At 43.3% G+C, this 144179-nt stretch overlaps 1 protein-coding gene across 1 annotated transcript; it reads left to right on the plus strand.

The window, feature by feature from the left end:
• Window positions 1–22254: 22254 nt before the first annotated feature.
• NCAPG2 (non-SMC condensin II complex subunit G2) lies at window positions 22255–108123 on the plus strand. Its single transcript, XM_040352694.1, has 28 exons — window positions 22255–22362; window positions 26920–27005; window positions 33030–33218; window positions 33939–34053; window positions 39033–39190; window positions 41420–41554; window positions 43979–44073; window positions 44802–44871; window positions 47190–47276; window positions 52806–52898; window positions 53001–53126; window positions 53231–53410; window positions 57002–57154; window positions 62024–62246; window positions 64959–65080; window positions 66687–66860; window positions 67539–67609; window positions 69702–69855; window positions 72968–73141; window positions 75760–75876; window positions 80001–80138; window positions 82642–82741; window positions 85350–85540; window positions 91972–92115; window positions 93892–93995; window positions 95095–95195; window positions 103026–103128; window positions 107897–108123. Exons 2-28 carry the CDS (start codon window positions 26928–26930, stop codon window positions 107946–107948), a joined length of 3447 nt encoding a protein of 1148 aa, XP_040208628.1. The 5' UTR covers window positions 22255–22362; window positions 26920–26927; the 3' UTR covers window positions 107949–108123.
• The last annotated feature ends 36056 nt before the right edge of the window (window positions 108124–144179 follow it).

Raw genomic sequence — 144179 nt, forward strand, 5'->3', positions numbered from 1 at the left:
CGGCATGCATTCCTGAGGGAGAACTCCATGCCCATTTTCAAAGAAAAAAACGGCATGGGTTCCCCCCCCAGGAGCATACCAGGCCCTTAGGTCTGGCATGGGTTGTAAGGAGACCCCCCCACGCCGAAAAATTGATGTAGGGGGTCCCCCTACAATCCATACCAGACCCGTATCCAAAGCACGCTACCCGGCCGGCCAGGAAGGGAGTGGGGACGAGCGAGCGCCCCCCCCCCCTCCTGAGCCGTGCCAGGCCGCGTGCCCTCAACATGGGGGGGTTGGGTGCTCTGGGGCAGGGGGGCGCACTGCGGGCCCCCCCACCCCAGAGCACCCTGTCCCCATGTTGATGAGGACAGGACCTCTTCCCGACAACCCTTGCCATTGGTTGTCGGGGTCTGCGGGCGGAGGCTTATCGGAATCTGGGAGTCCCCTTTAATAAGGGGGCCCCCAGATACCGGCCCCCCACCCTAAGTGAATGGATATGGGGTACATCGTACCCCTATCCATTCACCTGGAGGCAAAAAGTAAAATTTAGTAAACACACAACACAAGGCTTTTTAAAATATTTTATTATTCTGCTCCGGACGCCCCCCCTGTCTTCGTTATTAGCTCAATTACCAGGGGGGGCTTCTTCTTCCGCTCTCCGGGGGTCTTCTCCGCTCTCCGGGGGGGGTTTCTTCTCCGCTCTCCGGGGGGGGCTTCTCCGGACTCCGGGGGGCTTCTTCCATCTTCTCCCCTCTTCCGCTCTTGACTCGGTGAACCCCGGTTCTTCTGCAGCTCTCCGGTGCCTTCTTCTTCAGCGCTGGCTGCCTGCTATGTTTGTGTGTTAGCTCGATTTCAAACAGGCAGCCGGCGCGGTCTTCTGTGGCGTCAGGGTCTTCTCTTCCTTTCTTCCGATGTTGCCTCGTCGCCTGTTGTCGCTGTAATGATGGAAGCGCGCCTTGCATCCCATTTATATAGGCATCACCGTCCCATCATGCTCCGGTAGGTACCCACGTGGTGGGTGCACGTGGGTAGGCACCCACCACGTGGGTACCTACCGGAGCATGATGGGACGGTGATGCCTATATAAATGGGATGCAAGGCGCGCTTCCATCATTACAGCGACAACAGGCGACGAGGCAACATCGGAAGAACAGAAGACCCTGGCGTCACAGAAGACCGCGCCGGCTGCCTGTTTGAAATCGAGCTAACACACAAACATAGCAGGCAGCCAGCGATGAAGAAGGCACCGGAGAGCTGCAGAAGAACCGGGGTTCGCCGAGTCAAGAGCGGAAGAGGGGAGAAGATGGAAGAAGCCCCCCGGAGTCCGGAGAAGCCCCCCCGGAGAGCGGAAGACCCCCGGAGAGCGGAAGACCCCCGGAGAGTGGAAGAAGAAGCCCCCCCTGGTAAAAGAGCTAATAACGAAGACAGGGGGGGCGTCCGGAGCAGAATAATAAAATATTTTAAAAAGCCTTGTGTTGTGTGTTTATTAACTTTTACTTTTTGCCTCCAGGTGAATGGATAGGGGTACGATGTACCCCATATCCATTCACTTAGGGTGGGGGGCCGGTATCTGGGGGCCCCCTTATTAAAGGGGACTCCCAGATTCCGATAAGCCCCCGCCCGCATACCCCGACAACCAATGGCAAGGGTTGTCGGGAAGAGGTCCTGTCCTCATCAACATGGGGACAGGGTGCTCTGGGGTGGGGGGGCCCGCAGTGCGCCCCCCTGCCCCAGAGCACCCAACCCCCCCATGTTGAGGGCACGCGGCCTGGCACGGCTCAGGAGGGGGGGGGGCGCTCGCTCGTCCCCACTCCCTTCCTGGCTGGCCGGGTAGCGTGCTTTGGATACGGGTCTGGTATGGATTGTAGGGGGACCCCCTACGTCAATTTTTCGGCGTAGGGGGGGTCCCCTTACAACCCATACCAGACCTAAGGGCCTGGTATGCTCCTGGGGGGGAACCCATGCCGGTTTTGTTTTTTACAAATTGACGTGGAGTTCTCCCTCGGGAAAGCATACCAAATGCCGTCGCTGGAATGGGCCTTTACAAGGTGTGACTAACTTTACACTTTGTAAAACGAGCCCTAATTTTACACTTGCAAAATAACACTTACGGCGCAAAAAGGAAGCTAGAAAGCTTTGTGGATCGCCTTAAGTGCTAATTTGCATACTAGCAACGGCATTTCGACTCGAAATGCCCCCAGCGGCGGATGCGGTACTGCATCCTAAAATTAGGCAGTGTAATTCAATTACACATGCCGGATCTTCTGTGTAACTTTGGAAAAAGCCTTTTGAGGATCGTTTCCAAAGTTACACACAGACTGAACAGCAGTTAAGTCGGAGTATCTCTTTTGAGGATAACCCCCCTATGTTCCTACATGGGAAGCACAGTGGTGTAGTAGTTGGCACTTTCACCTAGCAGCAAAGGGTCACTGGTCCGAATACCGACCATGGGATGGTCTGGAGTTTGCATGTTCTCCCTGTGCCTGCGTAGGTTTCCTTCAGGTGCTCCGGTTTCCTCCCACACTCTAAAGACATGCTGGTAGGTTAATCAGATCCTGTCAGGGATGTGTTAGGGACCTTAGGTTGTAAGCTCCTTGAGGGTAGGGACTGATGTGAATGTACAATGTATATGTAAAGAGCTGCGTTAATTGACAGCGCTATATAAGTACCTGAAATAAATACAAGGATATGGATATATATATATATATATATATATATATATATATACATATATATATACATATATATATAAAGCATATAGATTATTGGTAAAGGCACATGGATATATGTATACATGGCTAAAATGGGCTATAACTTGATTCATTTTTAAAAATATATGTGTATTCGCTAAAAATTTATGGCTTCCAAGATTAATGTACAGTATATGTTTAACAATTCTTTCAGCTCATGTAAAGACTTATGCACCTCCAAAAATCCTTTATTAATTGCCCTCCTCCTTTTCTTATATACTGTTTATTGAAACCCCTTTATAGAAAGATCTTTTACCATTCTAGAAAGCACTGTCTTATGTGTAGTCAAAGTTCTAGGGCTGTATGCATGCCCTAGATGGCACTGTTTCCCAACATCTGCAGATAGCTTCTACATCTTTGATAGAAGCATGTAATATAATATATTTGCATGGTAATAACCCCCATTTCCTTCTGATTAGGGTACTTATATAACTTCTTTATTGAGATAAACAAAGACATACAATCAAACACTGTAGGTTCCAGATAAAACATTTTCATATATAATCAAACATGTCTCCACAATCCACCTTTACCAACAAGGGGCCAGATCCACAAACGAATTACGCCGGCGTATCTATTGATACGCCGCGTAATTTCAAAGTTCCCGCGTCGTATCTTTTTTTTGTATCTTTGTTTTTTCGGATTGTATGTGCATATTTACACTGGCCGCTAGGTGACGTTTCCGTCAAATTCTGCGTCGAGTATGCAAATTAGCTAGATACGGCGATCCACAAACGTACGTCCGCCCGACGCATTTTTTAACGTTGTTTGCGTTCGGCTTTTTCCGGCTTATAGTTACCCCTGCTATATGAGGTGTATCCTATGTTAAGTATGGCCGTCGTTCCCGCGTCGAATTTTGAAAATGTTACGTCGTTTGCATAAGTCGTTCGCAAATAGGGCTTTGCGTAGAATGACGTCACCGTCGTAAACATTGGCTCGTTCCGGTTTAATTTCGAGCATGCGCGGACGGCGCATGCGCAGTTGAAAAAAAACTTCATTTACGTCGGGTCAAGACGTATTTACATAAAACACGCCCCCATCACATCCATTTGAATTGCGCGCCCTAACGCCGCCAAAGTTACACTACGCCGCCGTAACTTACGGCGCGCATTCTTTGAGGATATAAAAAAAATGTAAGTTACGGCGGCGTAGTGTAACAGAGATACGCTATGCCCGACGGAAACATGCGCCAGGGTACGTGGATCTGGCCCTGGGTTTCTTCAATTGGAAGGTCATCTAGAATTCCCAATATACAGGGCTTGGGGTCCATCGGGATATTGACCTATTAATGTTGGCAACAACTCCTGACCAGTAGAGCTGTAGCTTTGGGCAATGCCACAGGAGGTGGATAAGTTCTCCATGGTACCTAGAGCACCTAGTACACTCAGAGCTTTTCATTATTGCCATGATATACAATCTTGCAAGGGTTACGTTCACCCGCAAGACAATATACAATTGGGACTGACGTTACGCCACGTTGAGAGAGCACAACTGAGTCGCTTGCAGAGCCTCCTCCCACTGCTCCTCCTCAAATGTGCCCACATCACTCTCCCATTTAGGCACCGCTCTGGATGGGAAGCCTTTCAAGTACGTGGAGCGAGCCGCTGAGAGCCTGAGCCAGCCGCTCCCGCCCCTCCACAGCAAGGCGCTCTAGTGAGCGCAGGGGTGCAGAGAGGAGAGCTGCGAGAACCGAGCGATCGGCGGTGTTCGATCGCTTAGTTCTCAGTGTTGGATGCTCAAGGGGACAGATGCAGCATCGAACCGATGCTGCATCCACCTAGGTAACTATGATACAAAAAAATGCATCTCTTTTAAGGTTCTTTAAACAGGGAATAGCTAATATAGTGTAGTAAGTTTGCAACCAAACCTAAAAGCACCAGATAGCAGCTTCCAATTAACTACTCGCATTTATTTTTACTTCCTGATGAAGCCATGTGAGTGGGTGGCGTAACGTGTGAAGGGGGAACCTAGTGATGTGAGTGTGATGGTGGAGGCAGTCTGATTACATGCCTATTTGAATTGGAGATTATATACCTGTTTTTATTCAAATAAATGTAAATACTGTAGTTAATTGGAAGCCGCTATCTGGTGCTTTTATGTTTGGTTGCAAACTTACTAGACATTATTAGCTATTCCCTCTTTCTGGTGAGCTATATAGAGATGCCCCATTTAAAGAACCCTTAGGCTGGAATCTAGAGCTGGATTATAACCTGGGATTTGAGTAAGGGGGTCAGACCAATATAGATGTAACCCCTGGAGAGAAAAAAAAATCTTTGTATTGTTTTTTTTTTTATTATTATTAGCAGCATGTGGGTACATAAGCACACACACAAAAATAGAAGAGAAAAAGAGGGGATAAGCTCAAGGTCCCTTTTTAAGCTCTACTTTCTGCCATGATCCCCCTAATATGGAATTCACAAGAAGGGTCCAGACTATCAGTCACAGGAGCCAAGGCAAAGACCCCCACATGCACTCTTTGCTAAGCTGAGAGCGGTCATGTGGTTGCTTCCAAATATTTCACCAGTAGGCATGTGCATTTTGTTTTGTTCCGAATCAAAATTCGGACGAATTTTTCATTATTTGGACGAATACGAATTCCCGAATTGTAATATTAACGAATTAACCGAATCCGAATGAACAATTTCGAATCGAAAACCTGTGTACGAATTTCGATCGAATTCGAAAACAAATTCTATTCGAATCGAATTAGAAAACAATTCGATTCGAAAACAAATTCGAATGAAAATTGAAAGCAAATTTGAATCAAAATATAAAAAATATAAATCGATTTCTAAAAAAAGAATACAATAAAATAGAATATAAAATAATAAAACAATAGAATGAAAATCAAAGAATAGTAAAGAACAGAATGGAATTTTATAGAATGTAATCAAATACAATAGAATATGACCTGGCTTCTTCTATCTATCTATTTTCCATTTTCTGAAATTCAAAATTCATATAGAATGAACTCAAATTCGAATAGAAAAATATCAGAATAGTAGAATAATAAAAAAAATATATATATATATATATATATATATATATATATATATATATATATATATATATATATTATTCTACTCTTCTAATATTTTTCTATTCGAATTTGAGTTCATTCTATATGAATTTCGAATTTCAGAAAATGGAAAATAGATACAATAGAATATGACCTGGCTTCTTCTATCTATTTGATTACATTCTATTAAATTCCATTCTGTTATTTACTATTCTTTGATTTTCATTCTATTGTTTTATTATTTTATATTCTATTTTATTGTATTCTTTTTTAGAAATCGATTTAAATTTTTTAGATTTTGATTCAAATTTGCTTTCAATTTTCATTCGAATTTGTTTTTGAATCGAATTGTTTTCTAATTCGATTCGAATAGAATTTGTTTTCGAATCCGGTCGAAATATTTTCGAATCCGGTCGAAATATTTTCGAATCCGATCGGATTTTTAAAAATTCGGTCAAAAACGAACGAATTCCGAAAACGAATTTAACACATGTAACGAATCTATACTCCTTTTTTTTATTAGAAAAAAAGAATAATCAGAGTACAAATTACAGCCAGGGTACCTTAGTACCACACAATAGTACATAGTCAAAACATGTCAAATACATACTCTGAAAGTAAGCAACTTTTATATCTTATAACAAAGAAAAGTAAAGGGAAACATCACTATCTAGGAATCGGATATTACCCGCTACTAGCTAATGCTAAGAAAAAAGGAAAAAAAGAAAGAGAGAGAGAGAGAAGAGAGGAAAAAAAAAGGAAGAAAAAAGAGGGGGGGCCAAAGACAACGTAGTGAACGGACCATCTAACGCAGGGGTGGGCAATCTCGGCCCTCCAGCTGTGGTGAAACTGCAAATCCCATCATGCCTCTGCCTCCAGGAGTCATGCCTGTGATTGTCAGGGTCTTGCAATGTCTCATGGGACTTGTAGTTTCAAAACAGCTGGAGGGCCGAGTTTGCCCTCGCCTGATCTAACGTCTTCTACCTACCAAGAAGAGTGAAAAGGAAATGATCAAAGCCAAGACACAAATCTCATCCCGAATCGAGTTGTGAATATTGATCAGAATTCCTGAACTTCACCCAGAGTAACCATGTCTGATTGAATTTTTCAGACGATTCCCTGGCAATTGCTACAGTTTCCTCCATTTGGTGAATATTCTCTATGGAGCAAAACCATTCCGGGATGGAAGCAATATCCTTCGATTTCCAGTGTCTGGGAATCAAAACTTTTGCTGCGTTCAATAAATGTCTAGTCAATGATTTTTTGTAATGCTGCATGGAGCAGTCCGCGATATGGAGTAAGCAACATGCAGGCGTAAGAGAGATTGTAGTATCCGTAATGGCTTTGATCAATTCACACACCCTGTCCCAGAAAGGTCTCAGACAGGAACACTCCCACCAAATATGAACAATGGTACCCGGGTCTTGCTCACATCTCCAGCAAGAATCCGATGTCAACGGGTACCATTTTTTAATTTTGCCCGGAGTAGCATACCATTGTGTCAAAAGTTTATACGACATTTCCTGCAATCTCGTACCAATCGCACACTTATGGGCAAAAATGCAGGCACGCATGTAATGAATCTAACTTAACTAAATTAATTAAATAACGAATTAAAACGAAACAAATTTTTCCCTTTTGCACATGCCTATTCACCAGCTCAATTTATAGACAGAGCGTTTCTGAGAACAATGAACCTCACTCTTCTTTGAAGTACATTAAAGTGGATGTAAACCCGATTTTTGTCACAATGTACAGTATAAGATTTCATATATACTACGCCCAGTCTTGCCAAAAAGAGTTAATCCAGCTCTGAGCAATCCTCTTCTCTGTTTTCAGCGAGATAAAAGGAGAAACAGGATAAAACTTTTGTCTGTTCTTCCCCCATTGCTGTGAATGACAGGTTATTTACATATCTCAGGCATTATTTTTTAATTCCCACCCCCACTCCTTTTCTGACGTCATGTGGTTACTTTTCTGGATTTTGACTGGATGTTAGTGATCATAGCAGAAATTAGTGTAAGGAATACACAGGAGAAAATGCATGTTGACAATGGGAGTGTAGAGGTGGGCGGGGAGTCTACTGACATCACGACCCACCCACATAATCTGCAGTTTTTATAACAGACAGAGGGGATACTTTTGACAGGTAAGGATACATGCAGGAGGCATGTATATCCTTATAGATCAGCACTATGGCAGTAGTTTAGAAAGGATGAGAGTGGGTTTACATCCACTTTAAGTAGGATCGTGAGAAGTCTTCATAGAGGTTAAGTAGATCTTATGCCGCGTACACACGATCGTACACACGATCGGTACGTCTGATGAAAACGGTCAGATGGACCGTTTTCATCAGACGAACCGATCGCGTGTGGGCCCCATCAGTTTTTTTCCCATCGGTGAAAAAACATAGAACTTGTTTTAAAATTAATGATCGTCTGTGGGGAAATCCATCGGTTAAAAATCAACGCATGCTCAGAATCGAGTCGATGCATGCTCGGAAGCATTGAACTTAAGTTTTTTCAGCACGTCGTCGTGTTTTACGTCACTGCGTTCTGACTTGATCGTTTTTTTAACTGATGGTGTGTAGGCAAGACTGATGAAAGTCAGCTTCATAGGATATCTGATGAAAAAATCCATCAGACCGTTTTCATCGGATGAACCAATCGTGTGTACAGGGCATTACAGTCAAAAGTCAAAATTTCCATATTTCAAATGTTGCTCATGTGTGCTCTGTCTGGTTGAAGAAAAAAAAAAGAGTATGGATAAAATATATTAAACCGAGCACAAGTAATGGCTTTTGCCCCTAAGCTATAGGCAGACTCATAGGGCAGACACCTAGAGGTGTCTTCATGCATGTATCCTTAGTCCATGAAGCACCATAAGCTTAAAATATTGATAAGCAAATAATGACTTTAGTTCCATAAGTCACGTTTGGAAATTTTTCTTATTTGCTGCTCATCACAATTGCGCATTGTCACTGAGATGAAGAACTCTGTTTGCCAACAAGATGGCAGTGTGTACTACTTTGCCTAATCCTAGTTCTAACACAAGTTCCCAGAGCATTCTGGGAGATGTAGTCTTGAAGGGGGATCTGGAACACAGTGAAACTGGGGTCACAACAACTACAAGGCCCACAAGCACCAGAAAAGGGGAAGAACAATATAAAACCAAAAGCCTGCAAAGGTGTCCCGGGCAGTTAGAGAGAGAGACTTGCTGTCACCTGTGGATTGTCTCAGTGGGATTTTGTGAGGGGGTCTCTTGACCCAATTAACTGTTGTTTAAAACTTAGGCCTGAGGGAAGGCCATTGTCCTCCACTGACATTATTTCCCCATTAGAAGCTGAACCCACTTGCTGTCATTCTTAACTCAGAGCTAATAACATCAGAGACCGTCTCCAATGCTGCCCTTAAAAGTATAACCAAAGGCAAACTTTGTTTAGCTTTTGGGCAGAGGTGAGAGGGATTAAAACACCTGTCAGTTTTTATTGCTGCCCTTGCCCGTTTCCTGGGAATTCAATCTCTCTGTGTGTCCTGTTTACCATTATCATTAATTCCCTTCATTTGCAGGGATTTCCTCTCACTTCCTGTTTGGCTATGGGACAAGAAGTGAAGGGAAATATTCACAATGGCACACAGATAGCAAAAAAAAATCAGACAGGGGGTTTAACCCTCTTTTGCTCTCTCCAAAATGAAAAAAAAAAGTTTTGCCTAAAGTTTTACTTTAACTCCACGCTGCCCTTGTGCATAATTTCTTGCTGCATAGTATCCTAATGTTAACTTCTCCCAATCCTCTTTTTACAGTGCCACCCCCTTTCTTTTGAACGTGATTACTGTCACCTACCACCTTAAAGGGCCATACCCACTAACTAAGTTTAATTCCTCACTTAACTGTTCTTGAACTTCATCCCTAGAAACCTCTCGTTGCTTTTGTGTGCCAATGTTAAAGGGCCCCAACTGTGCCAGCAGAAGCTAATGTCAAAGAACTGTTCAGATCTGGTTGTATACCTGGGGGCAGAACTGGGTGGCTGGTAGTGTATCAAAATCACAGGTCTAAGCCTCCTTCTTGTGTGGGAGCCCTCAAGTGAACTAGCCTGTCCTATCTCTTGTTATTTCTCCACAGTCACTTGGGACGTAATCTCTGTCAGAAAGCTTTTGCTTATGCTCTTGGTACTGCAGTGAAATCTATCCTCAAAGGTACTGTACCTGGGTTAATTGCATTGTATTTGTATTGCACCTCAAACTGTATGTTTCCTCATAGGTTTACACTAAACTACCAATCTGCTGTGTTACCTTTTTACTCTGGTCTGCCAATACAATCTGCTTTTTTATTAACGGTCAGTGTGCCATCTTTGTGTGTCTGCTGCCAGTTCCCAGCCAAGGTATTTTGGTGGTGACAGCAGGAGTGAGGTTCTGCCTTGGGCCAGAGAAGGAGCAGAGGATCCAATATTACCAGTAGCTCCTGCGAGGTAGTTCTACACAATATTGAATGGTGAGGTACAGAAGGAGATGGATCCAAACACTGAGGGAAATTAAGCTGTGCTTGCTTTTCCTCTGAGTTCTCTATAATTTTTCATGTCTGCCTACAAAATATGAGAAAACTGTTTTTCTTTACTAGCCCAAACAAACGCAGAAATATGACCCCTGGCTGTTTACTAGTTGCTATATGAAATCGCTTAATGCTGGTTATTACAAATAATGCCGCGTACACACGATCGTTTAAACCAATGAGAATGGTCTGATGGACCGTTTTCATCGGTCAAAAGCGATCGTGTGTGGGCGCCATCGGTTATTAAACCATCGGTTAAAAAAAAGCCAACTTGTTTTAAATTTAACCGATGGATTCCTAACCGATAGAAAACCGATCGGTTAAAAATCCACACATGCTCAGAATCAAGTCGACGCATGCTTGGAAGCATTAAACTTCGTTTTTTTCAGCACGTCGTTGTGTTTTACGTCACCGTGTTCTGACACGATCAGTTTTTTAACCAATGTGTAGGTGCGACGGACCATCAGTCAGCTTCATCGGTTAACCGATGAAAACGGTCCATCGGTCCGTTCTCATCGGATGGACTGATCGTGTGTACGCGGCATAAGACCCTGTGTATCTTTGATTGTGCCATTACAGTACAGTATTTTTTTTTTCTTGCTTTGTAATCTCTCTTGTTGGTGCTGTCTGCCTCTGCATTTCTTCTACAACTTTGTGCCAGATATTTCTGCTCCATCTGTGCTATCATCTGTACGTTTTTCAATTAAAAAAGTCTGTAAAATATTAACTGCCAAAGTTGCCCAGATTTATACCATTCAGCCACAAAAACAATAAGCAGGGCAATCCCCGCAGAACAAGCAAACAATGTGAAGTCTTGGGTCCTACACTTGAAAGTTCAACAGTCAGGGGAAACATAAAGTAATTAGTGGTATAGTGTCTTTTTGTGTGAGCACATATTAAATGATGGCAGTGTTTGCTTTAAAGAGGAAGTAAACTTCCCTCTAATGTTTGTACCTATAGGTAAGCCTACAATAAGGCTTACCTATAGGTACTGTAAATATCTAAACTTGCACCATTTAAGAGATCTTTACTGTTGTAAAAGGGCAGCCTGGGGAGGGGTTAAGAAGGGGTTAATTGAAGGGGACGTACTTGCCCTCTTCAATTAACCCCTTCTTAACCCTGCCCCAGGCTGACCCTCTACACTGTATACTGCGCTGATGACGTCATTGGCGCATGCGCTCAGAAGGAACGGCCGACAGTGCCGTTTCTTCAGAAGCCTGTGCCGTGACTGCCGACTCCCGCGTGCATGCGCTGCAGTGACGTCACGTGGCTCCGGCCAGTCACACAGCCAGAGTCACGGAAGGAAGATGGGGACACGGAAGGAAGATGGATGTGGCCTCCAGCAGGGACGTTGCATACTAGCACATTATGCCTTTACTTTGCAGGTAAGAAAAAAATAATAGATTTGCATCTAGAAATTTAAAATTCTATTCACAGAACCAGATTGAATGTGATATTTAGGTGTTTTCCCGAATACGGTATTCAATCCTGAAAATGTTAATTCACTATTGCTAGATGTGGTATTTGCCACATAAAGCAAAAACGCTTGGTAAAAAAACACATAAAACAGGAGTGAAAGTCTATTCACAAAAGAAAAAAAAAATGCATGCAGTAAATAAGTGGTGGTCCCGGTAGCTGTCAGCATCCTTAACAACTAGTAAACAACGTGGTTGTTAAGGAGCGGATGGCCCCAGTGTCCTTAACAACTTATAAATCATCAGCTCTCAGCAGGATTCTCCGCTGACAGCTGAATGTAAAAAAAAATAGCAGGCAATGAAAAATTAAGAACAAAATCGGTGTGGTGTCGTTCCCCCCCCCCCCCCCCCCCAGTTCATACCAGATCCTTATTGAGTTGGCGGTGGCCATCATGATTGACAATGGATCTACACTGGAGAATTTTTTTTTTATATGTTTTTAAATTAAAACACTTGCCAAAATCTGCCTACTGCCTTTTTTACACAACTTTTTTGGTGAATGAGTATGGGTTTTTTAAATTTTGGTGTGGGGGGGTCCCTACAAAATCCACAAAAACAAAAGAAGTAGCGCTCGATGGGTAGAATAATAGCACTTTATAGTCTAAAATGAAAAAATAACAAATAACAGAGGTATTGGCACAAGTATAAAATTGATAGAAATACAGGGCCAAATTCTCAAAAACATGTGTAAATTTAGGATTATCTAACTTATGTCATTTAAGTTACGGCGCCCTAAGTTGGTGTCGTAAGTACCGTATTCTCAGTGCATTTGCGCACAAAACTGCGCCATCCTTAACTTAAGTTTCAATGCGTAAGGCGTGGTTATGGCAAGTGGGAATGAAGTGGGCGTGCTTCATTGTAATGAGCCGTGACCCCATGCAAATGAAGTGCCGGCCGTACTGCGCATGCGCGCACGAATCTGGACCTCACTGCGCATGTGCAGAACTTTGGTCAGCGCAATCAGTGAGATAGGTAAAAGGCCAAGCGTACTTAGTTTGAAGATCGCCCTGTGTCTAAATAGCCCCAGTCAAACAGACTTCAATTGCAAAAGTATTTCCCTGTGTTCCCTTCCTAAAGCAAGTTGCTTCTGCTTTGAACGTTTGTCAGTGTTTGTTGGTAAGATTTGTTTGTGAGAAAAGTGTTTGTGGAGTTGGAGGGTATAGTTGGTGTTTGTTTTTGCTAATTTGTTCTTTGTTTTGATTGTTTGCCTGTTTGTTTTTGATAAGTGTTTTTTTTTTGGTGTGTTTATATTTTTTGTTTTCCTTTTTTGCCTGTTTGTTTTTGAATTAATAGTAGCTGTCTGTATATTTTTTATTTTTGCTTGTTTGTATTTTCTTTGTTGTGTGTGTGTATTGTTGTTTGTTTTTTGGGTGAGTTTCCTGTTGCTGGGTGTTGTCTGTCATGGCTCCCAAGCGCAGGAAGCTTAATTTTACCCTGGCAGAGAAGCATATACTTGCTCAGGGCGTCATTAAATTTGGGCAATTTCTCCATGGCCCTGAGAGCCACAACACCACCCCGGCCAGGAGGAAGGAGATCCTTCAAAAGATCACCGATCGGATCAATGCGGCGGGGGGGGGGGGGAGACCAGGACCATCGCTGGAGTTCAAAAAAAAATAAATGACTTGAGGAGCGTGTCCCGGAACAAGCTGGCAACGCTGCATGCCCATACCAGGGGCACTGGAGGAGGGGGACCCTGCCCAGTCAGGATGAGTGAGGAGGAATGGGCAGTGGCCCAGTGTTTCCACCCACAGCAGGTGGTGGGCCTGCCTGGCTTTGACAATGATCCTCTTATGAGGACAGGTAATTTTTTACAATTTCTATCTGGTGATTAGCATGTGTGGGTGGGGGAAGGGAAGATGTGCCAAGTGTGTGGATCCAACAACCTGTGATTGTTTTGTGTCCTCCCCAGATGGCCAGGAGGTTGCAGCCCCATCAGCCCAGGAGGTTGCAGCCCCATCAGCCCAGGAGGTTGCAGCCCCATCAGCCCAGGAGGTGGCAGCCCCATCAGCCCAGGAGGTGGCAGCCCCATCAGCCCAGGAGGTGGCAGGCCCATCAGCCCAGGAGGTGGCAGGCCCATCAGGTCAGGAGGTTGCTGGCCCATCAGGGCAGGCTGCTGCACCACCCCCAAGACAGGCTCATGCAGAGTCCCAAGAAGGGCAGGATTCGCCATGGGAGGGGAGTGCCCACAACTCCCCTAATTTGGATGTTGAGTGGGAGGAGGATGAGGGGGAGGAAGATGACAATATTCTGATTGGGCAGGAAATAATGATGGGCCAAGATATGACCTTTGAATCATCCCCTGAGGGAACCCCACAGGCGCCCAGCAGTCAGGCCACCATCATGGGTCGCCCCTTCCAACCCTCCTCCAACATGCAGCAGCACCCATGGCTCACTCCAACTCCTCCTCCAAGGCCACAAGCCTCAGGGGCAAGTAGGATGCCGACCCCGGAAAACAGGGGGGGGTTGGTGCGTCTGCCGGTCAGTCTGTTGAGGGACAATGTCCGGCAGACCCGCAGTCTGTCTGCAATCCAAAAAACAATGACCAAGGTGGAGCGCAGCCTGGGTGCAATGAGGGAGTCACTGGGTGACGTGGCCACCAACTCCGTGGGGGTCATCACCTGTTTGTGGGACCTGAGGAACGCCACAACAGGTGTGGCCCAGGAGGTGACTGCCCTCACCCAGGCTGTGCAGGCCAATACCCGGGCTGTGCAGGCCAATACGGCTGACATTACTTCCTGTCTGACAAGGATAGCCGTTGCCTTGGAGGGAAGGCCAGCAGGAGGACAGACACCAGGGGAGGCTGCTTCCTCCCCTGTACAGTCCCCCCCCTCAAAATACTCCCTCCCCTGCACAGTCCCCCCCTGAAAATACTCCCTCCCCTGCACAGACCCCCCCCCTGAAAATACTCCCTCCCCTGCACAGACACCCCCCCCGTGAAGATCCCCCAGTCGGCCGTGGCCGTCCCCGTGGCCGTGCCCGTGCCCGTGACCGTGCCCGTGCCCGTGGCCGTGGGCAGCCCAGAAGGAGCACTCGGCAACATCCTTAATTTGCAGGGGTACTTTTTTTTTTTTTTTTTACTTTTTTTTTACACTGTACTTATGATTTGGTTTATGTGTGTGAATGATGTGTGAATGTGGGGGGGTGGCATTCCTGAAAACATAAGGGTGTCACCCTCAGTTTTGGTGGAGTAGGGATCCCCAGGACCAGGGAGAAGTCATCCTAGGTTCCTGAATGGTGTATGAATGCACAGTGACATAATTGGAGCCGTGGCGGGGCGTTACTGCTCCCAAGTACCAAAGGGGGGGGGTACTTGGATCTAATCCAATTCGATGTGCATGTGATGTGTCTGTGCTAGGGACCACAGTGACGTGCATTCATGCATTCTCATTGTGAGATAATTAATGTGCGTTTTGTAACAAAAAAAAAACATTCTCATTGGCATATAAGTAATGTGCATTTATTTAGCAAAGTAAAGATTTAAAGGTCACATAATCTCTGTGATTTGTTCTGGGCAAAGCAAAAACAAAAATATAATTAGGATCCATTTACTGGGCAAAGATGCCTTCAGACAGTTGTCTCCTGATTGCCTGGCCCTCAGCAGACCGGGTAGAGGGGTTTGGGGGGGGGGGATTGCCTGGGTGGGGGGTTAGGTCAGGACATATCTCCACATGCATGCCCCTTCTTAAAGCAAAATTGTGCAGTATGCAACATGCCCCAATAATTTGGCATACAAAGTCTGGGGAATACAATAGTGTACCCCCAGTCTTGTCAAGGCATCTGAATCTTGACTTTAGCAGGCCAAAAGTCCGCTCTACTATAGCCCGGGTCTGGATGTGCACCTCATTGAATTTTCGTTCTCCGGGTGTTTGGGGGTTCCTAAAGGGGGTCATCAGGTGGGGTCCCAAGGCATATCCTGAGTCACCTGTAAGGGAAAAGACAGGAGGATATTAGTCATGCATGTGCCCCTTGTGATGTCTGCATCATGGGGGGGGCATACCTGACACCAATGTCACTCACCAATCAGCCAGCTGTCTCCATAAACGTTCATCTCAAAGTCTCTGTAGATCTTGGTCTGCCTTAGGATGTAACTATCATGGCACGAGCCGGGAAACTTGGCACAAACGTGCCAGATGAGGCCATGTGCATCTACGATAACCTGTACATTTATCGAATGCCAGCCTTTCCTATTTCTCAACAGGTGTTCAGTATCATGGGGGGGCTGTAGTGCCACATGGGTGCAGTCTATCGCCCCGATGGTCTTAGGAAAGCCAGCAATATTATAAAAGTCTGTCATTGCTTGCACACGCTGGTCCTCCTGGGTGGGCATGACAAACTGGTTCCTCATGCGCCGCAGTATGGCAGGGACCACCTGATGTAGACATTTGCTCATGGTTGACTGCACCATCCCAGCCACACCTCCAGATGCTCGCTGGAATGAGCCACTCTATAAAAAATGGAGGGTTGCCATCACTTTTTCAAGAGGTGTCAGGGCATGGGAACGTAGGGTTGGGGCGATTAGATCCTCATGAAGGAGTTGGGTGATCTCCAGGATGGCCTCCCTATCAAAACGGTAGTTGCCAATCACCTCATAAGCTGGCATTTGCCAAATATCATGCCGTGGACGATAAACTCGCGCCTGTGCCCTCATCCTCCTCCTCTGTGCCCTCCTCCTCCTTTGTGCCTGTAAGGCAGCAAGTGCCGTCAAAATCATCGCTGGTCCTGGCATTTTTAAACAAAAACCTTCACAACTAGAGCTCTAACCTCTAGTCACTACCTTCAGCAAACCCTTCCACAGCATGTGTAAAATTAGGGCTGGTTTTATAATGTGGAAATTTAGTCAGAAAAACTAACAGGTGCGCACAGGGCGGAAAATACGGCAAACACACTTAATTCTGAGAATCGCCCTAACTCCCTCATTTGCATCTTTGCCTATCAAAAACAGCGGCGAGCCTAGCGTAATTTGCGCCCGGGAATGCGCAGGTGTAACTAATTTAAGTACGGCTGAAAATACGGAAATGTTTGCTTAAGTCGTTTTGACGATCGTGCGCAAATATACGCGCCGTGTAAATTTAGAAAAATTGAGTTAAGTCTGCGTATCTCTTTTGAGAATTTGGCCCTCAATGTCATATGAAATAAAATGTGATAAAACGACAAGTCCACAATGAGAGTGCTGTGATGGAATGATTAATACATATGTCACGCTGTGGATAAATTGCAAAGCTACACACCAGGACAGGTGGCAAATCACTGATGAAAAAGTTGCACACAGTACCTCAGATGGATGGAGATCTTGCAGTGACAGATGGCTTCAAACGGGACTCAGTTGATTTGAGCCACTGGAGACACACCTCAACGGGAAACCCCCCCAGTACCACTCTGATGTTGCTGATGGATGGATGCAACACTGCGGTTAAAAAACAGTTGGCCGGAGGGAACAGGTGAGGGCACACAATCGCGGGGAACACTCCACACTGCCGTGGTGTATAGGGAGGTAAAGCGTGGTGTGGTGACAGGCGATCCCAGGTGTCTAAGGGGAGCCAAAGGGAAGGGAATCCCCAGCACCGCCGCGGTATTGACAGACGGGCAAGCCCAAACACTAGGCTGCTGATGTTACGAAGCGGCCGCGTCAGCAGGTCAGGTGGTCGGCGAGTTACATACAGCGTCACGGGAGGAGGAAGAGACGGTAGACTATAAAGTGCTATTATTCTACCCATCAAGCGCTGCTTCTTTTGTTTTTGTGTCTCTTTGCCCATTTTCCAAGTGGTTGGCAGCAGCACTGGGTACTGTACACTATATTTCACAGATTGCACTGTGTTTTGCTTCACATTGTTGCAGCGCTATAAGGGGGTTGTGTTTTTTTCTACAAGATCCATACCAGACCCCGCTGGCCATAAATTACTGCAGGCTTTCATTACTAAAATACTGCATATTTTCACAAACTAACTAATGCAGTATTTTAGTAGCGTTTTTTTAATGAATGCCAAAAAACTTTTTAAAAAACGCTGTGTGGTATCTTACCGCACACTTGGATGTGGTAAGATACCACTTTGTGAATGGAGCCCACTGTGCCCTCATCTTTAAATGAATATAGAATCATATTTTCTTCAAAGCTCCGTAAGGGTCAACCATCTACGCCTACAATGAACTGTAACTACATTATATGTGCCAACCTAGGTATACAATAATGTTAAAGTTCAAACCCCTGAAACCGTGTGTTTGTCATCAATTGTTTTATGAAATGCATGGTTGGAGAGAGATCAATGTCCTAATACATTAGTCCTTACAAATCAGCCCATAAGCATGTCTCTAATTAATTCGGGAGGAGCTACACCTGGTATGTCTAAGCAGTCATCCCATCGTTTTATGAATTTTCCAGGAGATCCTCTATGTTGGTACATTAAAGCGGAGTTCCACCCTAAAAATGAACAGCTTGCCTTTAATGTAAAAAAAAAAAAAAAAAAAAAAAAAAAAACAACGTAATCTGCCTACTTCCTAGTCCTAGGTGGTTCAACTTCCTGTCCTAAGACCCCATTACCTCCTGGGAAATGATGACACTCATTTCCCAGGAGTCTCTGGGAATTACTGTGCCTAAAAATCGCCCAGCATGCACCTCTCCCTGAAAACCAGGAAGAAAAAGGAACTGGCTTTCACATGCCCACACATATGATGGATACGGCCACAACATGAGCTGGAGGATATAAGGCAAGTGTTTGCAATGATTTCTGGAATGATTGGGGAGCTATTAGTGGGGTAGATTCAGGTACCGCTGCGCACTCCTTACGGAGGCGCAGCGTCCCGTTTTTGCCCTGCGCCCCCGCAAATTATTTGCGCTACGCTTCATTCACGAAGCAGTAGCCACGTAATTTGCGTGGGCGCTCCTCAAAAAAGCCCGGCGTAAGGGCGCGTAATTTAAATGATCCCGTAGGGGGCGTGGATCATTTAAATTAGGCGCGTTCCCGCGCCGAACGTAGTGCGCATGCTCCGTCGGGAAGCTTTCCTGACGTGCATTGCGGCAAATGACGTCGCAAGGACGTCATTTGCTTCAAAGTGAACGTGAATGGCGTCCAGCGCCATTCACGATTCACTTACGCAAACGATGTAAAATTTAAACTTTGCGATGCGGGAACGACGGGTATACGTAGCATTGGCTGCCCCTGCTATTAGCAGGAGCAGCCTTACGCGAAACCCGACGTACGCAAACTACGTAAACTGCGTACGCAGGGCTCGCGTAGGGTTGTGAATCGGCGTTAGTATGCAATTTGCATACTATACGCTGACCACAATGGGAACGCCCCCTAGCGGCCAACGTAAGAATGCAGCCTACGATATGACTGGCATAAGGAGCCTTATGCCAGTGATTTCTTAGGCTGCAGTCGGCGTAACAAGGTTCCTGAATCAGGAGCATTCCTAACGCCGGCGCAGGTAAGCAATTGCGCTGCGTAACTATGGTTACGCAGACGCAATTGCTCTTTAAATCTACCCCAATATGTTTTAGGGACTATTTAATGTGATTAATTTTAGCTTGCAACAAAAAAAAATTATGCCCGGAACCCCGCTTTAAACGTTCCCGGCTCAGGACTTCATTACCGTAACTGTTTTTACCCATAAGGAATGTGGGGGGGGGGCAGGAGAGACCCACTTCTGAGTTATAAGCTTTTAAACAAAAAAAATATCAAGCAAAGGGTCTCTGTATATACAGGAGGAGTAAAGAGTTTTTTCATCAAGCCAACCTAGTTTGCAAATTTTAGGGTCCAGTCACAAAGTAGCCGTAAAATACATATTTATGGTACCTGGTTCGTTTTAGGCATCTCCACATCCTGTGTATCCGTGTGCCGTTATCAAATCACAGTGTAAGAGTCCATTCACACCTGAGCGACAGGCGCGTTCGGCGGTAGCGGCGTATTTTGCCGCGATTATGAAACTTTCGTTTTTTTTTTTTTTTCCTTTCAAAAGTCTTCCCATTGCTGTCAATGGGAAAACGCCACTGTCGCCTGAAAAAAAGGGTCCGGGACTTTTTTTCAGGCGACAGGCGTTCGGCGTCTATGAGATGTGAACCATCTCCATAGACAGCAATGGGAATTCTCCCCTCTAGCGGCAGAAGCGTCCGGCGTCGGGCGTTTTGTCGCTCAGGTGTGAATGCAGCCTAAACATAAGGGGGTATCTCTCCTCTGCCAGTCAAAACGTTTTTGAGAAGTATGTGGTACGTCCGCTGTATAATGAAAAGTTGAGTGAGTTTCTGAGTGGCAGAGAGACACCTGTAACACATTATTAAAGTGAAACTGCAGTCTGCTCACATAATTTGTAATGAAAACATCTTTGCCATTCTGAAGCTTCCCTCCAACAACTTTGCATATTATTTTATATATACTGTGATTCTGTACTTGCCAAATATGCTGCAGAAATTTCCCTCCACTGAGTCTGGCTGCAACCATTTTAACTGAGTGCAGCTGCTGTCTGTTCACTTCCTGGATTTACACAGAGGCACACCTCCATCTCTGCAGCTCTCATTTGCCCTCCTATGGCTCATCACCCCTCCCTTCCTGGCAAACTCTTACAAGAGTGAGGGAGAGAGCTGTGCATGATGTCATAAGCCTAGGCTAATGACCAGACAAGAAACAGGAAGTGGGCTGTATAAGGTACTTACTGTCAAAAAAAAAAATGTTTTACTATCCAAAATTAAAACAACAAGGGCAGAGGATTTAATAGATGGAAAGATGAAAAAAATGACTGAAGTTCCGCTTTAAGTATATGCACCAACTCATCGTTCATATGACCTATATCTGATGACATGTTTCCACAATAAAATTGGCATCATCTCTTCTTCTCTAACATAGTGACCAAGTACAAATGCTTGCATAATGAGTAGAGAGTGTCTACAACATTTATTGCTGCCGTGTTTCATATTTCTTTTTTTTTCATTCAAGTTTAATTTCCAATACAAGGAGAAAATACAATAAAATAAAATAAAAATTGCGGGAGATACATCAAAGACATTTGTAAAAATGTAAACATACATCTTATATCGAATATTCCCTTTTTATATTTCCTCTCGTCATCCAGCTCGTCTATAGACATAGCATCAATCAAAAGAGAAAGGAAATACAAATAAGTAAAAAGAATAAAAATATCTAAAATAATAATTTAGATCTAAAAAAAATTACTCCATATATCAAGGAATTCATAAATCACGCAATAATATCCTAAATATTAAATAATTCAATGCATATACCAGATCAAACATATGGATCTATAAAAAGGATAGATTTCTAGAAAATCTCCACCTCTCCGACACCCCAAATGGGATCTCGTGTTTGATATTTCATGCTCTAAAGCTGCTTTTATGCTGGGGCGGGGGGGTGTTGATGGTAAAACGTTGCTAGTTTTAGCGGCGGTATATAGGGTTAAAAGCATCCTGCTAGTGGCCGAAAAAAGGTTTAAATGCGCCTGTGTATCGCAGCTGCCGAATCGCTTTGCAGGCACTTCGGCATTGCTGCCCATTTATTTCAATGGGCAGGAGTGGTGGAGGATCGGTGTATACACCACTCCTCCACCGCCCCTAAGATGCTGCCTGCAGGACTTTTTTTAACGTCCTGCCAGCGTAGCGCCCCTCACACTGTGATTTCAGAGGAGGCGTTTTTCAGGCGCTGTTTTTAGCACAAAAGCGCCTGAAAAACTCCTCAGTGTGAAACTGTCCTTTTCCTTGATCTCCAGAATGATCGGAGGCTCCCGGCAGACATCGGGTTCGCTGGTCCCGACGATTGGCTCCTGCTGTGCACAATTAGAGAGCGCCCCAGACCCAGAAGTGTCAAATCGCGTACTAGGTACGTGATCTGGCACTGAGCGGCCACCCTGATGCAGTATATTTGCGTGGGGCAGTCGCTAAGCCGTTAAAGTGTATTTTTTTTTCCCTGAAGATTTGCATTGAGAAACTAATATCACTTGACAAAAGAAAATCGCAACATTGACTATATTATTCCCCAGGGCATCTGCTAAAATATATATATATATTTATATAAAATGTGCTATATATATATATATATATATATATATATATATATATATATATATATAAATGTATCTTACCTGTGCAATCTGCATCTTTTATTGTTTTTTATCTTGAAAATCACTATATATATATATATATATATATATATATATATTATCACTATATATATATATATATATATATATCACTATATATATATATATATATATATATATATATATATATATATATATATATATATAGTGATTTTCAAGATAAAAAACAATAAAAGATGCAGATTGCACAGGTAAGAGAGAAACGTCAGAGTCGGTCTCGGTTTGAAGTGGATGTGATCAATGCCTTTCACTTCACGGATTGTTTCGTGTGCTGACCCCCACTTAACATGGCCAGACACACGCACATGCGCAGTGATCATTAGGAAGTAGCCATGGGAACCAGGGAACGCAGGAGCTCAGTAGGCGGATTGTTTTTTCCGGGCACGTAGTGACGTATTTCCGGCGTGTCGCTGTCGGGCGGGTATTGTAAAATTTAAATTACCGTGCGGGCGGGAAGTGACTGCGGAAGGGATCGTTATATAGAACGGTAAGTGCCGGGGGATGGAGTGTTGTGGTGATCTGTAGAGGCGGGGGAGCGTCTCATGGCTGCAGGCTGAGCGGCTTGTGGTGTGATGGGGATTTCACCCTTCTAGTCACACTGCTGCTCTGCATTGGTCAGAGAGACACAAGGACTAGAAGTCCCAGGAAGTCATTCCAGGCTGACCTCCATCATGAATGATCATCTCTACCAACATGTGATCACTTCTAAGCAGTGTGTGTATGCCCCCAGGACATTATAGTGGATGTCCAGCTGGCAAATATCACCTGGGCACAGACTGACCCTGAGACCTGCCCGGGCTTCCACCCTACTGGAGGAAAGGGTGTCTATTTCTGAGTGTTGTGGGTGGAGAGTTGCCATCACTCCCTGACGGGTAAAGGGTTCTCGGAGAGGCGTCAGGTGAAATCTCAATAGTGATAGTCTCAGACGTGTTTGGATCTAAGCCGTCACTGCACACCTCCAATCATAGGCAGTGAGGCATTTCCCCACCTACAGCTGCACATACACACGCTGCCTGCGATTGGCTGTGTGCAGTGCTGGTGTTCTGTTGGATAATGCCTTAGACCAGTGGTCTCCAAACTGGCCCAAGGGCCGGATGTGGCCCTTTGCTTGCCTTTATCTGGCCCTTGGGGCACTATCCCTCCCACTGATACGAGACATTATTCTGACACCGACAATGGAGCACCATTTCTCCCACTGACACCACTAATAGAGCACTATTACTCCCTATGATACCAGCAATGAGGCACTATTCCCCCCCTCCCTAATACCAAATGTTCACTAACAACGATGCCAGGAACATTTCTACTCCCGCTGGCCAAAGTCCGGCCCTTCAAGAGTCTGAAGGACAATAAACCGGCCCTTTGTTTAGAATATTTGGAGACCCCTGCCTTAGACGATCTGCACATGTGCAGGACGTAACCTCACTCCATGTGATCGCTTGATCAGCTGGCGTGATGTCAACACTACGCATGCCTAGAAGGTCTAGGGCATTCTCTGCCGAGGTAAAGTTATAATGAAGCTGTGTCAGAGATGCAGGGGCTCCCATCTTGCTTCCGAGTTCGCAGGCTCCAGCTCTGTGACTGGCCATAGCTGTGATGATGTCAGTCCTGTGCATGCGCGCGGGAGCCACCGTTCACGGGGCACATGGCTCTGAAGGAACGGTACGGCTGGCTGTTCCTTCAGAGCACATGTGCCAGTGATGTCACTGGTTGCATTTAATGTAAATATCTCCTAAATGGTGCACATTCAGGAAACCTTTACACTACCTACCTTTATAGGCTTACCTATAGGTAGAAGTCAGTAAGGCCTCTCTCACACTGGGGCATTTTTCGAGTGTTATTCGAGCAAAGCCTCATCTGCAATCCCAATGTGCTGGTAAAGCACCGCTAAGACCCTAAAGTTTTTGCAGTGCCTCAGTGTGAAAGGGTAAGGCGTTTTTACAGCGCTTTCAATTCATCTCAATGGAGAGGGGCGTTTTTGGAGCGTTTTTTTCAGCGCCCAAAAGCTTTTTTCAAAGATTCTGCTTGCAGGACTCGGTGTGAAAGGGTCCATTGAGATGCCCGGAGAGCGTTTTATGAGCGTTTTAATAGCGCTATTTTTAATGCTAAAACGCTTTAGTGTGAAAGGGGTCTAAGGGAAATTTTACTTCCTCTTTAAGAGAAGCTGCAGCCCTCACCTAAGCCGATTCTTTAGTTGGCTTTGGGTCTAGGTGCTGGCATCTCAACTAAAGCCCAGTACACACAATGAGAATATCTGATGAAAAATAACGCTTTTAAAGTGTAAGTTCACCATTACAGTAAATCCGTAATGGTGAATAAAAGCATATAAATAGCAGCCTGTAATGATGAGAAAGTGCAAGAGTACATAGAATTGCTCTGAAAACGAGACGCTATGAGAAAAACCCACCTAAGAGTATAAAGGCTGTGAACCTTACACTTAGGACTCACTAATTGTCAGTGTTGGTGAGCTTCAGTCCTGGACACAGTATTCAGCTATAGCTCACTTACCTCTGTTGTTTCCAATGTTGGATGGTGCTCATATAAAATTGTGTGATTCTAACATGTAGGAAGGAAGAAAACGGATCATTGTGCAGTACTGAATCCAGAAAACAGCTTCTATGGTGCAGATGATTCCACTCACATTTAGGCAGAAGCACACAGTGCAAAAAGACACTCAGTCATGTATATCTCCTCACTCCGCATCTGGTGTGTACAAAACACTATTGATGTCGTCACTAGAATCCCCCCCTATGCGTTGCGTCACATGTCACGTGACTTATAGACCATTGCGGTGACCTACGCCACTTCTGCCGCCTACTCTGTCCTCCCCCCGCTGTCTTCTGGGAGACACACAGGTCCCAGAAGACAGGGAGCAGTAAGGACAGTGCAGTGCGACTCTCGCGTGCGCAGTACGGAACTATGAACTGAAGCCGCGAGGCTTCTCTTGCTGATTGCCTTACCGAGGATGTCGGTGGCAGCAGCCGAGAGCCAACGGACAGATCGGCTTCGGCTGCCAATATCGCGGGTGCCCTGGACAGGTAAGTGTAAGTGTACAAATATTAAAGGTCAGCAGCTGCAGTATTTGTAGCTGCTGGCTTTTAATTAAAAAAAAATCGGCGGACCTCCGCTTTAATCTCTTTGCACATTATTACTTTACTATATTGTCTAGAGGTCGACCGATAAAATTAAAAAACAGCAGCTACACATACTGCAGAGGCTGGCTTTTAATAATAGGCCACTTACCTGTCCTGGAGTGGAGCGATGTCGGCACCGCAGCTGATGTTTGCATGAGCTGTCGGGTGCTGCTGCAGCCATTGCGGGTAAGGGTACCCGGCAGTGTAGTCTTTTGACTTCATCCCGGGAACCCTACTGCGCATGCGCAAGGCCTGCTCCTCTCTCCTACTGGCCTGGAGGAGGGAGCCCCACGCTGACATCACAGGCCGCAGCCCGGACTGCCGGAAGTTGGAAAGGATTCCTGTCTAACCTTTCCTGCATTTCTGCCCCCCTCCTTACTAGAGTCACCTTTTTGTTGGCAGCTAGGGGAGGGTGTCTGCTCCAGCACTGCCACCCGTGAGCTTATATCCCCAGCATCATGCAACTTGGCATATTTGTTGGGGTGTACCAACTCAGAACATGCCTCCCTAGCGCTCTTCCCTCTACCCGTCCTAGCTGTCGCCCAGCTACCTACATCTGGCTCCTGTGCCTTCATGTCTCCAACCTCCTCTATGCTGACCCTCGCCACCACCTGCTGGGTAATGTCTAAACTCCTTTCCAGGTTGTTGATGCTGCGCAGTGTTACCACCTTGTTTTCTTGATCTGGGCTTCCAAGGAAACAACTAGCTGACATCTCTCACAGCAGTATTCGCCCTCGATTGGTTCATCAAAGAACACATACAAGGGGCAGGATGTGCACTGAGTGGCATCGCCAATCCTGTTGGACATTTTTACCCTCTATTCTATTGGGGAAAATAATTATAGTTAAAGAGGAGGTCTGTCCACCCCTGCAAAAATTAAAATCCTGCAGCTACACACTGCTGACTTTTAATAATGGGACACTTGCCTGTCCTGGAGTCCAGTGATGTTTCCATCAGCTGTCAGGGGCTGCTGCCGCCATTGCCGGTAATGGAACCTGGTAGTGAAGCATTATGGCTTCACGCGTGCTCCCTACTGCATGTGTACAAAGCAGGAAGCTTTGCACATGCTCGACTCGGGTGCCCCCATAGAAAGCTACTTGCTGTGGGGGCACTCGACAGGATGGAGGGACTAGGAGCTTTTGCAAGGGACCTAAGAGGAGGAGGATCTGGGTAGCTCTGTGCAAAACCATTACACAGAGCAGGCAAGTATAATATATTTATTATTTTTAACGGAAAACAAGAAACAAGACTTTAGTATCGCTTTCAGCATGTGCTGTTGAAGTTCTTTTGAACACATGCAAACAAATGGGCCACGCTGAGGACTGTAGGCGCTATAGTCAGCCAAAGAAACAATGCAGCAGATGAGACCCGTCATGCTTGCTTCCCTTTGACATCAGTGGGACCCATGCACACCCATCTAATGACATCAGTGGGACCAATGCACACCCATCTAATGACATCAGTGGGACCCATGCACACCCATCTCATGTCCAGAGAAGTCTGGCCAGAAGTGGTCTTGGAAGAATTGTGACCAAAAACCAAGACTGACGTGGAAACAAGGCTCAGTGACTCAACTATGTATGAAAACCTAGGAACTGGGGCGCGGGAAAATGTCAGCCGGTGCTCTGGACTGATGAGTCAAAATATGAAATATTTGTAAGCATTCTATATTTACAGCATTTTTCACACCTGCCAGAAACATGTACACCATAGTGTGTGTATTATAATTATTGTATAGGATTTATATAATGCCAACAGTTTGTGCCACTCTATACCAAAAAAAAATATATATAAATGTATTACTTATGTTTGCATATGTATGTTGTGTATTTTTTTTAATTATTCAGACCTGTATAAATGTATTTATTGGTTCGTTCTTTTTTTTCTTTTTCTTTTTTTTCCTTTTTAAGGAGTCGCGATGTCTAAACGCGAGGCATTTTTACTTGCCACAGGGAAGGATACGTTACAAGATTTTTTACATTTCATTCAACTTCATGTAAGTCCATTAATATTTGTGTACTCTGTGTTGGAGCTCTGCATGTATTCCTTTAGTTTTTAAGCTGCAGTGTAATGCTTGATTTGCTTTATAGCCTGAAGTGAGGATTGTCCTTCAGATTCATCTGCTTCTCAGTGTCTCCCTTTTTGTAACGGCTCCATTGCAGCTCTGTAGATCTTCACAGAAAGCAATGTGGCTTAATACTTAGCTAGTGTGAATCCCAGTGTTTGTTTTTCTGTGGTATGCTTCCATCTGTGGCTATCCAGATTTGACATTTTTCTTCATGAGATTAACCCATTAAAGAGGACCTGTCTTGAGAGACTTGTGTGGGTTGTTATTGGGAACCTGTGCAAAAATCGTTTCTTACCTGAATCCACTGGCATGAAAATATAATATATAATTTTTTTTTTCTTTTTATAGTAGGAAGTCCGTTTTTTAGAGATTCAAACAGTACAATAAAAAATGCAGCATACAAGGAGTGCCATTACAGTAAAGCATAGGTGTCACCTGGGATAAAAACCCTCTTAGCATTTTCAAGCATGTGCTTGCTTTCTAAAGCATAACTAAAGACGAATCTTCTTTTTTTTTTTTTTTTTTTTCAGTTTTGTTTAATGTTAGCCACTTCAGCCCTGGACCATTTTGCTGGTCAATGACCGGGCCCCTTTTTGCGATTCGCCACTGCGTCTCTTTAACTGACAATTGCGCGGTCGTGCGACGTGGCTCCCAAACAAAATTTGCGTCCTTTTTTCCCCCCCACAAATAGAGCTTTCTAGAGCGACAATTTTGAAAAAAAAAAAAAGAATATTTTTTTTTCTAAAAATAAAATCCCCAAAAATATCTAAAAAAAAAAAAAAAAAAAAAAAAAATTTCCTCAGTTTAGGCTAAGTATTCTACATATTTTTCGTAAAAAAAAATCGCAATAAGCGTTTATTGATTGGTTTGCACAAAAGTTATAGCGTTTACAAAATAGGGGATAGTTTTATGGCATTTTTATTAATATATTTTTTTTTTTACTAGTAATGGCGGCGATCAGCAATTTTTATCGGTACTGCGACCTTATGGCGGACACTTTTGAAACATTTTTGGGACCATTGGCATTTTTATAGTGATTAGTGCTATAAAAATGCATTGATTACTATAAAAATGCCAATGGCAGGGAAAGGGTTAACGCTAGGGGGCGAGGAAGGGGTTAATTATGTTCCCTGTGTGTGTTCTAACTGAAGGGGGTGGTGGGACTGACTTGGGGAAATGACTGATCGCTGTTCATACATTGTATGTAGAGACGATCCGTCATTTCTCCCCCTGACAGGACCGGGAGCTGTGTGTTTACACACACAGCTCCCAGTTCTCGCGGTGATTGCACCCGCCGGCCACGCGCGTCGGCACCAGGGGCGCCCCTATTGGCTGAAACGCGAGATGACGTATAGCTACGTGATCTCGCGCAGCCGAGCCGATCGTATTACTCCGGCGGCTGGTTGACAAGTAGTTAAAGTGGTAGTAAACTCTCTCCCAATTTTTTTTTTTTTTTTTATCGGCATAAAAAAACACTAATGATCGTTGCTTTTAGAGGTTTTCTTGTAATGCGTCCCATTCTGTGTAATGACATCACCAGCGCATGCCCATCTCTCCCCTGATTCATAGCACACCTGCTGTCCATTGACAGGATGCCGTGTCTGATTTCTGCTTCCTGCAGCACTGCTGTCAAAGCCCGCAAGACTGCAGATCCATTCATAACTTCCCGGTACACCGCATGTGACGTCACATGGGGAGTAAACCTGGGCATCGTACTGCGATCAGCGGACTGACGCAACAAGATTTTTTTTATTTTTTTTTTAAAGTTTACCAAAATAAGAAATATGCGACTGGGTAATGTTTGATAATAACTAATTTTATAATGAACTAGATGAAAAGCAGCATCAGGATAGCGGAGTTTACTACTGCTTTTTATTAATTTATTCATCCTCCATTTGTCCTGTTTACCATCATAATTGAATGTGAAAGAAAATCCCAAATTTTGGGTTGTCCCCAGAACAGTAATGGTGGGGGAAATGGTTTTGGCGACTGGGGGGACATAAGGGATTTCCTTAATTTGCAGGGATTTCCTCTCATTTCCTGTTTTGGCTATGGGACAGGAAGTGAAGGGAAATCTTTCCAATGGGACACAGATGGCAAAAAAAAAATCTAACAGTTTGCAAGCCTCCCTTACTCTAACCAAAATGGAACATTAAGTATTGCCTATAGTTCTACTTTAATGATCACTTTTACCATAGCTTTGCACTCTCAGGGCCAGTCCACACTATAGAAACGCAGTCTGGATGCGTTCCAGATACTTTTCTGCATGCACGTTTTTGATGCAGTCCAGTGAATTTCAGAAAAGCTTTAAAATCAAAAAGGAAGTACAAAGCCCAAATATCCCAGCAGGTGTACAAAGCCCAAAAATCCCAGCATACAATCTAGCACATATAGTGGGGTAGATTCACAGACAAGATACGCCGTCGCATCTCTGAGTCCGGCCGGTCGTATCTATGCGCCTGATTCATAGAATCAGTTACGCATAGATTTCTATTAGATCTGACCGGCGTAAGTCTCTTACGCCGTCGGATCGTAACTGCATTTTCCCGCTGACCGCTAGGGCCGTGTACGCTGATTTACGCGTCGAAATATGTAAATCAGCAAGATACGCGAATTCACGAACGTACGCCCGGCCTACGCAGTACATTTACGCCATTTACGTTAGGCTTTTCCCGTCGTATAGTTACCCCTGCTATATGGTGGCGTAAGTGCGGCGTACCAATGTTAAGTATGGCCGTCGTTCCCACGTCAAATTTTGAATTTTTTACGTTGTTTTTGCGTAATTCGTCTGTGAATGGGGCTGGACGTCATTTACGTTCAAGTCGCAACAATGACGTCCTTGCGGCGTACTTTGGAGCAATGCACACTGGGAAATTCCACGGACGGCGCATGCGCCTTTTCGGGAAAACCGCCAATGACGTCGGGTCAAGCCTAATTTACATAACACACGCCCACCTCTTCACTATTTGAATTAGGCGGGCTTACGCCTAAAGTAAAAGTTGCGTAACGTAAATAGGATACGTTATGCCCGCACAATGAAAGGCCAATCTACGTGAATCTACCCCAGTGTGTGTGTGTGTGTGTGTTTTTTTTTTTTTTTGCATGCATTTCATATTTAACTATATCACAGTGAATATGTTGTAAGATATTTATGTTAACATTGTATCTGGTAAAAAAGGAAGAGGGAACACAGTCAGCGGGTCTAATTTAAAGGAGAACTGCAGGTTCTTTTAGCTGTCTCTTCTTGCTGAAGCCACTCCCAGCCATTTATATTAGCAGCATGGTCTCAAACTTTAAAGAGCTAATACTTTGGGCGTTTTTAGAAAAAAATAAGTAATCTATTCTATAATAAAGCACAGTTAACCTGCACGAAAACCGCAGGTACACTGCGCCGCATCCATGCTGTGCCAAAGCCGCACATAGCGTGAAAGGGGCCCTAAGCACAATCTGCTTCGCATAAAGTGGTACTGTACTCGCCTTCTCCTCAGTGCTGTGGTGTCCCTAAGATCTCTGCTCTGCCTGGTGCTGCCCTCCTTGGCCAGTCTGCTTCTGGGTCCAGCCATTTTCATTGGCCAGACCAAGATGACGTCACTCAAGCATGCTTGGCAGTTCATTCCTCTCAGTAGTGCCAAAGTGTACATTGAGCTGCGTGTGCCTGTAGCTCGGCAGGAGTGCGCTGTCCTACACTCCCACTGTCTCCTAGAGTGGAGATGGGGATCTAGTGATGCCTTCCAGGTTCCATCTTCCCTACTAGTACAGAATAGCAACTGGAGGTAGCCTTGTGGGGACCAAGCTGGTGGGGTGGTCAGCTCAGGGTATGCTCCTTCAATTCTCTTCCTAGGTTCCCTTCTATGGCTGGAGCCGCACACTGCTCTCTTCTTGAAATCGTCAACTGTTTGCAGGTTCTGCCCCTGTGATTGCTCTTCTTGCCCCTGTGATACCCAGTTTGAAAAGTTTGTTCCCATTCTAATTGGTGTGTGCATTCATGTGTACAAAAATATCTAGGGATGCACCGAAATGGAAATTTCAGAAACGAAACCGAAATGAAAAAAAAAATTCAGTGCGAAACCGAAAATTACTTTTCTTTTTTCCCCCTATTTAAATTTTTTTTTTCAATAATTGTATGTATTGCATGAGACGTTTTAATTGGCTTCATTGATTTAAAATAACCAGAATTGAAAAGCTCCAATTCAATATAATAAAATCCAAACTTTTATTTAAAAATTAGACACAAATAGTATATAATTGGTTACAGTGGCTGCGTTTGATGGGCACAGTGGCAATGTGTGTTGGCACAGTGGCTGCGTTTGATGGGGCACAGTGGCTGCGTTTGATGGGCACAGTGAGGCTGCAATTAATGGTTTTTTTTGGTAGTCGGGGAAGGCAAGCATGGCTCAATAACACACAAAGTTTTAAAAAAAAAATGTCTGTGTGTTATTGAGCCATGCTTGCCTTCTCTGACTACCAAAAACAACATTAATTGCAGCCTCACTGTGCCACTGTGAAAAAATGGCAGATAATTTTTTTTTTTTTTTTTATCTGCATTTTTTCATTAAGAAAGTGCTGGTCAGTCTGTTAGTTACCCCCCCCCCCCCCCCGAATCCAGCCATTTAACACAAACAAAGTTAAATCTTCATTTCATACAAGTTCTGTGCTGCTAGTGCTTACTTTTTTATCAGATTTCGCTGCTAGGTTCCTCCTAGGCAGGCAGTATGATTAGTCTGACTCTGACTGTCACAGGCTCCGACACAGCTCCTGGCCTGCCCAGCGCTCCGAGTCCTCCCTCACCTCCGGCCATGAAGTCACACCGCTGGACTAGACCAAAAGAGTCCAAAAACCAGGAAATGGATCTAGGAGGAATCTGGTGGAGTGCGATCGACAGTCTGCACACAATTTGTACAGTGCCACTGCCCGCGCTATGTACATGTCTAGCGGCCAGCGTGTGTGTCTGGCGGTCTGTGTATGTATTAGAACTGTGCCCCCTTGTAAACTAAATGGTCCCGCCCACGGCGTTCATTATCGGCAATTTCAATGTGTTTCGGCAGGAACCCAAAAATGCTGTTTTCGGCCGATATGTATCGGCCACCGATATATCGGTGCATGCCTAAAAATGTCTTCTCCAAGGACTTAACTTTATAATAAACATGTTAACTGAAAGTATGCAAAGAACTGAAGTCCTAACAAATAGGAGCCAATGAGATTTCAGTGTTTATTTTGGGGGAAACATTTAGGCCCCTTTCACACTTATACGACTTGTCCCACGATTTGCAAAGTAGCATGACAAGTTGTTTCCTATTATTTCCAATGACAACCATTCATATTAGTACGACTTCAAAGTAGTCTCTGCACTACTTTGGTTAGATTTATTTTTAATGCCACTTACACAGGCATTCCCCGAAATCGTGGCCGTAAAATCGCGCGACTTTGAAGTCGCAGCAGTGTGAAAGGGGCCTAAATAAGAATGTGTTCAGTTGCTGTGGGATACAAGTGTGTGTTGTTTTTTTTTTTTTTTCTCTTCTTAGGTTTGTATAAATTGTCCACAGGTATGGCAATGGCAGTCCCCACTGAAGGACTGCACCACTAACGCGTTTCACACACTTGGGGCTTAATCACAATTGTGTGCTATTTTTCTTTTCTTCTGTTTTTAATGGATCAGCCGAGCCCTATAGCTTATAATAAGTCTGATATAAATTGTCTATAGACCAAACTAATTAGGGAAGGTTTAAAATGGGGGTTGGCAACCGCCTTGTTGGGGCATGGAAGGTTTTGGGAGATTTTACAAGACGTTGGTTGATAACCACTGGTCTAGAAGTAGGTCTTTAATCCATAATGAACATAACATTGCTGATGTTGTTGTTCCCTCCACCTTGTACACATTGCTGGTTTAAGGCTTGTCACATTTGCTGCTTTACATCTTTGTAGAACTGATTGTGGGTACTTATTACATTATAGAAAGATGCAACAGATCCTTTTGATCTAGAAGAGGTATTGCAAGAGCTGCCGAGGAAGCAAAAGGAGGAGTTATGGCAGAAGCTGAAGACTTTGCTGCTGGATACTTTGGTGGCGAATCCAGTAGAGTCATGGCACAAAATAGATGATGTCAGTGATGATGACATGGAAGTGGAAGGAGCCCCTGAAGTGGTATGTGGCATATTTTGTTCAATCATAGAGGTTATGACTTTTTTTTTTTTTTTTTCCCCAGATGGATATAAAATACTTTTTTTCTCTTCCGTTCATGGACGGACACAGCAGCAATCTTGACAATAGGGTATTGGCCTTCTATTAGGAGATTGACTAGGCAGAAACGGCATGTTAAGTGTTAAACACACATCAAAAACTGTACAATTCCCGCCCAGGGGGCGGTTTCTCTAGGTACAACCCCTCTCCCTGCATGCAGCAGCTCAGTTTTTTTTTTTTTTTTTTCTGCCTAGCATAGGAGAAGGATATGGCTCCCGGTGGGCCCATGGGCATGGGAATTTTTTTTTTTTCTGCTTTTTTCTAAAATACTTTAACATGCTGTTTCTGCCTAGTCAATCTCCTAATAGAAGGCTATTACCCTATTGTCAAGATTGCTGCTGTGTCCGTCAATTTTACTATTTTTTGCTATGCTTTCACAAAAGGCTACTATCATAATTCATCACCCTTTCTGTGCATAAGCTAACACATTTGGAGTTGCAGTGTAGTGTTTTTTTGTTTACCATTATTTCATGTTGGAGACCTATCATTAGAGAAATACGCGGGCTGCCATTTTATTGGGGGGGGGGGGGGGGGTCCAGAATATATGTGGGCACACCCTGGTTGCTGCATTAACATTCTGATGACAATTTACATTCCAAATAGCACTTTGTTCTTTTCTATTAGAAAAACACTATGGAGGTAATATATGGTGTGACCATTGTGGCAACACTCTCTGTGTCTGTGGTGGAAGAGGACATGACTTATCAAGCTCTCCTGGAATGTGCTGGCCTTCTCAATGGTGAAGTAATTTTTTATTTTATTTTTTATGTATAAAAAAAATAATGTTGAAATAGAGAGCATTCTAAATGTCCATGTCTAATCAGTTTTTTTTCCCCCAGTGGAAACTGCTGAAAGTGCATTCCAAATGAGTTTTGCTTTTTTTTAACTAATAAGGGGTGTTGTCCCCTTTGTATTACCACATCTCTATAAAGATATGATATTGCAATTGCAACCACAAATAAACAATAATGTATAAATGGTACATAAAAAAAAAATGATTTGCCAAGTTCATAAATGAGAAATATGTCATACAACATCAATAAACCTAATAGAAGTACAAAAGTTCTGAAAGTTATGGTAATCAGAAAAGTGTTAATGTAGTGTAGTAAAATGACTAGTGCAATAAATAACTAAAAATTCATATTAGAAAGGTTCATCCAAACATTTTTGATCAATGCGGATTCCCCCGCTGACTCCTGTAAGGACTTATTTTTAGTCGGGATATTTTTGCTCTCCCATTCAACCTGTGGTGCATACCACGAGTACTTGGGAATAAGCTTAGAACACACCATAGTATTGCAGATCAAATTTAAAGCTTTATTCATTGTGCTCACACTTATATGTGCAAGCACGTGGGCAGGTATAATCTGGCCTTTAACCAATAAAACATAATAATGTTTATCAAGGAGTATACATTTTAACATATTCATAAGTCATGTATAAATCTAAAACCATTGTTTTTAGTCTTCTGAATAGAAACAGGGCCTTATGCTAAAGTATCTACCTTTTTTTATTAAAAGTTGTTTTCATTCACACAGTACTATGCCAAGGTTATATTTATCAAGGACAGAAGCTTAAGCAGAGCACACAGAGGCTGAGAAACAGACAAAGAAACTTGGAGTAACTCCTATCGGGAACTAAAGAACATCCGAAGAAACTTAAAGGGTTATAATCTTTTTTTTTTTTTTTTTTTTTTTTTTAAGGGTAGAGGAGAGATTTTGGGTCTTTTAGAGCAGTGGTCATCAACCCTGTCCTGCAGGGCCCACTAACAGGCCAGGTTTTATGTATTACCTTGGGGAGATGCAGACTAGAATACTGCAATCACTGAGGAGCAAATTATTTCAGCTGTGATGTATTTCAGTTATCTTGCAAACCTGGCCTGTTATTGGGCCCTGCAGGACAAGGTTGATTACCACTGTTTTAGAGGACCTGTCATGCAGTCTTGTTATCACGAGGGATGTTTACATTCCTTGCAAAGGCAATAAAAGTGATCACACTTTATTTTTTTTCTAAAAGGGACAGTGTAAATTTTTTTTTTTTTTTTTATAAATAAAACATTTTTAAAGCGCCCTGGCCCTGCGTGCTCTCACGCAGTAGTGAACGCATATGTAGCTCACGCCCACATATGTAAACTGTGTTTTTCACCACACACGTGAGATCGCTGCAAACTTCTGAGCAAGTGCAATTTATTTTTTTGGGGGTAATTTTATTGTGCACAAATCAGAGCTGCACAATTAATTGTTAGAAAATTGTGATCTCGATTCAAACCCCCCCCCCCCCCTCACAATCTCCATTGCAGAGTTTCCCGAATCTTTGATGTAACAAGTGTAGACTTTTCTGCTCGCTCTGCTGTCACAAGAAAAAAAAAAAACTGTCAGTCTGCCAAGTTTTTAACAACATTGTCTGTGCTAGTAGATAACTAGAAACATTGTAACTCTTCCTTCTTGAAACAAAGGGATATAATTCTGTGTGTAAATGCAGGAAGTTTAACTGGTTAAAGTCTAAACCTTTTTCTGACATTTTGTTTCTTACAAAGTTAAAATCAGTTGTATATATATATATATATATATATATATATATATATATATATTTTTTTTTGCTAGAAAATTATGTGTGTGTCTGTATGTAAAAATGGCGGTTGTTGCAGTATTTTATGTCGCACAGTGGTCTTTCAAACAACATTTTTATTGGGGGGGGAAAAATACACTTCAATTAATTTAAAAAGAAAAAAAATGAAACGGTAAAGTTGGCCCAGTGTGGGATTATTTTTTTTGTTTGTTTTGTTTAACCCTTTCACGCCGACGGAACGCATATATGCGTCCTCGGCCATCAGCTGCTCGGTTGTTATGCCGGAGGAGCGGGAGGGGACATTCCCCCCCTCCCACCGCCGCTCTGACCGGGCCTCCCGTCCCACCGGGAGACCCGATCCGGCGCCTCCAGTGTCCAGGTGCGCTCTGAAACAAAGCCGTAAGCGGCTTTGATTCAGTGTCCGCATTGAAAACACGGAAGCGACGTCATGACGTCACTTCTGGGTTTCTCGGCCGCCAATGGCGCCGGATTTAAAAAAGTACACAGTATTCAGAATCGCCGTTTTCGGCGATCTGAGTACTTTGAAGTGCAAAGGAGGGCTCAGTTATACAAAAAAATCCCACTGGTAGCGCTACTCCATGCAACAGTGAAACACCGTGTTCTGTGTTAGGGAAAAAAGTACAAAAAACCTTCCGTGTAGCTGTCAACCACTAGGAGACATGGGCAATAGAACAGAAAAACAAGATACAGCGCGCAGTGGTTTAGTAGATATCACTTTATAGTCTTTAAAATATTTAGACCCCTGATCCCTCCATAAAGAGTACCTGTCACCACCTATTACTGTCACAAGGGATGTTTACATTCCTTGTGACAGCAATAAAAGTGATCAAAATGTAAAAAAAAAAAACACAATTTAATATTATATAAAAAAAAAAAAAAAATCAATAAGAAAAAAAAAAGTTTTTTAAAGCACCCCACTCCCCGCGAGCTTGCGCAACAAAGAAAACGCATACGGAAGTCGCGCCGGCATATGAAAACGGTGTTCAAATCACACATGTAAGGTATCGCCGCGATCGTCAGAGCGAGAGCAATAATTCTAGCACTAGACCTCCTCTGTAACTCTAACCTGGTAACCGTGAAAAAAACGTTAAAGCGTCGCCTATGGAGATTTTTAGGTACCGTAGTTTGTCGCAATTCCAGGAGTGCGTGCAATTATAAAGCGTGACATGCTTGGTATCTATTTACTTGGCAGAACATCAGCTTTCACATTATGCCAAAAAATTGTGCTAACTTTACTTTTAATTTTTTTTTAAAATTCCTGAAAGTAAATTTTTCCCAAAAAGTTGTGTTTAAAACACCGCCGCACAAATACTGTGTGACATAAAATATTGCAAAAATCGGCATTTTATGCTCTAGATTCTCTGCTAAAATATATATATATATATATAATGTTTGGGGGTTCTATGTAATTTTCTAGCCAAAAATATGGATTTTAACTTGTAAACACCAAATGTCATAAATAGGCTTCGGCATGAAAGGGTTAAAGTGGATGTAAACCCACTACCATCATTTACACGATATTGACATATTTAATATCTATAATGATATACATGCCTCCTGCGCGTGTGTGTTTTTTTTTTTTTTTTTATTATTACTCACCCCCCTCAGCTGTAAGGAGCCCCACAATATCGCCAAATTGGTGGGCGTTTCTGGTTCCTGGCGCTTGGTGGGCGGAGTTGTGATGTCAGGACTCCTCCGCCCACCGCTACACTCCTCTGGCCAGCCAGCGTTGCGAGGACGAGCCTTGTGCCAGGGGAGACTGAAGTGCATGTGCAGGAGTGACAGAGGGCATTCTGTGAAGAAGCAGAGCGCGCTCCAGTTACTCCTGCACAAGAAACAGGAGATGAGAGAGGCAGAGCTTACTCTGTCCACCCCCGTCCCCCCTTGTCCCTCTCTTTGTCTTTCACATCCCCCACTGTCTTCCAACCCAACCCCCCCCCCCCCCACTTTAATGTAAAAGATTACGCTGTGAGAGAATCGTGCTCCATCTAAGAAAAAAATTGATTCTCATTTTTAGCCAGAATCGTGCTGTGCTCTAGCACGAATAACAAATACAGTAGAGCAAACATTGCTCAATTATTACTGTACATGTATCTACAACATATCCATTTAGCATGCAAGGGTCAATGTAAAAGTAGCAATTGTACATCTGAAGCTCAAATAGACATGGGTCTATTTATCAAGACACTTGTATGTTGAGACACATTTAGTTAAAAGAAAATGGGGACGAATCTACCATGGATCCGCATCCTTAGCCAGTAAGTTGGGTAACAGGTGGTATAATACGATACAATTTGGCTGGGCTTCTCCTATGGGTCACAGGACTCGTTTTTCAGCAGAGTGGTCTGATGTCCTCTCTGCTGACATCACCAGGATCAGTCCAGGCACAGTGTCATCCCAACATCCAAAGTCTAGATCCGCCAGCTGCCTGGACTGATGGCAGTCTCAATCTCTCAGCGAACCACTGACAGCGGCTCTGCGCCCCCTCACAGCTCGGCACTCCAATGAGCGTGGAGGAGCAGAGCAGGAGAGCTGCTAAGAGACAGGCAGCCGCTCTTTTCACTCCTGGCGGTAAGAGAACCGAGCCATCGGCGGTGAATATGGGATATAAAAATAAATAAAAAAATCCCATACTTCTTTTAAGTTGCTAGACTACCCTTAGTGGGGAAAACCCCTCTGTGTGGGACAGAAGCAGAAACTTCAGTCTTCCAGGACAGCGACATAAACCAGGCTACGCTTCATAGCCTTTGTTTTCTTCATCCATCCTTTTTTGTGATTGCAAAATTCCTCTGTAGCTTAGACTGTATTGCCTTTTTGCTCCTGTGGTCTCAGGGTTAGTTTTCTTTCTAATATATCCTAGTCCTCTAAGTTTGCTGATTGCCATTTCTTTAATGTTAATGAAATAGTTTTTTTCTGGCAGCTGGAATACAGGTCTTCTGTTGTGATAGAAAAATGTGCATTGAAATGGTTTGCTTTGCCTGCCTGATTATCTGGTTTTGCTACTTGATAGAACAAGCATGCAGTTCAGTAACCAGGTAGTAAAGCCAGAAAATCATCATGCCAGCTAGGCAACTAGTAGTTGTCAACATAACTTTTTAATTTTAAACTAACGTTTACGATCAACTGCAGGTATTCTGGAAGCTTTACCAGGGTCGGAATCCCATGTCCGTATTGCCATCCGGCAACTGTGTGAGGCCTGGTGGGAGAAAGGCTTAGAAAAGAAAGAGGAGTTTGGGAAAACAGCTTTTTCAATGCTCTTGGCAAAGTCTCTTGAACCAAAATGTTTGGTATGTACAATAAAACCTTTGCCCTCTTCCACTGTTAAGTTTATAACCGCTATGTGCATGCCAATAACCCGGTGGTCTGATTTTTTTCTTTTTTTTTTTTTAAATGCTTTCCTAATCGTACGACTTCCAATCTATTCAGAATGTGAAGAAAACAAACCTTTTTCTTTTAGCAGCCTTTGGGTGATGTAGCTTGGGGTTTAGAGCTACTCTTAAGTTGGCTGTAGCCGGTGGTAGACCGTTTGAATCTTGTCTGGTTCAGCAGGGACCGGATGATATTCGAACCCTGTATGTGTGCAGGCTGATTGTACCCCTGTCAATCCATCGAACGACTTGGCTACAACCTGCATGTCGGGTTTTTAGGATGCAATTATTGCCGTCAGTCATGGCTGCTAGCAACAATCACTGTGTTCTCCTAGCAGGCATGGCTCCCTGTAATCCACATCACTTTCTTTGTGTATTGTACTAAAGTAATTTAGATTGACAAAAAATAAACCCTTTTCTTGTTTAACTACATCCTGCCGGGAAGATGTCCCATGGACGTCCTCTGGTTTCAGTGGTTATAATAGAATGATGCCTGCACCTACAGACATCCTGGTATGGAAAAAGAAGGGGGAATACCGCGCTAGACAAATTAAATGAAATTAAAACTAAATTTAGAAAATGGGCAGCAGCTTATTGTGGGATACCCTCATAAAAACTAGAAAAATGGAAGAAAACTGCGCCAAATAAATGACTAAAAATTAATAATAAACATCTATAGGAAGAAACAATCCTCCTATATGAATAGATAAACTGTGCAGATGTTGAAGCAAATTGAAAGTTCATATGAAGAACCAGTTCTCCTTTAAATGGCACCACCGTGATTCCACACAAAGAATAAAAGTGCCCAAAACTGTATTAAAAAAAAGAAAAAAACCTGCTTACCGAATGGCAAGCATGAAGGGTGTTTGGCTATACCCAGCCACAGCCTTTAGCTTGCAATCCTGAATCTGGGAGGTAGAAGGAAGCTCTTAAATCTCACGCTGTTCATGATCTTCTTTAACTTGGAGATCTGCTTTCTTTCCTATTGATATTACCATCCAACACAGCTGCGGACTCCAAGAGAAAGGGGTATTTGGCCATCCAGCCTGTTTCCTATCATTCTGGTATGTATGCTTTCAGACAGCAATTCCCTAACATGCAGAAGTCATCCAAGTGGCTAATTAGCCACTCGATCACTTCTGTGGGTGGCAGAAGGTGTCCCCCGTTCGCTGTGCCCGGGAGCTCTGTGGCGATGTCTGCCCTGAACAGAGAGAGGAACTGAAGTCATTCCTGTCTCTGTAACCCCAGAAACCGGAAGCAACGAGTTATGTCATCGCTTCTGGTTCCACCTCCTGTTTACCTGGCGACCAACGGCAAGGAAAGCAGCCGATCAGACAGATCTGTGTCCGGCTGCATTGGAGGCCAGAGGAGAAATTTGGGGTCTAATAAACCCCAGATCTCTCCCATGAAGAGGACATGTCATGGCCCATCCCTTGTGATAGCAATAAAGTTAATCGTAAAAAAATAAAATAAAAAATATAAAAAAAACTTAAAGCGCCCCCGTCCAACTGTGCTTGCATGCGAATGCAAACGTATACGTGTGCAATACCTGAGGTATTGTCACAAACATCAGTGCGAGAGCAATAATTCTAGCACCAGACCTCCTGTGCAACTCTAAGCTGGTAACCTGGAAAGACATTTAAACTGTCACCTATGGAGAATTTTAAGCACTGTAGTTTGCTGCCATTACACGGGCAGACGCGATTTTAAAGCGTGACATGTTGGGTATCTATTTACTTGGCGTAACATCTTCCACATTATATAAGAAATTGGCCCAATTTTTTTTTTATTGGGTTTGAAAAACCACTGCGCAAATACTATGTGGCATAAATTCCAACACCCGCAATTTTATTCTATTGGGCCTCTGATTTTTATTTTATATTTTTTTAAATAAATATATATATTTATATTCAATATCATTTCTCTATCTCCTAATAATGTTTGGGCGTTCTTAGTAATTTTCTTGCAAAGAAAGTTACATTTTTATTTATATTTTTTTGCATGTAGGAGCGAAGTGTCAGAATTGGCCCAAGTGGTTAAATTGAGGGGGGTGTATATGAACAGTGGTTAAGTTGTTTTATCATGGTCCTATGCATTTTGTAAATACGGAAACCGTTTTATAATATCCTAATGCTTCTCTTGTAATAGGTTGCGGACATCACTCGCTTGTGGCAACTTCATGCAGCTCTCCTAAATTTTGATTACAATTCAGAGGAAAGTATCGAAGTGAAGAACTTGTTACTCCAGTGCATTCTGAATATCAACCACATTAAAAAAGAAGAGGTAAATATTGCAAAAAAAAAAAAAAAAGTGCATCTGATTTAAGCATGGTAGACCATATGTCTTAAAAACCAGCTCCAGTCAGGAATGGAAATTAAACATTGTTAATCTGATGCCCCACATTTTGTAATGTCGGAATGTATTCCTAAACAAACGGCAGCAAGAATCCAAATATCTCCCACATGCAGGGGGCTTGATGTAAAAAAAATAAACAGCAGTGTTATGAAGCCTCTCTAGCCACCAATCGGACTGAAATGTGATTTGAAAGCTTGAATGTGATTTGCGAGGCTGAGTTTTATCAGCATTAATGGAGGACACGTGAGACGTCGGATCTAAAAAAAAAACCTGATGTCTCCTTAACCACTTTAATACTGGGCACCCCACCTTCCTGCCCAGGACAATTTTCAGATTTTGGCGCTGACGCACTTTTCTTCCCACAAATAAAGCATTCTTTTGGTGATATTTGATTACCACTGGGGTTTGTAATTTTTTTTTTTTTTTTTTGCTAAACAAACTAAAGACTTAAATAAAATAAAAAAGTGTTTGTTTTTAATTCTCCTTCACCGACGGGCACTGACAGGTTTTACTGATTGGCACTGTGGTGGGCACTGATTGGCATTGTTGGTGGCACATCTGATGGGGCTGTGCTGATTATCTTCTAACAGGGGGAGCTGCCGATCGTCTCTCCCTGTCGGAATATTGGGTGGTGGTTTAGGAGGAGGGAGCTAAAAAGCAGAATCTGAAGGGGGAGGAATGAAAAAGCGTAAAGCAATTTGCATCAGTCCCCGGCGATTGCTTTGCTGAATGGATTCGTACCTCAGGTTCAAAAGGTTACCAGAAAACTGATATTATTTATCCTGACGGGTGCTAGAATTACTATAGCAGCTGCCTGGAAGAAACCATTGGTTTCTATACTAAGTATGAAAAGAAAAGTCACATGGATAATGGAACAAGAAAAAAGAATTGGCTCCATGATGGATAAACTTACCCAGTTCAATGAAATATGGGAGCCTTGGTTGAAATTTATGGGAATCTCATATACCTTGCGGATTTAGTATTAGCTTTCTCTTTGGACTGATGTGCACTTTTGACAGGTAGGCTCTTTGTCCTTCTTTTATCTCTTCTCCAACTCCTTTCTCTTTCTCTATCTTTCTTTTATTATGCTGTCTTTTTTTTTTCTCTTATTATTTCTCTTTCTCTCATTATTTTGTTTGTTTCTTTTTTTTTATTATTATATGAATAAGGAACAAGTTTTGCATACATATATTGTTCTTTTCCTTTATTTTGACAAGAATAATATATATTCTTTATTATTCTTCCCATATGTTAAATTTTATTTTAAAATGGTTTGATTGAACCTAATTGTAATGGTTTCTTAAACCCTCTTAGGTATGTTTATATAGAGGATGGTTCTGACGTTGTCCTCTTGTTATCGGGTTATTCTTATTATCTATTAAAAGAGAGGGGGGATGATAGGGGTTATTCTGCCTCTTAGGGCACAGAGTGATCCCATTAGGGGTGTCGGGGGGTGGAGTTTACCCTAGGCATCTATCCTCCCTATAGATCTAAACAAACAATCTATTATATTTTTTTTAAATTTCATGGGTCTGGATTGGATTATATGGATTATAGTATCTCTGGAGGTTGGGGAGGACAATTGGGTTGGATTTTGTTTTCTTCAATATATTTATTCTTTTTTGTTATTCACAATTTCTTTTACGTTTTAATGGTACTTTGTTTCAATGTGGAATGGAAGGGCAGGAAATTAACTAAATGTACCTTGTTGTTTTCGACTGTATGCCACAATGTAATAATTTTAATTGATGTTCATTACATTGTACTGATTTATTTTTTCTGAAATTAAACTTGAATGAAAAAAAAAAAGAAAAAGCGTAAAGGGGGGGGGGGGAGAGGAGTGGGTCAGAGTCCAGGGTGATAGGAGTGGGAAACTGCAAGAGCACTGCATATCTCAGCTGAAGATAGCTAAACATCATCTTATAGGGCAAGTGGAATTCCATCTAGTTCTGCAAAGCTCTGGTCTGCTGCCGGCCGTTCCAGTATATTGTGCTCAAGTCCCACTATCCTTCGGATGGCCCACATGTGAGGGTCAGGGAGCATGTTTATATGGGGCAGAGTGGAGTTGGCCCCAAAGTATAAGTTTAAGTGAAACGATAAGGAGGGCTTAACAGCATGTAAGGTTTTAAATGTTATATGAGAATAACACTTTGACAGCTACCACATTTACCACACACTGATTTCTATGTTTTGCAAACGCAACAGGGCTAGTCTCCTGCCACTAGACAATTAAAAAGCTTGCATGTAGCTGAGCTTCAGCAAAACTTGGTATTTTAAATGATGAAAAACGTGTGAATATATCTTCTTCTAAGCTCATTTTTAATGAATTTCCTTTCCTCCCTCTGTGATTAGGGCCGGCGGTTTCTTAGCTTCATCTTCAGCTGGGATGTTGACTTCATTGTAATAATTCATGAAACCATTAAAAACCAGCTTCAAAGTTTAACAAAGTATGTAATATTATTGTTATCTTGGTTAACATTGTCAAAAGTATGCTAAACGTGTCTAAGTCATTTTTTATTTTTGTTTTTCCACTGATGGGTGCTGATGAGGCTGCGCTGATGGTCAGGGCGCTGATAACAAGCAATAATAATTGGTGTAAATGGTGTGCTGACAGGCTTGCCGGTTATTGGCTCTCCTTCCCTCACACAGACCCAAAACAAGGGGGGAAAACTGCCGATAACCAGCAAGTCTGTTTACATGTGATCATTTGTGATTGGATACAGCTGATCACGTGGTAAAGAGGCGCTGTGATAGGCCCTTTACCCGACTATAGCTCAGCTTTGTCCAAAGGACACAGAGGTCACACGGTGCATACTCGCTCATTATGCCTTTTCCCTTGCAGGTGTAAAGGGGGAAAAAAATAAGTCGGCGTGTTTACTACCGCTGTAAGCATATCTCTAGGCAAAAAAAAAAAGAAATCTTCTTTTTTTAATGGTTTGGTTTTTTGCTTTCCCACTGCATAAATTCACCTTACCTTTATGCCCTGGCAACCATTGTCACTGAAATAGAAAGTGATGGGAAATCCACCATTTTTACAGTTGTCACTGGAATAAGCGGGTCATTTTCGAGTAGGGGCGCTGATAATAAACGAGGTGTTTCTGTATGTATTTTTATTTTTCATGAGTGACTGTATTTTGATTTCTTTTTTTATTTTATTTTTTTTCTTTTATACTAGGTCATTGGTGCGTCTTGTTGCAGACGTTTATTTTAGAGCGTGGAAAAAAGCATCTGAAGATCTTTTAACGGTATTGTATTTTCTTACTGATGACTGGTACTGCACTGATTTTTTTTTTCCAAATATAAATGTTATTGTTTTCAAAAGGAAGGAACAAAAGATAAACAAAACATACAGACTGGGCATAGAACATTACATTACAAAGTACGATAACTGACGCTCACAGGCATATAAGTAACACATCACAACCAGCGGTGTCAGTATTAAATGTAGTCAGTAGGCAATCTGTGATCATAGGGGCTGCCCGCCAAAGGGGATCACGCCTATCGGATCCAGAGTATAAAGGAAGATGAAAGAGAAGTGTAGTATAGCAGGAAGAGAAAGAGAAAAATTGAATTTAGGAGGGGGGAGAACCTCAAGGGAACATGTCTCATGCATGGGGGCTGTAGCAGCCCTACTATTTGTCATGAGCGGTTACTCAGGTGGTCAGCATAGCCACACCTTCATCAGAGTATATAAACATGGACCAGAGCATCCACGCCCGGTAGTGTTGCTCTTGTTTGTTCTGGGATGTACGGACCAAGTCCTCCAGTCTCCTGATCTTCTCCACCCTACGCAGCCACATCCCTGCGGTCGGAGGATATGTTTTCTTCCAGAGAAGTGGGATGCAAGCCTTGGCTGCATTCAGGAGATGTCTCACAATCGACTTTTTGTAACTCCGAGCCGGAATCTCAGTAGCATGAAGCAAGATAAAGGCTGGTTCATCTTTCATTGCATGCTCTGTGAATTTCTGGGTGACCGTACGAACAGTCATCCAGTATTGCTGCAGTAGGGGGCAAGACCAGAAGAGGTGGAGGAGCGTCCCCCTCTCCGTCCGACATCTCCAGCATCTGTCCGTGGTGGCCGGGAAGAACCTGTGTAGATGGCTGGGTGTGTAGTACCACCTGGTCAGAATTTTATTAAGTTCCTGGATCTTTGTGCAAATCAAGGTTTTTAGGGAGAACCCGATAATCGTCTGCCTCTGGACATCAGTAAACGAGCATTGCAGATCTGTTTCCCATTTTTGTAAAAATTGCAAGTCGGGTTGTTCCGCCGGAAAGTTAAGTAAACTGTATGTTTTGGATAGGACATTGGGCAAGAATCCCCCCCCCCCCCCCACAGTAGTCCTCAAACGTCGTCAGGTCGCGGTTATGTTGTGCCGGGCTGGGTAGGGAGTGGAGAAAATTATTAAATCGCATTGCATTCCAAAAGGGAAGTCTAAAATGGCCACTGTCGTCGGTCAAAGAACACTGAGGGCCACCGATTGTCAGTCGAGAAGTGTCGGGCCCGGTCTCTGTCAGAGGTCAACAGTGTCCCATATTCCGTTTGGCCCAATCCAGGCGGAAAGCCGGGTTGCCCAATATCGGATACATGGGGGAATCCCTAGAGGAAAGAGAGGACACAAATATTGCAGAGGAGCCTATCCAGAGTGTAGTACCCATCACCGGGTGTTGCTTCATCACCAGGGGTAACTGGTCATAGCAACGGACTGCGCCTGCTCCAGCTGAGTCCACAATTTGTTCTCACTGTGTCGGTTCCAATCTATTATCCTTCCCAAGTGGACCGCTGAATAATAGTTCCTTAAGTCAGGGAGAGCTAGCCCCCCATAGTGTTTGGGTAGTGTTAGGTACCGCTTTTTCAGTCTGGGTTTTGACTTTGCCCAAACAAACTTGATAAAGAGGGAGTTTACTTGTCTGAAATAGAGGGAAGGGATCCTAATTGGTAGCGCTTGATGAGTGCTGCAATTTGTGCAGTATGAAAGTGGTTGTAAAGCCCTTGCATTCCTTGCGTTAAGGTAAAAACCTTATGCTGGGTCTTCCCGCCAGCCCTCGCCTTATGCCTATGTGAGCCCCATTGTGATTCAGCACAGTGCATGAGTGCAGCAGCTCTCCCGACTCTGTCCCTCCTCACAGAGCAGATCAATAGCAGTGGGAGCCATTGGCTTCCGTTGCTGTTAATCAAACTATGTGACAGAGCCGATGTGGGTCATTCCCCACTGTCTGGGTCTATGGACACAAGCAGCAGGGCTCATATTGAGGAAAACCAGACGGTTGTTCGTCTGATTCTTATAGTGTGTACTAGGCTTTGGGGACCTTGAATTGTAAGCTCATTGAGGGCAGGGACTGATGTGAATGTAAAATTTATATGTAAAGCACTGTGTAAACTGACAGTGCTGTACAAGTATCTGTAATCAATAAAGCCTGGGGAAAAAAAATGCAGTATTTTTATTTTTTTTGTTCTTGGGTATACTTGTTTACATTTGTTTTTCTAACAGTTTGGTGTAGTTCTGCTGCTTTAGGATCACTTGTGAATAATATTTGATGTAATCTCCTTCATTTTGCACAACAGACCATTGAACACACTTGTATCCAGGACTTCATGCATCATGGAGTTCACTTGCCAAGAAATTCTCCAGTGCACCCCAAAGTGAGAGAGGTATATAGTCAAAACCTTCTAATGTTTGATGCTACCGAATTATTATTATTATTATTATTATTATTATTATTATTATTATTATTATTATTATTATTATTATTTTGTCTAATTTCTGAAAGTTTGAACTTCATAATTATTTGTTTCAGTTATCAACCGTTTCAGGAAGGGTCCGAAACGTTTGTGTTGATTTGCTAAAAACTGAAGAGTGCAAAATCTGGTGCAGCTGTGCATAGTAACCAATCGGCTTCTAACTTCAGCTTGTTCAGCTTTCACAATAAAACCTGGAAGCTGATTGGTTCTATGCACCAAATTTAACACTCTCCAGTTTTAATAAAACAGCCCAATTGTTTGGCTCTTATTGCAGTCTTGGGGGCCAGATCCACAAAGAAATTACGCCGGCATATCTATTGATACGCCGCGTAATTTCAAAGTTCCTGTGTCGTATCTTTGGTTTGTATCCACAAAACAATATACGACGGAATGAGGGATCGATCAGACAGGCGTACGTCTTAGTACGCCGTCTGATCGTAGGTGTATATTTACGCTGGCCGCTAGGTGGCGTTTCCGTCGAATTCCGCGTCGAGTATGCAAATTGGCTAGATACGGTGATCCACGAACGTACGTCCGGGCGGCGCATTTTTTTACGTTGTTTGCGTTGGCTTTTTCCGGCGTATAGTTAAAGCTGCTATATGGTGGCGTACTCAATGTTAAGTATGGCCGACGTTCTCGCGTCGAAATTTGAATTTTTTTACGTTGTTTGTGTAAGTCGTTCGCGAATAGGGATTTGCGTAGAATGACGTCACCGTCGTAAGCATTGGCTTGTTCCGGTTTAATTTCGAGCATGCACACTGGGATACCCCATGCACCGTTCAAAAAAAACTTTGTTTACGTCGGGTCACAACGTATTTACATAAAACACGCCCCCATCACATCGATTTGAATTGCGCGCCCTTACGCCGCCGTAACTTACAGCGTGCATTCTTTGAGGATTCGAAAAAAAAAGTAAGTTACGGCTGCGTAGTGTATCTTAGATACGCTACGCCTGGCGGAAATATGCGCCGATGTACGTGGATCTGCCCCCAGATCTCTACTGTGGACCGTTTCCTTCTCTTTCTGCCCTGTGATGTGAAAGTCAATTTCCCCAAACTAAGAGAAAATTGCACCACTTGGGGGAAAAAAATGACTAAAACAACTATCCATATTCTAAGATTTTCCTCACTTCCAGCTCTGATAAAAGCTGTAAATTTTGGCTTTCCGCTGTTCCAGACACTGTAAAAGTCAGACTTTCCAGTGGTAATATATAACATAACCTTTCCCAAATTCATTGAATAGGTAGAAAAAATGTTGGGTCTGGAGTTTCACTTTAACAATATATTTGATCATATCGATTGTTTCATGTGGAATCAGTCCATTCCTAACTGGCAATTGAAGTATAACACTAAATTTGTCAGTTTGAGTAATGGTAAAGTGATTGGATTTGTCACTCAGTCTTGAAGTTTATGAAAGATTATTAACTCCTGTCTTGAGAAATGGAAATTGCCTTTTTCTAATGAAATTATTTTTTCAGTTTAATTTAAATGTTTTGGATATATAAACAATCAAAAGTGACAATGATTACTTTAAAGGGAGAGCTTGTCCCTCTCTACCATATTTATTCCTTGCTGTGTGGTCCAGGCAGGCCCTGGGAGTCAGAGTTGGGATGTCCTGGCAAGGCTTCTAGCAGGATCAATGAACTGGCATTGGCTTATGTATGTGAAGAGGGGCAGACAAGTCGGGGTGGGGGATGCAAAAATTATGTAGTCCAGCAGGTGGAGCCAACGACACCAGAATATTTACTGATTGTTGATTTACTAAAACTGGAGAGTGCAAAATCTGGTGCAGCGTACAAACCCGTTTTCAGTTTTTTTTTTTTTTTTTTTTTGTCAAAGCTTAATTAAACAAGCTGACATTAGAAACTGATTTGGCACTCCACACTGGATTTCTAGCTGTTCAGCTGGTATTTCTTAATAATACATGTTTTGCTTCCTATTAATGTTCTTGTGGTAAAACCAAGGAAGCTTAGACTTCTGTAGTGTATCAATCAGGGTGGATTTGATTTAAATCACAATTTAAATCACTAGTAAAAAGGCTTGATTTAAATCGACTCGATTTTTAATTTTTTCTTAAAGGGCAACTGTCATCTGTCCTGCAGCCGCTCCTCCTCTGACCTGCTGTTGACTAACCGACAGTCCCATTCACTTTAAGGCTCCATTCACACCTAGGCAGACAAATTTGCGGCGACAAAAATCGCGGTACAAATAGCGGCGTTTTGTACCGCGATTTGCGGCGACAAAACGCTGGTATTGTCCGCCTAGATGTGCCCCAGATTGACCCCCTCTATGGAGATGGTTTCCATCTCCTAGCCGAACGCCGAAAGCCGCCTGAAAAAAAGGTCCAGGACCTTTTTTCAGGCGGCAGGCGTCCGGCGTTCAGCGTGGAGATGTGAACCATCTCCATAGAGGGACATGTGTTTTCATCCCTCTGGCGGCAGCGGCGTAGCACTACAGGCGTTAAAACTCCTAGATGTGAATGGGGGCTAAGGGGACGGCTGGTGATGCGGCAGTGATACAACAAGGTGAGGGATGTGGCAGCAGCAGGTGAGTGATACATGCTAACAAGCACTGCTATGGTGGATCTGAAATGACAGGTGCTCTTTAACCCTTTCATGCCTATGCCTATGTATGACATTTGGTGTTTACAAGTTAAAATCCATATTTTTGGCTAGAAAATTACTTAGAACCCCCAAACATTATATATATATATTTTTAGCAGAGAATCTAGAGAATAAAATGGCGATTGTTGCAATATTTTATGTCATACGGTATTTGTGCGGCGGTGTTTTAAACACAACTTTTTGGGAAAAATTTACTTTCATGAATTTTAAAAAAATGAAAAAGTAAAATTAGCCCAATTTTTTTGCATAATGTGAAAGATGATGTTATGCCGAGTAAATAGATACCAAGCATGACACGCTTTATAATTGCACGCACTCGTGGAATGGCGACAAACTACGGTAACTAAAAATCTCCATAGGCGACGCTTTAACTTTTTTTACGGTTACCAGGTTAGAGTTACAGAGTAGGCCTAGTGCTATAATTATTGCTCTCGCTCTTACGATCGCGGCGATACCTCACATGTGTTATTTGAACACCGTTTTCATATGCGGGCGCGACTTCCGTATGCGCTTTCTTTGCTGCGCAAGCTCGCGGGGAGGGGGGCGCTTTAAAACATTTTTTTTTTTGTTTTCTTATTTATTTATTTATTTTTTCTAATATTACATTTTTTTTTTTTTTTTTTTTTTTTTACATTTTGATCACTTTTATTGCTGTCACAAGGAATGTAAACATCCCTTGTGACAGCAATAGGTCGTGACAGGTACTCTTTATGGAGGGATCGGGGTCTAAAAGACCTCCGAGCCCTCCTTTGCACTTCAAAGTATTCAGATCGCCGAAAACGGCGATTCTGAATACTGTGTACTTTTTTAAATCCGGCGCCATTGGCAGCCGAGAAACCCGGAAGTGACGTCATGACGCCGCTTCCGTGGTTTCAATGCGCACACTGAATCAAAGCCGTTTACGGCTTTGTTTCAGAGCGCGCCGAGACGCTGGAGGCGCCGGATCGTGGATCGGGTCTCCCGGTGGGACGGGAGGCCCGGTCAGAGCGGCGAGAGGCGGCGGGAGGGGGGGGATGTCCCCTCCCGCTCCTCCGGCATAACAACCGAGCGGCTTTTAGCCGCATCGGTTGTTATGTTTGGAAAGCCGATCGCCCGCTCTAAACAACGGTACCGGGATGATGCCTGCGGCTGCAGGCATCATCCCGGTACAACCCCTGAAAGCCGAGGACGCATATATGCGTACGCTCGGCGTGAAAGGGTTAAATGTAAAGACTTAAGCCCTGTACACACGATCGGATGTCTGATGGAATCTAATCCGATGGATTTTTTCACCGATGGGGCCCACAGACGATCGGTTCGTCCGATGAAAACAGTCCATCGGTCTGTTTTCATCGGACAAGCCAATCGTGTGTACAGGGCTTTATTCTTGCTGGTAGTTAAAAAAAAAATTATTTTGGTTTGCAATTATTAGATTCTATTTAGAATAATAAAGCTGCCAGGTTAGTAAAACAGCAATATCAGAACCGATTCAATCATACAGTTTTGTAGTGTACATAGATTTGCAAAACAATGGGGTAAAGGAATATATTCCTGAACTTTTGTTTTATCTCATGGTTACTGTGAAATTGTGTGAATGCGTCAATGCAGTGCATGTTATCTCAGCTTGCAGAGCTTGGATTCATTGAATGAGTTTAACAAAAATGAAAATTATTGCAGATTATACAGCCTCATGCTACATAACGAAGCTCCATTTCATGCTGAATTAACTAAATTATTAATGTATCCTAAATAGAAAACTTTTTTTTAAAGTCATTGATTTTTATCCACCCTGGTATCAATACTTTACTAAACAGAAAAGCTGCACATACAACTGTAGGATACACAATTCATGAGAGAGAGAGAGCGAGCAAGATCTCACGCACGTCTTGCCGCCTTCGTCCTTTCAAACACCACTCCTTTTGTCCCTCCACATGCTTGTTTTAAAACCTAATCTTCCCCCAACCTCCTGTTGCATACTAACTCGTTACTGGTACATTTACATATCGATGGTGAGAGCTTGGCTTGTAATAAATGGCTTAAAAATCTAACTCCATATTCTGTTTTAAAGCTACTTCACTTAGTCATGGAAACACAGTACATCACAGGACACAGAGGAGTTCATATTCATGACCACTTGGGTTATGCCACCACCTTCAGATTAATGGACACTTGTAATGTCTGTGCTGGATCCTGTGGGCAACAATCTCTAGTATACGATGTACCTAGTGAACTATCTGGCAGGGTGCTATACAGCTCCAGGGCAGTGATTCTCCTAGAGACGAGTAGAGTCCCTGAAGTCCCAGTAGGCGGCATTAGCTGTGGTGGTGGAGGATTGGATCAGCGGGCCCTGCAGCAATGGACATAGTGAGTTCCTATCTGTCAGTGATGGCAATGTGGCAGCCTCCTAGACAGTGTTTTTCTGTGTTATGGGTTGTTTACAGACAGATTTAGCTGAGCCTGATATAGTGCTCACTGCATGTGATCACTCAAGTCACTGAGACTTCGGTGATCACAGATCCATGTAAGGGGCCGGTCCCAGCCCCTTACCACGTGATCTGCTGTCAGCCAAATGACAGCTGATTACGTGATGTAAACAAAGGTTCGGCAACCGTTTTTTTTTCTCCTCACGCTGAGCACTATGGAGATTGTTTCCTTATGAGCATATGGAACTCTGAGTGCTTCTTAAAAGTAGGTCCTATATTTTTTTTTTATTTTTTTTTCTCTCTACTATTTGGTTTTTAGAGGGATGAACGCATGTGCGTGCGTTTGTTTTTTCAACACATTAAATTGTATCTCTCTTCTTTTTTTTTTTTTTACATTATTGTGTATTGTCCTAGATCCTAAGCTACTTTCACCAGCAAAATATGCGTCAGGGTGTGGAGAAGATGCTGTACAGACTGTACCAACCTATTATTTGGAGAGGTTTGAAGGTAACAACTTTGAGTTTGGCCTTGTAAAAATATTATTATTATTCATTGTTTTCTGTATAATTTCTGTAAAAAATGTTTTGTTCATTGGCTTCTGCCTAATAGGCTCCAAATTCAGAGGTCCGATCCAATGCTGCTTTGCTGTTTGTTGAAGTCTTTCCCCTCCGGGATCTAAATATGAACCAAGAAGATATGGACAATGAAATCCAAAAACAGTTTGAGGAACTTTTTGTAAGTTGAACATCTTTTGTGTGTGTGTGTGTGTGTGTGTGTGTGTGTGTTGTTTTGTTTTGCTACTTATTTCATGTAATGCATTTTCTGTTCACTGTATCTAGAATCTTTTGGAAGATCCTAATCATCTTGTTCGATCTACTGGAGTTCTTGGAGTCTGTAAGATCGCTGCTAAATATTGGGAGATAATCCCTCCAGCTATACTAGCAGACCTTATGAAGAAGATCCTCTGTGATCTTGCTGGCGATATCAGTTCTGCTGATGTCCGCTGTTCTGTTTTTAAGGTATGGTTTATTTGGTGCTTTGAATATGTTAAAATAGAACCTGGATTAGGGTAGCTGTATTCTTCAGTGTCAGACAGGTCATTTTACGAGTGATTTAGAACTTTAAGTAGGTATTCTGCAGTGGCTCTTTTTGCCCAAGCTTACTTTTTCATTCATACATTTTGGCACAGAAGAAGTATTCTATTAAATATTTTTAATTCTATTAACTTCCACTTAGAAAGTATTCTTTTTCTAGCCTAATACGTAGCATGGAATATAAACAATTTCTAAAGCTTAGAAGAAAAAATATTATCGAGTGTAACAGTAACCGTAGATATTGCATTTGTCAGTGACCACTTCTAGCCAAAAACTTTGGATGTGCGAGCAGGACCAGACCATATGAACCAAGCTTCCCACCTCAGATTGCCACTTAGGACAGGAATGAATAATATCATTATTAATAAATATATATATATATATATATATATAATTCAATAGTCTTTGAGGGGTGTAATGGACCCTTTTGAAGAAATTTTAAGCTGAATTAGGCAGTCCCTGGCAGATATCGAAGGCAGGTAGTGCTACAGTCCTCCCTAGTCAGGACAGGGATATCCCTATGCCATCTGATTGGTTAATTTTCTCACCATCTCCTACTGTGAGTCTAAGGTATATGAAGAAAAAAGGATCGATCAATGTTGCGGGAGAAATAAATTGGATATATAAATAACCCAAGGTCGGACTTTAGAGTCACAATGGACAATGGTGAGTATTTAAAAAAAAAAAAGTATATTTTTAGGCAGATTCAGAGCGAGTTACGCCGGCGTATCAGTAGATACGCTGTCGTAACTCTGAATCTACACCGGCGTTAATTTAAGCGTTTTTTGGAAACCAGATAAGCTTAAATTAGGCTAAGATACGAGCGGCGTAAGTCTCCTACGCCGTCGTATCTTAAAGTGTAATTTTTAGGCTGGCCGCTAGGTGGTGCTTCCGTTGAGTTCGGCGTAGAATATGTAAATGACTAGATACGCCGATTCACGAACGTATGTGCGCCCGTCGAAGTAAAGATACACCGTTTCCGTAAGAGATACGCCGCGTAAAGATAAAGCTGCCCCTAGGAGGCGTAGTCAATGTTAAGTATGGCCGTCGTTCCCGTGTCGAAATTTAAAAAATTTACGTCGTTTGGGTAAGTCGTCCGTGAATGGGGCTGGACGTAATTTACGTTCACGTCGAAACCAATACATCCCTGCGGCGTACTTTGGCGCAATGCACACTAGGATATGTACACGGACGGCGCATGCATCGTTCGTAAAAAACGTCAATCACGTCGAGTCACGAGTAATTAACATAAAACATGCCCCCCCGTCCTCATTTGAATTTAGGCGCGCTTACGCCGGCCGCGTTTACGATACGCCGTTGTAAGTTAGGAGGCAAGTACTTTGTGAATACAGTACTTGCCTCTCTGACTTAAGGCGGCGTATCGTAAATACGATGCGCTACGCCGCCTTAAAGTTGCGGCGGCGTCTTTGAATCTAGGTATTTATGTATAATGATACAGAAAAGCAAAAAAAAAAGATAAAGAATTAAAAGTATATGATACAAAAATTCATAGCATAGATGAGTTGACATGGTAGTGAGCCCCTGTGTGTTGCACAGGGGCTCACTACCATGTATATTGTGCCTCTAAAGTCCGACCTAGAGTTATTTTTATATACCCAATTTTTTTTCCTCTAACAATCCCTTATACGGATGTGGCCGAGGAGTGTTTCACTTGTGCCTCGTACACACGATCAGTTTTCCTGACAGGAAAAGTGCGATGTGCGGTTTTTGTCAGGAAAACCGACCGTGTGTATGCTCCATCACACTTCTTCTGTCAGTTTTTCTGCCAAGAAAAGATTGAGAGCAGGATCTCAATTTTCGTGACAGGAAAAATTCCTATCGCGGTCGTCTGTATGCAATTGCGATGCGCAAAAAAAAAGTGCATGCTCAGAATCGAGCAGAAGAGCCGAACTGCCTATAAACTTCATTGATCCTGGCTTGTTGTACGTCACGCGTTACTAATGTTCGGAATTTCAGCAAGATTTTGAGTGACCGTGTGTATGCAAGACAAATTTCAGTTGTTTTCCTGCTGAGAAAAAAAAATAAACTGTTTTCCTGTCGGAAAAACTGATCGTGTGTACGAGGCATAGTATTTTCTCAATGTTGCGGGCTGTCAAGACATTCAACTGAATGAGTGTCCAAGGCAATGTGATCAGGAAACTGCGCCTGTAAAGCATGACGAAGTTGCAAAAACCTGGAGAGCATCCAGGAGGGCAGTTGAAAGATTTTTTTTTTTTAACTCGCTGAAAGGGAGAAATTGCTCCTCAGGCATAACATGGTGCAGGGCTCTGATACCATACCTATCGCAGATCTGTGAATCAGGTAAAGACCTGAGCTGTGGCAAGTCAGGGCTACCCCACAACAGGAAAATCAGAAATGGAAGCGCGCACACCTAGTGCATTACCAGAGATAATTTATTAATATTTTTTTTTTTTTTTTTGTATAAAAGTGGATACTCACAAAATTCAACTGACAAAAGGCCATAAATGCAGTCAATGGACATGCACAGAACACAGGGGGACAGCTAACGTGTTTCGGGGGCGCACCCCCTTGCTCAGAGCTAGGCTATTGTTAAAATCTTGGACAAAGCTGTAATGAGAGGGCAGTTATCCAATTCTGTGAATATCCAAATCCAGTTTATTTTATCTGTACGTGTTTGGGAATTCAAAGTGAACAGTGCTCATTAACTGGGCTTAAAAATTAAATAAACCGTTTTTGTACAGGCGTTTAGGAAAGTTTTTAGCGTTTTCTTTTTGTGCCAGAAATCTCCTCTCAAATGCAATACTGAAGGTTGTGTTTTCTTCTCTTTTTTTTTTTTTTTTTTTTTTTTTTTCCGCCTCTAAATGCTAAGCTTAAAATATCCCTCTAAACATCCTAATGTACATGGACACCTAGGATAACATTAAGCAGCTTCTACAGGCAAAACTTCTGTAGAAGCAGATTTTTAATTTTTTTGTGCAAAATAAAGGAAACCATTACAGGGTGCTTCATTGGTTCTAGTTTTGTAGAGCAATATAAATGTAGGTAATTTTGAGTACAGGTCCACTTTAACCACTTAAGGACCGCCTAACGTTGATATACATCGGCAGAATGGCACGGCTGGGCACAATCGCGTACGTGATTGTTAAATGCCCATCCGTGGGTCGGGGCAGTGCGGACCCGATCGCGGCTGGAGTCCCGCGATCGTTCCTCGGAGCTGAAGAACGGGGAGAGGTGTGTGTAAACGCACCTTCCCCGTTCTTCACAGTGGCGCTGTCATTGTTCGTGTGTTCCCTGATATAGGGAAACACGATCAATGACGTCACCCGTCCAGCCCCGCCTCCCTACAGTTAGAAATAAACCCTTATTGCGATTTTTTTTTTTTTTTTTTTTTTTTTAAACCAAAAATAGGTAAAATACGTATCGGCCTAAACTGAGAAAAAAGGGGCCTGGTCCTTAACCTGCATTTTGGTCAGGGTCTTAAGTGGTTAACATTTAACCTTAAAAATTGCTAATGTTTTTGAATTCTGTTTTTAGTGTCTGAAAATACTTCTGGATAACAAGTGTAGTCATCCACTGTTGGAGCAAATGTTGCCATCTTTGAAGTACAGTCTCCACGATAATTCAGAGAAGGTCAGAGTGGCTTTTGTCGATATGCTCTTGAAGATGAAGGCTGCCCGAGCTGCTAAGGTATATATCGTAATTTTAAAACTGACATACACAAATATTCCTGTTTATCTAGCTTCATGCCGCTAACAAACGACCGTGTGTGGGCTCCAGAGCATTTTTCGCAACGTTAAAAATGGCCATTAAAAATTTAGAACATGCTCTAAATTTTCACATCGTTTTTAACGTTGTAAAAAATGGTCGTGTGTAGGCTTTAACGACGTGAAAATAATGTGCAGAAGCAAGTTATGGGACGGAAGCGCTCGTTCTGGTAAAACTAGCGGTCGTAATGGAGATGGCACAATCATTACGCTGTAACAGACTGAAAAGCGCGAATTGTCTCTCACCAAACTCTTACTATCGCAAAAGCAGCCCCAAGGGTGGCACCATCCAAATGGTACTTACCCTTTATAGTGCCGTTGTGCGTGTTGTACGTCACTGCGCTTTGCTAGAGCATTTTTTTTTTTTTTTGCGATTGTGTGTAGGCAAGGCAGGCTTAACAATAATCGGGTTGAAAAAACGTCGTTTTTTCTAGACCATTAAAAATGGTCGTGTGTACGCGGCATCAGACTGTATCCTTATTTCAGCAGGATTCACAAATGTTAGATGTAGAGAGACCATAAAGTGGTTGCAAACCCCATTCTTGAAATCTGACCTAGGCACATATATATCTGTAATGTTTACTTATCTCTCTCCAAAGCTCTAAGTCCCGTGTCTTTCTGGTGCTCCTTTCCTCTGTTATCAGCAAAGTGGCTTCTGACAAGCCCTCTGACACAGGAGATGAAAGCAGCTGCAAATTTGTGTCAGGGAGGGAACTTAGAGGGAGATGAGCTGAGAGCTTGTCTATTCAGAATTACAGCTCTGCAGGTTTCTTCGTTCCTCTGCCTATGTGGCTCTTACACGATCTGTACTTTCTAAAGCATGTAGAAAGCTGAAGACGGCAGAAATGCATGTAAATCTTATGTAGGGAAATTTGTTTAATCTCTGTGTATCATCTAAGGCTGTTCACTTCACTTGGTATAGGAGAGGGTTTACAACCACTTTAAATACTAAAATTAACAATTTCAACGTTCAGCTTTTCTTTTGGAAGTGGAAAACCTGTGAATGCACTTTCTGCTTCTTGTTGGTGAGGGCTCTCTTCTTTGAACCCTTTTGATCAGATACTTCAATAGTGATGTAGAGCAACTCTAATGCCCTGTACACACGATCGGTTCATCCGATGAAAACGGTCTGATGGATTTTTTCATCAGATATCCGATGAAGCTGACTTTCATCAGACGTGCCTACACACCATCAGTTAAAAAAAAACGATCGTGTCCGAACGCGGTGATGTAAAACACAACGACGTGCTGAGAAAAATGAAGTTCAACGCTTTTGAGCATGTGTCGATTTGATTCTGAGCATGCGTGGATTTTTAACCGATGGATTTCCCCACAGACTATCGTTTTTTTTAACCATGAGATCATTTTAAAACAAGTTCCTAGTTTTTTCACCGATGGATAAAAAAACCGATGGGGCTCACACACGATCGGTTCGTCTGATGAAAACGCTCCATCAGACCGTTTTCATCAGAGGAACCGATCGTGTGTACGCGGCTTAAGACTGCCTCTAGGTTTTCCACTTTCTGGTTGAAAATGTTAAAGTTTTTATTTATTTTTCCTCATTAGATGCGCTTTTTTACGTTTGAGGTTATTTTTAATTTTTTAAAGAAAAAGTAAACAAACTAGTAGGTACAATTAAACCGTGCCCTTTCCTCCCCCACAAAACTGGCCATCGCTGATGTATCCTTGTTATAAGAGAGGATGTGAGCATACCTCTACTTCTACCACCTTTTATACTTTTATAGAAGGCTATTTACAACTTGCCTATGTTTAGAATTTCACAAAGATCATATACAAGGTTACTTTGGTGATTCATCCATTTACCACCGAAGTGCTAATTCTGTAACCTCATCCTACGTCTATGTCTCAGTTTTCACATAGAACTGATGAATGACTATTGTTATACATGACAATATTAAAATAGGGTAATGCTTTATTATTTCCACATGTGGTGAGATGGCTATTGCACTACAATGGTTACTATCTGAACCAAATATCCAGAATATATGACTGACCTACCCTCTGTCAAGTCAGCAGTCTGTTTAAAATAAAGGGTTTAGGCCAGGGGTTGGTTGACAAATTTGTTCGGAATCTAGGAGCCAGCTAAAAAAGTTAGGAGCCAGAAAACGCACCCCGTCCCGACGAGCTTGCGCGCAGAAGCGAACACATACGTGAGCAGCGCCCGCATATGTAAACGGTGTTCAAACGCAATTTTGAAGCGTGACATGTTGGGTATGAATTTACTCGGCGTAAAATTATCTTTCATAATATTAAAAAAAATGGGGATAACTTTACTGTTGTCTTATTTTTTTAATTAAACAAAGTGTAATTTTTTCCCAAAAAAGTGCGCTTGTAAGACCGCTGCGCAAATACGGCGTGACAGAAAGCATTGCAACGATCGCCATTTTATTCTCTAGGGTGTTAGGATAAAAAATATATATAATGTTTGGGGGCTCTAATTAGAGGGAAGAAGATGGCAGTGAAAATAGTGAAAAATTACATTAGAATTGCTGTTTAACTTGTAATTCTTAACTTGTAATACCAACGGCCACCACCAGATGGCGCCAGCTCGCATCTGGTGGTAATAACTTGTAATACCAACGGCTCACCACCAGATGGAACCAGCTCACCCAAAAAAAAAAAAAAAAAAATATATATATATATATATATATATATATATATATATATATATATATATATATATATATATATATATATATATATATATATATATATAATATATAATATATTTTTTGCCCACCTTCCAAGCCAAGTCACCAGGACACTATTTCTAGTCACCACGGCGCCCGGGATTTGTCGATCCCTGGTTTAGGCAGTAGACCTCAGATTTCTAGCCTTTTTTCACAGCATTTTGTATAGGAGCCACAGGGATCAGTCTTGTCCTGGGAGGATTTAGGTATATCTCCACTCTCCAATCCCCCTAGATAAAAACAAGCAGTTAACCCTTGCAGTGTAGGGGGGAAAATAATTCTGATAATAATTCTGAGTTCAACTTTAAATTTTAGGCATGCTCCAATACGGGTATACATGGTTTTTCTCTCTGAATGTAGGTGTGGTTGATGAGCAACTTTTGAGTGATTTGTCTGTCTTTACAAAAACCTTTGTTTAAAGCAAGGGTCTCAAACTGGTGGCCCTCCAGCTATTTCAGAACTACAAGTCCCATGAGGCATTGCAATGCTGACAGTTATAAGCCTGACTCCCACAGGCAGTGGCATTATGGGACTTGTAGTTTCGCAACAGCTGGAGGGCTGCCAGTTTGAGACCCCTGGAAAGGTTTGCTATTTGTAACATGTTACTGTGGCTGACAGATTGTAGTTCTCAATGAACTACGAGGGTGCGGGTGAGCGTCCTTGTAGTCCATTGAGCTACCAGGACTTCAGTAGCTGACTGCCCTTATTGGAGGTATGGGCAGACAGCTGTGTGGACAGTCTGCAGGATCCTGATACTGCACCCGCAAACTGCTGATCACAGGGGCAATGCTTTATTACAGGCTCCCAAGAAAGGAAAAATAAGCACACACTTTTTTTTTTTTTTTTCCTTTTAAAGTTTAATTGCAAAATCTTAACAGCTGATAATATTTACACACATTTTCATAGTGCTTGTGGTTCCAGCTGAGTCATACGGCTGTAGTAAAAACAATAAAGTGAGACGATCCAATTTTTTGTCTACATTAGAGAATATGATCGGATCAGAAAGCATACAGCAATGGGTAACAAAGCTAGAAAAGGTTTAGATTTTTATATTGTGTGAGCCTGGATGACGAAGAATAACGCAACACATTTTTCAAAATAAAAATCTGTAAATGACGATCGGTACTAAATATTTTTACAGAAAATGGCTTGTACTAGTTTTTTTTTATGGAAATCGGAATGATGATGTCCCCTCAAAGATGTTCAGCATGAAAGAGTTTTTAGCTCTTTTGACTTATTTATCAATAGAGGTACTCATTGATTGTTGGCCCTCAGTTCATTATCTTCCATCAAAGAAATGCCTGGATCCTTATGTGAAAGAGCTTAGTTAAGATGAAAGGATAAGGGGAGCTAATTGGAGCACTAAAAAGTATCCATGTCCGCTCTCACACAAACAAGTAGCCCTCTTCACCACTGCTACAGACTGAGCAGCACTCCCACACCATGCATCACATAAGCAAGTAGAAACTGGTCATCTTTCTTCTGAAAATCATCTTGTACTGAACATCCATTAGAACTTGCCCTCAATTCCCTGCAGAGCTTTTGGTTGTGCTGCTTTTGTTATAAAAGGCCTATTCACTTTAAAGCCCTAGTATTGCAGATTCTGTGTATCATGCGCATCAGTAATATATAGAACAACTGCAAACTGGTTCATTGAAGTTACATGGGATTGCATCCTAAACACAACACAGTATGCAGTTTGTCTCTCTTGGGCACACTAAAAACAGTCCTTGGGTGCTTTATGTTGGCATCGTCTTTATTTGAACAGGTGTACGTTCACCTGCTGTCTTCCCGGGCTAGCTCAGAAGGGTAGCTTCAAACACAAATATTGTGTCCTGCTTTTGTTTTTGGGGAGGGGGAGTTTAAATAACCCGCACACGGCCTGTACTGGGCTGAATTACTCCTTGGGATCCACTTGCGCACTTTGTTTGGTTTACAGTAATATGGCAGGAGCCACCATCTAATTTTAAAAAGTATTCTGCATCTTTTTTGAGAGCTTAGCTTTGTATTGCTCAGAAAGATTCAAAAGTTTTTTTTTTTTTTTTTTCTTTTTCTAACTTCCTCCTTTCTGTCTTTCCCAGTTCTGGAAGATTTGCCCAATGGAAAACCTGCTGGCCCAACTTGAGGGTGATTCCCGGCCTGTATGTCGGCGCATTGTCAATCTGCTGTTTAACTCTTTCTTTCCTGTCAATGAGCCAGAGGAAGTCTGGTGTGAGCGGTGTGTAGCGCTTATACAAATGAACCCAGGGGCTTGCCGGAAGTTTTATCAGTATGCCTATGTACACACGGCCCCCACTAATATTGGTAAGTATGATCCACTGTAATGTTTTGCCGTGTGTTTTTAAGAGTTGCTGCTTGCATGCTCATGCCCTTCCTCGGATCAGTCAGAACACATCTGTTCAGTTCAGATATGTTCTGACTGATCTGAAGAAGGGCGTGAGCATGGAAGCCCGAAACTGATATCTTTGAATAACCTTGAATACTTTTTGGTATGTAACCTTTATTGAAGAAATTTGAAAAATAAGCAAACAATTTTTAAGTGCAACAACTCTTGAACTTTATTCATATATGCAAGGTCGGTGGGAAGACCCGTTTGCTGGCACTTATTACAAACCGGGTGCAGTTCTCCTCCACTTTATAGTGTACGTATATAAAATTATTAATGTTTGAGAGCAAAATTATGAACACAACACTTATGTGTTGGGCCCTATTTGTCATGAGTTGAAAGCAAAAATCTTCTACTTTTTCTATATACACAAAAGGCCTATTTCTCTCAAATATTATGCACAGATCTGTCTAAATCTGTTAGTGAGCGCCTCTCCTTTGCCGAGATAATCCATCCACCTCACAGGTGTGGCATATCAAAATGCTGATTAGACAGCATGATTATTGTACAGGTGTGCCTTAGGCTGGTCACAATAAAAGGCCACTCTAAAATGTGCAGTTTTACTGTATTGGGGGGTCCAAAAACTAGTCAGTATCTAGTGTGACCATCATTTGCCTCACACAGTGCATCTCCTTCGCATAGAGTTGATCAGGTTGTTGATTGTGGCCTGTGGAATGTTGGTCCATTCCTTATCAATGGCTGTGCGAAGTTGCTGGATATTGTCGGGGAACTGGAACATGCTGTATATTACGCCGATCCAGAGCATCCCAAACATGCTCAATGGTTGATCTGTCTGGTGAGTATGCTGGCCATGCAAGGACTGGGATTTTTTCAGCTTTGAGGAGTTGTGTACAGATCCTTGCAACATGGGGCCGTGCGTTATCATGCTGCAACATGAGGTGATGGTCGTGGATGAATGACACAACAATGGGCCTCGGGATCTCGTCACAGTATTCCTGTGCTTTCAAAATGCCATCCATAAAATGCGCCTGTGTTCATTGTCTATAGCATACACCTGCCTATACCATAAGCCCAATGCCACCATGGGCCACTCGATTCACAATGTTGACACCCATGCGATGCCATACATGCTGTCTGCCATCTGCCCTGTACAGTGAAAACCGGGATTCATCCATGAAAAGAACACCTCTCCAAAGTGCCAGACGCTATTGAATGTGAGCATTTGCCAACTCAAGTCAGTTACGACGACAAACTGCAGTCAGGTCGAGACCCTGATGAGAACTTACTTGAGATGTTTTTTTTTGGCGGTTTGTGCAGAAATTCTTTGGTTATGCAAACGATTGTTGCAGCAGCTGTCCGGGTGTCTGGTCTTGGACGATCTTGGAGGTGAAGATGCTGGATGTGGAGTCTGGGCTGAGTGTTTACACAGTGGTCTGCGTTTGTGAGGCCGGTTGGATGTATGCCAAATTCTCAAATGCATTGAAGACATCTTTTGGTGGACATTCTGCGGTCAGCAGGCCAATTGCACGCTCCCTCAAAACTTGCTACATCTGTGGCATTGTGCTGTGTGATAAAACTGCACATTTTAATGTAGTGGCCTTTTTATTGTGGCCAGCCTAAGGCACACCTGTAAAATAATCGTCAGCAACTTGATATGCCACACCTGTGAGGGGGATGCATTATCTCAGCAAAGAAGTGCTCACTAACAGATTTGAGAGCCATATTTAAGAAAAATATGCCTTATGTGTACATAGAATGTATAGTGGAATATCCGCACATTTATGTGTACATAGAAAAAGACGTAAATCTTTAAGTGATAAATGGGGGGGCAAACACAAAAGTGTTGCGTTTTTATTATTTTGCTTGGGGTGTGTGTGTATTAGATTGATATAGATGGATCTCTCAAAAGGTAATTTATTTCAGTAATTCAATTCAAATAGTTGAACTCATATTTTAGATAAGATGAGTTACACACCGAGTGATATATTTTGAGCGTTTATTTCTTTTAATTTAGATGATTACAGCTGCGAAAACCCCAAATGATTATCTCAAAATTAGACTATTACATAAGACCAATAAAGGATTTGTAATACAAAAATGTTGGCTTGCTGAAAAGTGTGCACTCAGTACTTGGTCGGGGCTCCTTTTGCATGAATTATTGCATCAATGCGGCGTGCATGGAGTTAGTTTCTGCCTCCTATTTTTATCAGGAATATATGTTCTGTCCTTTTTAACCGACTGTGTGTTGATCAGAATGAGCTCTACCCCCCTTCTTTTGTTTTTTTTTTTTTTTTGCCAGGATGTAATTTGTGTGTGTGTGTGTGTGTTTACTAGCAGTCAACTGCTTCATTGGACTCTGTCATCCAGATGGTCCCTGTAAAGGGTGGAACCAGCTTCTCATTCAGATTGCTGAGCTGAAGGCAGTCCCCACTTTTGTTGTTCTTTGTGGGCATGTTCTGTTTCGTTTCTGATGCTCCACTTTTGGATGCCTGACAGTCATTTAATTCCTGTGTCCCTCAATAGAAGATGCATTTTTTTTTTTATTATCCCGTTGTAAATCCAATTCTTGCGTTCATAGAGGACAGAACCCGCCTTCTATACTCTTGGTAGGTGGGTAAGCCAGGTTAGCACTGTGTCGTCTTTTTAAATTGAACATGTTACACCTGCAGCTAAACTGATGCTCACTCTACGGCGCTGTCTGAATGCCTGTCTGCAGAGGACGGTTCGCAGTGAAAATGAGGAGAATGAAGACAACAATGAAAATGAGGAGACTGACAAGAAGAATAAAAGTGTAAGTAGGATTTCTCTAAACGGATACCATCACCAAGCAAATGTTTTCGAAACGTTCTTCCACTTGATATTTTGGCTAATTTATACATTTATTGCTATTCCAACAAAATCAAACCATGCTTAATGGAACAAATGGTAGTTTAGACTGGACTTCTTTCAGAATCTGCGTAGAGCAGTTGCAAGCACAACCTGAAAGTTAGTCACTATTCTAAGAGGTTTTTCAGTTGCTTTATTTTTTATTTCTTCCATCCTTGTACCCACAATTTGGAGAGTGCCAGTGTCCTGTAAGTATACTACCCTTTTTTCTGCTTCTTAAAAGCCATGCTCCTTTTTACTGCCTGCAACCCACCTGGTGAATGAAATTCTAATAAGCTAAGTCTCCTACATGGCAGCCATGCACCCGAGTCTTGAGCTTTTTACGCTCAGCATGTTGAACTGTTTTACTTGGCCCTTTAAAGGACTTCTTTCTCAAATAAGATTGTATATTCCTATGCTGATGGCTGTATGCAGTGTTTTTTTTTGCTTTTGTTTTGGATAGAATGGAGATGTATTCGAACACTGTTCAGTTTTTATTGCGGTCTTTGTCCCCTTTAGGGGAGATTCATCCTCTCTTTTTGCCCTGTTTACAATTATTGAAAGCAAAAGTAAATCCCACACTTTAGGTTTTCCCCATCAAAATAATAGAGGGGAAATCTTCCAATAGGGTATACTAGTTCTGGTGACCTAGGGGCCCCCAAAAGATTGCAAAACAAAAGAACAGATTCTTCTGGACAGCCGCACACCGAATAAAAATTGCCTTTTATTGTAAAAACCAAAAAATCCAAAAACGGCACTACAAGTCACAGCACACCAGTAAAGCTGATGCGTTTCGCACTATATTAGTGTTTAGTCAAAAGATGCCATCTGCAGAGCTTCCCTCTCACTTCCTGGTTGGCTATGGGACAGGATGTGTAGGGAAATCCCTCAATGGGAGATAACCCTGCACTGCCTGTTTGCTTACAGTAATTGCCTTTTTATTCTCCTGGCCTAAGGCTCCTTTCACACGGGTTAGTCCATTTGACAGGCTCAGCAGTGATCGATCCACTGATCCCCGATGAGCAGGCGGATGGAAGGTCCGTCTCCACTCACTGTGGTGCTTTTATGGGGAGATCGGATGAAAACGGGCCACCTGTCTGTTTTCATCCGATCCACCAGACGGATGAAAAAAAATAGGGTCACCATCCGTCAGGATTTGGCAGATCGTATCGCAGCGGGTGTCGGTAGACATGTTGCCGCTGATATCCGCTGCCCTTTGGGGTGAATGGAGTGTCCGATCAGGCCCACCTGAAAAATTGACAGGCGGACTTGATTGGAAAGCCTGTGTGAAAGGCCCCTAAAGGAACTTTTTGACACCAAGAAAGACATTGAAGGGGGCAGTCATGGCTCCCTTTATGGCTAAAATGGAGAGAGTGTGGTGTTTGCAGGATCCCCAGGTAAAAATAAAGGGGAGAAAAGATGTAGGGATTGCATTGGCATCCTTTTTTGGTATTGTACCAAAATGAATATGAAATTTCCCGGCGTCCATAGCTGCTCTTGGAATAATGGGTGCTTGTACTGGTTGATTCTAGGTCCTGGAAAATGTGTTGGCCAAAGAAGATGCAACATCTATGGCTAGTTTATTGGAGATTATCATAATTTTGTGGAGAAGTATCAGAAAACCTCTGGAACAAAATGAGGAGGCTAAAAACTACACCATCAGCAAATTTGCCTCTGTTCTGCCAGAGTATTTCAGAGTATTTAAGGTAAGGATGAAAATTTCAAGATTACTCCTTAATTTGAACTGAATTAAAGCACCACACCTGGTTCCGTATTACTTTTTCTTATGTCTATTAGTGTTTGTAGTAATATTTGCTATGCACTAGCTACTAATTTTGTGTACCATAGATGCATATACATGGAATTCCATAAATGCTTCTGTAACGGAATCGCTTCCCACACCCTGCTTGAGTGCTTCCATCATGTACCACTTCCTCCAGTCTGAATATAGATATTATTGCCACATATTAATACCAATAACTAGGCAAAGCGGTTTGAACAAAGGCACACAGATATACACTCAAAGGGCAACTCCCCTTCTTTGCATAATGAAACAGGGCAGGGAAGACCTTTACCTCTACCAGTAGCATGATACATGTGTATTCAAACTTCTCATTAGTAGACTGTCTTTGGGAGGGGCTGCTGGAGAAATCCCCCCCCCCCCCATTAAAACCGGGCTCGGTGTTGGCAAGGCAGTGGTAAAAATATATGTTTTTGTTTTTTAAAAACCTTACTGAATCCAAGAGACAACATTTATGATCATGATCCAATGTTCTTGGATCAGCTTCCAGATTTTTTTTTTGTGGTTTGTTCTTAAAACATAACATACTTGCTTGTGGAACCTTCATATACTCAGCTGTGTATCTATTCAATCCCAACTGCAGGATGATCGCTGTACCGTACCATTAGTAATCCTGGCTTCCTTCATGCACCCATCAACCATCCCGACATTCAGGTAGGCTTCTCTTTCATTCTCGGCCGCCATCATACTAACCAATCTGGTGCAAGAAGTCATGATGGCAAAATCTTTTTTTTGTTTGTCTGCAAAAGCTTTTAAAATCAGTTTTTATTGAAAATTATAATAAGATTTTGTTTGAAGTTGGTATGGCTGTGTAATGTTCTGTATTGAATTCTCACATAATCACAGTATGCTGGGTACTTGTATATTCACCATGGTAAAAGTAAAATTTGTCATTTTGATACATTGCCTTTCTCAAACCTGTCATAAAGGAACATGAGTTTTATAGAACAACTCGATACGATCATATTTTTTTTTTTTTTTTTTTTTTTTTAATTATTCATTATTTCAATTTTTTTGCAGTATGCAAAATTACACCACATTAGAGGGGAAAACCCCAAATGTATAGTCATAGGCAAACAAGACCTAATGAGAGGGAGAAATCCGTACGTATACAAATGAACAGGTTTCCCCTGTAGCAAAAAAATCTTCCAAGCAGGAAAGCATTCCATTCTATAGGTGATTGGTTGCAGGGAACACACAGCCAGTCGAGGTGAGGGGCCTAAGAATGCAAATTGCCACTTAAATACATTGCCTAGTTTTGACCTTTCACTGCCAGGTCCGTACGCCGTATAGACCTACAGAACTACCTGCAGGTGGCCAATTCCATACGCCGTATGGAGCTACATTCCTCCTTTGTTTAGAAGCTCATGGTCGCTTCAGTGACTATAATCTTATTTCAGAAATGTTCAGCAGACTCTGCAGAACAAAACAATATCTCTTAGTGGTTGCTTCCTCCCCTCCCGCACTACCTATACTGTCCTCTTCCTATTACATCTATCCCCCCCCCCAGCACTCATTTTCACCCCCAGCATCAGCACAACCCGCCAGCACAGATCTTCGTGGATCCATTGCAATTGCTGGCTCTCTCCGGTGCCACTCCTGCCAGAAATTGCTCAGTTGCGCTTCCTTTTGGCAGCTGCTGCCCGGGAGATCGGCGAGTACAGTGTGTCAGGATGGAGAGCTGGAGCTGGAGGGTCCGATCAGGTCAGTCAGAAAAACGTGTTTATCAGCCCTTTTTCTTTCTTAGGCAAACATAGCAAGCGTTCAGTACCGATCACTCCTTTATTCTGCTGTCACGTGGTATTGTTTACTATGCCGCCATTTATGAATGGGAGCCCCTATTCAGAGGCTTCCATCCAAGTATTGCAGCTGAGCCTGCCGAGAAAGGGACTGAACTCTTTTTAGTCCCTTTCTCTGTCTAATGTGTTTTTTGTTTTTTAGAGGGTATAGATCCCTGATTTCTCTCCAAAGACCCCCCCCCCCCCCCAATTAAAATTAAATATCAAAGCAAGGCCCGTTTCACACAGACACTTCCATGAGAGTCCACTTGTTCAGCGGGTCTGCTAATCCCCCCCCCCCCCACGCGGATGACAGGTCCGTTTCCACTCCACTCCACTCTGCTGTGCAGAGAACAGACACTGTCCCACTCTCCTCTGTGGGACCATACGTCCTTTTTTTGCAGGCAGGATCAAATGGCGGCCGATGTCGCCGGCCATATCATGACTGAAATCCACCGCTACATAGGGGAGACCGGAGGGTCCGATCAGGTTCGTCAGAAAAACTGATAGGTGGACCCTGATCGGACAGCCTAAGGGTAAAATTAAACATGTGTCTAAATCACTGCAACTGCATGCAGAATACCTGTGTATACCAGTGCAGGTAAACTCAGCCCTCCATGGGCGCACACTTTGGCCCACCTCACTGAACGAGGATTTAGCAGGAGTTGTATAAGTTAGTGTGTGTGTGTGTGTGTGTGTGTGTGTGTGTGTGTGTGTGTGTGTTTTCAGCTAGTGTAATTATGTGCATTCTCCTATAACATGCTGAAATCAGATTGAAGGGTTTGAGGTGATGTAATGTGTAATAGGACGAGGCAAAGGAGAGTAGGTGACATTTTTGTGTTAAAAAATAATAGTAGTAGTGAAAGTCCGTAGAATTTCTTACTCTGAACAGTTGTATTTGTTTTCCAACTTGTGTGCTGTTTCACTTTTTTCATACTTTGTCCATTTCTTCATCCAATATCTCTTAGCTGTTCTGTGTTGTCCAAGCTGAGGCATTTAACTAACGAGGCTGAAGAGAGAAAATACTCTGCACTTATCGACTGCTTGTGTCGCTGGGGACAAGTGGGTCACCTACTGGAGCTGGTAATAGACCAGCTTTCGGAGGCTTTGCCAGAGAAGAAGGTAATTATGTGCTATCTGCACATGGCGCAATAAATAATGGATCATTTCACACAATCGATCACGCAAGAAACCATAATTTGTCGATATTGAATTCATGTAGCTTTTCTGCAAGGGTCGATCATTCCTTATTTATGACAACATACATTTATTGACTGAATCCCATGCAATCTATTTTTGAAAGAAACAATACTTTTATCAGAATGGTCAATAATACTGAATCTGTCTTTAGTGAATGGTCAGCAAAACGGTCTTTATGACTTGAGCCAGCCCTAATCTCGGCCGTTTCATTGGGAACCAGATAAGGATGTATCTGATCGATCAACTTGGGTTCAACCAGCCTGCTGGGATTTTACATGCAACTTTTTTTTTGTTTTTGTTTTTTATTGCAACCTGTTTTATCCGCTAGCAATAAGCACCCCCCCCCCCCCCCCCACAGTCCTCCACAGTAATGATACACCGAGAAGGGGGCAAGCGGACATCTTGTTACACTCACCAGAGTTTTGCATCTGTTATTTTTAACTGGAAACTGAGCTTGTATGGTTAAATACAGTACAGTAAAACCTTGGTTTGAGAAGTGTGGTACTAATAAATAGTTGTGGAACAAATCATTTGCGTTTCCATTATTTTTTATGGAAAAATTTGCTTTGATATACAAGTGCTTTGGATTACAAGCATGCTTCCAGGAACAAATTTTGCTCGCAATCCAAGGTTTTACTGTATTTGGAAATCCAACGGACTGTTTAGATGTGAAATTTTAAAAGCGGCGGCAAACCTGCTGACCTCACAGGTTTTCTAATGTGACAAAACACCTCCGATTTTAAAATTCAACTTGTAAACAGTCCGTGCGGCTTTCCAAATACTGTATTTGACCCCTTCCTACCTAGCGTACGCACATGTGCGTCCTCGGCTTTAGGGGGTTATACCAGGATGATGCCCGCAGCTGCAGGCATCATCCCGGTATCGGTTTTTAGAGCGGGTGATTGGCTTTCCAGGGGTAACAACTGATACGGCTAAAAGCCGATTGGGTTGTTATCCCGGAGGAGGGGACATCCCGTCACTCTGACCGCCTCCCACCGGGAGACCCGATCCGCGACTTCCACCGGCTAGAGACAGACTGGAACTAAGCCGTAAACGGCCGAGTTCCAATCTCCTGAATGTACGGAAGCAAAGTCACTTCCGGTTTACTCGGCTGCCAATGACGCCAGATTTAAAAAAATATACAGTATTCAGGATCAACGTTTTTGGCGATCTGAATACTTTGAAGTGCAAAGGAGGGATTTAAAATCTTTTAAACCCCCGATCTCGCCATAAAGAATACCTGTCACCACCTATTACTGTCACAAGGGATGGTTACATTCCTTGTAACAGCAATAAAAATCATACATTTTTTTATTTTATTTTTAAAACGCAGTTTAATAATAGAAAAAAAAATGTTTTAAATCGCGCCCGCATACGTAAATGTTGTTCAAATCACACATGTGAGGTATCGCCAGAGTGAGAGCAATAATTCTAGCACTAGACCTCCTCTAACTCTAACCTGGTAACCTTTAAAAAAAATTGAAACGTCGCCTATGGAGATATTTAGGTACCATAGTTTGTCGCCATTCCACGAGTGCGTGCAATTATAAAGCGTGACATGTTTGGTATCTATTTACTCAACGTTACCTCTTTCACATTATACCAAAAAATTGGGCTAACTTTGCTGTTTCGTTTTTTTTTTTTTTTTTTTAATTCATGAAAGTGTCCTTTTTGCCAAAAAGGTGCATTTAAAACACTGCTGCACAATTACCGTGTGACATAAAATATTGCAACAATCGCCATTTTATTCCCTAGATTCTCTGCTAAAATAAATATACCGTATTTTCCGGCGTATAAGACGACCCCCTAATTTTCCAGGAAAAATTTTGATTTTGGGATATACTCGCCGTATAAGACTACCCCCTTCCTTCTAGTCTTTCTGGAAGCTGAGGGGTAGCCAGAACCGCTGACAGAAACAGGCTTTTTCAAATCTCACTGTGCCGTTACATTCCTCACTGTGCCATTACATTACATGCCCAGACTGTGCCATTACATTACATGCCCAGACTGTGCCATTACATTACATGCCCAGACTGTGCCATTACATTACATGCCCAGACTGTGCCATTACATGCCCCCACATTGCCACTGTGCCATTACATGCCCCCACATTGCCACTGTGCCATTACATGCCCCCACATTGCCACTGTGCCATTACATGCCTGAACTTGTTGCGCGCCCCCCCCCCCCCCCCCCCCCATTGCAATAACACTCACTTTTTTTTTCCAGCGGTGACAGTCCCCCATGCTGCAAGCGTGAATGATTTCAAAGCCGCGCCTTCACTTCAGAGTGTTCTGTGATAGGCGGCACACAAATCTTCCCAGCAGCGCCTCTGTTCTGTTTCCGCCTATCACGGACGTCTTCTCATCTTGTCCGAGGATGAGAAGGCATCTGTGATAGGAGGAACACAGAACAGAGGCGCTGCTGGGAAGATTTTTGTTCCTCCTATCACAGAACACTCTGAAGAGAAGGCGCGGCTTTGAAATCATTCACGCTCGCGCTCGCCGTATGGAGACTGTCACCGCTGGGAAAAAAAAAGTGAGTACTGAGACCGTACCCGGCGTATAAGACGACCCCCGACTTTGGATGCATGTTTTTGCATCCAGAAAGTCGTCTTAGACGCCGGAAAATACGGTATATTATTATAGAAAATGTTTGGGAATTCTATGTAATTTTCTAGCGAAAAATACGGATTTTAACTTGTAAACGCCAAATGTCAGAAATAAGCATAGTCATGAAAGGGTTAAGCATATAAGCTCCGTTTCGTGTTAAAAATAACTGTGAAATGCAAAACTCCGGTGGGTGTAAAAAGATGTCTGCTTGCCCCCTTCTCAGTGTATCATTACTGTGGAGGATTGACGGGTGTAGCAAGATGGCGGTGAGGGAATGTCACTTCCACTACCTCTTCTTTCCTTTCCTTTCCTTTCCTTTCCTTTTATCCTTCTTTCCTTTCTTTTTAATTTTGTATCTTGACGATTGCATTAATAATGCACTATGGAAACATCTGCTAATTTTATTTATTCCTTTCTTGTAGAAAAAGAAAGAGAAGACGCGTAAAGTGCGCATCCAGGATAATATGGACCGCAAACCAGACTTGGCTCTTAAATATATTGAATATCTTATGACCCAAAAAATTAACAGAGAATATCTTCTGGCTGCACAACCAAACAAGCTAAATAACCTTTTTAAACAGCTGGGTCTGGTCAAAGTAAGCACCAAGTTTATTCATTGTTGGTTTCTCTTGTGTAACTATGTTTGGAAAGTTTTGTCTTTTGCATGTGCTAAGCCTTGCGCAGCTATACCAAATTCTCTGTGCCAGCCCACGGCCTGTTTGCCCTCGGGCCACGAAGGCTGCACTGTGAGGTCTGGTGGCGGCGGGCGAGCAGAGAGATGACGTCTCTTTTTTGTTTTTCTCATTGCTTGCTACAAAACCGAAGCTTAGAATAGCTGTGAAGGGTTATGCCTGGGTGGGGGTTTGCGCAGTGTCCAATAATCTGAAGGTGGTAGAAAACCCAAGTAGTCATGTATATGAACTCCTTTGTGTCCTGTTATGTGCTCCCATAAAAGGATTTTACAGGTAATCCAAAAATTCAAATTTATGCTTTTTCATGAACTCAAATTTTGTGTTGTGTAATACAAAGTCAAAGATTATGTAGTGACTTTTCCTGGGGCCTCGACACGAATGGTATGTGCAGAACCTCATTCCAGGGTAACATTTAGGCCTCATGCACGCTGGACTTTAAAATAACGTTATAAAAACGCCAGTAGCTTTACAGTGGTTTTTTTTTTTTTTTTTTTTTTAGCTTTTTGCAATAGCGTTTTTCCGCTTTGGTGTGTTTTTTTTTTGAAGAGCTCTAAAGGATACGTTTACCTTTTGGAAATTATGTTACATGTTCCACCCATTTTTAGGGTGGAACATGTATCCTGTTCCCACTTGCTGTTACCTCCTTTTCCCTGTGACAACGGTATGGGGAAGAATTTCCCATACTAGCTGTCACTTTTTGAAAACTGTGTTGCTGTTAGAAGCTTTCCTTCATCTAATAGCTAAAAATGTTTTATTAGTTTTGCATCTCTTTGGAGAGCTTACATATGTTGGTAATTGGTCTTTTCTTCCCCCATCGCAAATGGGGCAAGGTATCGCATTTCTTAAAGCGGAGTTCCACCAATTAAAAAGTTGGCACCTACAAAAAGTGTAGCTGCTGACTTTTAATAATTGGACTCTCGCCTGTCCCAGGGTCCAGAAATGTGGGCTAACGAATCCCCACTCCCCTCCCCCCTCCTCTCTGCCGCACCGGCATCATTACTGTGGGCACCCGGCTGTGGCTTCACAGCCGGGCACGCACTGCAAATGTGCAAGGCACGCTGTGATTGGCTGGGCAATTTTCTGGGACCTGTGATGTGTCCCAGAAGATTGCAGGGAGGGAGGGGGGAGAGGTGACCTTCTGGCACCCCAGGAGGAAGTGAGAGCTGCATGCCTCTAAAAAGAGGGTATCCGCTCCCCAAAAAAAAATTACATGTTAAATGGGGCATGTCAGGGGGGTCACGATCACTTAAAGCGGAAGTTCCATTTTTGGGTGGAACTCCACTTTAAGATGCAGAGTATGTATGAGATAAAGCGGAGTTCCACCCAAAAGTGGAACTTCAGCTTATCTGATTCCCCCCTCCGCATTTGGCACTTTTCAGGGGGGAGTGGGTACCCGTTTTTGACAGGTCCCCTGTCCCCACATCTGGAAGACTGGGCCTCGGCGAAGTACGTCAGTGGCTCGGCCCTCCCCTTCTACCGGGCCAATGAGAGAGCTTGGCGTGCGTTATTAATGTGCAGTAGGGACCCGGCTGTGAAGCTGCAAGGCTACACTGCCAGGTTTCCTTGCCCGTAATGGTGACGGTAGCACCCAACATCAACAGGCAGTTAAGTCAGCAGCTACAGTTATATAAATGTATATAATATAGTAAATATTATTTGATTTAGATGATAGGTAAGGTTATAAGGTATATGGTTGTACACCTCCAGGGTTTGTAATGGAATGCCATCTTGGCTGTGTATAGAGCCTGTGTTGTATTTCAGTAGCTCCTCAGTGAAGGGAGGGGGAGTTTGGCTGAAATTTTGTTCAATACATTTGTCACTAGAGTTTGTGGGAACAAAAAACACAAAATAACTTTAAACCAGGCCATTTTAGGAGAAGGTGGGGGCTGAATTTTGTAGTAAAAGTAGTGGGCAAAGAACTTTAGGGTCAGACTTCTAGACACATGGTGCTCCGCCAAGATGGCCGTGACATTCATTCACACAGCTCTGTGTGTGAAGGATCTACAAGTCCCGACATCCTTTGTGACTGTTGGCTTGTAATTCTCGAACTACAACGGCACTGTGGTAGTTTGAGTCTTCCTCTCAGCATAGAACTGCCTGCTAATACAAGACATGCAATGCATCAGTCATGCAATGCTTTCCAGGCTTCTAAAAGAAATAAAAAAAAATAACTTTTTTGCAGATTAAAAAAAAAGAGTGCATTTACTATAATAATAATAATAATAATAATTTTTTTTTTTTTTTGAGCCTGGGAAGCATTGCACCAGCGATAAGCAAATCGCTTTTGCCATGCAGGTGAACTTATCCATTTAAAGAACCTCTGCATAAGAAGATTCATAGTTCCCTTAAATTTTAATTGGTGCACACTGAATTAAGTGTTTGTAATGCAAAATATTTAACATCGTACAAAAAAAGAAATATAAACTTTAAAAAAATCTTCAAATTTACTTTGCTTTTTTGCTTCAGTTGTATATGTATTATTATACTCCTGGTAGAAATTATGGTTTGCTTTGCATTTTCAGGAGGTTCTGTGTTCCTTTTTGAAGCCGTCTGAAGGAGTAACTCCTATTCTTAGTCAAGAAGCGTCCATAATGGCTTTTAGTCTTTACTGCAGGCTCGGTATTCACCTCCAATCCCAGGTAATGGTCCTGAGAAATCTCCTATTTGGTTTGTGCGTAAGGATGTATAGCAATTAAAATTTTTATTCTCCAAAGATTAAGATCAACAATAGTTTTAAAATATGAGCGCTTGTTACATTGCAATCCCATTATGGCATGGAAACCGCGATAACACTGATACAGGCAGGTATTGACTTGTATTCAATCATTTCCTTAATGTTGATCCTGCCAAGAAGTGCCCCTGCAGGCAGGATCAACATTGAGCTCATATTTTAAACCATTGTTGATCTTAATCTTTGGAGAATAAAAAAAAAAAAAAAATGTATATTGACATTTTGTTTGATATGTACTTTTGCTGCATGTAGTGCTGGTTCACACTGGGGCAACACGACTTCCAGTGCGACCTTACAAGGCAACTTGGAGACGACTTGAGTGCGACTTCAGCGCTACATGGAGCGACTTCAAGTCGCCTCCAGGACAGGCAACTTTGCCAGTGGCTAATCACATAATAATCTGCTCTGTGGAAGGGAGGGGTTTGCCTTGGAAAACTTTTTTTTCACTTCCTGGAAAGTTGCTTCAGTTAAGACAGGGGATCTGACTTGGAGGCAACTTCCCTTGAAATCAATGGGTACATGTCGTCTAGAAGTAGTACAAGAACTTTTTCTGAAGTCGAAGCAACTTCAGTAGTGTGCTTTAAGACGGCTCTCATTCACTTCCATGTAATTTGTCATGTCGCGCAACTTGGGGCAGAACCAATTTTTTTTTCTTTTTGCATTAATATTTGGGGAGTAAAAAACAAGGGGGGAACTAATGCGCAAACCAGCCTAACCCGGGAAAAAATATATATAGTGGTACAAATAAATTAAAAGTTACAATCAAGCAGCAGCCACAACTAATAGTGCTCACGCACTGACAGCATATGATAGACAGGGGGATGTAGTGGCGCTTGCAAATACTAAAAACCGACAATAATTTAAAACAATAAAATATTCTAAACAATGATTCCTAAAGTATGAGAGTGAGTCCGTCCTCTACTGGGGTAAAAATGTGTAACACTCGAGGTCTATGCCCAAAGAATACCATCCAACATCAATAATTAGATGTGGAAGGAACTGCGAGTGAATAAATAATGAAATCCAATGGATAAAAGTGCCTGACTGGCCGCACAGTGTACATGGGATAATAATCCTTTTTTAAAAAATATGTGTCATAAATCCTTAAAGTGCTTGATGAAAAACAAGTGCAAAGTGCTAATAATTAAAACAATAATAGCAGTGAGTGAAAGCTCCAGCTCTCCTGGAAAGTAGTGGTTAATTACTAATTAGCAAACACATGCAGGAAAAAGCAACAACTGAAAAGAAGTCCAAAAATGCAAGTGTCCTAAAAACCTAAACGGTTCAATCATAAAACTGTTGTTTTTCTGTGCAATGAAAAAGATATAATAATATAATAATAAAATAAAAAAAAAAAAAAAAAAAAAAATCATAAATAATAGTCCAAAAACAGATAGTACAATATCACTGCAGGATTAGTGATAGTGAATAAAACTATATCCAGTGCACAATCAAGTGATAATGAAATATTAAAAATAAAGTCCAAAGTGCAAAGTGCATCTGTGCTCCATTCAACAATTCAGATGATCAGTGGTTAATTCAGTGAAGACTTGTTACATTGTGCTCATTCAATGAAGACTTGTTACATTGTGCTCATATGTCTGTGAATCAAACCAGCCCGATTTTCCTCAGTGTGGGGATTATTTTTACCAGCCTCTTACCTTCTTGAGGCTTTTACCAAGCCTGTAACAGGAGCTGCTCTGCAGTCACATAAATACAATCCAGGATCCAAAGACGGCTCACACTCCTCCCCATTCAGGCTCTCAAAAAGAAACACAGGAATGCCTCCATAGCATAAAACCACAGGATATCAGTTTAATAAAGAAAAACTAATACACTCACAAACATTGCTGTGTTAAACAGCGTGTGTACAATCGAGTGTCACCGCTCTGCGGCCGCAAAGCAGGTGACTTCACCAGCAAGCCCTCTGTGTCCTCCTCACGCGTATCGCGACAGCCCTACGTCGCTTAATCATAGGATAGCTATCCTATGATTAAGCGACGTAGGGCTGTCGCGATACGCGTGAGGAGGACACAGAGGGCTTGCTGGTGAAGTCACCTGCTTTGCGGCCGCAGAGCGGTGACACTCGATTGTACACACGCTGTTTAACACAGCAATGTTTGTGAGTGTATTCGTTTTTCTTTATTAAACTGATATCCTGTGGTTTTATGCTATGGAGGCATTCCTGTGTTTCTTTTTGAGAGCCTGAATGGGGAGGAGTGTGAGCCGTCTTTGGATCCTGGATTGTATTTATGTGACTGCAGAGCAGCTCCTGTTACAGGCTTGGTAAAAGCCTCAAGAAGGTAAGAGGCTGGTAAAAATAATCCCCACACTGAGGAAAATCGGGCTGGTTTGATTCACAGACATATGAGCACAATGTAACAAGTCTTCATTGAATGAGCACAATGTAACAAGTCTTCACTGAATTAACCACTGATCATCTGAATTGTTGAATGGAGCACAGATGCACTTTGCACTTTGGACTTTATTTTTAATATTTCATTATCACTTGATTGTGCACTGGATATAGTTTTATTCACTATCACTAATCCTGCAGTGATATTGTACTATCTGTTTTTGGACTATTATTTATGATTTTTTTTTTTTTTTTTTTTTATTTTATTATTATATTATTATATCTTTTTCATTGCACAGAAAAACAACAGTTTTATGATTGAACCGTTTAGGTTTTTAGGACACTTGCATTTTTGGACTTCTTTTCAGTTGTTGCTTTTTCCTGCATGTGTTTGCTAATTAGTAATTAACCACTACTTTCCAGGAGAGCTGGAGCTTTCATTCACTGCTATTATTGTTTTAATTATTAGCACTTTGCACTTGTTTTTCATCAAGCACTTTAAGGATTTATGACACATATTTTTTAAAAAAGGATTATTATCCCATGTACACTGTGCGGCCAGTCAGGCACTTTTATCCATTGGATTTCATTATTTATTCACTCGCAGTTCCTTCCACATCTAATTATTGATGTTGGATGGTATTCTTTGGGCATAGACCTCGAGTGTTACACATTTTTACCCCAGTAGAGGACGGACTCACTCTCATACTTTAGGAATCATTGTTTAGAATATTTTATTGTTTTAAATTATTGTCGGTTTTTAGTATTTGCAAGCGCCACTACATCCCCCTGTCTACAATATTTGGGGAGTGCTGCATCTTTCTATCTCTATGTGGGTTTCCATCTCTAGGACAGTAGGTTCGATGGGCTCCAATGGCATAGTTCATACCAGTGCAGTGCATTCCGGTGCTATTCAGTTCCAGAAAAAACATGCTGCTTTTATTTTATTTAAAGTGGGGTTCCCCCGTTTTTTTTTTTTTTTTCTCTTTTCTTTTTTTTTTTCTTTTTTTTTTTTTTAGTCAGCAGCTACAAATACGGCAGCTGCTGACTTTTAAAAAATAGACACTTACCTGTCCAGCGCGCCCGCGATGTCAGCAGCCGAGGCTGAGCAATTGCTCGGTCCTCGGCTGCTTCCGCCGCCATCCTCAGTGACGGCTTCACTGCCCGATTCCCTACTGCGCATGAGCGAGTATCGTGGCACGCCGTCACTGGTCCTCGCTCTCTCCTGGGAACAGTGTTTCCCAAAAGACAGCAAGGGGGGGCGGGGTGATGTCACAGGCTGGATTCCCCATGGGCATCAGACCCGGAAGTGGTGCAAAATACCTGTCTCGGGTATCTGCTCCCCCCTAAAAGGTGCCAAACTTGTCACCGGAGGGGGGAGGGATCCAAAAAGCGGAGGTTCACTTTTTGTGTGAACCTCCGCTTTAATTTAATTTTGCAGAGAACTGTACTAAAGTGGCGGTAAAAAGCATAAAAATGCACATGACCCCGGTATGGGGGGGGGGGGGGGGCAGAGAGAGTATCTGAAATGCATTTGGCAACGCGTCAAACACATGTTAACTCGCATACAGAAACCCATCCGGAATGGATCTCGAGAACGTTTTTGTTGTGTGAATGGGCTAGGCATATAAATCACACATTTGTGTTTTTTCTATTTTTTACTTCTGGTTGTGTAGTTCCAGTCGGAAGGAAGAACATACTTGTCATTGCTGGAGGATACCGGTGGTTGGGTTGAAAGTCAGGTTCTTGGAATTCTTGGAAGCGGTGAGACACTCACAGAGCAGCAGAGTACAGTGGCTCAACAGATCCTTCAGGTGAGATTTGGATTTTTACACCATCCCTCCATTAAATATTTTTAATTTCATTATTACAATTCGAACGTTGAAATACAAATGGTGTTGAAAATGAGAAATGTTTTCATAAAAAAAAATCTATATATATATTATAATCTGGTTAGGGGGCAAAGATTGTGTTGTGTCTTTTGTGTGTTTTTTTTTGTTTGTTTTTTATGAATTGGTCATTGTTCCACTTGGATGATGGAGCTCAATTGTGGCTGAAGATTTTGCTGGGTGTGTGGATAAATTTATACTTTAATAGTATTACTACCCAAAACTCCCCAGCAGCCTGCTTTAAGATCAAAACCAATGCGCTTTGTTTAAGAGCAGCATTCTATCTTTAACTATTTCACAGACCTGGTGCGCTCCAATTGGGAATGCCCATACTCCTGTCTGAATGGAGCTTAGTAATTGTGACTGTATGTGTATGTCAAACCACTGCTCTCCGACAGCAGTCGTCCTCTTCAGCTGGTAAACGGGTGTTTGGGTCTTTAAAGAATAAATAATAATCCTATTGGAGCTCACCATTTATGCACCCTGGCTTTGCGTAATGTGCCTCCACTGGGGGGGTGAAAGAGCTGGTGACTGTTGTGAACGCCAGCATGGGAAAGGGGGTTGATCTCCTTCTCCTGTTCCTAATACTGTTACTATTCAAGGGAAGCTGCATCTCTGGGTGCAATCTAGAGAATCCCTAAACAATAGTTGTCAATTATTATATTTTATAGCATAAATGTACCCAATTAATCTTGGGAAGTGGCACCATACCCTGGCACATACAGATGGGTGCATCTTTATGTGCCAGATCTTTATGTAGAGATGACTACAAGATTTTCAAATTTTTGCAACAGTCACAGCTTGCATAATTGGGCATCACATCATTTATCTTCTCTAAGGGCAGACCTAACTAGTACCAAGATGTTTTCAAATAATATAAAACTGCTAGATATTTCTCTCTGTAAATCAGATTAATACACCATAGACCAATGTGTTGTAACCAGCAGCCTTTTGCCATCCACTTTTTGGACCGCAATACTGTTATTTTTTATTTTTTTTCTGTTGTCTGAGAGATCACATTGATCATTAAAGCAGAGTTCCACCCAAAAATGGCACTTCCGCTTTTCGGATTCCCCCCACCTCTGATGTCGCATTTGGCACCTTTCGGGGGGAGCAGATATCTGCGTAATCCAGGCATTTGCTCCCAATTCTGGGCATAGATCGCCACTGTATCTGCGGCGATCTATGCCATGTCCGGCACCTCCTCTGTGCCCCCTGCTGTCTTCTGGGAGACACAGGTCCCAGAAAACAGCCGGGACCAGTGATATTTCGCAGCGCGATTCGTGCATGCACAGTAGAGAACCAGGAAGTGAAGCTACAAGGCTTTACGTCCTGATTCCCTTACTGAAGATGGCAGCGCCTCGACCCCGAGAGACAGATCGGGTGCCAACATTGCGGATGCCCTGGACAGGTAAGTGTCCATATATTAAACGTCAGCAGCTGAAGTATTTGTAGCTGCTGACTTTCTTTAATTAAAAAAAAATAATTCTGGCGTAACTCCGCTTTAAAGTGGTTGTAAACCGCAGGCATGAAATACGAACAAAGCTTATCCCTATATAGTGTGTACTTGTCTCAATTATAAGACCATTCAGTTTAATTTCTGTCTGCTGCTTCGTTCCTCTACTGTCGGCATAATTCACTTATGACAATTTTTTTCCTGACACCAAGAGAAAAATGGTGACAGGGGATGGAACTTCCAGCTGTGCTCCTGTGTGGAGGGGGGGGGGGGGGTGTCCCCTTTTAATTAGTACTCTGCTCACTGAGGTCTACAGAGTATAACTTCAGCTATCCGCCCCCTTGTTTCTGAACTCTCAGACAGCTTTAAGATTCTGCACTTTAAATGGGTGTAGAGAAGAGAAGCCTGCAGATAAACGGGTACAACTTAGGTGATACAGATTCAACAAAATCACCTACATGTGGATAGTCCCTTCACTGAGTATATGTAAGGGTTTACAGCCACTTTAGGGTCTTTCAAGTATTTTAGTCCTGGTTGCACATTAGAGAAGGAAGGCGACCCTCTCTGTCCAGCCATCCTACTGACAGAAATGGAAAAATATTGCTTATAGTGAGTGAAATTAAATCTGTATCGTGTAGGTATCTTTTTAAATATAAGTATATGCTACAAGAACATATGAAGATGAAAGGGGAATGGGATAAATCTTCAGGTAAAATTGAATGCTTCCTTGATCAACACACAGTGGTCTAAATGTCATTCATTCCATCTCTATTCTAAAGAAGGTGCACTAAAGTGATGAGCGATTTTCTCTTTTATATATAAGTACTGTTTTTTTCATTTTTAATTGCTGGAATTTTAATGCCTCTTGGTGATTTATCCTTCTAATGACCTCTATTGTGTTTCAATCTGCATCTCAATATTCCTTAATGCAGAAATCACATTTGGTGTTATTCTTTTCTTGTCACTAAATAGACTTATCTGACAGTATGTAAAGATGTGATAATGATTGGCCTTGGCGACCCAGATTTTCAAGCTCATCTTCTTCAAACTATGATTTTAGTAATACAGACTGGTAAGTTTTTTTTTTTTGTACTGTTCAGTTTGTGGGTAGATCAGGATAGCAGACCTCGCATCTGAGGGTCCTAGAGCAGGGAAGTCGTTACCCTGGATTCCGACATTTTGGGACTGCTGATCTGTCACACAGATATTTACTGCCAACTGTCATACCCTGCACACTCATCTCCTGTAGTGCCCACTGTTATACCCTCCGCATTCCTTTCCCTCACCTGTACATCCCACTTTTATACCATCCATTCTCCTCCCCTATGCCTCTTACCCACAATAACATGTCTTTAGAATTATATTGAATATCCTCACTCAGTTACCAGCTGTAGAATGGGCACACCTTCTTCTTCTTTTTTTTTTTTTTTTTAAATAAATCTCATCAGTCCTCCATATTTGTTCTGCCCATTATTGGTACTCATTTAATTTTGTGATGTATAGTGGAACATAGGGAATGTCAGCTACTCGAAATATACCACTGGTAAAAAAGTGTTCATGAAAATATTTTTTGGAATGTTGGCAACTACACCCCCAGGGCCACCGGGTCAGTAGGGGGCCCCATGAGAGGCTCCTGGGATCCCGTGATATTAAAGGGGTAGTAAATTTCGCTAACATTACTACTTTTTAGAGGCCTGAGGTAGGTTATGCCATAATGTCGAAGTATGCACAACATATTGGCACATATGGGTACACTTACCTGTCAGACTGAGAACCCCCCCCCCCCCCCCCAGCGCTGTGATCAATCCGGTGGGTCCCAAGCGCCTCCATCTTCCTTCCAGGTTCTGTGCCTTCAGTCACTTGCCTTGGCTGCGTTGACCTCTCTCTCCATTTTTATTTATAAAAAGCCCTACCAAAATGCTCAGCACCAGGTCCATGATGATCTTAATCCGGCCCTGGTTTTTCGTGACGTGTTTTTGCTTTTTGAAAGTAGAGTTGCCCTCAAGTTTTCTATCTGCGCTTGGGAGAGGGTATATTGTAACAGCACCTGAAATAAATATGGGGTGGTTTTGGATTTCCCCTATTTATTTTAAATATGTATTAACTTGTCTATTCCTATAGTTGGCTAGTCGATCAAAGCTCTGATTAGGTTAATGGTGATGGTACTACAGCAATGCTAGCTATAAAATAAACACTCCTGCTTAAATAAGCAAGAGTCATTTGTTTTAAACTAAATAGAAATGCTAACAAAACACTAAAGAATATTACAGAGAATATAAAACAAAGGAATATAAATTATACTTTTTGTAAGGTTGTCATCCTGTATTCAGTAGCTTTTAGCTGGGCTCGATGAGGCAAAAGTAAGTCACTCCAGCTGGCCAGTACCTTTAACGCTCACTCAGACACCACCCACACATACACCCACTGCCAGCCCATACCAATGAAAAAAATCAATAAGAGGCAGTCCTTCCTAATCGCTAAGAAGTATTATTCTTCTGCTCGTCCTCCAGGAAGTATGCTGTAATGTCCACTAGGGGCAGCATTTGTCCATGAATCACCGCTAATTGACTAGGGTCATTCTACAAAAACAGCTGGCCTTTGATGTTCTGTAACTCTTTTAATTCTAGCACCTCCCCAGGAGGTCTTATCTGGTGCTTCTCCACCTTTGTAGGAGGCCTATGCAAGAACATTCTGTTAGGACATGAATTCCCATGTGTGACTCCTTGTTTCACACACCTTGTTGGGTAAACTTTCTGTACTGACATTCCAAAACTGCAATTTCCAACAGCACCCCTTAGTCCTTTTTTTTTTTTTTTTTTTTTCATTCTTTTTTTTTTTGTGGTTTTTTACTGCTGTTATATTTCCTGTATCTGATTCTCCATAAGAATACTTGTGGAAATGCATTCCAAAGAGGTAAAGCTGAATGTTCAGTTCACAGCAAAGTCCTGTTTGTGTCGCTGGGACAGGGTAAAATCTCCTCAACAGGCATGCAGACAGCAATAACAAACTCTGATAGATTTACCATTCGCTGACTTAAAGCGGTGTTTCACCCTGCAGAACAACTTTTTAGCATACAATTAGGCATAGTAGCGCGAGCTACAGTATGCCTGTCTTAATTTTTTTTTATCCCCGTACTCACTGTTATATAGTACATAGAAGATTCCGACTGCCCACGGGGAATGGGCGTTCCTTTCAAGAGGGAGGGTGATTGACAGCCGGCTCTGGCACGTCACGCTCCCCGAAGACAGCCGGAGTAGGTCTTGGCTCTTCACGGCGCCTGCGCACAGACTATGCGCAGGCGCCGTGAAGAGCCAAGCCTATTTCGGCTATTTCCGGAGAAGCGTGACGCGCCAGAGCCGGCCGTCAATCACCTTCCGTCTGGATTGGAACGCCCATTCCCCGTGGGCAGTCGGAATCTTCTATGTACGATTACACAGTGAGTACGGGGATAAAAAAATTAAGACAGGCATACTGTAGCTCGCGCTACTATGCCTAATTGTATGCTAGAAGAAAAAAACAATTTTTTTTTTTTTTTTTTTTTTTTTTTTTTTTTATAGGGTGAACCCCCCCGCTTTAATAACTTTACTTGCATTTGGTGTTTGTTGTTTTTTTGTTTTTAAGCAATGCCAACTTCCTGGGCAGGTAGTAACTGTGAACTATATTTTGTTTGTAACTTTCAGAAATGTGCTGTGATTACCTGCCAACTTTTCTCTGTGTGCTGAAAGAGATAACAGAAGTTTGTTTGCTTCACAAGATGTATGATGACAGTGCTGACTTTGGTAGACACCTTGATGCTATACAGACATGCTTCCACAAAGCTATAGAGGTTTCTGCTCGCAGATTGAGGAAACAGCAAAATGAAGCTCTCCAGGTATTAATAATACAAGATTGGTGTTGCCAAAAATTGCATAAAACATTCTAGTACAACATATGAATGTCTTGTGTTCACAAATGGAGATGAAAGGTTTTACATCCACTACTGGGTATCATTTCTGGGAGGTAACTGCAGTCTTTCCACTGTGGAATGCTTTTCTGTAGTGAAACGAAAAAATAATAATTCAAATATATTTGTGTGCGAGTACACACATACACGTATAATATTCCAATAGATAAGGTGATGTGCTCTCTCTCACATTGCAAAGCAAACAAGCCTTCCTATAGGCAATCTATAGGTGAGAGAGACAAATGATTACTGCACTTAAAATGTAATAAGCAAACCATGCATAATGTGCTTCATTTTATAAAATGGCTCACATCATGCATTGTTTATAATGTTGTATGCTTTTTTTTATTATTATTATTCCCGTACAGCATTCCTTTGTTTTTTTACATACAGTATCTCATAAAAGTGAGTACACCCCTCACATTTTTGTAAATATTCTATTATATCTCTTTATGTGACAACAATGAAGAAATGCCACTTTACTACAATGTAAAGTAGTGAGTGTACAGCTTGTATAACAGTGTAAATTTGCTGTCCACTCAAAATAACTTGACACACAGCCATTAATGTCTAAACCTCTGACAACAAAAGTGAGTACACCCCTAAGTGAAAAACTTCTAAATTGGGCCCAATTAGCCATTTTCCCTCCCCGGTGTCATGTGACTCATTGTTACAATGTCTCAGGTGTGAATGGGAAGCGGGTGCAGTAAATTTGGTGTTATCGCTCTCATGCTTTCATACTGGTCACTGGCAGTTCATCATGGCACCTCATTGCAAAGAACTCTGAAAAAAAGAATAGTTACTCTACATAAAGATGGCCTAGCCTATAAGAAGATTGCCAATACCCCAATAGGAAAATGTCCAGGACCAGACGGGTTCACTATTAAATATTATAAAACATTTCAAGACCAACTGGTCCCAAAACTGTGCAAATATTTAAACCAGATTGGGGATGACGAAGTGATGAGGCAAAAATCATTACTAGCCCATATCACAATAATACCCGAAGTGGAGAAGGATAAAACATCTGCTCTAATTATAGGCCTATAGCCTTATTGAACACCGATACGAAGATCTATGCAAAAATCCTGGCATCAAGGTTAAAAAAAAATTCATGCCAGATTGGGTGGACCCAGACCAAACAGGGTTTATACCTGGGAGAGAGGGCAGAGATAATGGTATAAAAACATTATTAATGATGCGAAAAGGAAAGCATAAGGGACCCCCAGCACTGCTCTTGATGCAGAAAAGCATTTGACAGAGTTGACTGGGGATTCATGTTGGATACGCTTCAACACCTAGGTCTGGGCACTAAAATGATGCAGTGGATTAAAAACCTATACAACCGACCTACGCTGATGGTTAAAGTTAACGGGAAAATGTTTCTGCCTTTCAAAATGTATAACTGGACAAGACAAGGATGCCCACTATCGCCACTCCTGTATTGACTGTCGATGGAACCATTCCCGGCGACCTTGCGGAACAATAGAGATATAGCAGGACTGAGAGTGGGGGGAAGAGGAATAGAAGATAGGGGCATACACGGGCGACATCTTAATGTATGTAACCAAACCAAGGGTGACATTGCCAAATATTATCAGAGAAATGAAAACATATGGTGAACTTTAGAATTTTAAGATCAACCCTATAAAAACAGAAATATTAAATATAGGACTGAAAAAAAAAAAAGAAGAAGAATTGGCATTACAAAGGGAATTCCCATTTATGTGGGTGAAAAGAGAACTGACATATCTAGGAATTAACATCTACTGTTGAAAAGTTATACAAGGCAAATTATATTCCATTGTTGAACGAGATCAAAGAGGAACTAAAGAAGATCACATTGCAATCCTTATCATGGATGGGAAAGAGAAACATATTTGAATGGTGATCCTCCCAAAAATGATGTATAATTTTCAGATGCTACCAATAGCTATACCACAGAGCTTTTTTAGAATAATAAAATCAAAGATGGTAAAATACATTTGGCAAAATAAAAGTAAAATTGGCACTAATTACTAGAAGGAAAAAAAAAACAGAGATTTAGCAGCACCCGATATAAATGGATATTCTAGGGCAGTTATCACTTCACGGATAGTAGAGTGGGTAAATGTAAAAAGTGAGAAAAAATGGATCAGGATTGAAAGCACTTTAAATGGAACATCACTTCACAAAAATACTTGGGTACCACGTAAACGGAGTACTAGACTCTGAAGCTCACAAATTAACCAAAAATGTATTTTAACTCTGGGATGCAATTTATAGACAAAAAAAGTGGATATACAACTTACCATTAATTGCACTTTTAGGCACAGGGAAGGGGACATTTTTTGCTTCTAGAATGGGGGGATGCACAAATAAGAGATATTAAGCTACAAGGGAAGATCAGATCACTACAGGATTTAAAGGAAACAAATGGGTGGAAGATGAGTGAATGGGAATATTTTCAATTAAAACACTTGGTAATTACACTACCTCAACCAATCAGAGAAGGGAAGAATCGAAGTCCACTGGAAAAGCTCTGTGATATACAAACCCCACTGAAACATGGGATATCAGGAGTGTATGAAATATTGACAGATTTGGAAGGACAAGAGGAGCCCCCCAATATGGGGGGGGGGGGGATGGATCCGAAACTTGAACAAGTGGAGAAAACTATAGGCGCTGTACATAATTTCGCATCGGATATAAATCGAATTGAACTATAAATTCCTGGTACGATGGTACTTGACACCGGATAAAATTCATAAATATCAACTGGATAAATCCCCACAGTGTTGGACCGAATGTGGACAGAGGGGCACAATGACACATATCTGGTGGGATTGCCCAAAGTAAAAAAATAAAGAAATCCTGGAATTTACAGAAGAGATAACTGGAGAAAAGATAACGAACAGCTTGCAGACTTGTTTATTTCACAAATTAAAAGTCTCAAACAAGCAATCTAGGAAAACATTAACCCCAACACCGTTGAACGCGGCAAAAGGATTGATACCAATAAAGTGGTTAAACACAGAGCCCAGATATAAGAATGGTTTGATCAAATAGAGTAATATAATAGAATGGAATATCTAGGCAGCAGAGCTAAAGGCAAACTTAGAAAATATAACCGTATCTGGGGAAGGTGGAAAGAATTAAAAAAATGTGGGAAATACCTGGAAAAAAATGGAGAGTAGTGTGCTTGGAACGAGTTGCAAAGGGTATATAATATACACATACACACACCTCAAAATTTCAAGTCCTGAGCTACTAGCCAGGCCTCAAGAGTTACTCGCACCAGTTGCCCCACCTAATTCATACACTGCGCCTAATTGTACCCGTAAACACGCCCTCGTAGATTATCTCATGGAATGACAATGTTTTATGCAGAATCAAGTTACAAAATTAAATATTACCAACAACAACTTTAACAAAATGGGACAGGGCACTGGGGGCAGACCAGAGGGACAGGGCACTGGGGGCAGACCAGAGGGACAGGGCACTGGGGGAAGACCAGAGGGACAGGGCACTAGAACTGTGTCTCTTCCCCATTCTCTTGCTGTCTCCTCTGCAACTCCCATCCATCCTCTCTCTCTCTCTCTCTCTCCCATTCATTTAATCAGGAGCCTGTGTGTGCGGCTCCACGCTTGCATGTCCCCACTTCCCCCTTTTATTCAGGCTGGCAGAGAGGAGAGGAGCTGCAGCACAGCGGGAGGGAGTACAATCCAGCGCTGAGATCCACACAACTGCACAGCCATTGACACCATAGCACAGCGCACAGCACACATTGGGACCAGTCTGTTCACAGTGCTCAGGCTAAACTGTTGGACACTTACATAGAGCACAAGGAGAAGAAAACTGCACAAACTAGAAGGCTGCCGCTCTCATGTCAGGGCAACTTTCACTGAGCGCTGCACCGGAGTGGTAATTTTTGCAATCCTCCACCTCACTCATTACTTTCTGCTCTCCAGCTACATTGGTCGGGGCCCGGGGGAGGGGGGCAGGCTCAGAGAGGTCATACTGTTAGGTCCCACGGCTTAATGAGAATTTCTAAGGAAAGCACCTGTGTACTGCTCTGCCTGTGCGCGGCTCAACAGACTACTTTTCCCGAGCATGCACCTTGCCTCTTCGGCCGCCAAATTGAACAATAAATGGTCTAGGGAAAATACCACGACGATGTAAAACCTGAGACAGAGACAATAAATGAATGAAAAACTGAACAAGTCTCTCGCTAAAGTTTTTGCTGAGGTGGGGGAGAGAAAGATTGCCAAGACCCTGAAACTGAGCTGCAGCATGGTGACCAAGACCATACAGTGGTTTAATAAAGGACAGGTTCCACTCAGAACAGAATAGGCCTTGCCATGGTCGACCAAGGAAGTTGTGTGCACGTGCTCAGCATCCTATCCAGAGGTTGTCTTTGGGATATATACATATGAGTTTTGCCGGCATTGAAGTGGTGGGTCAGCCTGTCAGCGCTCAGACCATATGCTGCACACTGCATCAATTTGGTCTACATGGCTGTCATGCCAGAAGGAAGCCTCTTCTGAAGATGATGCACAAAGCCCACAAACAGTTTGCTGAAGACAAGCAGACTAAGGACATGGATTACTGGAATCGTGTCCTGTGGTCTGATGAGACCAAGATAAACTTATTTGGTTCAAATGGTGTCAAGTGTGTGTGGCAGCAACCAGGTGAGGAGTACAAAGACAAGTGTGTCTTGCCTACAGTCAAGCATTGTGGTGGGAGTGTCATGGTCTGGGCTGCATCAGTACTGCTGGCACTGGGGAGCTACACTTCATTGAGGGAACGATGAATGCCAACATGTACTGTGACATACTGAAGCAAAGCATGATCTCCTCCCTTCAGAGACCGGGCCGCAGGGCAGTATTCCAACATAACCCCAAACACATCTCCAAGACAACCACTGCCTTGCTAAAGAAGATGAGGGTAAGGGTGATGGACTGGCCAAGCATGTCTCCAGACCTAAACCCTATTGAGCATCTGTGGGGCATCCTCAAACAGAAGGTGGAGGAGCGCAAGGTCTCTAACATTCACTAGATCTGTGATCATGTCAAGGAGGAGTGGAAGAGGACTCCGGTGGCAACCTGTGAAGCTCTAGTAAACTCCATGCCCAAGAAAATTAATATTGACACTTTGGGCCCAATTTGAACATTTTCACTTAGGGGTGTACTCACTTTTGTTGCCAGTGGTTTACACATTAATGACTGTGTGTTGTGTTATTTTGAGGGACAGCAAATTTACACTGTTATACAAGCTGTACACTCACTACTTTACATTGTAGCAAAGTGTCATCTCGTCTGTGTTGTCAGATGAAAAGATATAATAAAATATTTACCACCATACCAACAGTGAAGTTTGGAGGTGGGAACAACTATTTCTCTTCCGTTCATAGACGGACACAGCATCCTTTGACAGTAGGGTTATATCCGCTTGCTTTCCTTTAGGAAAAGGGAAGTGGATATAACCCTACTGTCAAAGGATGCTGTGTCCGTCTATGAACTCAGAGAAATGGATTTTACGGTTAGTACAAAAATCCTATTTTTTCAATATACGGTACTGGCAAAGAACGATTGGTTAAAAAATGTACCAAGTCATTCTTGATAAAAATCTGCTGCCATTTATTAGCATGATGATGAAACCAGGGTGGAGATTTCAGCAAGAAATTAATCCCAAACACAAAGCCAAGGAAACTCTCAATTGGTTTCAAAGAGAGAAAATAAAGCTGCCGGAATGGCGCAGCCAATCACTGGACTTGATTCCGAAAGAAAATTTTATGGAAAGGACTAAAGATTAGATTTCAAAAGGGGCCCACAGAACCTTTAAGATTTGAAGACTGTGTGGAAGAATGGGCCAAAATCACACCTGAGCAATGCATGTGACTAGTTTCTCCATACAGGAGGCGTCTTGAAGCTGTTTCATTTTTATTACACATAACTTTTCTGAATTTGTTTTGTTATTCTGTATGTATGAATTGCAGGGGTTGTTACCGCCATGTAGTAAAAAATTTCATGCCAATGGCATCGTTTAGAAATGTATATTTACCTAGAAAAATTACGACGTGGTCTATACTTATTTTACCCACAGTGTGTGTGTGTGTGTGTGTGTTTTATTTATTTATTTATTTATATATATATATATATATATATATATATATATATATATATATATATATATATATATATATATATATATATATATATATATATATATATATATATATATATATATACAATTTTGAAAGGGAAACCTTCTCTTGAAAATGTTCATTCATGGAACATTTCCTACGTGGGTTTTTTTATTTACATCTCTTTAATGAGTTCTCCATCTGATCATATATTTGCTCTTTTTTTGGTTTGTAGCTTCTGCTCTCTATTCAGATGCCTATTGCACAGTTTGTGAACACAGTTCAGTTCTGGAGGACGGCCTCTTCAGAAGTCCACCACGGGATGCTCTCCACAATCATTGCAGCTGTGGTAGTGGAAATAAGCAATGTATTGCGTAAGGTAGGTATTGATGGTCTTAAGCCATACGGTGGATTGTTCTCAACGGTGATAATTTTGACGTCAAATTACGATTTTTGTTTTTGGTCGTATTTTAGTCATCTGATTTCTTTTAGTTGCATTTTAGTCGACTAAAATATAGTGTTAATTTAGTCAACAAAAATATTTTTGTCTACGAAATTAACACTGGTTCCTAGTTTGTAAACATGCATTTGGTTTTTTTTTTTTTTTTTTTTTTTTTTTTACTCTTCCGCTTTTCTTGCATCTCTTCAAAATTATCTTAAGTAGATGGTTTTTCTGACTCCGCAACACAAAACCAAAGTTGGGCTCATAACTTTTTTGAAAATATAAATCTTAAACTTAATTTTGAGAGTGGATTCCCACCGCATTTTATTGCAATGTGTTAACACATATTATTTAGTGTTTGATGCATGGGCCGGCAATTGACAAAAAAACACATGGCCTTTTTCTATTCTTTAATCTTCACCAACATGAGAATTGGCCACTGACCAGCTAAATACTGTAGGCCAGCCCAGGATAACCTCTCTCACTATTGGCATGGACAAAAGTATCAAGGAAACCTCTCCCTGATGCTATCCCTGCCTGCAAAGGACCACATAAAAACTTGGATCTTCAAAATTGTTCTGCTGCCTGCCTAGCCTAACCTTTTAGTATCCTTCAGCCATCCAACCTTCACCTGCTACCATCTGTCCAGGTTTTGTAAGTTTGAGTCCTGCCTTACCCTGACCATGTGTGCTGCCTACCATCACTAAGTTGCAATATGTCCACTTTAAGGCTCACTCAGACCAATGATAAAGGGGCACACTGTCTGCCCTGAAACATGTAGCCACACCCCCTCTACTTCCTGTCACCATCACCCAGCCGAGAGAGGTACGGTTTTGAGCCGCAGCCATCTCTCCCCTTTCACCAAAAACTCTGCTTCAGCCAGCCACATGCCTGCAGAGCTCTGCAGCTTCACAGTGATCCTTTTTAGGTCTATTGGTTTATAACAAAACTTGATCCACTTTTAATTAGTGAGTACATTTTTATTGTCTTTTTATTTTTAATAAATCACTACAACTAGCTGGAGGGGCCTTTTTTTGTTTGTTTATATATAATTATGTGCATTTGGATCTTGAGACCTAATCTGAGAGGAGCTGCATCCACTTCACCTTGTGTTCCCTACCACTCTTCTGGCCCTTGTATGTGCCCCATTGGTTACTGCAATGGTTTATCCAAATCCTTTTAACTTTTGCCCTCAATGCTAAACTCTGGAAATGGGTAAATAAAACGCCATCGCTGAGGATTCCTCAATAATTCTAGTTATTTTAAAGGGTTGGAGGAAGAAGCTATATTACTTGCTGTCCTCGCTGCAGCCAGCTTTAGCGATGTTCTCTTCTTCCTGGCGCTCCCAAACTAAAAGCCATCCTTCGATGTCGTCATGAACAATGAAGGTCTGTAAACCCTGTATTGTTCATGGAGGTGGCAAGCATGCAACCACAGTTGAGAGGGAACTGGTTGCATGGATGGAAGAAGCCCAGTGAAGCTAGGAATTGGGCAAGTATTTCTTCTTCATGTAACTTCATGTAACCAGCGTTTAACACTTGCAGTGCATTGTTTGGCTGTAAGGGATTAAATAAAACGTTTTTTGATGAATATATATTTTGTTTAATAACCCACAAAGCACGAGCAATAATACATATTATTATGGATTTCTTTATTTCCTTAATATTTGTAAAAATATAAAATAAAATAAAATAATCTCTGTTGTATGGTTAGATTTCAGATCCAGAGGAGATTGCCATTCCAGAATCTGTGTCAGAGTTACCGCCGTTGTCTAGGTGCTTAATATCTGTTGTTATAAAGACGTCCAGTGTGCTGAAGTAAGTTGGTTTTGTGTATGTTTAGTGTAAACATTTCTTCATATTGGTATGCCATTAAAGTTCATTGTGTTTTTGAGTTTTTAGACAGTTTGCTGTATATGAACTGTAAGGAATGGGTTGGAATAGAAATTCCATGGATTTCACATTAATCTATGCATGTAGGATTGATCAATTTCTAACACACTTCTCAGAGACCTGCAGGTTTTCCACTGCTTTTTGACCACCCCACGTACATTTTACTACAGCGGGGTGGCTTCACTGTGCGAAATCACAAACCTGTACATGATTTTGCTCGTCCTGGTCTGGGGCGCACACCCGTGCCTCCGGCAAACGGCTCTCGCTGTGATTAGGCGCATGTACTCTGGGACCCCCGATTGTTCCAGAGACAGACAGAACGGCAGTCTGCTTATGTAAACAAGGCAGGTCGCCCTTCTGTGACAGGAGAAGACAGATCTTGTGTTTTTGCTAAGCAGGAACCTGGATCTGTCGTCTAACAGTACAAGCAAGCCCTTGATGTTAACCCCTTCCCTGCCAGTGTCATTAGTACAGTTACAGTGTATATTAGCACTGATCACTGTATTATTGTCACTCGTCCTCAAAAAAAAAAAAAGTATCCGATTTGGCCACCGCAATTTTGCGGTCCCGCTATAAGTCGCTGATCGCTGCCATTACTAGTAAAAAAAAACATAAAAATATCCCGTAGTTTGTAGACGCTATAACTTTTGCGCAAACCAATCAATATGCACTTATTGTGGTGTTTTTTTACACAAAAATATGTAGCAGAATACATATTGGCCTAAATTTGAAGAAATTCATTTTTTTTTCTTCATTATTGGATATGTTTTATACCAGAAAGTTAAATATATTGTGTTTTTCAAAATTGTCGGTCGTTTTTTTTTTGTTTATAGCGCAAAACATTTAAACCGCAGGGGTGACCACCAAAAGAAATCTCTATTTGTGGGGGGGAAAAAAGACATTGTTGCATGACTGCACAATTGTCAGTTAAAGTACCGCAGTGCCGTATAGCAAAAAAAATGGCCTGGTCATGAAGGGGAGTAAACCTTCCGGGCTGAAGTGGTTGACCATATTCTCTTTAAAGTTCCTTTTTAGGTGAACTCGCTACAAGTGTTTCGGCGGAAGAAATTGAGGGAATTCTGAGCTTGACTGCATCCCTACATATCATTATGGCCAGCAGTAAAGGTATGACACACTTTCATAAGTACAAAAAATAGGGCCTGCAACTCCAAACGTCCTTGTTGCTGCTTTTATTGGTGCGTAAAAACATACAGGAGTTCATTCGTTCCAGTCAAGGGAACACGGCACAATTTTTTTGTTAAACAGAGCATATATACTGTTTGCTAAAACACACCTTCCAGTTAATTATCTAATTGAAACTGCAATTAAGAGACATCCAAAACAGAAGGTGAAGTGTAGCATTTGGCAATACAAACATGGAAAATACTTTATAGCAATGGATGCATGTTTATACACGATGGCCCAGATTCACAAAGCACTTGCGCCGACGTATTACACGTTACGCCGACGTAAGTGCCAATGTGCGCCGTCGTATGTGTGCGGCACACTAACGAACAGACATGCGCCTAAAAACAGGCTACACCCGCCGACATAGCTTGCACACGCCGGCGTAGGGTGGGCGCACATTTAGGCTGGGCGCATGGTGCCGCTCCCATTGATTGGCCATTCAAACATGCAAATGAGGGAAATACGGCGATTCACGAACGTGCGTGTGCCCGGCGCATGCGAGTAAGTTGTACGTCCGGCGTTAAGTTTTTCCCCATAAATGAGGTGCAACCCGGAAACAGACATGCACAGGTCTGCACCAGGGAACCCAAGCCGGCGTATTGTGCGTTGGACGTGTGTCTGGCTGGGCGTACGTTATGTTCACGGCGTAGCTTAGGCAGTTGTGCCGGCGTGGTTGTGAGCAGGCGCAGGGGGGGTGCTGTGCATGCGTCCACATTACGGTGCAGTTCGTGATACGTACCTGTCTGGCGCTCGGCCCATCATTTGCATGGGGTCACGCCTCATTTGCATGGGATCACGCCCACTACCACCTACGCCGGCGTGCGCCTTCGAAACCCATGCTGGCGCAGCGTTGGGAGCACTGGTTTGCTGAATGCAATGCTTGCCTCTCCGCGCTACGTTGGCGTGGCGTACGGTGTTTGCTCTACGGCGGCGTAATGTGCACCTTGCTCTCTGTGAATCTGGGCCATTATCTACACAATAGAAAATGACAAAATGTGTAAAACAAGACAAAAGGCTTCCTCCAAATGAACTGAATGAGAAGCAGGTCTGCATCATATCTTGGGTTCAAACCATATGTGTAGTCTCATGCTGGGATATGTAGTCTCATGCTGGCGATATGAGACACTTTCACCTAGATTTGTCAAACTAAAGAACACATCTACTGTACAATTTGTTTTAGCAAAACAATTCAAACTAGGATTACCTGTTTGGAAGAAAGCCCCTTCTGTGTTCCTCTGATACTTTCTTGTAGCCATATAAGGGAAAAACCACCAACAGGTTATTGGGATACCAAGCTTTCTAACTATAACTTTTCAATCAAAAATTATTTTAAAACTTTTCATAGTTTTTTTTAGTTTAAGTGGACAAACCTCTAAAGTTCAGTCTGTCATGGAGATATTTGCAGTAGGGTAGGTAGGAGTTGCTATACCTTGCATTCCTAAATCATGTGACTGGAGCCTGGACTGTGTTGTGGTGTGTGCGTTTTTATTTATATAAAAAAAACAAAACCTACAGCATCTCTTAGCCCATGTTTGCATTGGACCGATTTGTCATGAGATTGGACATGTCCACACACATGACAAATCGGCAGCTATTTCCAGAAATTGCACCTTCCGAACCGTTGCAGCTCTGATTCCCAAAAGTAGTTCCTGCACTACTTTTGGTGATTTGAATAGACATCTATGCAAGAACCCCGCTCGAGATGTATGTCAAATCCACCTGAAGTTCAGACACTGCATTGCCAGGTTGTAATCATGCGAGTGTCAGCGGAACTCGCCCGATTTCTAACCCCGCAGCGGTGTGAACCTAGGCTTAATGGTAAATAGGCATTTCTCTTTCGTTCATAGACGGACCCAGCATTCCTTTGACCTTAGGGTTATGTTCCTCCTACCAGGAGATTTTAGGCAGAATTCTTACAGCACCCAAGGTGTTAAAACTTTCCTTCAGTGCCGCTCCTCCCAGGGGGGCGTGGCTCCCCCCAGGCATAACCCACACCCTGCTCCAGCAGCTTCAGTTTTTAGTTTCTGCCTAACCGTCAGGAGAGTCAGGCTCTCTCTGGAGTCCTGGACTCTGAGTTTTTTCTTGCAAAATTTTTTTGCATTATGCGAGTTTTTTCTCAGCTTTTTTTGTTTTATTTTTATTTTGAATCCTGCGATTCTTCTATCAACAGCCGACTGGGTGACAGGCTGGGTCCTCGACCCTTGTAGTCCCCCCAGGTTCGGCCTTCGAGCGTGTGCCGGCCCTCAGCTCCGCTTTGGGACGTCCACGACAGGCCCCATTGCTCCAGGGGCGGCCGGGGAACTTCGGTTCTAGGGCACACATATGACCGGTCTCTATGGCCTTGTCACAGTGTGTCTGGCTGACAGCCATGCCGTTCGCGGACGTTGGTTCTGTCTGGGATACCTCCAGCCGGGTAGTCGCAGGACAGGTAAGTAGTGGCCCCTTACTCAGGTAAGTGGTCTGGCTGGAATGTTTTCCCTTGGGAGGTCGACTGAGGGTTTTCCCCTGCTTTCCTCTCTCCCTTATTCCTCTCCCTCCTTCCCCCTTTGGGTGACGGCTGTGCAGGGGGTTTTTTCCCTGGGGCTCATATTTTTTTCACTCGGGTATGGCTGGGGCTGTTCTGTGTCACTGCAGGGGACTGTGGTGGACATTCTGGGCATTTTTGTGTGTGCTGTGTACTGTTTTGGTGTACTGTCATTTTTGGGTACACTGTCTTTTTAAAACTGCGCAACGGCGGCCATTTTGCCGGAGCCGCGCTTGTATTATTCGGCGGCCATTTTCTTGTGGCCGGCGCCGTTTTCAGCACTAGTTCGGCCTCTAGTGGCCGTTTCGGCGGGGAAAAAAGACCGCGAATCATCTGAGGGGACAGACGCAGCGCTGCAGCTTCTCCTCAGCACACACTTGTCCTTCACAGACCGCGCTGTACCAGGGTGGTGGTGAGTCTCAGGGGGCCCCAGACTGTGCTCTAGCGGCCGGGAGGTGACCTGTGGGGGACTTTTTTCCTGCCATTGGCAGTGGGGGTGACACGGCAGCTGCAATATGGAGCCTGAATCAGGCCCCTCATTCCTCACAATGCCGGAATTAACCCTTAGCGCCCCTCCCCCTGCCACATCTGTTGAATCGGTGTCGGCTGTCCTGGAGTCTTTTCTCACCAGGTTTGAAGCTGCCAGTGCTCGGTTGGGGGTAAAAAGCCGCCCCCCCCCCCGCAGGCTGTTTCTGGGATATCTCTGACGCAGAATCTGATAACGCTGTTGCTGCTATCTGGTTCTGTCATGTCAGAGGATGCGGGCTTAACCCACATGGACAGCGAGGATGACTCTGCTGCGGAGTCTGCTGACAAGGGAATTTGTTGGAGCTCTTATAACTGCCGGTACGTGAGACCCTTCATTTAAGGATGGTGGCGGAGACACCACGGTGTCGGTCCCTTTTGGATTCCGCAAACCACCCGCGTACCGCTAAGGTATTCCCTTGTGTCGCATATTTGGACAATTTGTTGTATAAGGAATGGGATACACCGCAAAAGGCTTTTACTGTTCCTAAAAGCTTTGCTACCCGTTACCCCCTGGAGGAGGACTTTTTAAAAAAGTGGGTCACTCCTCCGTCGGTGGACCCTCCTGTGTCCAGACTGAGTAAGGCTACTACGTTGCCTGTGGAGGGGGCTCCTGCTTTCAAGGACCCCGCTGATAGGAGAGTGGAGGCCGTGGCCCGCTCCCTGTTCTCGGTGGTGGGTTCGGCGGTAAGGCCGGCTCTGGCCGGCGCCCTGGTTGCTCAGACGCTAACTGAAAGGGCGAAGCTCCTGCTGCAGGATCTGGAGGTCCAGGGTGCTTCCGAGTCCTCTAGGGACCTGGCTGAGCAGTTGATTCAGGGTCAGAAGTTTCTCTGTGAGGCGGCTATGGATTCGATTCCTTTGCTTTCCAGGGCTTCTGTCTACGCAGTGGTTCTGCGCCGCCTTATATGGCTGAAGTGCTGGTCGGCTGACCAGTCCTCGAAAAAGGCCTTGGTGGATTTGCCCTTTAAGGGCGGACGGCTCTTTGGGGCATCCCTGGATGACATCATTAAGGATGCCACTGGAGGTAAGAGCACCTTGCTCCCTCAGTCGGGGAAGGGTAAGGAACCTCGCCGCAAGCAATGTCCTACTTTTACTACCCCTAAGCGGTTTTTTCGTGCGCCCAGCGCAGCTGGAAAAGGTCCGCAAGGGGCAAAAGCCCCTGCTGCCGGGCGTAAGCGCCCCTGGTTTAACAAACCAAACAAGCCTGCTTCCGCATGAAGGTCTGCCCCCGCCCGGGTCTCGGGTGGGGGGACGGCTTCACGACTTTGCGGATCGGTGGAACTCTCTTCTGACCGACCGTTGGGTTTGCGAGGTGGTCGCCTCGGGGTACAAGATAGAGTTCCTCTCTTGTCCCCCAAACAGATTTTTTCCATCCAACCTCCAGCTTCCTCCGGATCGTCGGCTAGCCCTGTCCGGGGCTGTCCAGGATCTTCTGGACAGAGGGGTGGTTGTGCCGGTTCCCTCGCTGGAACGGTTTCGGGGGTTCTACTCCAATCTGTTCGTGGTTCCCAAGAAGGGAGGGGTTCGCCCTGTCCTGGACCTAAAGGCCCTCAACTCCTTTGTCAAGGTGCAGCGATTCAGGATGGAGTCGGTCCGTTCTATCATAGCGGCCCTCCACCAGGGGGACTTCATGGCGTCCTTGGACATCATGGACGCATACCTGCATGTCCCCGTTTGCACAAGCCACCAAAGGTATCTGCGTTTTGCGATCGGGGAGGACCACTATCAATTCGTGGCCCTCCCGTTCGGGCTGGCGTCGGCACCACGGGTGTTCACCAAGGTGCTCGCCCCGATCCTGGCCTTGCTAAGGCAGCGAGGGATCGCTATCGTGGGATACCTGGACGACCTTCTCCTGAGAGCTTTTTCAAGCTCAGAGTTAGAGGAGGACGTGTCCATCACGTGTCGGACTCTGCAGGAGTTCGGCTGGCTTCTGAATCTCAAAAAATCAGTGTTTGTTCCGTCCCAGAGGCTGGAACACCTGGGGCTGGTTTTGGATTCGGGGGAGGCAAAAGTGTTCCTCCCATCGGAAAAACTGCGGACCCTGCAATCTGCAGTGAGACAGTTGTCGACCCAGAAGTGGTCGTCTCTTCGCTTCTGCATGCGGGTTCTGGGTCTGATGGTGGCCTCCTTCGAGGCGGTTCCGTATGCCCAATTCCACACCAGGGTACTACAGAAGGAGATTCTGTCACGATGGGACAGGGTCCCATCTTCTCTGGATCGCCAGATTCGGTTGAGCCATCTGGCCAAGTCTTCCCTGGCATGGTGGCTGACGTCTCCGGTTCTTCGGTCCGGGAAGTCTTTTCTTCCGTGCCGCTGGACAGTGGTCACGACGGATGCCAGCCTCTTCGGCTGGGGGGGCGTCTGGGGCACCCAGTCAGCCCAGGGGCGTTGGACTCAGGAGGAGTCCCGCCTGCCGATCAATATCCTGGAGCTCCGAGCGATCAAGCTGTGCCTTGTCAGGTGGTCCCTGGAGCTGCAGGGCCGTCCTGTCAGGATCCAGTCCGACAACGCCACGGCCGTGGCGTACGTCAATCATCAGGGCGGCACAAGGAGCTCGGCCGCGGCGACGGAGGTCGCTCACATACTTCGGTGGGCCGAAAGGTTCGTTCCGGCCCTGTCAGCGGTATACATTCCGGGAGTTCTGAATTGGCAAGCCGACTTCCTAAGTCGCACGACTCTGGATCAAGGGGAGTGGTCTCTCCACCCGGAGGTTTTTCAGATCCTGTGTCAAAAATGGGGCACTCCAGACGTGGACCTTCTGGCGTCCCGTCTCAATCGGAAGGTACCACGGTTTGTGGCCAGGTCAAGGGACCCGTGGGCAGACGCGTTAGTGGCTCCCTGGGGTCAATATCACCTGATTTACGCCTTCCCTCCTCTAAGGCTCCTACCCCGCCTGCTGCGCAGGGTGGAAGCCGAAGGGATTCCAACGATCCTGATCGCCCCAGATTGGCCGCGTCGCTCTTGGTACGCGGACCTGGTACGTCTGGTGGCAGACGCCCCCTGGCGCCTGCCTCTGAGGGAAGATCTCCTGTCTCAGGGCCCGATCTTCCATCCTGCTTTACGGTCACTGGCTTTAACGGCGTGGCTGTTGAGAACCAGGTACTGAAGGACCGGGGCCTGTCGGGCCCGGTAATCTCTACCATGATACGTGCACGGAAGTCCACTTCTCGAAAAATTTATCATCGTACATGGAAAGCATACATCTCTATGTGTGAGGAGATGAAGTGGCACCCCCGTACTTACGTGGTGTCCCGGATCCTGCTGTTCCTACAGCGGGGAGTGGACCAGTCTCTTGCCTTGAGCACGATCAAGAGTCAGATTTCTGCTCTGGCTGTTTATTTTCAGCGTCCCGTGGCAGCGCACTCTTTGGTTCGCACGTTTGTGCAGGGGGTCCGGCATGTGGCCCCCCCGGTGCGCCCTCCGCTACCTTCTTGGGACTTGAATTTGGTCCTCTCGGCGCTTCAGCGTGCACCCTTTGAGGACATTCGGGAGATCCCCTTGCTGACTTTGTCGCAGAAGGTGGTCTTTCTGGTAGCTATTACCTCTATCAGACGAGTGTCTGAGCTGGCGGCCTTGTCTTGCAAGGCCCCCTACTTGGTCATCCATCAGGATAAGGCGGTGCTGCGCCCGCGACCTTCTTTTCTTCCGAAGGTCGTTTCGGCCTTTCACATTAACGAGGACATTGTTGTTCCATCATTATGTCCTCAGCCGAAGAACCCGAAGGAAGCCGTTTTACATTCTCTGGATGTGGTTCGGGCCCTTCGAGTTTACTTGTCGGCGACAGCTCCGTTCCGGAAGTCGGACTCGCTGTTCGTGTCTGTGTCCGGTCCCAGTAAGGGCCTGGCAGTCTCGTCGGCCACCATTTCCAGGTGGATCCGACAGGTTGTGCTTCAGGCCTACGCCCTGAAGGGGCGGGCGCCTCCCTTTCGGGTCACGGCGCATTCGACCAGGGCGATTGGAGCCTCCTGGGCTTTCCGACACCAAGCCTCTGTGTTACAGGTGTGTAAGGCTGCGACCTGGTCGTCGGTCCACACTTTTTCAAAGTTTTATAAGGTGGATGTGAGTGCATCTTCTGATGCCTCATTCGGCCGCGGGGTGTTACAGGCGGCAGTTTAAGGTTGGAGTTCCTCCGTTGAGTAACTCCGGTTTTGTTTGGGGTGTAACCTGTTGTTTGCTGTGTTATTTTTCCCACCCCTCGTTTTTTTGACACTGCTTGGGGACGTCCCTAAGGTCAAAGGATGCTGTGTCCGTCTATGAACGAAAGAGAAAAAAGGATTTTTGTACTCACCGTAAAATCCATTTCTCTGAGTTCATAGACGGACACAGCACCCACCCCTCCTTGGTTTGTACTGCTTGTTACGAACTGAAGCTGCTGGAGCAGGGTGTGGGTTATGCCTGGGGGAGCCACGCCCCCTGGGAGGAGCGACATGAAGGAAAGTTTTAACACCTTGGGTGCTGTAAGAATTCTGCCTAAAATCTCCTGGTAGGAGGAACATAACCCTAAGGTCAAAGGATGCTGTGTCCGTCTATGAACTCAGAGAAATGGATTTTACGGTGAGTACAAAAATCCTTTTTTAATAGTAAACTTCATAGTAATCGCATGTTCAGCATGAAGAAAATAAAGTATACTATTTGCACTGCCTAACCATAGCAGACCACGTTACAGAGTTTTGTTCCTGGTAGATTTAAATTAATGTTTTTTTTTCCTTTTTATTAAGGGAAACGCTTGTCTACTGCAGCTAAAGACATTGCTTCAATAATATATAGGAAGCTGAAAAATCACAGAGAAGTCACAATGGAAGATGATGAAAACATAGAAAGGTAAAAAAAAAAAAGTATTGGTGCATGCAGCAAGTATCCTCATGTCTGCTTCCCACTTGAAGGTGTGCAACACTTAAAGCGGGGGTTCACCCTTAGAGGGCACTTTTCCCCCTTAGATTCCTGCTCGTTATTACTAGGGGAATCGGCTATTTATTTTAAAATATGTGCAGTACTTACCCGTTTACGAGACGCATCCTCTCCGTCGCTTCCGGGTATGGGCTTCGGGAATGGGCGTTCCTTCTTGATTGACAGGTTTCCGAGAGGCTTCCGACGGTCGCATCCATCGCGTCACGATTTTCCGAAAGAAGCCGAACGTCGGTGCGCAGTATAGAGCCGCACCGACGCCCGCTCCCGAAGACCCATACCCGGAAGCGACGGAAGAAGATGCAGCTCGAAAACGGGTAAGTACGGCTCATATTTTAATATAAATAGCCGATTCCCCTAGACCGAACGAGCAGGAAGCTAAGGAGATTTTTTTTTTTTTTTTAAATGGGTGAACTCCCGCTTTAAATTGACATTTTTCTTCCAACCATAATATAACCATATAGTATATGTATACAAAATGTAAATGTAATTAGTGGTGAAAGCCAATAAGTTGTAAGGCGTGTGTGGGTTATAATTTTTTTTTAATTATTTTTTTGGACCTCACCTATGAGCTCCCGCCATACATACGTTTTTAAATCAGTCTGGATATGGACTAATTCATGGTTACATTGTCGTCCTGCGATCAGTATGTATGTGTTATGCATGACTGATCCTTGTATCTGGAAATCATTGTAGTATGCGCCACTAGATTCCAGGTCCTGTGCAGTTCACAGAACACTCAAAAAATCCAAAGCGTTCTCTGACTGGTGCCTGTGCTGAGTGAGCGACCTCCTGTGTTTTACAAAGCAGGCAAGGGACCCAGAAGCTAGCAGCAATTGCTGTAGTGGCAGTGCTGACATGCATACCTGCCTTAGTCCAAGCTGGACCAACATAACTATGCAAAATATTGAAAACACTAAGGCTACTTTCACACTGAAAGCGCCGGCCGCTAGCGGTAAGCGCCTCTCGTTTTTAGCAGCAAAAATCCTCCTTTACCATATTTTACGGTGGCTCCCGGCGCTCATGTCTCCTCTCTGCCCTTTTGACAGGAGCAGCGGGTGGGGCCAAGATTTCCCTGCTGACAGCGGGACCCGAGCAGATAGATAGTGTGTGTGTGTGTGTGTGTGTGTGTGTGTGTGTATCTATTGATACGCCGCGTAATTTTTAAAATGCCCCGTCGTATCTTTGTTTTGTATCCACAAAACAAGATACAACTGAATCTGGGCTCGATCCGACAGGCGTACGTCTTAGTACGCCGTTGGATCGTAGGTGCATATTTACGCTGGCCGCTAGGTGGCGTTTCCGTCTAATTCCGCGTCGAGTATGCAAATTCGCTAGATACGGCGATCCACGAACGTACGTCCGGCCGGCGCATTTTTTTACGTAGTTTCCATAAGGCTTTTTTCGGCGTATAGTTACCCCTGCTATATGAGGCGTATCCTATGTTAAGTATGGCCGTCGTTCCCGCGTCAAATTTTGAAAATGTTACGTCGTTTGCGAATATGGCTTTGCGTAGAATGACGTCAACGTCGTAAGCATTGGCTTGTTGCCGCATAATTTCGAGCATGCGCACTGGGATACCCCCACGGACGGCGCATGCGCAGTTAAAAAAAACCTTCATTTACGTTGGGTCAAGACTTATTAACATAAAACACGCCCCCATCACATACATTTGAATTGCGCGCCCTTACGCCGCCTAAGTTACACTACACCGCTGTAACTTACGGCGGAAAAAAAAACCTGTAAGTTACGGCGGCGTAGCGTATCAGAGATGCGCTACGCCGGACGGAAGAATGCGCCGCGCTATGTGGATCTGCCCCTGTTTGTTTTGGTTGATAACTAAATTAAATACCACACTTTTTTTAATGTTAATATGTAAAGTTTAAAAAAAGGCAATTCCTAAATATCTCTATGCGGTGGTAAATATAAATAACCGACTATATGATTAGGGAGCAAAATCTCTAATCCACTCTGAGAATAACACAGAAGAGATATACTATTAGCTTGAATCTGGTAAATATCATCAGACTCGGATGACTTTTTTTTTATTTAAAGGGAAAAAAAAGTTTAGACTGTTTGTTTTTTTGCAGATTCTTAAACGGAACTGTAATATATTATATGCTGTTCATACAAAAACAATGTCATTTTAAGAATGTTGGGTCGATTTTCCAATCGTCGGTGAGGTCAAACCGATGTTAGTTTACAACCACAGTGACGGGAGCATTTAGAAATAATAGAAAACTTCTTGGTCAACAATATTCTTGTCTGAAAATTGATCCATATGGCCAGCATAAAGGCTCAGTACACGCCTATGCAGTTTGCTTTTGATCTGTTTTTACAGTGCTTTTAAAAAAAAAAATGTTGCCCAATTTGTTCGGCAGAAAAACACAAATTGCTGCAAAAACGCATTACATGCTTTTCTGCAGCTTCTCCATTGAAGTATATTGAACCAAAAAAAGCACCCTTTCCAAATACGCAGCAGCTGAAAAAAGCATAGATGTGAATCTGCAAAAAGCACCGAAAAACACAGAGGTGTGAACCAGGCCGAAGACGTTTAGTAAATTAATCGGGTTAAAATAAAAACTAAAATTAGCCCTTTATAGTACAAAAAGAGCAAATTGGTACTGTAAGGGGTTCATTTTTTTTTTTTTTTTTTTTACTGTGGAACAGTGAAAGTAATATTTACAGTAGCAATTTGCTCTTTGTACTATAAAGGACTAATTTTAGTTTTTTTTTTTTTTTTACCCCCATGTTATGTTATGTTACTGGCCGATTAATCCATTCTGAAATTGGTAATCGATTAGTTGTTTCGGCCCTGAAATAATATATATATATAATCTTTCTTTCTCTTTCTCTTTTTCCTGCAGCAGAAGGGGGTGGGGTGGCACTGTCACTAGGTGACACAGAGAGGGGAGGGACGGGACAGAGGAGACCAACACAGGAGAGCTGCAGATGACTGAGGCACTCAAACAGACCACAATGTCAGGGGCTCAGCAGCCATGATTATCGTAATCTGTTTTCAGAGAGGAGGGGATAGCCAGGCAGGATCAGCCAGGTCTTACAGGGTGCCAAATTACAAAGCAGACGCACTATGCTGTATAAAATGCTTTAACCACTTAAGACCCGGACCATTATGCAGGTAAAGGACCTGGCCAGTTTTTGCGATTCGCACTGCATCCTTTTTTTTCCACAATAGAGCTTTCTTTTGGTGGTATTTGATCACCTCTGCGGTTTTTATTTTTTGCGCTATAAACAAAAATAGAGCGACAATTTTGAAAAAAATTCAATATCTACTTTTTGCTATAATTAATATCCCCCAAAAAGATATAAAAAAAACATATTTTTTCCTCAGTTTAGGCCGATACGTATTCTTCTACATATTTTTGGTAAAAAAAAAAAAATCACAATAAGCGTTTATCGTTTGGTTTGCGCAAAATGTATAGCGTTTACAAAATAGGGGATAGTTTTATGGCATTTTTATTAAAAAATAAATTATATATATTTTACTACTAATGGCTGCGATTTTTTTTTTTTTTTTTTTTGACTGCGACATTATGGCGGTCACATCAGACACTTTTGACACATTTTTGGGACCATTGTCATTTTTCACAGCGAAAAGTGCTATAAAAATTCACTTTTTACTGTGAAAATGACAATGGTAGTGAAGGGGTTAACCACTAGGGGGCACTTTAGGGGTTAAGTGTGACCTCCTGTGTGTTTCTAACTGTAGGGGGTGGGGCTGGATGTGTGACACCGGTGATCATCTTTCCCTATATCATGGAAACAGACTATCATTGCCACACAGAAGAACGGGGAAGGTGTGTTTACACTCACCTCTCCCCGTTTTTCAGCTCCTGTGACCCGATCGAGGGCCAGCAGCGGCAATCGGGTCCCGTGGAGGCGACCTACGGCTGGTCTATTAAAGGGGACGTGTATATATCTATCTCCCTGTGCCTAGCCGTGCCATTCTGCTGACGTATATCGTTGTGCGGCGGTCTTTTACAACCCCTTTAAGGTTACTAAGAGCTTTGATCTGCTATGAATGTTACAATGAAGTAAAGATAACATTGCTACATCATAACACACTGACAGTGCAGTCTGTTCTGTGATTGTCCATTTACAAAAGAGGCAGAAAGGTCTACTCCAATGTAAATACAAAGTACCTGTCAAATGGCAATATTGTCCTACATATATTGTACAGTCAGCAAAAATACAATTCTTTCATCACCAGCTGTGAATGAAATGAAATCTGCCTACATCAGATGTTAATGCTTAATCTACAAAGGACGTTTTAAAACCTCTTTTGAACCCTGCGTTTATGGGCGTTCAGAAGCGTTTTGTACAGATAACAGTTTATAGTTTTTATAGTTTATAGTTTTTTTTTGTCAGATCAGTACACCCTCCCAAATGCCTACAATGCAGGAAAGAGCTCTCTTTTTCTTTCTCTTTTCCTTTTCCCTTTTTCTTTTCGCCTTTTTTTTTTTTTTTTTTTTTTTTTTTCTTTTTTTTTTTATTTATTTATTTATTTTTTTCTTTCTTTGTCATTCATGTTTTACATTACTCATTATTTCAGTATTATGTTCAAGCATCACTTTGCTTTAGTCAGTGTTGTACATTACAGTAACAGACCTTGAACCTCATTGACAAACACAATATATTAACGTAAGCATATTTTTCTTTCCAGAGCTATATATGAATCCTCAATGAGAACCTTGGATCAGCTTCTGAAGCCATAAATCCGCACCGAATGTATATTTTGTACAAAATTTTGAATATCTCTAACCAGCATTTTTTATATATTTATATATTACAGAACACAAACTCCTGGGAGTCTAGTAAAATGTAATGTACAATTTTAATGCCTGTTTAGTAAGCATTGTTGTAAATATAAAAATATATTCATTAATTGCAGTGCATGTGTCTGGCTCAGTTTGTAATTGGTCATTTTTGCTTTGTGACATATTTTAAATGTAATTTCTTTGTGACTTGGAGTATTTTTATATTTCTGGCCAGAGTCCCATTGGAATGAATTTATTAGTGTGTGTTGTGTTTGTTGTTTTTTTTGTTTTTTTTGTTTTTTTATAACATTAATAAAGAGTACTCATTATTTTTTTTTATTTTTTTAAAGGGTAAATTTTATTGTACAAACTATCAAGTAAAAAATGCCACTTTTATACAACCATTAACATAACGAAAATAAAAGAAAAACCAGTTCTAGGATTTCTACTCGGTTTCCATGTCTCTCCTGTTGTTTATCGTATTCCCTCCTGGCGTATCATCTTTCCGCCACATATATCTACAGTTATAGCTTATACGTTTACATCCATCGCACCCCTTCTTCCCCCGATACCTTCTCAATCCAACCCACCCACACCTTCTCAAATTTTTTAAGACACCCTCTAGCTGTGTATGTCAGTTTATACATTGGTAGGGTATTATTCACTAGTTTCAGCCAGCCTTGCAGAGATGGAGGTGACAGAGTACTAATTTAATCATAATACTAGTCCACCTATGTCTTCCTAAATAGAGCTTGTATTCGCTAGATTAGTTGGCCTGAATACAGAATGCATTTGTTTACACTTTAGCAAATACAGTGAAGCACACAGCCCAGTACACCGTCCGTACATGTCAGTAAGTGCCTAAGAACTTGTGAATGTGTGAGGCGCAATTCCTCATGGGACATGTGGTTCTAAAGGCAGAATTTATTTTATTTTTTTACCTTGCTATAGGAGCGCTATACGTTGCAGCTTGCTATTGGGGCACTCTGAAGGCAGGGGGAGCCAGGAGCGTCGGTGGATGACCCCAGAAGAGGAGAATCGGGGCTGCTCTGTGCAAAACCATTACACAGAGTATAAAATGGTGGTTGTTTTAAAAAAAAAATAATCACTTTAAAGACTCTGGGTTCAGATGCTGATCTCCCCTGCAGAGAAGGTGGAGGCTGATAGACTGGCAGTAATATAAGACATTACAATTATTTAAGTCACAAGCATTTCACAGTCCATAGTAGACGCACAACAACCAGGTCACTGAGACTTTTTCCAACAAGTCAGAGGACTTTCCTGGCTGTAAAAGGTCCTCCGACCTGTTGGGAATAGTCTTGTGGTCCTGGTTGTTCATCTACTATGGACTGTGAAATGCTTTTGACTTGAATATGTTTGTGAGAATACTGCATTTCCTTTTTTATACGCTATTAAAGATTCCACTTGGGTAATGCACAAGGTTGGTGCGCCCTCTTTTCTTTGTTTTACATTGCTTCCATTGTGTTCCTCTTCCGACCCTTAGAGGGCAGCAAAACCGGTTCTTTTTTTCTTTTTTTTTTCATGAATTGCATATCCATTTCCATTACACCACCCTCGACCACAGGAGAATACTATTGTACTGTTTGTTCCACCTTGGGTAAGGAACTTCCATTTCCCTATATTGGTCATTCTGCAATGGCTCTGAATGTGTTCAGGGCTTTTCATCAATGCACCTGATTCTCAGGTTTGCAATGCGGTTCGTGGTTGTCTGTCTGTTCATACTTTTACCAGTTGACATTTGCTGCTTTTGGCTATATGGTTTTGCTGGCTGCGGTTTGCATTCTGCTGGTGTGTGGTTCCTTCTTCTGTAATTTGTTGGTTAAACTCCAAGCTCACCCTTTCAGCCTCTGTGACCAATTGGACGTCTCAAAGCAGTGCCAACCTAAAGCTCAGGCTGTGTCCTTCATTGAACAGAAGAGAAATTTTGATTTTTGTACTTGCCAAAATATAATTTCCAGTGCATTCTGTGAGTTTTTTGTTTTGCCTATTTTGTTCCCATTTACTGCTGGCTAACAAATGAGCTTTGTGTTGCAGATGGATGGGGTGTGTTTTTGTTGTACTTTTTTTTTTATATTTTACTCCTGCAGGTGTTGTAATAACCCATTGGTCATAAATAAAGATGCAGCTGTGTTCTTCAATTAACACAGAGAATGATTCAAAAGTCACTTTTTTCCCCTCCCCAGGTCTTGCCACAGAGTTTAGGATCACGTTTGAAGTGTCCCCTTCAAAAGTACTTTCATCTCTCGTGGCAAATGGTTAATGCAATTCGTTATAAAGCGGCTGCAGATCATACAAAATACCTAAAGTAGAACTATAGGCAAAACTTTTTATTAATTTTGGATAAATTAAAGGTAGGGTTAGAACCCCTGTCAGTTTATTTCTTGCCACCTCTATCCCATTGGGGAGACTTCACTTGCGTCCCATAGCCAGAACAGGAATTTAATTGAGATTCCTGAAAATGAAGGGAATCCCTCGGGGACTCCCAGGTCACTGGAACTAATGTCTCCAATGCAGAGGTGTATTTAGGTTTTGTGCTGCCCTAGGCCTGATTAAACTCATGCGCCCCCTAATTTAAATACGACCCACCCTTCCTGTCAAGGACACACCCCTTCCTATTTAAGACCCGCCCTGTCCTGCCAGTAGCTTCTTTGCAGCGCATTAGGAGCAGTGAATACACTGCTCTTAAAGCGCCCCTGCCCACTGAAATCAAAACGCCGCCCCCCGCAAAGTGCTGCCCTAGGCCTTGTCAGCCTAGGTCAAGATACAGCTCTGCTCCAATGAAAGATTCCCCTCTATTACTTTTTTTTGGGGACAACCCAAAATGTGTATATATCTGAATAAAGTTTCCTAAAATCCTCACAATGTACAAGTGGATCATCTGACACTATATACTTTTTTTTATTATTATTGCATATTTTTTTTAATCTCTGTGAAATTGGTGTTACAGGTTTAGGCATTGACACTACCCACTGCTGATCTGTTGAAGGTATTCGTCACTTGGGAAGGATACGGTGTGGAAGTGTTTTGCTTTTTGAAATCTAGCTCACATCAGTGATCCATATGGCATGCCGACAAAATGCAAAATAGACAGGAGTAATTATCAGCAATCACAGAGAGAACTGAAAAAAATAGACCGTAGATGAAATTCACATACTGATCAAGTATTTCTGGTTCCCATCTTTCTGCTTCCCCCTAAACACATGTTCATCTGGAAACACAAGTAAAAGGGATGGTACAGCTTCATTAACTTTCTTCAGCTCTAGCTTAAACTGTTCTAGTAGAGTGGGAACAGATGAAACCTATAAATATGTTGGCATGTTTAAAAAAAAAAAAAAAAAGAATTGCAGCCTGGAAAATCATTTGACAACTCTTTTTTTTTTCTGCACAAGAAATATTGTCCCGATGGGCATACAGTATAAAATATGTCTGCTTTAGTGGAGCCCCAGGTGCTTCTGCAAAATTCTGCTCATAAGCATGAGCGACACAATACACTATATGCAGGTTTAAATGCTGGTACACTGGAACCTCAGTTTAAGAGCGTTTTGATTTGCGAGCAACTTTAAAAAAAAAAATAGTCCTGACTCGGTTTGTGAGTGTTGACTCGCAAGACGAACAGATTCAAGCTAATAGGCCTGCAGTACTCATTTGGCCTGAGGTATGGGGGTGCAGGAGCCGAAAATAGGCCTGCAGTACCTCATTTGGCCTGAGGTATGGGGTCGCAGAAGCCAAGCAGAGCTGAAAATAGGTCTGCAGTACCTCATTTGGACTGAGGTACGGAGGCACAGGAAACAAGACAAAGTGTCCTCTGGCCTTTTCGGCGCTCTCTGGCACCCCCCACCTCTGGCCCGCATTCGGTATTGCATCCATTGAAGTCAATGCGGAACAAATATTTTTCATTTCCATTGACTTCAATTGGAAAACTCGCTTTTATATTGCTCGTAATCCGAGGTTCAACTGTACTTGTTTTTGCAGGTGCACACCTATTCCCCCCCCCCAATACGAATTGCACAATCAGGAAATACCCCATGTGACTGTAAACACAGCCGCTGGGGCTCCTGGGTGCCACAAATACAGGCATGTTTTAGGCTATACACCCATGCACATGCAAATACACCACTGTGCACAACGCCTACATTTTGTATACAAACTTCTGTGTTGTATGAAATGTGTACACTACTATGTTGGCTGAGAGTTGTTGCCTTCTAAGGAACATAAGACAGATGCTGCAGCTATTTAAAGATATACTCCATTCAAAACAAAGAAGTAATTCTTGATAAGCATACAGGAAATGTAGCCTTCCTGGTGCATGTGAACCCCCTTTTATCCTATTTGTTTATAATTCAGAAAAGCTATTCTAAACACACCCCTTTGCAGGATCCTCTGTATCTCACATGCATAAAAGCTGATGTAAGTAAACTGTCATCACATAACCAGTCTGTTGGATTTTTCTACCATTGATTATTGCCAGTGGCTGTAGCTGCTAGTAGTAATCGTATTCCATCTGCCAGGAAGGCTCTCTGCGTCGGCAGAATAGAATAGCGCTGGGGGAATCGAGCAATTTTCTTTCCTTCCACCCGTTGTGGGAAAGGTCTATGAACCATGTCTTGCATACAGTGAGGGGAAAAAATTATTTGATCCCCTGCTGATTTTGTATGTTTGCCCACTGACAAAGAATGATCAGTCTATAATTTTAATGGTAGGTTTATTTTAACTGAGAGACAGAATAGGAACAAAAATATCCAGAAAAACGCATTTAAAAAAAGTTATTAATTGATTTGCATTTTAATAAGTGAAATTAGTATTTTATCCCCCTTTCTATCAGCAAGATTTCTGGCTCCCAGGTGTCTTCTATACAGGCAAAGAGCTGTGATTAGGAGCACTCTCTTAATGGGAGTGCTCCTAATCTCAGCTTGTTACCTGTATAAAAGACACCGGTCCACAGAAGCAATCAATCAGATTCCAATCTCTCCACCATGGCCAAGACCAAAGAGCTGTCCAAGGATGTCAAGGACAAGATTGTAGACCTACACAAGGCTGAAATGGGTTACAAGACCATCACCAAGCAGCTTGGTGAGAGGGTGACATTAGTTGGTGGTGTTAGCAAATGGAATAAACAAAATAACTACCAATCTCCCTTGGTCTGGGCTTCATGCAAGATCTCACCTTGTGGAGTTTCAATGATAATCAGAATGGTGAGAAATCAGCCCAGAACTACATTGTCAACTGGGACCATAATCACCAAGAAAATAATTGGTAACACTACGCTGTGAAGGACTGAAATCCTGCAACGCTCGCAAGGTCCCTCTGCTCAAGAAAGCACATGTCAGGCCCATCTGAAGTTTGCTAATGAACATCTGGATAATTCAAAGGAGATCTGGGTGAAAGTGTTTTGTTCAGATGAGACCAAAATCAAGCTCTTTTGCTTCAGTTCAACCCGCCGTGTTTGGAGGAGGAGGAATGCTGCCCTATGACCCAAGAACACCATCCCCACCGTCAAACATGGAGGTGCAAACATTATGCTTTAGGGGTGTTTTTCTGCATCAAAGGGACGATGGATGGGGCCATGTACTGTCAAATCTTGGGTGAGATCCTCCTTCCCTCAGCCAGGGCATTGAAAATGGGTCATGGATGGGTATTCCAGCATGACAATGACCCAAAACACACGGCCAAGGCAACAGAGGAGTGGGTCAAGAAGAAGCACATTAAGGTCCTGGAGTGGCCTAGACAGTCTCCAGACCTTAATCCCATAAAAAATATGTGGAGGGAGCTGAAGGTTCGAGTTACCAAACGTCAGCTTCAAAATCTTAATGACTTGGAGAGGATCTGCAAAGAGGACAAAATCCCTCCCGAGATGTGTGCAAACCTGGTGGCCGACTACAAGAAATGTCTGACCTCTGTGATTGCCAACCAGGGTTTTGCCACTAAGTACCAAGTCATGTTTGGCGAAGGGGTCATATACTTATTTCACCTATTGAAATGCAAATAAATGTATAACTTTTTTGAAATGCGTTTTTCTGGATATTTTTGTTGTTATTCTGTCTCTCACTGTTAAAATAAACCTACCATTAAAATGATACACTCTCATTTCTTTATCAGTGGGCAAACATACAAAAACCAGCAGGGGATCAAATACTTTTTCCCCTCACTGTAGCACCCTTTCAATGATTGTGAGGTTTCTTAAAGAACTCTGGCTGCAGTGGGTTCAGATAAAGTAATTAATTGAGGAGATTGACTGACTTAAACACTTTTGCAGTGAAATGAATTGGTATCAATCGTTGACCTAAATTATTGTAAAAAACTACTGGAACTAGGGATAAGGGTCTCATTAGCCCCGTCACAGCGGGTCTCCCATTTATTTCTACTACATAGGGTCTATTATACCCCAAAGAAATTATATGGATTTGGATGGAAGCTAGATGACAAATGTCCTAGATGCCAAGATACAGGGGACCTCATCCACATAATGTGGAAATGCCCAAAGTTGCATAGATACTGGGTTGGAATTCTGGACACTATAAATGCAACCTTCGGTACCACCCTGGAACTTGAAGCTAGGGTCTGCCTTTTAGGATGTATTGAGGAGAGAATGGGGCAGAGGGATACATTAGAAGCAATTATAAGATGCCTGTTTCAGGCGAGGAAACGAATAGCACTAAAATGGCAAGCACAAAATCCACCCACAGTAGAGAAATGGTTCAATGTAATAAATAGCACAATTGGGAAGGAAAGGGCAACATGGATTAGAAGGGGTAACCTCAAAAAATTTAAAGCAAATGGGAACAGTGGTTATGTAAAATAGGACGCTCACTTTAAATTAAGGAATGATGGGTAATAATCTAAGGAAAAGAACAGAATTAAAAACGTGTATGCACTCTAGAGTAGGATAGGAGGGAGGGAAGGGAGGGGGGAATGGGACGAATGGACACTTTTAATGTTTGTAATTAATCTCCTGTATGCACATAAAATGCACTAAGTATGGAAAAAAACGGATTTGTAAATTTCTCTTTGTATTTGTATGGAAATAATAAAAAAAAGTATTGAAGTAAAAAAAATAAAAAAAAAAAAAAATTATTGTAAAAAAAAAAATTTCTTCTCCCCCTGCACCCCCCCAAATACATGCTTGCTATGGGCGCACTTAGCGGGACTCATGAGAAGAGGATCAGGGCTGCTTTGTGCAAAAGAGGAAAAAAAACGCCAAACAGTTTACTTTAAACAATAGACAGGTACTTACAGAGGTAAAAGAAAATACTGCATGTACTGATGCCTGTAATAATTTTAATTGATTAAAGATGATTTATAATATTATTAATAACATTTTATGTTAAAAAGAAATGTATACATTTACATATAATTATAGTATAATGAAATATTGTTTCTAAATAAAAAAAAATAAGTGTGTGTATATATATATATATATATATATATATATATATATATATATATATATTTAGTTATTTATTTGGGTTTTTTAATCATAACATAATTAATTGAGGTAGAGATAGTAATTAGTCAGGTATAATAAAAACAAAATATTTTTATTAACAAATCTAGTTGGAATCTCATTACTAGCTGAGGCAGAAAGATGGTTCTGACTGATTTAAAAAAAAATATATACACACACACACACGATACTCGAAAAATTTGAATATTGTGCAAAAGTTCATTTCTTTCACTAATGCAACTTAAAAGGTGAAACTAATATATGAGATAGACTCATTACATGCAAAGCAAGATAGTTCAAGCCGTGATTTGTCATAATTGTGATGATTATGGCTTACAGCTCATGAAAACCCCAAATCCACAATCTCAGAAAATTAGAATATTACATGCAATCAATAAAACAAGGATTGTACATAGAACAATATCGGACCTCTGAAAAGTAGAAGCATGCATATATACTCAGTACTTAGTTTGGGCCCCTTTTACAGCAATTACTGCCTCAATGCGGCGTGGCATGGAATCTATCAGCCTGTGGCACTGCTGAGGAGTGATGGAAGACCAGGATGCTTCAATAGAGGCCTTCAGCTCTTCTGCATTGTTCTGCATTGACTCATGTTTCTCATCTTTCTCTTGGCAATGCCCCACAGATTCTCTATGTGGTTCAGGTCAGGCAAGTTTGCTGGCCAATCAAGCACAGTAATCTTACGGTCATTGAATGAGGTTTTGGTGCTTTTGGCAGTGTGGGCAGGTGCCAAGTCCTGCTGGAAAATGAAGTCAGCATCCCCATAGAGCTCATTTGCGGAAGGAAGCATGAAGTGCTCCAAAATCTCCTAGACGTTGCATTGACCCTGGACTTAATGAAGCACAGTGGACCAACACCACCAGATCACATGGCTCCACAAATCAACACAGACTGTGGAAACTTCACACTGGACTTCAAGCAGCTCCTGACAGCCTGACTCAGAGCTGAACCTTGAGCCGAATCTTGGTTCTCTCCCCTTCTCTCCCCCGCTTCGGTGCTCCGTGACCCCCCCTCCTCAGCGGCATCCATCCATAGCCCCCCGGGGATCGCCAGGCCCTCACTCGCCGCTGAGCACCCCCTCCAAGCCGAGCTCCGTGGGATCCAGGACCGGCGTTCCCCTCGTCAGCACCTGCTACCCCCTTCCAGCGGAGCCCAACCCCCCCTCAGATTGCCGAGGCAACATCCGCCTCTGAGCACACGCTCCATGGGATCCACGACTGATGGCCCCCCGTTCAGAGCCAGGGCCCAACTCACCCAGCTCTCTCGCCCCTCCACAGCCGCCGCCTTCCACCTGTGGTCTCCCAGGCGTCTTTGGGTGCTCCCCCTAAGCGGGCAGAGCTGCAGGAAAGACTGGGGTTGCGGCCCAGCCCCCGCCATCCGCACTAGTTTCTTCATTTTTTTCCTCCGCATCATCGCCTCCAGCCAGACAGGTGGTTCTTCCAGACCCCGAAACACCCGGAGGCTGGTAACCGACGCCCACGAAGCCGCATCGCGGCCGAAGAGCTAGGAGAGGCCGCGGCTCGGGCTTAGCTTCGGTTCCGGCGGCCATCTTGGTACACCCAGCCGTGGCCAGAAAACTCCTCACCACCCACCCTATGCTAGCCAGCCTGGGAATGCTCAGGCCACACAGGCACTGACCAAACGACCAGCAAACGTTCACGGGGACCACAGACAAGAGACATCTGGAAGAGTAGCACAGGGTCACAACCCGGTAAGTAAGGGCCATCTTGGCTCCTTTCTCCATTTTTTTCCCCACCCCTTTTGCACCTTCCTTCCCCAGCTCACCCATCACAGCTCAGCCAACACCTGCCAGGTAAGTCTATCCGGGGTCCATCTAGCAGCTTGATCCAGGGTTCTCCGATCGCCTCTGGGGTCAGGAAGGAATTTTTTTCCCTTGCTGCTGCAATTGGCCGCCAGGCTAGGGTTTTTCGCCTTCCTCTGGATCAACTGAGGGGGGCGGTTTAGGCCGGGCCACCATCTTTTTTTTCAGCAATTTCACCGATCCACATCACTGTCACTGAGCGAATATCAACTGAACCTTCCGGGAACATTACTTAAGCGAGAAAATAAAACCCTACGTCACCAAGCGCGTGCTCCGGTCAACCAACCAAAACCTTCTCCAAATTCCTAAATCCCGCTACAAATCGAATGGAGAACGTAGATTTTCGGTCCAAGGACCATGGCTCTGGAATTCTCTACCCACTACCATCCGCTCGGAGGAAAACCATCGGGCATTTAGGAAAAAAACTAAAGACCCACCTCTTCTGAAAGACCGGTACGACGCTGGATGCCAAGCGCCTTGAGGCGATTAAGTTCGCATTTGTTGCGCTATACAAGTTACTCACTCACTCAAGCATCTTGCAGTGTGTGCCTCTCCATTCTTCATTCTTCCTTAATACTCTGGGTCCTTTGTTTCCAAATGAGATGCAAAATTTGCTCTCATCAGAAAAGAGGACTTTGGACCACTGAGCAACACACCAGGTCTGTTTTTCTTTAGCCCAGGTAAGACGCTTCTGACATTTGTTGTTCAGGAGTGGCTTGACACGAGGAATACAACATTTTACGCCCATGTCCAGGATCAGTCTGTGTGTGGTGGCTCTTGATGCACTGACTCCAGTCTCAGTCCACTCCTAGTGAAAGTCCCCAACACTTTTGAACAGCCTTTTCCTGACAATCCTCTCCAGGCTGCGGTCATTCCTGCTGCTTGTGCACCTTTTTCTTCTACACTTTTCCCTTCCACATAACTTTCTATTAATGTGCTTTGATACAGCACTTTGGGAACATCCAACTTCTTTTGCAATTACCTTTTGAGGCTTTTCCTCCTTATGGAGGGTGTCAATGATGTTTTTCTGCAAAAAGTCTTTCCCATGATTGTGATTCCTACTGAACCAGGTGTTATGGCTTAATTAGCTGATTAGAGTGGGACACTTTGAGCCTAGAATATTGCACCTTTTCACAATATTCCAATTTTCTGAGATTGTGGATTTGGGGTTTTCATGAGCTGTAAGCCATAATCATCACAAATATGACAAATCACGACTTGAACTATCTTGCTTTGCATGTAATGAGTCTATCTCATATATTATTTTCACCTTTTAAGTTGCATTAGTTTAAAAAAAAGGAACTTTTGCACGATATTCTAATTGTTTCAAGTTTCACCTGTGTAGTGTTGTGTGTTGTTGTGTATATGATATATATATATATATATATATATATATATATATATATATCATATGATAAATTCTCCTGCCTGCTGGCAGTAAACTAACTCTCCATGTCTGCTAAAATGCAAATATTCATCTGCTACTATCTGAATAAAACTCAGTTTATTAGGTATAAACACTACTAGTGGTTTATGAGAATTATCCAGCACACATGTAACACTTTGTAAAAAAAATTAAAATAATGATTTCTATCTTGAGACAAAGTTCCACGTCATAAATTGCAATTTAAGTATTTTTGCAGATTGTAGCCTCTGAAAAGCTAACATTAAATATAAATGGAACCGCAGAGATTATAAAGTCTCTTCTGCTGCCTGTTTATGATGCTGCTAAAAATACAGCATTAAAGTATTATTGTATGCCTTTCTAAATGGTGAAAACTGTTTAATGGGATTTTCAAAAGCAAGACCAATAACAATCATTCTCTGCTGAGGATAAAGAACTCATACAGACAAATTATCCAGGATATTTCATTACAGTCCATTGTAATGAAGGCTACCATGTGCAGAATACTAATACGGCTCTGCTGGAGCAGAGAACTGCCACGTTTCCTCCAAGAGCTGGAAATACGTTTATGGCACACGGGTACATGTTGCACGTTGTACATTTGCTGATGCCAGTGTCTGTTTATTTTCTCACAGTATATAGCCAGTAAATGTCACATTCATACAAAGCCAGGTGTACTTTATGTATGCTTTTCAATGTTTAAGGGAACCTATTCCAAAAATACTTACCTGTTAGAATTTTTTTTATCCCAGCCTCATACTAGCTGTGGAACACCTGATTTGTACATTGCAATAGAGCCATGACAGGTCCTCTTTATACTCCTTTATACATGTATAGAGCCATGACAGGTCCTCTATATACATGTATAGAGCCATGACAGGTCCTCTATATACATGTATAGAGCCATGACAGGTCCCCTTTAGTTATCATGATATAAAATAATGAATGTGGGGGCCTTTTGGTTGGCGTGATTTTTTTTTTTTTTTGGGGGGGGGGGGGCAGAATTTTTATTCTTTGTCCCAGGCAGCACAATGTCTTGGGCCGGCACTGATTGCAAAGAATAGAAAAAACTTTCAGAATCTTACCTGTTTATGTTCTGTAGATTCTACAACAGGTCTCTCCACTAACCTAGTTGGTTGTAGGGTTTCCCTGTTATAATAATTAGATCTCTCCCAGTGTTGTAATAGGAGAAAATCTGCATCCCCAGCATCCATGTAGATGAATAGCCCCCCCCCCCCCATGTGAATGAGTATAGGGAAACCTCAACAACCCTATTCATGCACCAACAAAGTGTTAAAAAAAAACCAGAGTCAGTTTCTGACAAGTCCTTTATTAAAAAAAGCGATGTCCCCCAAAGGCACTGGGAACCAGAGCCGTCAGTCAGTGAGTGCCCAGTGATATTAAATAAACAAAGGGGCAGGGTCACCCGGTGCCCCTTTGTTTATTTACCATTGTTGAGAACAGGATATGTCAGACGTCGGAAAGGCAAGCCACAAGTGCGGAGCTCTTTTTTTGGGGGGGCGGGGGCGGCAGCAGGAGCATTCATCTTGCTTGACGATGAATTTACTTCGGGGGACATTGTTGGTGAATGAGAACCAACCATACTCATTCACATGGATGATCCCTGGTGCGGGATCCAGGAGCCCCCTTGCTAAAGAGGGCCCCCCACTCACAGACCTCCACAACTACCGCCCAGAGTTTTGGGAAGGCTCTTTTCCCCATCAACATGGGGACAAGGTGCTTTGGGGCAGGGGAGACCCCCATGTTGAGGGCATGTTGCCTGGTATGGTTCTTACTCTCCCCCCCACCTTTCCTGGCCTGCCAGGCTGCATGCTCGAATAAGGGTCTGGTACGGATTTTGGGGGAACTCCATGGCATTTTGTTTTTTAATTGGGGTGGAGTTCCCCTTAAAATTCATACAAGAACTAAGGGCCTGGTATGGATTTTGGGGGGGATACCTGTCCAATTTTTTTTTCCCCTTAACATCCAAAGGTCCTGGTATAAATTGGGGAGGGGACCCCAACGCTGTTTTTTTTTTTTTTTTTAATGCTGGAACTAGTTTGTTTATATTCTGCTGTCAGTGGGGAATCCCTCTGACAGCTGAGGAGTCTGACAGCAGCCTGCCCCTCTCCTTAACAACCAGCAATTTTTGAATTAATTTGAATCATTCGTTTCATTCAGATTCTTCTAAAATCCAAATGAAATTAATGAATTTTGTTGTTTTGTTTATTTCAGATTTGTTACTGTTGTATTCAGAAATTCAGATACATCTAAATTTCCAAATAACGAAAATTGTGTTCAAATTTCAATACGGAACAAAACAAAACGCACATGTCCACCTGATTAGACCCAGAGGTAGGCGGGTGTAAATGGACACAAGTCTATTTACACCCACCTGTCCATGGGGCTATGTGGACCTTCAGATCAGGTCCACCTGTCAGACCTAAATCCTTAGATTGACTCCTGTCAAATAGATGGGCCATAGATAGGTCGAAAATGCGGCCAGTCCCTGCTGTGCCAGCAGAATTTCGATCCTTCAATGACCAGCCTTAAAGCGGTTCTCCACCCTAAAGTGGAGTCCCGCTGATCGGAACCCTCCCCCCCTCCGGTGTCACATTTGACACCTTTCAGGGGGGAGGGGGGTGCAGATACCTGTCTAAAGACAGGTATTTGCACCCACTTCCGGCCCGGCATTCACGGGCAAAAGACGGGCATTCCGTCACATCCCGTCGCCCCCCCCCCGTTGTGTGCTGGGAACACTCGGCTCCCAGCACACAGCGGGAGCCAATCGGCTGGCGCGGCGCGACTCGCGCATGCGCCGTAGGGAACCGGGCAGTGAAGCCGCAGCGCTTCACTTCCTGGTTCCCTCAGCGTGGATGGCGGGGGGGAGCAGCAGAGAGACGAGCGATCGTTCGTCCTCTGCTGCGATCGGCGCTGGACTCCAGGACAGGTAAGTGTCCTAATATTAAAAGTCAGCAGCTGCAGTATTTGTAGCTGCTGGCTTTTAATATTGTTTTCCCATGGCACATCCGCTTTAAGGCCTTTAGCTATGTTCAGATATGCATCCAATAGAAGGCAGTTTTGACCAACACCACAGTCTCTGTAGATGTCAAGTCTGAGCTGACCAGCACAATACACATATAGAAGGGGGTCACAGGCTGAAGCACAGCCGACCATTTTCATTGTTCTGCTTGTGGGTGGAAAGCATGGACAATGGATTCCCCAGCAAGAACTTAGCCTTGGTGCCATGCCAGATACTGCAATTTTTTTCATGACTGCGATATTATGGCGGACACATCGGACACTTTTGACACATTTTTGGAACCATTCACATTTATACGGCGATCGGTGCTATAAAATGCACTGATTACTGTATAAATGTGACTGTCAGTAAAGGGGTTAACCACTAGGGGGCAGGAAGGGGATAAGCTTGTCCTATGGAGTGATTCTAACTGTTAGGGGGTGTGGCTTACTGTGACACGTCACTGATTGCTGCTTCTGATGAGTGGAAGCAGACGATCAGTGACATGTCTCCAGGCAGAACAGGGAGATGCTGTGTTTACACTGGCATCTCCCCATTCTGCCATTCTGTGACCCGATCGCAGGACACAGACGGACATCGAGTCTGCAGGTACCGCGTGCACGGTCACAGAGACCAAGGCAGGCGCGCTGACGCCAACGCGCGTGGCCGTTAGGGGGCAGTAGTCAAAGCAACGTATATATACATTGCTTTGCTTGCCTGTGCCATTCTGCTGACGTATATTTGTGTGAGGCAGTCGGCAAGGGATTAATTAACAGCCTAGTTATGTCAACTATATCGCTACTATACTCCTTTTCACTAAGCTCTGTAGTAGACAGAACACATCTAATGATAGTATTTATGATAGCCCACGGCTGAATACAAAACAGTCCCCAGTACGTGAAGCAGCCAGTTGATGCTTTAGAATTTGCACGGACAGATGCCATTACTTGATAGAATGCCCAGAAGAGTCAGGAGAGGATGGGAGACAGTAGATGAGCAGATGATGACAGTCCTGTGAGAGCACATCTGTTGGAATGACACACTGGGCCAGATTTATGTAGATCAGCGGATCTTTAGATCCGCTCGATCTACGTGTTTTACGATCCGCCGGTGCAATTTAGCCAGGCTAGTGCAGTATTCACCAAGCACTTACCTCGAAAATTGCACCGTCGGATCGTAACTCCCCCGGCGGAATGCAAATTCCGCGGCTAGGGGGAGTGTACAATTTAAATCAGGCGCGTTCCCGCGCCGATTTAACTGCGCATGCGCCGCCGGCGAAATTTCCCAGTGCGCATGCTCCAAATGACGTCGCTAGGACGTCATTGTTTGCGGCGGCTACGTCAATTGCGGCCATCCATATTCCCGATCGACTTACGCAAACGACGTAAAAATTAGAATCTCTGCGCGGGAACGACCGCCATACTTAACATTACCTACCCCTCATATAGCAGGGGTAGCTATCCGCCGGAAAAAGCCGAACGCAAACGACGTAAAAAAAAAGCGACGGGCGGCGTACGGACTTGAATCGGCGGTTGCCCTCATTTGCATATCCGGCGCGTAAAAAAAAGCGACGACACCTAGCGGCCGGCGGTAGATTGCAGCCTAAGATTCGACTGGTGTAAGTCACTTACACCAGTCGGATCTAAGGGAAATCTATGCGGAATCTGATTCTATGAATCAGCCTCATAGATCCGACCGGCTGGACTCAGAGGTACGACGGCGGATCAGGAGATCCGCCCTCGTATCTCTTTGATGAATCTGCCCCACTGACTGAGTGTACACACAAACCACATGTAGTCTATACAGCAACTGATGTCACCAATGTCCTTTCAGATAGATCAGATTGTCTTCACTGTTTGGATGTTTTCTTTATCCTATAGTTCACTCCTATATTAGCTTATGTTCTGACCATTATAATCTACAGTGTGGCAATGTGAGTTATAAAATGTTTGAAACATGCTGGAAATTTTCTTCACAACCATCTCCACTAAATTGCCTCATTTAATTTCACGTTTGATCTAGCCTAGTGTTTCTTAACCTTACTGAGTCCACACAATAAAAGTATGGCGATAAAAAATACCATTGGATCTCTGAATGGGGCTGGGTGTCACTGTGGAGGGATTAAAGTTCTGTAGGGGGTTAGGGTCTCTGCAGTAGACTTAGTGGCCCTGTAGGGGATGAGGCTTCTGGAGGGAGCTAAAAGCAACTGTGGGGAATGGGGTCTTTGGCAGTGGCTGGGGGCCTTACCAGGAAGCTGAGGGGATTTGAGTTGAGTTCCATATAGTAAACATGGTGGTGAGTTATTCACTTTAAGGTCATCACAGAGGACAAGGGGCACTCTTTATGTCTGGAGGAAAAGAGATTTAATCTCCAAATACGGAAAGGCTTCTTCAAAGTAAGAGCTGTGGAAATGTTAAATAGACTCCCTCAAGAGCCGGATCAGTCCAGCTCAGTAGATTGTTTTTTTTTACATTTTTTTAAAAGGTCTATATTCTTTCCTAAAAGCACAAAATATAACTGGATACTAATATTTATAGGTAAAGTTGATCCAGGGAATATCGGATTGCCTCTTGAGGGAACAGGAAATAATTTATTCCCTGCACTGGAGCAAATTGGATCATGCTTTATTGGGATTGTTTTGCCTTCCTCTGGATCAATTGTGGGTATTGGATAGTGTGCATGGAGGTTTTTTATTTGACTGTATTGGTTCTCTTTTTTTTTTTTTCTCTGTTGGTTGAACTGGATGGACTTGTGTCTTTTTTTCAACCAGATTACCTATGTAAGTCTATTTATTTATTTTTTATTCAACTTAAGTCAGAACCTCTGTCAACTTTTTATTGTTGTCTGTAAAAAGATTTCCCTTCATTTGGAAAATAAATAAAAGAATGCAGTTGTTGCCAGGATAGGAAGATATAGAGAGCAATAAAAACCCAACCAAGGTTCTGACATTTTCTCACTTTACTAAATAAATGTGCATTTGTTGCTGTCTCTGTCACCTTCTTTTGTTGGTCATTATTTCCTGACTTTGTCACTGGGACACGAAATGAGGGTTGATCTCCTAGATGGAGATACAGACAGTAATAAAACCCAACATGAGTTCTAATGCCGCGTACACACAATCATTTTTCGGCATGAAAAAAAACATAGTTTTTCAAAAACTTAATTTAAAATGATCGTGTGTGGGCTTCACATAATTTTTCAGGTTCTGAAAAACGACAAAAAAAATTCGAACATGCTGCATTTTTTAACGTCGTTTTAAACTATGTCGTTTTTCGGATTGTAAAAAATGATCGTGTGTGTGGGCTAAAACGACGTTAAAAACCTGCACATGCTCAGAAGCAAGTTATGAGAGGGGAGCGCTCGTTCTGGTAAAACTACCGTTCATAATGGAGTAAGCACATTCATCACGCTGTAACAGACAGAAAAGCGCGATTCGTCGTTTACTAACACAAAATCAGCTAAAGCAGCCCAAAGGCAAATGGAACTTCCCCTTTATAGTGCCGCTGTACGTGTTGTACGTCACGCGCTTTGCTAGAGCATTTAAAAAAAAAGATGGGGCTAGATTCATGAAGATGCGCCTGATCTTACGGCGGCGCAGCGTATCCTATTTACGCTACGCCGCCGCAACTTACAGGAGCAAGTGCAGTATTCACAAAGCACTTGCTCCGTAAGTTGCGGTGGCGTAGCGTAAATGGGGCCGGCGTAAGCGCGCGTAATTCAAATGTGTAAGGGGGGGCGTGTTTTATGTTAATGTGTGTTGACCTGACATGATTGATGTTTTGTACGAACGGCACATGCGCCGTCCGTGTACATATCCCAGTGTGCATTGCTCCAAATGACGTCGCAAGGACGTCATTGGTTTCGACGTGAACGTTAATTACGTCCAGCCCTATTCGCGAACAACTTACGCAAACAACGTAATAAAAGGGAAAATTTATTATCATACTTACCGTAATTTTCCTTTCCTGATGGACTCCATGGCAGCCTACGTGTGGGTTAATCCCGCCTCCTCTCCAATGTGATAGGACCCCATACCCATAAAAGTTAACTCACCAATAGTCTCAGTGTTCCGTAACTATCCCGACTCCATAATTTCAGGGTGGGAACTCCGTCTGCCATGGAGTCTATCAGGAAAGGAAAATTACGGTAAGTTTGATAATAAATTTTCCCTTTTCCTGACTGACTCCATGGCAGCCTACGTGTGGGAAATAACTAGCCAAACACACGGGTGGGTATGCTGAACAGAAATATATTTAATTTGTCCCGTCAGCCGACAAGACTGATAAACCAAAATTCACAGAAGAAAGTGCTGCAGGTTCAACACAGTAATGGGACATAAAGGTGTTTATAGAAGACCAGGAGGCCGCTCTACAAATGACGTCTGGCGCCACATGACGGGCTGCTGCCCAGGAAGCTGCCATCCCTCTCGTGGAGTGAGCTGTTACTGCCTGCGGAGGAGCCAAGCCCTTTGCACAATAAGCCTGTTGTATCGTCTGGACGATCCAGGATGCGATTGTTCTTGAAGATGCCTTTTTCCCTTTGTTCTTGCCTGAATGCAGGATGAACAGGTGATCAGAACGTCTGAATGTAGATGTAACTTGAAGATATTCAGTGAGTATTTTGCCCATATCCAGAGGGTGAGTCTCGTCAGAATCTGGGTTTTTAAAGGTAGGGAGAACTACTTCCTGATTCTCATGGAAAACCGATGAGACCTTCGGTTTGGAGCCCAGCATAGGTATCAGAACCACTCTGTCTGGAAAAAAGGTGAAAAATGGCTCCTTGTGACCCAGAAAACCGATCTCGGACACTCTCTTGGCCGAGGTGATGGCGACCAGAAAGGCTACTTTGGCTGAAAAGTTCTTCAACGAGGACGGGGAGGGCCCCGACATACTAAGTCCATTCAAGAAGTCAAGTACTAACGGGAGATCCCATTTGGGGAATCTTGGCTTCCTCAGAGGTCTCAGTCTTGAAGCTCCACGAAAAAACTGTTTGATTAGTGGATGGGCTGCCCAAGGAATTCCAGAAAAGGCTGAAAGTGCTGAGATTTGAACTCTTAGAGAGCTTACAGACAGGGGAAGGTCTAGCCCTGATTGAAGAAAGCTTAGGATGTTTTGGATTTCTGGGTTCTTGAAAGAACTGCCCGCGGTTAAAGAAAATTCCACAAACTTAGACCATATTCTACCATACACTTTATTTGTGCTTACTTTCCTTGAGCTCATAAGGGTAGAGATCACCCGAGAGGCACAGCCAAGGGATTCTAGCCTTTCCCTTTCAAGAACCAGACCGCTAGTTTCATTTGAGCCGGACAGGGATGGAGGAGTGTCTCCTGGGAGAGAAGGTCTGGTCTGAATGGTATTAGAATTGGGTCCTGAAGACTCAGCTGAACCAGAAGAGGGAACCATGGCCTGTTCGGCCAGTATGGAGCTACCATTGTAATTTCTACTTATTCCGCTAGAAGTCTCTTCAGGAATTTCAGAATTATTGGGATTGGGGGAAAGGCGTACGCCCTCTGAAACCACCACCGATCCGTTAGGGCATCTGTCCCGATTGCCTGGCTGTAGTAACCCCTCGTGTAGAATTTCTTCAATTTGGCATTGTTCGGGGAAGCAAAGAGGTCCACTTGGGGATTGACTCCCAGGGACAAGATCCAACGGAAGGACTGATCGTGGAGAGACCATTCGTTGACATCCACCTGAGTTCGTGACAGCAAATCCGCTTGGGAGTTCTGAATGCCTGGAATGAAAACAGCCGTCAGGTTGACCAGGTTCATTTGGGCCCATTTCATAATGGGTTCGACTTCCTGAAGAAGGGAAGAGCTCCGAGTCCCGCCTTGTCTCTTGACATATGATACTGCTGTGGTGTTTTCCATCCTTAGTATTACTGACTTTCCCTTCAGAAGTTGTGAAAAGGACTGTAGGGCACACCAGGCCGCTCGAAGCTCCAGGATGTTCGAGCCTGGATTGTGGAGGCGAGCGTCCCACCTGCCTTGCGTCATGCTTGTGCCGCACAGGGCCCCCCAACCGGAGCCACTGGCATCTGTCGTCACTGTGACCCAAGAAACCGGAGCGATAGAGTGACAATTCAGCAGATTCTTCGGTTGAAGCCACCAGAAGAGACTGCCCCTCATTGACGTTGAAATGTGGATCCGTTGACTCATGCTCCCTGACTTCCACTGCCTGAGAAAGCCGGATTGGAAGGGACGTAGCCTCCATAGCGCCCATTTCACCATTGGTGTTGTGGATACCATTGTCCCAATGATCTTCAAGCATTGATGAGCTCTTAAATGGCGAGTACTCAAGGCCCGGGAAATCCTCTCCTGAATTACCGGAATCTTCTCTACTGGTAGAGAGATGGTCTTCCTTACCGTGTCGAATTGAGCCCCTAGATAGGTTAGACACTGAGTTGGCTCTAGATGGCTTTTTGCCAGGTTCAGGAACCACCCGAATTCGGACAAGGTCGAGATGACCTGATCCCTCTGTGCCAGGAGAAGAGTTTTGTCTTGGGACAGGACCAGGAGGTCGTCCAGATAATGATACAAACGAATCTTCTTCAGCCTGATGAGAGCTACCAGTGCCAAAAGAACTTTGGTGAAGACCCGTGGAGATGTTGTTAGGCCGAAGGGTAGGCACACGAACAGAAGGTGTTCCTGGTTGACATAGAATCTGCTACTGGGACGTGGAAATAGGCATCCTTTAGGTCCACGGAAATCATCCAGTCGCCCGGCTGTATTGCTTGTTGGATGGTTGATAGAGTTTCCATTTTGAACTTTTTGTGTGTTATAAATTTGTTCAAATATGTCAAGTCTATGACTGGGCGCCAGGTACCGTTCTTCTTCTGCACTAAGAAGAGAGGGGAGTACACCCCAAGAAACTGTTCGTCTTTTGGGACGTGTACCACCGCCCCTTGAATCTTCAGGAGGTGAATGTAGTCTAGAAGGACCTGTCTCTGCTCCAGCGACCCTGGGAGAAGGGTGGAGATGAACTTTGGACAGGGAGGACTGGAAAAGGACCATGTGTGTCCTGAGGTCACGGTCTTGATGACCCAAAAGTCCTTGATTGAGGCCGCCCAGACGTGCCGATAAAGGAGTAGACGAGCTCCAACACGATCCGCTTGGGCGGGCGTTGTCTCAAAAAGATTTCCCCTTGTCGCGTCCAGTTGACGCTTGAGTAGTTGGAGTAGGTTTGCGGTAGGAGCCTCTACCTCTGCTCCAATTCCTTCTGTAGTTTCCGCCAGGTCTATAAGCGCGAGCTTCCCTAGCGCTGTCCGGGCTGTATCGCCGAAATTGAGGTATTTTTCTTCCTGTTTGGCGCTTGTCCTGAGGAAGGAAACCAGACTTGCCACCCGTGGCTTTGGAGATGGCATCATCCAGCTTGTTGCCAAACAGGGTTGACCCTTCGAAGGGAATCTTGCACCAGTTCTGCTTCGATGATGGGTCAGCAACCCAGGGGCGTAGCCAGAGGGCCCGTTTCGCGGTCACAGAAGAAAGCATAATCCTAGCTAATAGGCGGATTAAGTCAACGGAGGCTTCGCCCAGGAATGCGACCGCCAGTTTTAGCTCTGCAGTGGCTGAGTTCTTGGCTAGTTCTTCAGAGACGCCTTTGAGGAAAGAATCAACGTTTTCCGTCCAGGCTTCCATGGCCTTTGATAATGCCGCTAAGGCTAGAGCCGGTTTGCACGCTGTGCCCGCTAGGCCATAAATTCTTCTAAGGTCCTGGTCCATTCTTCTGTCCAGGCCATCCTTGAAAGAGACGGAGTCAGCAATAGGTAGTGTGACGTGTTTAGCTAGTCTCGTTACTGCCGCATCTACTAGAGGAACATTCTCCAAATGTTTGACCTCTTCCTGTTTGAAGGGATAGAGCCTTGAGGCTTTGTTAGCCATGGAAGATTTTTTGTCCACCTTGCTCCATTCCTCTTCAAAGATACCCTTCAGTTCAGTCAGGAACGGGAACGTAGGGCGTTCTTTCCCCAAGCGCTTAAAATATTTTTTCTGCTTGGCTGGAGAAGCGGGTTGTTCCTCCCATAAGAGAGCCTCCTTAATCGCTTTGACGAGTGGCGTCACCTGCGCGAAGTCAAATTCTAAGCCTTCTTCGTCACTCTCTAGGTCACCCTCAGGGAAAGCCGGAGTGGAGGCTTGAGGCCGGGAAGGACCTGGATCCTCGAGGATCTCCAAGTTTGGAGAAACAGACCCGTCAGTGTTGGTCTGAATCTGCGTGTGGGGCATATTCTCTCTTAGAGTTCGTTGAACCACACGTTCCACCAGAGACTCGATACGATGACCTTCAGTCTCTTTTTCCCTGACCGCATGGGCGTAGCATCGGTCGCACAATGACTTGCCCTCAGGGACACGAGTGTCACATCCCCAGCAGGCTCTGTGATCAGAGCGACTATCATGGCGGTGGGAGCGGTGTCTTGAGGAGGAATGTGAGCTTCTCCTCCGGTGGGAAGAAGTAGATGGAGATCTACGCTTGGACCTCGACTTTCAAGAAGAAGAAGTGCGTTGCGGTCTGGCAAGGTCTCCCGGTTCTGGATTGGAAGGGCTAAATAAAAACATTTAGGGAGGAAACTGTCAACACACATGAAAATGTGACTAGCAGCCCCTAACCCGAACCCTTTCCCGCACATACCTTGTGCGTGAGGGCTGGCCGCCTGTAGACGGTGACTGGTCCATAATTCCCGGACCTGCGTGTAAAGGGTGACGCTAATTTGGAACCAAAAAGGAACCTATGGTGCCGAACAATACAAAAGAACATGAGTATACTGCCCCTTTAAGAATAAGAAATTTCTTATTTCATCTGTGTGTTTTTTTTTTTTTTTTTTAAATAAATAGAACCATTTAACTAAAATAAATGCATACAAAATAAATTAAATTTAGAATTAAAAAGGAATTAAATGACAATCAAATGGAATAGACAAAGTAATGTAGTAAGTACACAGCAAGGCAATGGTAAAATCAATTTAGCCAGAAGCAAAAGGATTTCTCACTGACCTGACAGCTTTAGCAGAGTAGCACAGACGGTCAATCAGCTGCTCGCCTGTAGGGAAACCCAAAGTACACAGGCCAGCAGCTGATTTTAAAAGGCCCGCTGGTGACGTCACACGTCCTCCACGTACGCGCCTGCGCAGTGGACCGCGAACCCACGGTGCCTGCGCGGCCGCCGCGGGAACCGACAGGCTGCGCATGCGCGACCAAGCCTCGCTCCTGGAGTGGGTACAGCGCATGCGCGGGGCTCAGACAATGGGAATCAGGAAGCCACAGGCGTGCTGGAACGCAGAAGCGCTCCAGCCGCCACACATGTACAAACAAACAACATAGATTAACAAATAAGCGACTGCCATGGAATATAGATAAAGATGGACCTTGCCAGCCGAATCCGGTCTTCAGCACACGCCACAGCAAATAACCAGATATGCTGGGCAAGCTCTCCACCCGCCCATGGCTGGGATCCGAGCTGCACCGCTTAAAGTGTGCCCTTTTCCATTCCTTGAAGAATATGACCTTGATCCATGGAGGAGGAAAAAAAAGGAACACTGAGACTATTGGTGAGTTAACTTTTATGGGTATGGGGTCCTATCACATTGGAGAGGAGGCGGGATTAACCCACACGTAGGCTGCCATGGAGTCAGTCAGGAAATTCAAATTTCGAAGCGGGAACGACGTCCATACTTAACATTGGCTGCGCCACCTAATAGCAGGAGCAACGTTACGCCGAAAAATCCTTACGCAAATGACGTAAAAAACTACCGCCGGGCGCACGTACGTTCGTGAATCGACGTAACTAGGTAATTTGCATATTCTACGACGAAAACAACGGAAGCGCCACCTAGCGGCCAGCGTGAGAATGCACCCTAAGATACGACGGCGTAATAGAATTAAGCCAGTCGGATCTTAGGGTAATGTCGGCGTATCTAACTTTCTGAATACAGAAAGTAGATACGCCGGCGCAGCTTTGAATTTACGCGGCGTATCTATGGATACGCCGGCGTAATTCTATGCTGAATCTAGCCCATGGTGTGTAGGCAACATCGTTTTAATGATGAAGTTGGGAAAACTTCGTTTTTTAGACATGCTGAAAAACTACGTTTTTTTTCATGCTGAAAAATGATCGTGTGTACGCGACATTAGTTCTGATAACCTATTCAGAAGTCAATTGTTTTCGTCTAATTGTTTTTTTAGTAAAATTCGGAAAAACTTCATGAATGTATTTGTGTCAGCACCGCTTTTACCTTCCGCAGGAAGAAGAACCACTGGTAATGTACTGGATCATGTAAGTATTCGCTTGTAAAAGGGTGTCAAACTCTTCAGGCAGGCTTTGTCAATCAGTCTTTGAAGTGTCTCTGGCCATGTAGTGACCCCTTGGCAGGAATCCAAAACACATGGCAGCTACTGCCCATTGGCACCTGTATGTATGGCCTTTACATTGTGCCTCCATCTCAGATCATACAGAAAGCTAACTGATCCGACTACCACAAAGCATTTCTGTATACACAAATCAAAGCCTATTGTAAAACATTTTGGACAACTTCAGTTTTCAAAAGCAAGAAAACTTCAAAGAGAAATTGACCTTTCTGCCCACACATTGAAAGGATATGTGCTGGGCTTGTATTTTTCAGGCAATCAAATGCTACAGAGAAAAATGAAAGGAAACAGGTAATTATGGAGAACTAAAAGTTCTGTTTGAAAAGCATTCATTGATAGTTCAGAAAACAGGTCAGCAGCCAGGATGCAGCACATGATCAAGTTGTCACAGCAGAGGCTTTCATCATTTTATTTGATGGGAATCATTGCTAAGCCAGCAAATGTTTCCTAGACAGGTGTCATAAAATAGCCAGTCCACCCAATGATGGAACGTTCAGCTCTTAGTATAAGGTGGAAGACAGAATCACCCTGTCACTTGATATAAAGTATCTCTTATATCTGTGTTATGGAGATTCCAGCTCCACCTATCTGCAGCAGCCATTATGAAGAAGTCTGTCTTTTTCATTGGCAAAAGAAGTCGTTCACAAGGGTGACCAACCTTTTCAGAGGTTGGTTGAAATGTGGCTGGGAAGAGATAAATTGCCTCCACACTGCCTGTCTTAACTTTAGAAAGTCTTCACCACCACACGGCAAACCCTTGCATTGCACATGGTTTCGGGGTGGTTGCGGACCTCCCCTATTTACTTGAACGGGTTGTGTTTGGCAAAAAGGGTATAACTAACTTACCGCTGCATGTGTACAAGCCTGAGTGGCTGCATGTTCTTCTATACAGTGGGGAAAATAATTATTTGATTCCCTGCAGATTTTGTAAGTTTACCCACTTACAACTAAATGAAGTGTCTATTATTTTTTATCATAGGTGTTTTTTTTGAATGATAGAGACATAATATCAACCAAAAATCCAGGAAAAAGACGTGATACAAATGTTATAATTAGAGTTGCAGTTCAGTGAGTAAAATAAGTATTTGATCCCCAAGCAAAACTTTACTTAGTACTTGGTTGAGAAACCCTTGTTGGCAGGCACAGAGGTCAGATGTTTCTTGTAGTTGGTGACCAGGTTTGCACACATCTCAGGAGGGATTTTGGTCCACTCTTCTTTACAGATCTTCTCTAAATCCTTAAGGTTTCTTCGCCATTGCTAGGCAACTCGAAGTTTCAGCTCCCTTCTTATATTTTCTTATATTTTCTATAGGGTTAAGGTCTGCAGACTGACTAAGCTACTCCATGACCTTAACGTGCTTCTTTTTGTTGCCTTGGGATATGTTTTGGGTCATTGTCATGCTGGGAGACCCATCCACAACCTATCTTCAGTGTTTAGCGATTTTACAATACGTGGCCCCATCCATTGGCCCCTCAATTCAGAAAAATTGGCCTGTAACTTTACCAGAGAAATAGCCCAAAGCATAATATTTCCACCTCCGTGTTCGACTGTAGGGATGGTGTTCTTAGGGTCATAGTCATTTGCCAAAGAGCTAAATTTTGGTCTCATCTGACCACAGAATTTTGTCCCAATCATTCTCTGAATCATTTAGATATTTATTGGCAAACTTCAGACGGGCCTGTACATGTGATTTCTTGAGGAGTGGGACCTTGTGGGCGCTAAAGGATTTCAATCCACGTCGGTGTATTGTGTTACCAATGGTTTGTTTGGTGACTGTGGTCCCAACTGCCTTAAGATCATTCACAAGCTCCTCCCGTGTAGGTCTGGGCTGATCCCTCACTTTTCTCATGATCATCCTTACCCCATGAGGCGAAATCTTGCATCAGACTGAGGCGATTGATGGTTATTTTGTATTTCTTCCATTTGGGAAGAACAACAGTTGTCTCCTCACCAAGCTTCTTGCTGATGGTCTTGTAGCACATTCCAGCCTTGTGTAGGTCTACAATCTTATCCCTGACGTCCTTTGACAGCTCTTTGGTCTTCCCATGATCTTGAGGTTTGAATGGAAGAAAGAGATTCTGTGGACAGGTGTCTTTTATACACCTTCCTAAGTTGGCGTTAGGAGCACCTTCCTAAATTGATAGGGCTAATCTGTGTACCACATGAGCACATACTGTAGCCAGTCTGTGGGAGCCAGAATTATAGTTTGTTGGAGATTAAATACTTATTTTACTCACTGAACTGCAACTCAATTTATAACATTTGTATTTTCGTGTTTTTTCAGGATTTTTTGTTGATATTCTGTCTCTATCTTGGAATAGTGTATATCTCGTGCCACGGAAGAAAATAAATATAAAATAACAAATTAAATATATATTATGAAGTGAAAATACATGCTAAACAAATATTTTAAGCTGCTCCCCAAAACATTCAGTGACCTGAAGAATAAAGTGAAATTGGAGGGTAGGGGGCGCTGAGTGAACTAATATTAAAAGATGATCATACATAAACTAGAAAACCATCAATAGAATATCTATCAATATCATATATTGTTCATAGGTGAAAAAAAATATATATATAGTCCATGCATAAATTCAATTGAAAAGTGAAAATGCAGATAAATGTGAAAAAGTTCCAGTGATTCAATCACAAAACAATCCTCCGTGATGAGTTTTGGATGAATAAGAAGTTGCGTGATGAGAATAAATCATCAAAAGTAAAAGGTCCACCTTCACCCATAGAAGATAAAAGTTCACCCGACGTGATCAAGTAATAGATGGCACCTTACAAACAGTAGTTGACCCTTTAATTAAAAAGAAGTCAGTAAAGCTTGTTTATTGTCAACTGCCTCTGAACGTACGTTTAGCAGCATCCCGTGTACATGGGGCCTAATGATGAAAGCTGCTGGGCCTGCATCCCTTTAGATTCCTATAGGAAAAGTCTCACCAAAAATGCATTTTTGCTGCAGGGGATGCCTGAAATCTGACTTGTATCTAATGCCCCGTACACACGATCCGAATATCGTACGACAGATAATACAACTTTTTTCGCTTAATAGTCGCAAGTAGAAATTGAATAGGTTATTAAAATCACGAAAATTCTCGTACGACAGAAAAAAAGAATCGCAAGTGATGTCATGTGTTGTAATGTATTTGTATTGTATTTTCGGACGACAACTGTACTGACTAAACGAAAATCGTATGATCTGGCATCGTATGAGGACATTTTTGTGCTTGTCCGATCCAATAATATCGGATGAACTGATCGTTTTCGTCCGATATTCGGATGGTGTGTACGGGCCATTAGGCAGACTTCTAGGAAAATTAGTGAGCCAATCACACAAGCAGGAAATGATGTTTCTGGGGAGTGGTCAGTGTATAGAACACCTCCAGGTAGCCATATTGCATTTATAAGAAAATTACAGTGGCAGCAGATTGAAAAGGGAAAGGTAATTTTTAATAACATTCAATTACAATATGACTTGTATCGCAATTGTAAATTTTTTCTCTATTTGCAATTTTTTTCCTCCACAGAAGTGGAGTTACCCTTTAATTTTCCCCATTTGCAAAGTAAATATTGCCCCCTAGTGCCACAGGAAGGATCGCTGTTCTGTTCTTTTGGACTGCGTATGTGTAGTCTGTACCCTCTCCTGTCACAGCCACTGAGATCATCATAGGCGACAGGAGAGAGTACACACTGCGCATATGTGACCCAAAGGATTGGGACAGTGTTCTCTCCCGTGGCACTAGGGGGCGCTACTCCATCACTGCAGTAACTTAAAACAGAGCCATCGCAGGCTGTAAAAGATTTTAAGAAGGTTTATTTTTAATGTGATTTTGGCCTACATTTTTTTAACTGAAAGGGAGCCCTGGTTGGAAAAGGTGAACTAATCCAGGGCCATCATTAACCTATCAAACAATCTGTTGAAACTACTAATTAATGCTGTATAAGTAATTTCTCCTTGATGCAATTTGATGATGTCTTGAACCAAATCCAACAGATCAGCATGTAGTAACCATTTTCCTACCTGAAAGCATACCTCCCAACATTTAGAAAATCCAATGCGGTACATCTTGAGCGGGGGGGCTTGTTGAGCGGGGGGGGGGTTGGCGGGGTAATCAACAAAGTTGTTGAGCGGGGGGGGGCGGGGATCAAAGTTGTTGAGCGGGGGGGGGGTTCTCCTACCTGTGTGCATATTCCTCTGTCCCGACACCCCGCCTGCGCCATTCGACTGTAGCCCGCTCCGTATTTCCCATTGCAATGTGATTGGGCGTATAGCGGTCATGTGGAGGCGGGACTTCTAGACGATCAATGACAGGCCAGCCCCACGCCGCAAATGACCCCCATACGGCCAATCACAGGGAACCGGACACCAAACATGGCGGTGGAACGCAAACATGGAGGTGGAACGCAAACAATGTCGCGCCCGGGCCCTGTTTTCCGGGATCCTAGTCTAGTCCGCGGGACCCCGGGACAGACTTTGAATTGCGGGAGGATCCCGCGGAATCCGGGACAGTTGGGAGGTATGCCTGAAAGATCCCGTATTGTGGCCATTTGTGACCAATGTATGCCACTGTTGTCTGCCTTGCCGCATGGTTTCCTGGAATTAGGTACTACTAATTATAACAGAAAACACAAATTATTTCTTAAAATTGTGGAACATTTAAGTTTCCAGATCTTGATGTTCATTTCAAAATGTTATTTTCAACACATATTCCCTCAAGCTTCTGTCTGAAGGTAAGAGGGAATGACTAATCAAGTTTGTGACATTTTACTTTTCATTATATGAATATGGGCTTAGCTCTAATGAAATCAAATTACAGACTGATGACCTGATAATGTGAGATTACGCTATACTTCAATATCTTTACCATTATGAACATATGTGGTAATGGGTGCGTAATACTCGAGGATATGTCAGCCAAACATTGCTAATGATAAAATTACACATAATGCAAACATAATCACCTTTGTTGCCTCCTGTCTTCAATAACAAGCAAAATAAAAGCTTAAAAAAAAGATTAGATCTACCATTTACTATACAAAAAAAGTATTCTAAATAACTTAATGATGATCAGTGAAATGCATTAAAGCAAAACTGTATAGAGAAAAACACAAAAGCTGCTGCTCTTCCTTTCAAAATGCTAATTGCCTGTCGGTGTCTGGCTTCAATAGCTTAAGAGTAGAAAATAATAATATCAGAGTGCACTGAAATTAGGGCATTCGATTCACAGCCTATAGACCTATAAATCCAATTTTAACCAGAACTCTCATCTGACAACCGGGAAGTTGGGAGATTTCTGACTGATTACGGTACATAAAATCAAGGTCAACAAAGTACCCTATTTAACCACTTAAGCCCCGGACCATTTCGCTGGCCAAAGACCAGAGCACTTTTTGCGATTCGACACTGCGTCACTTTAACTGACAATTGCGCGGTCGTGGTATTTGATCACCTCTGCGGTTTTTATTTTTTGCGCTATAAACAAAAATAGAGCGACAATTTAGAAAAAAAAGCAATATTTTTTACTTTTTGCTGTAATAAATATCCCCCCAAAAATATATATATAAAAAATCCTCAGTTTAGGCCGATATGTATTCTTCCACATATTTTTGGTAAAAAAAAATTGCAATAAACATTTATTGATTGATTTGCGCAAAAGTTATAGGGGCAGATCCACAAAGATATTACGCCGGCGTATCTCTTGATACGCCGCATATTTTCAAATTTTGCGCGTCGTATCTTTGTTTTGTATCCTCAAAACAAGATACGACGGCATCTCGGCTAGATCCGACTGGCGTACGTCTTAGTACACCGTCGCATCTAAGCTGCAATTTTTCGGCGGCCGCTAGGTGGCATTTCCGTCGAATTACGCGTCGAGTATGCAAATTAGCTAGTTACGGCGATCCACGAACGTACGTCCGGCGCATTTTTTTACGTCGTTTGCGTTCGGCTTTTTCCAGCGTATAGTTAAAGCTGTTGTTATGAGGCGTACTCAATGTTAAGTATGGACGCCGTTCCCACATACAATTTTGAATTTTTTACGTCGTTTGCGTAAGTCGTTCGCTAATAGGGATTTGCGTAGAATGACGTCACCGTCGTGAGCATTGGCTTGTTCCGGGTTAATTTCAAGCATGCGCACTGGGATACCCCCACGGACGGCGCATGCGCAGTTAAAAAAAACTTTGTTTACGTCGTATTAACATAAAACACGCCCCCATTACATCCATTTGAATTCCGCGCCATTACGCCGCCAAAGATACACTACGCCGCCGTAACTTAGGGCGCAAATTCTTTGAGGATTCGAAAAAAAAGAATAAAGTTACGGCGGCGTAGTGTATCTTAGATACGCTGCGCCCGGCGCAAAGGTACGTGGATCTGCCCCATAGAGTCTACAAAATAGGGGATAGTTTCATGGCATCTTTATTAACATTTTTTTTTACTAGTAATGGCGGCGATCAGTGATTTTTATCATGACTGCGACATTATGGCGGACATATCGGACGCTTTTGATACCAATTTGGGATCATTGTCATTGATACAGCGATCAGTGCTATAAAAATGCACAAAATGGTTAAGTGTGTCCTAGGGAGTGCTTCTAACTGTAGGGGGGATGGGCTATGTGTGACACAATACTGATCACTGCTCCCGATTACAGGGAGCTGTGATCAGTGTCCTGTCACTAGGAATAATGGGGAAATGCTTGTTTACATCAGCATTTCCCCGTTCTTCCACTCCGTGAGACGAGTCCGCGGGACCCGTGGTCGGACTCACGGTGCTCGCGCCCATAATGCTGCATCTTAAAGGGGACGTATATATACACGTCGATCTGCCCACAGGAGGCATTGTGTCGATGTATATATGCGTGAGGCGGTCGTTAAGCGGTTAAGTAACAGGAACACTGGAAATGCATCTATATTCTCTTTACAATACTTATCCATGATGTGAATCTCCACGTCCCAAAGGTGATCTGTTGGATTGAGATCTGGTGACTGTGGAGGCCATTGGAGTACAGTGACCTCATTGTCATGTTCAAGAAAGCAGCTGTGAGGTGATTTGAGCTTTGGGACATGGGGCCAGATTCAGGTACAAATGCGGCGACGTAACCTATAGTCTTCACCTTACACCGCCGCAAGTGCTTGATTCACAAAGCACTTGAGTATAAACTTGAGGCGGAGTAACGTAAAGATTTCCGGCGCAAGCCCGCCCAATTCAAATGGGGCGTGTACCATTTAAATTAGGTGCGCTCCCGCGCCGAACGTTCTGCGCATGCTCCGTTAGTCAATTTCCCGACGTGCTTTGCGCAAAATTACAGCGCCCCGACGTGTTTGTGAATGGCGACATGCGTAACGTACTTACGCTGGAAAAAATAAAATTAAAAATTTGACGCGGGAACAACGGCCATACTTTAACATGGCTTGTGTAAAGTTAAGCCATGAAAAAGCAGGCTTAACTTTGCGACGGGAAAAAACGACGTAACGCACGTGAGTAGCTTCGTGGATCGCCGTAAAAGCTAATTTGCATACTCGACGCTGGAAAACGACGCAAACTCCACCCAGCCGTGGCCGAAGTATTGCAGCCTATAATCCGAAGGCGAACGAAGCCGTAAGCCTGTCGGATGTTAGCCAAATGCCGTCGTATCTTGTTTTTGAATCACAAATTAAGATACGACGCGGCAAATTTGAAAATACGCCGGAGTATCAGCAGATACTCCGGCGTATTTCTTCTGTGAATCTGGCCCATGGTGCATTCTCCTGCTGGAAGGAGCCATCAGAAGATGGGTACACTGTAGTCATAAAGGGATGGACACGCTCAGCAACAATACTCAGGTAGGCCGTGACATTTAAACGATACTCAGTTGGTACTAAGGGGCCCAAAGTGTGCCAAGAAAATATCCCCACACTACCAGCCTCAACTGTTGCTACAAGGCAGGATGGATCCATGCTTTCATGTGATTTACACCAAATTCTGACCCTACCATCTGAATGTCACAGCTGAACTTGAAATTCAGACCAGGCAACGTTTTTTCCAATCTTCTATTGTCCAAATTTTGGTGAGCCTGTGCAAATTGGAGCCTCAGTTTCCTGTTCTTAGCTGACAGGAGTGCACCTGGTGTGGCCTTCTGCTGCTGTAGTCCATCTGCTCGATGTGTTGTGTGTTCAGAGATGGTATTCTGCATACTTCAGTTGTAAGGAGTGATTATTTGAGTTACTATTCCCTTTTTATCATCTCAAAACAATGGGGGTAGTGGCGCTGTAATCAGTGTAAGAGATAATGAGTCCGTTGAGCGAAAGTCCTTTTATGATATTGTAAAGTGTGTAACACACAATTGGAATGGGAGAAGTTTAAATGGGGGAAGAAAAATTGGGAAAACGAGTCCTATAGATTAAGATAATACAAAGTCCATGTTCCAGGGCAAGCCTCCAGGGGGAAGATGAGAGCAGGCTCCAATATGTAAGACAAGAAGAAAGAAGGCGCCACCAGGTGAGGAACAGTGTCATTTGAATTTGACAATAGGTGCATTATCCACTTACATTTTAAAATCTGTGAATTCGGAATACAAGTCCTGACTGGCCCATAATGTGGCGATCATCCGCAACTGATGTGAGCTGTGTATGATGTCTCTCAGTCCTCTGTATCTCCGTCTGCTAGAGAACCAGGAAGTCCAGGTAATGTGAACAGCAGGAACGAGGCTTGGAGCACAGCGTGGAAGCGCAATGACGTCACGGGCAGCGACAGAACCAGTCTGACAATTCTCCTCTGACTTCTGGCATCAACAAGGCATTTTCGTCCACACAACTGCCGCACACTGGACATTTTCTCTTTTTCTGACCATTCTCTGTAAACCCTAGAGATGGTTGCATGTGGAAATGCCAGTAGATCAGCAGTTTTTGACCAGCCCGTCTGGCACCAAAAACAATGCCACAGCCAAAGTCACTTAAGTCCCCTTTCTTCCCCATTCTGATGCTCAGTTTGAACTTTAGCAAGTTGTCTTCACCAGGTCTAGATGCCTAAATGCATTGAGTTGCTGCCATGTGATTGGCTGGTTATCAATTTGTGTTACCAAGCAATTGGACAGGTGTACCTAATAAAGTGGCTGGTGAGTGTACATTGATTTGCAAGCTTTATTCATCTCAGCTCTTGGGGATGAGGAGGGGCATTTTGGCATATTTATCTTGGGTTCCACAGGAGCGTGTCCAGGAAGGGCTGTCTTAATGAGAGGGCACACCTGGGCACTGCCCAGGGGCCCCAGCTACATGGGGGCCCCTGCACTTTCCCCAAAGCTACTGGTCCCTGAGCCCACGCTGCCCCGAAATTGTGGGCCCCATGATGGCACTGAGAGTGATAGATACACAGGGGAGGCTCCTACCTACTTGATGTCTGTTTACCTGCACTGTCATCATTGTAGGGGCCCCAGAGCATTACTTTGCCCAGGGGCCCATGATGCTATTAAGACGGCCCTATGTGCAAGGGAGGAGTGCAGAGGGCATGACAGAGGGCCGTATGTGAATAACAGGAGTGTAAAGAGTATGACAACAAGTAGTATTTACAGGAGAGGAGTGTGGATGGTATGACCGTTTTAGCAGGAAAGGGGTGGAGGGGGTATGAGAGAGGATAGGAAAGAGGGCAGTATGTGCAAGATAGAAGTGTAAAGGGTGGGACAACTGGCAGCATGTACAAATAAAGGAGTTCAGAGGGTATGTCAGTGCAAAGTATATGCAGGAGAGAAGTGCATGGGTTATGACAGAGACCAGTATGTAAAGAAGAGGAGCAAGCATGAAGGGTATGACAGTGGACAATATGTGCATAGAAGAGGAAAGTAAGGGGTATGACAGTGGTCAGTGTGCAGGAGAGGAGGGCACGGAGTATGACAGTGGACAGAATGTGCAGGAGAGGAGGGCGCAGGGTATGACAGTGGGCAATATGTGCAGGAGAGGAGGGCACAGGGTATGACAGTGGACAGAATGTGCAGGAGAGGAGGGCACTGGGTATGACAGTTGGCAGTATGTGCAGGAGAGGAGGGCGTAGGGTATGACAGTGGGCAATATGTGCAGGAGAGGAGGGCTCAGGGTATGACAGTGGGTAGTATGTGCAGGAGAGGAGGGTACGGGGTATGACAGTGGTCAGAATGTGCAGGAGAGGCGGGCATGGGGTATATCAGTGGACAATGTGGAGGAGAGGAGTGCACGGTTATGACATTGGGCAGTATGTGCAGGAGAGAAGGGCGCAGGGTATGACAGTGGGCAATATGTGCATAAGAGGAGGGCTCAGGGTATGACAGTGGATAGTATGTGCAGGAGAGGAGGGCATGGGGTATGACAGATGTCAGTATGTGCAGGAGAGGTGGGCACGGGGTATATCAGTGGGCAATGTGGAGGAGAGGAGGGCATGGGTTATGACAGTGGGCAATATGTGCAGGAGAAGAAGGGACAGGGTATGACAGTGGGCAGTATGTGCAGGAGAGGAAGACACAGGGTATGACAGTGGGCAGTATGTGCTGGAGATGAGTGTGAGGGGTATGACAGTGGGTAATATGTGCAGAAGAGGAGGGCACGGGGTATGACAGATGTCAGTATGTGCAGGAGAGGTGGGCACGGGGTATATCAGTGGGCAATGTGGAGGAGAAGAGGGCATGGGTTATGACAGTGGGCAGTATGTGCAGGAGAGGAGGGCACAGGGTATGACAGTGGGCAGTATGATAGAAACCAGTATGTGAAGAAGATTAGCGTGAAGGGTATGACATTGGCCAGTATATGCAGCCTAGTAGTGCAGCTGGTATGACAGAGAGAAGTTTAAAGGGTATAACAGAAGAGAGGGCATGACAGCCAGCATCATAGAAGAGGAATGCAGTTTTTTTTTGGCAGCAGGCCATGTATTTTCCACCACTTCCACGATTGCTGTTTTATCTGTATTCATATTAGTAACTTGTAGATTTTTTTCCCGTCTACCTGCGTGTGCATTTGAGTTTGAGCGGAAATTCCTCATTAGGCTATACTGTATATAAATGGGCACTTGACACAGAAAATTGTGTTCCATGTGTAGCTGTCCTTTAAAAAATATTGTGCATCCATAATAACATGATGCTTCCCTGCTGCATGCACAATTATACATCTGCAAGGGCACAGAAAACTGGAAGCATATAAAGGCAAAGATGAAGGATGAAAGATAAGCTTTGTGCATAACACAGCCATGGCTCTGCTTCACACAACATCTGGAAAGTAAAATTAGATTTGTTCTTCCAGTGCTAGACCTGTAAACTCCTCTTCCCTGCTGCCAGGCTTTCTTCAGGCGGTGTGCATGTTACAGAAACACTGTACAGATGGCAATACAGCAATATTCTATATAGCAGAGCAGACAACACAAATCTATCTCTTTAATGGAGAATGGTAACAACATTACTCCATCTAATCATGAAACAGAAGCAGCTGCATGTCCCTGCCGGGAATAAGCGGCAATTAGATCCACTGTTTAATAAACTGCAAATTCTCAGATATGGCCATTATTTATTATGTGCTTTGATAATTTGACTTTTAATTAATGTTCAGGACAGGTTATCTAGGATCATGAAAAAAATAGGAGCCCCCTGGGGCACTTGAAGGACAAGCAGTGCCATAGTGTGCCATGGCAAATGATGGGTGTGACCGTGTGACGTCTCTGTGACATTGGGGGTGGTCTAAAGGGGCATACCTAAATAAGAGATGCTTAAACAAAATATACCGCTCTGTGTAAAACTACACTTGTACCTACTTTTTAACTGCATAAATATAAACATTCAATTGCCCACGAAAAAAAAATCAAACAACAAATAAAAAAATATTCCAAGCCTGTGAGATGCTTCAACATCTGTGAAAACTCACAAAAATACGAAGGAAACTTGGACAGCCGCACTCCAAAAATGTTCTTTTAATTAAAATCGATCACAAAATATACATGCCACAGCAAAAAAATTGGAACAAAAGCTAACGTTTCGCACTGTAGCTTCAGTGCTTAGTCATAGCTGGTGAAAACTCAACTGAATAAAGTCCACATATAGGGGTAGATTCACAGACAAGATTCGACGGCGTATCTCCAGATACACCGTCGTATCTCTGAGTCCG

This window comes from Rana temporaria, chromosome 5, assembly GCF_905171775.1.
Source record: "Rana temporaria chromosome 5, aRanTem1.1, whole genome shotgun sequence".
NCBI lineage: Eukaryota > Metazoa > Chordata > Amphibia > Anura > Ranidae > Rana > Rana temporaria.

What these genes read in the sequence shown, in the direction of transcription:
- NCAPG2 (XM_040352694.1), top strand. Translation starts at nt 26,928, where the DNA reads ATGTCTAAACGCGAGGCATTTTTACTTGCCACAGGGAAGGATACGTTA. An exon ending in TCAACCATCCCGACATTCAG is followed by an intron (nt 67,610 to 69,701) that starts GTAGGCTTCTCT and finishes AATATCTCTTAG; the next exon opens with CTGTTCTGTGTTGTCCAAGC. An exon ending in GATGATGAAAACATAGAAAG is followed by an intron (nt 103,129 to 107,896) that starts GTAAAAAAAAAA and finishes TTTTCTTTCCAG; the next exon opens with AGCTATATATGAATCCTCAA.